This window comes from Rosa rugosa, chromosome 3, assembly GCF_958449725.1.
Source record: "Rosa rugosa chromosome 3, drRosRugo1.1, whole genome shotgun sequence".
Lineage (NCBI taxonomy): Eukaryota > Viridiplantae > Streptophyta > Magnoliopsida > Rosales > Rosaceae > Rosa > Rosa rugosa.
This window is the reverse complement of record NC_084822.1, coordinates 6719449-6860398: the sequence shown is the minus strand read 5'-3', so window position 1 is coordinate 6860398 and position 140950 is coordinate 6719449. Positions and strand designations below refer to the sequence as shown.

General features: G+C 39.0%; 14 protein-coding genes and 3 long non-coding RNA genes across 26 annotated transcripts in view; 8 read left to right on the top strand and 9 right to left on the bottom strand.

Moving 5' to 3' along the window:
* Nucleotides 1–3657, bottom strand: part of LOC133739988 (uncharacterized) — a 4824-nt gene extending 1167 nt beyond the window's left edge. For both annotated transcript variants that reach the window (XR_009860950.1, XR_009860951.1), the window contains exons 1-3: nucleotides 3434–3657; nucleotides 2465–2529; nucleotides 2241–2333 (exon numbers count right to left, since the gene is read on the bottom strand). This is a non-coding gene — a long non-coding RNA (uncharacterized LOC133739988). The remainder of the gene's footprint in view (nucleotides 1–2240; nucleotides 2334–2464; nucleotides 2530–3433) is intronic.
* A 20072-nt stretch (nucleotides 3658–23729) lies between these two features.
* On the top strand, nucleotides 23730–26507 carry LOC133738115 (uncharacterized). The gene is made up of 4 exons (XM_062165563.1): nucleotides 23730–23898; nucleotides 24374–24653; nucleotides 25416–25479; nucleotides 25744–26507. The coding sequence occupies exons 1-4, from the start codon at nucleotides 23831–23833 to the stop codon at nucleotides 26328–26330; spliced, it is 999 nt and encodes a 332-aa protein (XP_062021547.1). The 5' UTR covers nucleotides 23730–23830; the 3' UTR covers nucleotides 26331–26507.
* Nucleotides 26508–27171: 664 nt separating this feature from the next.
* Nucleotides 27172–31168, top strand: LOC133736917 (uncharacterized). Of its 2 annotated transcripts, none has more exons than XM_062164532.1 (14): nucleotides 27172–27384; nucleotides 27486–27843; nucleotides 27955–28081; nucleotides 28171–28251; nucleotides 28662–28851; nucleotides 28941–29051; nucleotides 29261–29370; nucleotides 29484–29742; nucleotides 29843–29920; nucleotides 30016–30066; nucleotides 30156–30245; nucleotides 30459–30539; nucleotides 30645–30707; nucleotides 30857–31168. In XM_062164532.1, the coding sequence occupies exons 2-14, from the start codon at nucleotides 27759–27761 to the stop codon at nucleotides 30881–30883; spliced, it is 1353 nt and encodes a 450-aa protein (XP_062020516.1). In that variant the 5' UTR covers nucleotides 27172–27384; nucleotides 27486–27758; the 3' UTR covers nucleotides 30884–31168. The 2 variants fall into 2 exon arrangements, with proteins under 2 accessions (XP_062020516.1, XP_062020515.1); XM_062164531.1 differs by having other exon boundaries at nucleotides 27481–27843.
* Nucleotides 31169–32547: 1379 nt separating this feature from the next.
* On the bottom strand, nucleotides 32548–33954 carry LOC133740571 (eukaryotic peptide chain release factor subunit 1-3-like). The gene has a single exon (XM_062168518.1). The coding sequence runs from the start codon at nucleotides 33893–33895 to the stop codon at nucleotides 32582–32584; it is 1314 nt and encodes a 437-aa protein (XP_062024502.1). The 5' UTR covers nucleotides 33896–33954; the 3' UTR covers nucleotides 32548–32581.
* Nucleotides 33955–37701: 3747 nt separating this feature from the next.
* On the top strand, nucleotides 37702–39129 carry LOC133737109 (F-box/LRR-repeat protein At3g59190-like). The gene has a single exon (XM_062164731.1). It carries the CDS (start codon nucleotides 37702–37704, stop codon nucleotides 39127–39129), a length of 1428 nt encoding a protein of 475 aa, XP_062020715.1.
* A 6676-nt stretch (nucleotides 39130–45805) lies between these two features.
* LOC133738469 (uncharacterized) lies at nucleotides 45806–48517 on the bottom strand. The gene is made up of 7 exons (XM_062166024.1): nucleotides 48171–48517; nucleotides 47972–48082; nucleotides 47755–47889; nucleotides 47549–47653; nucleotides 46651–46820; nucleotides 46440–46539; nucleotides 45806–46346 (listed from the first exon to the last, which is right to left on the bottom strand). The coding sequence occupies exons 1-7, from the start codon at nucleotides 48444–48446 to the stop codon at nucleotides 46101–46103; spliced, it is 1143 nt and encodes a 380-aa protein (XP_062022008.1). The 5' UTR covers nucleotides 48447–48517; the 3' UTR covers nucleotides 45806–46100.
* A 10778-nt stretch (nucleotides 48518–59295) lies between these two features.
* On the bottom strand, nucleotides 59296–60043 carry LOC133735359 (uncharacterized). The gene has a single exon (XM_062162776.1). The coding sequence runs from the start codon at nucleotides 59961–59963 to the stop codon at nucleotides 59625–59627; it is 339 nt and encodes a 112-aa protein (XP_062018760.1). The 5' UTR covers nucleotides 59964–60043; the 3' UTR covers nucleotides 59296–59624.
* A 6176-nt stretch (nucleotides 60044–66219) lies between these two features.
* Nucleotides 66220–66918, bottom strand: LOC133737108 (secreted RxLR effector protein 161-like). The gene has a single exon (XM_062164730.1). It carries the CDS (start codon nucleotides 66916–66918, stop codon nucleotides 66220–66222), a length of 699 nt encoding a protein of 232 aa, XP_062020714.1.
* A 2476-nt stretch (nucleotides 66919–69394) lies between these two features.
* Nucleotides 69395–72595, bottom strand: LOC133735358 (probable beta-D-xylosidase 5). The gene is made up of 5 exons (XM_062162774.1): nucleotides 71885–72595; nucleotides 71481–71650; nucleotides 71290–71387; nucleotides 70390–71154; nucleotides 69395–70155 (listed from the first exon to the last, which is right to left on the bottom strand). The coding sequence occupies exons 1-5, from the start codon at nucleotides 72566–72568 to the stop codon at nucleotides 69503–69505; spliced, it is 2370 nt and encodes a 789-aa protein (XP_062018758.1). The 5' UTR covers nucleotides 72569–72595; the 3' UTR covers nucleotides 69395–69502.
* Nucleotides 72596–82860: 10265 nt separating this feature from the next.
* LOC133736621 (probable beta-D-xylosidase 5) lies at nucleotides 82861–87841 on the bottom strand. 2 transcript variants are annotated; one of them, XM_062164173.1, is made up of 6 exons: nucleotides 87124–87837; nucleotides 86722–86891; nucleotides 86531–86628; nucleotides 85653–86417; nucleotides 84768–85410; nucleotides 82861–83427 (listed from the first exon to the last, which is right to left on the bottom strand). In XM_062164173.1, the coding sequence occupies exons 1-6, from the start codon at nucleotides 87808–87810 to the stop codon at nucleotides 83088–83090; spliced, it is 2703 nt and encodes a 900-aa protein (XP_062020157.1). In that variant the 5' UTR covers nucleotides 87811–87837; the 3' UTR covers nucleotides 82861–83087. The 2 variants fall into 2 exon arrangements, with proteins under 2 accessions (XP_062020157.1, XP_062020156.1); XM_062164172.1 differs by lacking the exon at nucleotides 82861–83427 and having other exon boundaries at nucleotides 84563–85410; nucleotides 87124–87841.
* A 3703-nt stretch (nucleotides 87842–91544) lies between these two features.
* On the top strand, nucleotides 91545–96670 carry LOC133740363 (uncharacterized). 7 transcript variants are annotated; one of them, XR_009861162.1, is made up of 10 exons: nucleotides 91545–91881; nucleotides 92267–92326; nucleotides 92417–92541; nucleotides 93919–93965; nucleotides 94049–94124; nucleotides 94476–94523; nucleotides 94713–94796; nucleotides 95033–95432; nucleotides 95810–95901; nucleotides 96418–96670. It is a non-coding gene; the product is annotated as an uncharacterized LOC133740363 (long non-coding RNA). The 7 variants fall into 7 exon arrangements; XR_009861165.1 differs by having other exon boundaries at nucleotides 91546–91881; nucleotides 93919–93936; XR_009861161.1 differs by having other exon boundaries at nucleotides 91546–91881; nucleotides 93919–93947.
* Nucleotides 96671–109950: 13280 nt separating this feature from the next.
* LOC133740732 (uncharacterized) lies at nucleotides 109951–113121 on the top strand. Its single transcript, XM_062168676.1, has 4 exons — nucleotides 109951–110902; nucleotides 111546–111794; nucleotides 111881–111972; nucleotides 112245–113121. Exons 1-4 carry the CDS (start codon nucleotides 110144–110146, stop codon nucleotides 112993–112995), a joined length of 1851 nt encoding a protein of 616 aa, XP_062024660.1. The 5' UTR covers nucleotides 109951–110143; the 3' UTR covers nucleotides 112996–113121.
* Nucleotides 113122–114140: 1019 nt separating this feature from the next.
* On the top strand, nucleotides 114141–121176 carry LOC133736317 (vacuolar-sorting receptor 3-like). Its single transcript, XM_062163772.1, has 12 exons — nucleotides 114141–114709; nucleotides 116638–117330; nucleotides 117415–117503; nucleotides 117667–117736; nucleotides 117809–117892; nucleotides 117986–118062; nucleotides 118170–118251; nucleotides 118579–118661; nucleotides 118777–118843; nucleotides 119669–119797; nucleotides 119893–120005; nucleotides 120766–121176. The coding sequence occupies exons 1-12, from the start codon at nucleotides 114403–114405 to the stop codon at nucleotides 120862–120864; spliced, it is 1893 nt and encodes a 630-aa protein (XP_062019756.1). The 5' UTR covers nucleotides 114141–114402; the 3' UTR covers nucleotides 120865–121176.
* A 691-nt stretch (nucleotides 121177–121867) lies between these two features.
* Nucleotides 121868–123466, bottom strand: LOC133735603 (transcription factor bHLH139-like). The gene is made up of 5 exons (XM_062163007.1): nucleotides 122939–123466; nucleotides 122571–122831; nucleotides 122387–122452; nucleotides 122221–122286; nucleotides 121868–122056 (listed from the first exon to the last, which is right to left on the bottom strand). Exons 1-5 carry the CDS (start codon nucleotides 123464–123466, stop codon nucleotides 121958–121960), a joined length of 1020 nt encoding a protein of 339 aa, XP_062018991.1. The 3' UTR covers nucleotides 121868–121957.
* A 5189-nt stretch (nucleotides 123467–128655) lies between these two features.
* On the bottom strand, nucleotides 128656–130158 carry LOC133735518 (transcription factor bHLH139-like). The gene is made up of 5 exons (XM_062162922.1): nucleotides 129672–130158; nucleotides 129381–129569; nucleotides 129204–129269; nucleotides 129048–129113; nucleotides 128656–128931 (listed from the first exon to the last, which is right to left on the bottom strand). Exons 1-5 carry the CDS (start codon nucleotides 130062–130064, stop codon nucleotides 128845–128847), a joined length of 801 nt encoding a protein of 266 aa, XP_062018906.1. The 5' UTR covers nucleotides 130065–130158; the 3' UTR covers nucleotides 128656–128844.
* Nucleotides 130159–135185: 5027 nt separating this feature from the next.
* Nucleotides 135186–140365, top strand: LOC133737107 (uncharacterized). Its single transcript, XM_062164729.1, has 2 exons — nucleotides 135186–136917; nucleotides 139677–140365. The coding sequence occupies exons 1-2, from the start codon at nucleotides 135186–135188 to the stop codon at nucleotides 140363–140365; spliced, it is 2421 nt and encodes an 806-aa protein (XP_062020713.1).
* LOC133741500 (uncharacterized) lies at nucleotides 138149–139637 on the top strand. The gene is made up of 2 exons (XR_009861961.1): nucleotides 138149–138462; nucleotides 139391–139637. It is a non-coding gene; the product is annotated as an uncharacterized LOC133741500 (long non-coding RNA).
* Nucleotides 140366–140950: the final 585 nt, after the last annotated feature.

The following is a 140950-nucleotide window of genomic DNA, read 5'->3' as shown; positions in this document are numbered from 1 at the left end:
CATAATTGAAAAACAAAAATAGATCTTTGATCTGCAATGATCGAGGGATGGCACAAAAGATTTAAAATTTAAAGCTCAAAATCTGGCAAGACCCTGAAAAAGACTCAGAATTGAAACTTAATTGAAATCAAAACTCAAAATCAGGCCTAGAAGAAAGTAAGAAGCTAAACCAACAAAGACCAGAACCAATTCTCAATATAGACACAGAACCAGACAACAACAAAAAAGAACAGGGACAAATCCCATAATTTGATCTCTGTATTTGAAAAAGGAAAGACAGCAAAACCAAAAAAGATTAGTCTAGATCTTAAACCATGTTGAAACCCATAGCAATACAACAAATAGAAGACAACCAAAATCCATCGTGGTTCTACGAAAGGTAGAGCAGGACCCAAAAGATTCAAACTTGAGAAAAATCGAATTCAGAAGAAGAAGAAGAAGAAGAAGAAGAAGAAGAGGAAGAAAAAAAAAAAAGACCCTCTAGAAAAGAAGGCAAAACGAAATTGCTCCGATATAAAATTGAATTGAAACAATACATCCTGATTCAAGTTCAGGGCCTAGAAAACAGAACATAATAAAAAAAACAGGGGATATACCAAGAACAAACCATTAGAAATTCTCCACAGAAGAACAGAGCAATTGGGGAAACCCTGTGAATTCAAATCTATAGTTATGGATCTGCACACAACGGGATCAAGGCTAGCAGAATTGACTCCCCAGTTATCAAATCTTTCGACCATCTCAAAAACAGAGAGGGAGATCTAAGAGGCAGAGTTGCAGAGAAGACAGAGATAGAGAAGGAGAGTTTGACAAAGAGATAGATAGGTTTGCAGATTTTGCTCTCTTTTTTCTCAGAATTGAAACTTATTTGAAATCGGAACTCAAATTCAGACCTAGAAAAAAGTAAGAAGATAAACCAACGATCATCCAGAACAATTCTCAATGAAGACAGAGAAGCATAAATCTTTTGACTCAATGTTTCAATGTTTGTTGTTAGACTAGACTGCGGCAAACCTCCACTTGGACAATTGTTTTTAACAAAGAAATACGGGTATGAATAACTTATAAGTGCATGAAAATATTGGATGACTGATTCTAAAGAGAAAAAAAAAAAACTGCCACTAAGAAAACAGAAAGTCTACCACAAAGAATGAGAAAGTCTCTTACTGGACGTAATTAAAAAGGAAAAATAGATTAACGAACAGATCTTTGATCTGCAAAGAACAAGGGAGGGCACATCAGATTTAGAATTTAAAGCTCAAGATGTGCAGAAGACCCTGTGAAATTTTGCTTTCTTTGTTCTCAGAATTGAAACTTATTTTGAAATCAGAACTGAAATGCAGACCTAGAAAAAAGTAAGAAGCTAAACCAACAATCATCCAGAACAATTCTCAATGTAGACACAGAAGGAGACAACAGAGGAAAGAACAGGGGCAATTTCTATTATTCGATCTCTCTAGTTGAATCTGTGTATTCGATCTCTTGATCTTAAACTAAGTTGAACTCATAGTAATATAGCAAATCCATGCCAAGAATAAAGATAATCGAAAACCAAAATCCTCAATATATAACAAAAAATAGAACTTTAATCTACAAAGCACAAGGAAGGGCCCTGAAGATTTAAAATGTGAAGGTCAAATTCTAGGGAAGAACCCTGGAAAACAAAAAAGAGAGAGAGCAATATTGCTCAGACTTGAAATTTAATAAAAACCAGAAATCAAATCCAGGCCTGCAAAAGATAAGAATCTAAACAAAAAAAGATGACCAAAAACAATACTCAAAACACAGAGAGACAGCAGGGGAAAGAGCAGGGACTAAATTGCCAATTCAATCTCTGTAACTGAAAAAACAGAAACAGAATACCAAAGTTAATTGCTCTATATCTTAAATTAAGTCAAAACCAACAGTACTATAACAAATCCAGGCCAACAGAAAGAAGGTAACCAAAATCGATTATCAAAATACACAGAACAAATCTTGCTTCTACAAAAGGCAGAGCAGGACAAAAAAGATTATAACTTTGATAATTCCGATTCAAGGGAAAAAAACCCCAATAAAAAAAACTAACAAAAGCCACAGCAAAACTTCGCAGATTTGAAATTCAATTGAAACTAAAAATCCAAATTCGGATTCAGTTCTAGAATACAAAAGCTAAACCAATAAAGAACAGGGAGAAGAACGGGAACGAAATCACAGAGCAGAGAGATGGGGGGGGGGGGGGAACAGAATCGATAGTCTACCTTGTTTTCCTATGTGACTGTATTCCGAATCTGGGGCAGCAAGACAGTGCAAAATTGAGATCCAACCTCAAGTCCAGGGATGCCTATGATGCTCTGAAATACATAATCACCAAACCAAAATAGCTCAGATCTAAAATTTAATTAAAAGCCAAATTTATAAACAAGGGTTAACTCAACTTCAGGCCAAAAAAGAAAATTGAAACCAATGGAGAAATTTCCTTTACCTTCACAAATACAGTGCAGGACTTGGCAGGCATTTCAATTCTCCACTCCCTCCACCAATATCAATCTGGGAAATCAAATAGACCAATTAAAATTCAATTATCAGAATTCATTTCACCAAAGCACAAATTCAATTATCAGAATTCATTTCACCAAAGCACAAATCTTTTGACACAGGCGAAGTTTGTTAAGAAATGGGAAAATGTTTCAAAGTTTGCTGTCAGACTAGACACTGGCAAAACCTTCACTTGTACGATTTTTGTTAACAAAGAAAGATAGGTATGAACAACTTGCGATATTAAGTGCATGAAATCTTGGAAACAGAGGAGAAAATAATGCCAACCACAAAGTGAGGAAGTGACGTAATTGAAATACAAAAAACGGATTGAAGAATAGATCAAGTGAGGGCACAAAAGATTCAAAATTTAAAGCTCAAAATCTGGGGAAGACCCTGAAAAAGACTCAGAATTGAAACTTAATTGAAATCAGAACTCAAATTCAGGCCTAGAAGAAAAGTAAGAAGCTACACCAACAATGACCAAAACCAATTCTCAATATAGACACAGAACGAGAAAACAGAGGAAAGAACAGGGACAAATCCCATAATTTGATCTCTGTATTTGAAAAAGGAAAGACAGCAAAACCAAAAGAGATTGCTCTAGATCTTAAATCATGTTGAAACCAATAGCAATACAACCAATCCAGACCCACAAATAGAAGACAACCAAAATCGATTATCGAAATAGACACAAAGATAAATCTTGGTTATACGAAAGGTAGAGCAGGACCCAAAAGATCCAAACTTGAGAAAAATCGAATTCAGAAGAAGAAGAAGAAAAAGACCCTCTGGAAAAGAAGGCAAAACAAAATTGCTCCGATATAAAATTGGATTGAAACAATACATCCCAATTCAGATTCAGGGCCTAGAAAACAGAACATAACCAGAAAACAGGGGATGTAACAAGAACAACCATTTAGAAATTCTCCACAGAAGAACAGAGCAATTGGGGAAACCCTGTGAATTCAAATCCATAGTTATGGATCTGCATAGAGAGGGATCAAGGCTCGCAGAATTGACTCTCCAGTTATCAAATCTTTTGACCATCTCAAAAACAGAGAGAAACAGAGAGGGAGATCTAAGAGGCGGAGTTGCAGATGAGAGAGAAGGAGAGTTTGACAAAGAAATAGGTTGCGCAGTTGCTAGTTAAAGTAAAAAGCCTGGCCGACAGGATTTAGGGTTGGAATGACTAATGATGGCCTGATTGACTTTTATCAAAACGACGTCGAATTGAATTTTTTTTTTTTGAACAAATTTGTCAACAATACAATCAACTCAATTAATATTCAGCGATCTTCTCAAAAAAAAAAAATTAATATTCAGTAAAATTCTACGTAAAAAAGACAAACCACTACCTAAAACAATTACAATGAAAGATAAAAAATACAATCAAACCATACATTACCTCCAAGTAAAGTAACGTTACAAAACAATTTCTATCAATTTTATAAAAATCAAAGTGACCAAAACATAGGATCATAATTGCTACTTCAACAAGACTAAGCGTCAAAACATGTTGAAGAAAAAGTATCAAAATCAGCCAATGTCTTGGGACTCTTGGCATACAATAGCATGCCATGACCCAAATTGGAGTTTCGTCTACTTCTGCAAATTCTCGGATTTTAGAATAGCAAAGATCAATATAAACACAGAGAGAGAGAGAGAGAGAGAGAGAGACAACATGACTAAACCTCTGATTTAATATCTGTGACTGAAAAAACAAAGATGGAATACCAAATTAGATTGCTCTAAGTCAAAACCAATCGTATATGACAAATCCAGGCAAACAAAAAAAAAAAGTAACCCAAATCGATTTTGCAAATAGACACAAAACAGATCTTGGTTCTGCAAAAGGCAGAGCATGACAAAAAAGATTGAAACTTTGAAAATTCTTGAATTCAGGGAAAGAAGACCCGAATTCAGATTTAGGCCTAGAAAACAAAATTAAAAAAAAAAAACAGAACGAAACTACAGAGCAGAAAGGTGGACAAACCATTTGATCTCGCTCAAACCAGGAGACGAAGGGTTCGTTGATGACGAGAGCTCGCCGGAGGAAGAAAGAACCTTCTCCAGTGGACATGGTTGAGATCCGTCAACGATGGAGATCAGAGGATACTTGTGAAGGAGGCCATGGCTGAGCGTCTGAGCGTGAGAAGTTGAAGAAGGTAAGGACGCCATGGCTGAGAAATAGAGTTGTAGGTAAGAACCAAAGGTAGAAGATGAAGGATTAAGCTGTGAAGCAAAAGGCTCTTTCATACCATAAAGAAAGATAGAGCTAAGAGCGAAACTGAGAGAGAGAGCTGAGCATGAAAATTGAAAGGTAGGCTCTTGATGATACCGTGCGGCTATGTTGCACGGTTAGGTCAGAGAAGAGAGAGAGAGTTAGAACAGAGAGAAACAGAGAACGACAAAGAAATGAGTTGCGGATTGAATAAATCGCCCTATTTTAGCAAAAGAATAAGAAGGTGTATTTAGTACGAGTTGCTCGTATTAGTAAAAAACCTGCCGACAGAATTTAGAGTTGGAAAAATACTTGATGGGCTGATTGGCTGTAACACATCCTCGTTTCTCATTGACGTGATGGGCCCATTTTCCTTTGAAGGTGTGGATAAGCGGGATTTCCAAGGATAGAAACAAAGGATGTCTCCACCAAACTTAATACATCCGCAGCCTCCTTCTAGAGATTTCATTAAAATAAACTTTGATTGATCTGTTTGCTCGGACTCTGCTGCGGGGGGTTTTGTGTTACGAGATACAGATGGAACGCCCTTGATAGCGGCAGCTCGAAATTTGGGGAAGACCAAGGTACCGGTTGCAGAAGCCATCACCTTGCACAACAGTTTAGCTTGTGCTCGAGACAAAGGATATATATAGACAGATCGAGGTTGAAGGGGACTCTAAGCTTGTAATTGATGCGGTCACTGGAAACATCAACCCGCCTTGGAGACTGATCACTCTTGTTAGAGATATTAAGGAAATTGCCTCTTGCTTTGATTCCATTTCCTTTAAACATGTGTTTAGAGAGGCAAATTTTGTAACTAACGCAGTTGCAAATCTATGACACACTATGTACATACCACCTATATTACATACCGCCAAGCATAATCAACGACCTCATAGGTGGGCCCCGTGGCATGGTTAGTCCCGCCTACGACATGCATCCGGTAGTCCGACACCCGAGCTACCTCGCTATGGTGGAGGTCGGCCGGTACCTCGTAGAGAGGCCACCCTCCCATGCTCTCCAAGAGGCTTCAAGAGAAGCAATATATGTATTATTGTCCCACATCGAGAATATGTAAATGGAAGGGGACTCCTTTAGCTATAAAAGGGAGTCCACCCCTTCTTAGAGAGGATGGATTCATGATCCTTATACTTGTATCACTACAAAGGTTATTTGGCCTCATTACTAGTGGAATATCTAAGTGGATGTAGCCTTGCCTCAAGGGCAATGTGAACCACTAAACATGCGGTGTCATCTCTCTCTCTCTCTCCCCAGCATGCTTCTTACTTTAGGTCCCGTATTCTTCAACAGAAACATTGGTGCTAGAAGGAGGGGCCCTAGTTTGGGTATGAATCTCCGACCTTGAGCAAGGGTCATGTACTGGTACCACGAGTCAGCGGGTACGTGCACATCTCACTCCCAAGTTCCACTCTTCTCCGGGACTCTCACGAGTCAGCGGGTACGCATACCTCACGGTACCTCTCTTCATCCCGCTGCCATGCAACATCACCACTAACTTAGGAGTCAAGGCCCACTTGCATATATACCCGGACATTGCTAGTCTCACGCTGACTTCTACTTAGATCCGTTGAGTTCATCTCCTCAACATCACCCAGCCACATCTTCCCAGTAGCTTCACATCCCGGTGACCCAATCTGAAGATCCCACCTTTGCAAACCCGTCAGATGCACTTCTCCGGAGTCACCTCATGCTCTCACCGGTACCATCAGTTCAAACAACTCCGTACCCGACTTGGTCATGACCTCTCTCTCCTTGGTCAACAAAGTCTACACCACCTAGTCTACATACTACTACACACCGGTACCCAGCATCACCGATGCCTCTTCTACATACCGGTACTCTCGCATCCCATACCGCGAGCACTTCACCAACGGGTACCGCTGTCAACACATTCTTAAAACCCACCGGCACCCGGCATCACCGAGACCTAATCCGGAGACCCCGCCCGGTATCCGTTGCATATCCTGGAGGATCCATCTCTGTCCATTGACCCACCTCGGTCTCAAAATCCCAATGGGTCAAGCTCTGAGCCCGGCAACCCTCTCGGTGACTCATCCCGGCACCTACCAACAGTATATTTATCTCACGTCGGCGACTTCTCCTCATGGTACCGGCAACTCTCGCATCCCACCTGAGTCTCCCTGCCATCACCACGACCATCATCATCTTGGTTGCTCCCACTTACAGACCCACCGGTACCACCTTCACATCCCAGTCAAGTCATTCCAAAGCTTCACCAACCCACGCTCTCCCAAGCAGTAGAGATCCTCCGGGATTCAAAAAAAAAAAGGGAGGAGAAGAACAAGATTCTACTCTGGGCACCACACTACCCACCTTCTCTCTCAATTATATCCTCTACTCGAGCGAGGTATCCCGACGGGATAACTAAAGGATTGCTCTTTTACTTAAGCCAAGGTCTAGTCCCTTGCATCCAAAACCTCGCTCCATGCGAGGTACCCCAAAGGGGTAAGCCAAGGTCAAATCCTTGGCATAAAATCCTTTACTTAAGCCAAGTTCCGGGGCCACGCCATCGGGTACCGGAGGCCAACGCCACCGGGTACCCCAACGGGGTTACGAGGCTCAGGTCCTCATTCTACCCGGGGCCACGCCACCGGGTAAAGGAGGCCTACAGGTCCTCATTCTACCCCACCGGGTCAAGGAGGCTCAAGCCCTCATAAATCCTTTACCCGAGCGAGGTACCCCCAACGGGTAAGCCAAGGTCCAGTCCCTTGCTTTTGAGTCATCTCACCTCCCGAGCGTTTTCTACACTTGGGGGACTCATTCATACCAGTTATCACAAGTGGAGGTAGTACCCGATCGAGACTATCATTGAGCTTCATGCTCATACTTTTTCGTGCTACGGTCTATTAATGGAAATATTGAAATTTTTCACCTATTGTTGATTGCAACAATTAAATTTCTTTTACATCCCATTAATAAGACCGTAGAACAGAGCTCACACAACCTATCTCAACTCTTACACTCCTGTCACACATAAGCCAAACAATCGGGATATGGCTTCTACGTTCGGGTTAAGTAAGTTAGAGTTCCTTCCTCTAACCCATACTTGGGGGACTATCTTGGCCACGCCATAGTCTCATTAGTATTGTCAATAGTTACTTCGATACCGGAGCTTCACTCTTAGCCTCACCGGCATCGTCGAACATAATCCAAGTCCGAATTCCCGTTTTACTAACTATGTGACTTGGGGGACTCGGCGAGTAACAACACTCCCGATCCTCACACATGTGCATCATATGCATACAACATATACATATCATCATGTACGCGTCATCGCGTTCATCACACATCTATGCATCATATGCACTTCGTTACCCTTTCACAACCACATACATTCTAGACTTATACGTCGTATGTCAACACTACATAATACGTGCATACACACAATGTGTAAAAGGCATCTCATGTAAACATTCATGCACCTCGATGCATTTGACTCAAATGTCACTTAGATTGCCCTAGCGCAATCAATATGTTCTTTGTACACTCTTATCTTATTTGCAGGTACTAGCTAGATGATGGGCCCCGTGGCACCAACCTGTCATGGAAACTTCACAAGACCCGGAAGAGTCCCTTCTTACTTACGGAGTTGGGGGACTAGTATGGGTATGGCGTTCAATGAGGTCATCACTCATACTTGGCGGCATCACATTTAAACTCCCCAACCAAGAAGCTCCTCTTACTCGGGGACTTGGGGGACTTGTACATACCACCTATATTACATACCGCCAAGCATAATCAACGACCTCATAGGTGGGCCCCGCGGCATGGTTAGTCCCGCCTACGACATGCATCCGGTAGTCCGACACCCGAGCTACCTCGCTATGGTGGAGGTCGGCCGGTACCTCGTAGGGAGACCACTCTCCCATGCTCTCCAAGAGGCTTCAAGAGAAGCAATATATGTATTATTGTCCCACATCGAGAATATGTAAATGGAAAGGGACTCCTTTAGCTATAAAAGGGAGTCCACCCCTTCTTAGAGATGATGGATTCATGATCCCTATACTTGTATCACTACAAAGGCTACTTGACCTCATTACTAGTGGAATCTCTAAGTGGATGTAGCCTTGCCTCAAGGGCAAGGTGAACCACTATACATGCGGTGTCATCTCTCTCTCTCTCCCCAGCATGCTTCTTACTTTAGGTCCCGTATTCTTCAACAGAAACACACTATTACCTCTGAAGCTACTTGGTCTGGTAGTTTTCCGACGGGTGCTTCTAGAGCCTTGATGTTTGATCGTGTAAACTCTAGATGTCCCAGAGGTTTTAGTATTTAATGATATTTTATTTCTTTCAAAAAAAAAAAAAAAACTAAGGATGTGGGTAGATAATGGGGTCGTTGGTTTATGGGTCTTTCATGGCGGAAGAAGAAGAGAGAAGGAGAGGAGAGTTGTTAGAGTTTAAAGAGAGAATATGAAGGAGAGTAGTGACATGGTTAGCTACTGAGATATGGTTATTAACATGATTATTGATTGGAGACATGATTAATGACATGTTAAGATACATGAACAGTGCTTGATCAATAGTTAACTGAAACTCTGAAAAGGGAGGTGGCTCGGTGGCTGGAGCTTGGAACTCTGGAAGGTGGAATCAAAATCGATATGAAGTTCTGAACGGGGAGATAGGGAGAGTGAGACTCGGGTCTCGGGACCAACAGCAGCAACCCAACAAAGCATTAGTAATTTTTTTAATTTATTTATTTATTTGAGTTATACCTCTACTTGACAGATTTTGGCCTAATTTTTCCCTTGGACTATAGTCCAAGTAGCCCTTGTAGTGGCTCCGTCCATGATCCTGGGCCTTGGCACAATTCTCCATTCCTCATCATTCTATATATATTCCTCAAGATAATGCTAGAATCATTAACTATAGTATGCTAATCTAATTATACATAAAAATAATGAAAAGCTGCATGCAATAAAAAACATGAAGGTCTTTTATAATTCATTTTGTTTTATCAAAAAATTTGTCCAATTTACTTCTCATAAAATAAAACAGTTCCATCTCTAGCCTATATTTGCCTTGAAGGGTGAAATGATAACCAACTAAAAAATTAGATAGAGTAATTTAACATAAATTTCAAATATTAATAGACTAACTTAGAATAACATACACAATAACGGGAGTGAAATTTACACTCCTTATTTTACAATCCACACTCCATGTCTCATTTTTTAGTATTTTAAGTTTTGTTCTTTTGTAGTGTGGATTATAAGCATGTAATGTTAAGTACATATAAAAGAAAACATGAATGGCACGTTTACTTAATTGGAATAAAAAATAATTATGAATCGGAGACAAGTGGAATGAGAGAAGAAATGAATCGGTATTGATTCCAGAGGATTGATTCCTAAACCCATCTTCCCCCTTTGTAATCAAATTCCTGAGTATTCAGGAATCGATTCCTGATAAGGAGGTGAGACCTACATCCATTATGATTCCTTCATGTGTTAGTAAACGCATGAATTCTTTTACCTGGAATCATTTTGATTCCTTTTTTGTGTTGTTAGTAAACACATGAATGTTTTTACCCCGTAATCATTCTCTCCCATTCAAAGTAAGTAAACGTGCCCGAAGTGTAAATTGTACATTGAGGAGTGTAGATTTCACACCCCCAATATAAACCTAATTTAACATTTAGTCACTCATACTGGATGTTGTTTCCAGTGGCATCATGATGGGAAAGCTGTGCGTAGGGTAGTTATGCTTTGCTGTAATCAAGTTGCAGACCAAGTTATCTTTCCGTTGTGTCACCGCTGCGTTAAAGCAGTTAAAGCAAATAGAGTCGCCAGTAGAGCGCTCTTTGCTAGTTGGTGCTTTGTTGAGTACAAGCATTTAGTAGAGACTCAAGATAGTATTTCAGGATGTTCTCTAGCTGCTTATTGTAATCAGGGGTTTAGGCTCATTGTCCCCCCCTTGTATTCGACAGTTTCTTTAATCAAGGCTATCAAGACTTGAGGGCTGCTGCACCACCCTTTTTCTCAAAAAAAAAAAAAAAAAGGTATATATTTATTATTTCTCCTTGTTTTATTCATTCATTTCCACGTGAACCAACCATAAAAAAAAACAAAAAGGAAAAAGAAAATTAGAAATGAAAATAGGATATTTCTTTGACTTGGCAGTAATGAAATTCCAGACCTTCATTGCTCCGATACCTTAGGAAATTAAGGACTAAGCTGATCCCCTGGCCTGTAGTCTCATTCGATATGGCGATTCTGATTCCAGACAACACCATTCCAGATTCGACAGGGATTAGGCTCCAATGAATCAGTCCATTGAGGACTTTTGCATGTTGGACTTGCGCGCTCTCCATGACCTAATCTACATCTCATTTAATTGCCAATAAGTTCAAATTACGCTAATCTTTGAAGGACTAATGAAGTCGCGCACCTTGATGGTGTTGCATATAGAAAAAACACAATGGAGTCGGACATGGGAAGAAGGACAAGACGTGTAGATGTTTCTATCTTGCACTAACTTTGTACTAGTTGCTCTCAAGTTTCCTCCACAAAAGTGGTCTACATAAGTAAATATATGTGCATATCAATTTCTTGTTAGGAGCCACAAAACGAAATAATGTACTGTTGTTGTCTTTTTTTTTTTTTTGTGTGCAAACTACAGACAGTGATCTATACCTTATGAATTATGAGTATATATGTGTAAAACTAAATCTCATGTTTGTCAATGAAAATTTGTGGAATAATTTAATATGATTCTTACGATCGATGAGAATACCGTCTAACTTCTAACAAACCTTCTCTCCACCCTGGCCACGCTTTTTGCTATCATTGCCCAGAACTTGTCTTGTACATTGTCTAGGAAGTGTTAAGGGCCACAGACTTCTCAAAATCCTATTATGAATCCAAATGCAACAATGAAACATAAGACCATGAAAATTGATGCTCCTTCACGTCTGCATCTTGTGTGTTCCTATCAGGTGCATCTGCGCCCTTTGTTATCTGATACTTATTTGGAAGTGGGGCACCACATTGTTTTAGATTCCCCTCAAACGCATAAACATTGAAACTTTGAAGCTGATCAGTGTTTGATGGCATTGGCCCATCAAGATTATTGTCCGAGACATTGAAATTTGATAAGAAATGAAGACTTGTGAAGGACTCTGGGATTTTCCAGACAAATGGTTCATGGAGAGATCCAACATCTCTATGCCCTTTAGGTAAGATATCTGGTCTGGAATGTTACCGGAGAAGTTGTTGCTAATATACAAAATTTGGAGGAGCTCCAATTGGCCAATCTCAGATATTATGTTCCCATGTAGGGTTGTTGTTATGTAGGCACAAAGATGCAGCGTAATATAAGTAATTGTACTGTAAAGGTCTTGATAATACTATACATTACAATCTATTAAAACCCAAACAAATCTTGGTAATACGTACAGTACATTAGAATTCGAATATGTTCAAATCCATATGGACTAAAACTATTCGTGGATTCTGCTTGAAGAAAGAGATCAATACATGCTAACAAAGGAACAAAGTAAATAAGAAAAGAGTTTGGGTATGCTTTTCAAACTGTGGATTAAGTGCACATAATTCAAAAAGTTGCACCATTAACCAAACTGCACCATTTGCACTAACGTCCATGTCTGCATTATGAGCAGAGGAACTCTATGTAGACAAGCCAAGACACAATAGATGACAAGCATCGTCTGTTGTCGAAGCGTAGCTCGAAGGTAATCCTCTTATATCAGTTATTGTCAAAGACACCGGCCATTTCCTCTTATATTCTTTAGATAGCAAGTTTCTCACCAAAATTAATGTGGTTTATTTGTTCCGGACTCTTATAATTCCATGATGCTTCTCTGTTCAGGAACTGAACAGTTGCAATTATGATTGAATATATATGATAGTGATTAGTGAACAACATTGGAGATCACTTGACAAGCACTTTACGGAGAACAAGAATACTGGGTGTGTTTTTTCATTTAGGGTGGCTTCGTTTAGACTCTGAAGTTGTATTCTAGATATTGTTTATTTTTCTTCTATTTTTGTAATCAGTTCAATCTCACTCTAACAGCTAATACAATAACTCCGGTTTTCATATTCAGGGTGTGTAAAATTTTGGTATTCTGAAAATTGGTGAAAAACCTCTTTTTAAAAGGACTACGTAATAAACAGACATTCTACTGCACAAAATGGAAAACTCTTACATGAGACTAGCAAGTTTGGATTCTGAGCACAAAGCTTGATCAATAGTAAAACAATAGATTGTGTATTACCAAGATATACGGCTTACTACTGAAGCTGACTCTTATTCTGATAGTAAAGTAGTCTGAAGATATGCCCCAATTGCGTCCAATCAACTTTTTTAACTTGACAAGATTGGGGCAAAGGGTTAAGGGCCTTGTGGCAAAGAGAATGAAGGGGTTTGATGCAGCACATTATGATAGCGTGCAGCTAGCATGAATTTGGAGCTAAGGCTAATTGCATTTGTTCTTGATCAAAGTTAAGGCATGCATGCTTGGTTGTCAATTTTACACTAGGTGCGGTATATTCCCTATTATATATGCATTACTTTGAATTGTTGCATTAACGTCTGCATGCATGGGCTTTGCGTATTACTCATTCTTGATAAACATGCTCAATATTGGTACACCATATATATAAACATCATATCTGCATTTGTTGATTTGTTCAATGGATGCACCTCTAGCGAAGTACGGGGAGAAGGTACGTGGTTCTTATATTTATGTAATTTTGTACTATAATTTGGGTTGCCTTACGTAGTTTTGTTTTATGAAAGGATTATCTTGTAAACCCTAACGCTAGCTGTAAGCTTACAATCCTTATGGACACGATGGAATAGAGGTAATCCTTCTTGGACACGGCTTCGTTCTCCTAGATTTCCATCACGTTTACAAATTTTCTGTTCCCTAACCATTCTTGGATCTATTCAGAGATGCATCGATTGAGATTCAAGTATTCCTATGTACATAACGTTCGTTGCAAAGAAACATCGAGATTCAGATTGACTTTCCTTTTAGAGTGTAATCTAGCTTGATTTTCGCAGAGAAAGGTAACTCATTATGTTGCGGCAAAGGAAGAATATAGTGATGATTGAGAGAAAGGAAAAGCGAAATGTTGGTAGTGAGTGTAGCCCTTGGCAGACACCACCAGAAGATATCATGGAGATGATTCTACAGTTTGTCGACTTTGCTGATCAAAGAAGGTTACGTCAGGTCAGCAAGTCTTGGAGGTCAATTGTTTTCCAAACATTCATGCGTAGTGCTCATCGTCAACTCCCATGGTTAATACTCCCTGAAGCCCAAAATTGCAGGACAACCAAGTACTTGAGCTTTCTCACCTTCCCTGAGAACAAACTCTCCAAGGGCAAAGCTGTCAAGTTAAAGCTTCCTAAGCAACTTAAAGGCGGGTGGATATACGGATCTTCTAAAGGTTGGTTGATCATCATCAAGGAAAAAGGACTGAACTCTGAGATGTATCTAGTAAACCCAATTTCAAGAGCCGTACACAAACTACCGCCCTTGAGAACAATTCCATCCTTCAAAAACTTTTTAAAAACCAGGAAATGGGAACTTTTGGGTGCCAATGGATTCTGTCTTCGCGTTAAAATTTCTACCTCGGATGGTTTGAATTCTTCAAGCAACTTTACTGTAGCTGCATATTTCGAGTATCAGAAGACTTTAGGTTTGTGCAGACCAGGAGACCAAAAATGGAGTGTCTTCCCGGTATTAGATGGTAATCAAGATGACTGCCTGTGATATATTGTTTTCTTCTGGAAGGTTATATGCTTTAGTTGGGAGTAAAAAAATTGACGGCAGCGTCGCACCTACGCGCCTTAAACTTCGCATTTCAGGATGCTGAACACTTAAAGTTGACGTTGGTCTATGACAAGCATGAAGACTATAATGACATTCCTCCAGATCTTACAAATTACACGCCATGGTTGTTAGAATCAACCAACAAGGAAGTTCTGTTAATCCATCAAATGCATGGTGATATTTTAAAGACAAGAAATGATGGTGATGAACAAGTACTCAACGAGATTAATGATGGCCATCACGGCCTAAATAATGAGGGTGATGAGGAAGACATTGGTAGTGTTGAAGGGAATAATGATGATGAAGGTGGTGGCGGTGGCCGTGACGGTGATGATGATGAAGTAGTCAATAAGAATATTAGAAATGTATGTCCCCCATGTATTCTATGGTTTCATTAATGATCATGGCCTAAGGGTAGCCTGTTCTGGCCCTTCCTTCAAAAAAAAAAAAATATATAACAACAATTTTCATATGATACAATCCTTGGGTGACCAATCATTATTTCTTGGAAACGATGGTGCTTTCTCCCTTCCTGCTAGTAACATCAAGGAACTAGAAAATAACTGTATCTACTTTGCAATGAATATGTACCAGGAAGTGGAATTAGAATGGCTTCCAAAGACTTATATATCTGATGACTTTGGCATATTCTACTTCGATGGTCAAAGAACTCAGAGGCCATTTCAAGGTATGGAAATATCAGTGAAGTATCAACCGAGTTGGTTCACTCCAACTCTATAGGAAAGAATATCTTTTTTTTTTTGATCGGGTAGTTAGCTGTTAGTAACGCACACACCCATGCAGTGGTATCCCAGCACCAGGACACCTGCACCGACATTGCGGCGAAAGCCAGACTAATCCACTGCACCGCAGACGCACGAACCCAAAGGGTCCCTCAAATCTGCTGGTCACGGGATGGAGCTGGGATTCAAACGCTAGACCTGGGAGTTCCAGAGTAGGCCGTTCGACCAACACACCACACCACGTGGTTAGGAAAGAATATCTTGTTCATTATAAATGAAATTTTATTCTTGATTTTGTAGGTAATTGTTGTGAAAAATATGTTAACTTTTTCTTTTTCCATTTCTTTTGTGAACTGACCTTTTTGTCATTCCTGAATAATTTGGTTTTAAATATTTTTTAATATTTGAGGACTATAACCGTAAAACGTACAAAAATCAGTTATGGTGAATAAACCCTCTTCTGTTAAACATAGTAAGATTTCTTTCAGAAAAGAAAAAAAAAACATAGATAGATACAAATATTCTATGTTTTCAGCTCACTACTACATCTTTTGTGAAATTTAAGAACTAAAATTGAAACAAATACATTTTTTCAAACTTCGTCAAACTTGTCCTCCATGGTGCTTAAACTTGATTGATTAAATCGTTCCTCCAATTTTTTTTTTTTTTTTGGATAAGCGAATTGAGGGAAAATCTGTCCCCTAACTTGAAATTTTATTGAATAGAAAAAATAGGGAAGATGTTCTTATAAGTTTTATCCTAATCTATACTATTATTTTTTTTGAAAGGGGGCTGGTGCGGCTGCCCTCAAGCCTTGATTAATGAAATTGCAGAATACATGGGGGGGACGTAGAGCCTGAACCCCAACTTACAATAAGCATCAAGAGAACAACCCGAAATAATACCAGGAGTCTCCACTAAATCTATATATTCTAACAAGCACCAACTAGCAAAGAGTGCACAATCGGCTACTCCATTTGCTTCGACAAAGCGGTGACATATTGGAAAGATTACTCTATTACGAAGAAGCATCATTACAAATAGCACGGCTTTCCTACTATGTTGCCGCACGGAAACAAATCCGGCGACACTCCATTTCATCCTGCCACTAGGAGGTTGCGTCCATTTGATCAAGTCAACGGCTCGCCGCCTCGCTAGGCCAGACAAGGCACACTGAGTGTGCATACCGGGACCAAGCCCACATCGCCCTGCTATAAAGTGACAGGGAATTATTGCTGGCATTATGCCAGTACTTGTTAAATATGAAAAGCAATAAAGCATAAACCAAATAAAGAAAAAACAATTTGGAAACAGAGCCCATGCCCAAGCCCAGGCCCCAGCCCAAATACACTCAGGCCCAAGCCGATGACGCAGACCATATGTGTCAGCCCGCCACCATCTCGCACGAAACGCCTCTGCCGTCCCATCATCGACGGCATACTCGCCGCACGCCGCCGAGCCTCCTTCCCTCCATCCTCCCCATCACGCCAACAGGCCTCGCCGCTCTTCCAAACCACCCCACTTGTCGGGACTGCAGCAAACAACCCAAACCAGATCGGAGCAATCCGATCCGATCCGAGTGTAGCTGCAGCAGATCTCGCCGCCACCCACTTGTTCCTCCCAGGCGACCCCCGTCCGCGCTCCGATAGAGAATGGATCGACATCAGCGCCACCTGCTTTCCACCTAGCCACCGCCGCCGTTCCTCGACAAGGCCTCCCTGCAAGCTAGATAGCGAAGCCACCACTCCTCCTGCACTTCGACTGGGCTTACTCCAGAACCACCAACTACCAGACACTAGGTCCCATCTGGCCCGTCCGACGACGACGCCGCAAGGGCGTGCCGTCGGACCGGGCATATACTCTCGCCGGAAGACGAGTCGCGCCTCCTAGGGTTTTGAGAGAATTAGTATTCTTTTTAACTGGGTTTTGATAAATTACCTTGATTTAATCTATACTATTATTAAGAGAAGAAGCTTTGTTAGCCAAAACTGAAAATTTTGACAGATTTAACCCTGAAAGATTAAAAAACTTTGACAATAAATTAAATCACAAGGGTAAGTAGGACAATTATAAAATAGATTTTATTAAGAAAATTGAAAAGAAATTATCCCACAACCTCCACTTTTCTCTCCCACTATTTTCTCTCTGCAATAACTACCCATTGAATCTATATTTCTTTTGCAGATAACTTTTTATTTTTTTATTTTTTTACAATTAAATTTTTTCTTACACATGCAGAGCATGTGATTGCAAGCTAGTTTCAATTACAGTAACCCCACTTACCTGAACAAAATTACAAGTTTTCACCCTTACTCTTAAGATTACTCATTTTATCTCCCAATTTCAGACTATTTTTGCCATCTCTCCCTTTGTCACATAGACAGAGAGTGTTGAAGAGAGAAGTCATGGGAGAGAAATTAATTATATATAGAAATTTGTAACAAAAAAAAAAATTTGACGTGGCAGTAATGAGATGAAATCATGCAAGTCCAGACCCCAAATCCCCCACAACAACAACAACAACAATTGAAGCAAAGCAACCCTAAGACAGAAGACCAGGAGTCTATCCATTAGTTCCAGCTCCCCAGTCGTCGTCTCTCTTGATGTCCTGACGAGACAGTCGCGATTCTGATTCCAGACGACACCGTTCCAGGTTCGACAGGGAACCCAGGTATTTCAATTCTTGCTTTCATCTGGAAGCTCTGTTTGCCTCCCACGCTAAACACCTTTATCTGGGTCATGAGTCATGTCAAACTACTTGCCAAAGTTCAGAGAGCTCAGAGTCATTTTACTAATGATGACTCTTGTCCAGATTGTCCTCAGCAGGGATGAGAGATTCTCTCACTTGTTCAAAGACTGCCCAGCCATTCAATGTATCTTGAACTCCTTCACCATACCTTGGGTTATGTCTGGAGAACTTTCAACATGGACTGCAGAGGATGGCTCATGGCTCATGCTCCGCAATGTGTGAACCTGGATTCCATTGGAATACTCTCTTTGTCTTCAAGCGCTGGTTAATCACAGGTTTTTGATTTTGGATTCCAACACCCTTCTAATTCTTGTTTATTTGTCTCTAATGCTGCTAATGAATGCCTCAATGCTCAGGCTATATGGTGAGTTACCTAGAACCAATTATGCTTAACCGGAAAAGACCTCCTCCCGGTCAGTATAATTAAATGTGAATGGTACAACTTACATCTCTATCTGTAATTACTATAATTAGTATAATTTGCCATCTTCTTGGGGTGTTGATCTCTAGAGTTATAATAATTCTTGTATGTATATTTTTGTCTGCATTGTGCGTGCTTAATTCTTAACCTAGGCGTTGTCCAAAAGACAGCTAGCATCTACAATAAATTGATTTTGCTGATGCAATTGTATTAGTATCGTTTGCAATTGTATTAGCAAGTGATGAAGAATTTAGGCGTTGTCCAAAAGACAGCTAGCATCTACAAAAATTGATTTTGCTGATGCAATTGTATTAGTATCGTTTGCGATTAGTATCGTTTGCAATTGTATTAGCAAGTGATGAAGAATTTAGGCGTTGTCCGAAAGACAGCTAGCATCTACAAAAATTGATTTTGCTGATGTAATTGTATTAGTATCGTTTGCAATTGTATTAGCAAGTGATGAAGAATTTAGGCGTTGTCCGAAAGACAAGTAGCATCTACAAAAATTGATTTTGGTGATGCAATTGTATTAGTATCGTTTGCGATTTAGTATCGTTTGCAATTGTATTAGCAAGTGATGAAGAATTTAGGCGTTGTCCGAAAGACAGCTAGCATCTACAAAAATTGATTTTGCTGATGCAATTGTATTAGTATCGTTTGCGATTTAGTATCGTTTGCAATTGTATTAGCAAGTGATGAAGAATTTAGGCGTTGTCCGAAAGACAGCTAACATCTACAAAAATTGATTTTGCTGATGCAATTGTATTAGTATCATTTGCGATTTAGTATCGTTTGCAATTGTATTAGCAAGTGATGAAGAATTTAGGCGTTGTCCGAAAGACAGGTAGCATCTACAAAAATTGATTTTGGTGATGCAATTGTATTAGTATTGTTTGCGATTTAGTATCGTTTGCAATTGTATTAGCAAGTGATGAAGAATTAGGCGTTGTCCGAAAGACAGCTAGCATCTACAAAAATTGATTTTGCTGATGCAATTGTATTAGTATCATTTGCGATTTAGTATCGTTTGCAATTGTATTAGCAAGTGATGAAGAATTTAGGCGTTGTCCGAAAGACAGCTAGCATCTACAAAAATTGATTTTGCTAATGCAATTGTATTAGTATTGTTTGCAATTGTATTACCAAGTGATGAAGAATTTAGGACACCAAAGTTGTAATTACACTCAAATTTGAAGACAAGACCTCTAATGGTATATCTAGTGTGAAATCTACTTTTTAATTCTGATTTACAGAGTAACTTCGCTTGGAGATTCATCTTGGCGATTTAGTGAAATGGATCGAGTTCTCTATTCCTTCTTCTAAACCCTAATGCCGCCACCACCGCCAATGATGTTGATACTTGTGTGACCTAAAATCACAAATCGGGGCCAAGTTGAGCAATAGGTGCTCAGATTTGGTTGGATTTACATTGACTTTTACTAAAGAGTTCAAGCTTGCATTGCAAACCTTACTTCCTTGTAACTTTTGTTTCACTCATCTACAACACGGTAATATTCACAAACTTAAAGATCCAGATCTGGATCCAGAACACAAAACAGTATATAAAGAAAACGATGAATTTTTACAGAGTCAGAGATAAAGCTCAAGATGCAACAGAACAGTAAAATGAGACTAAACATAAGATCAGATCCACTAAAAATAAACTGGGAGTGTTAGGGTTTGGGGAAATTGGGAAACAGTGGGATCTGGGAGAGTTTGAGTGATGGCAATTGACGATCTCGATGTGACTGGCTCCAAAGCCAAGGCGAATGAGGAAAAACGAAGGAGGGGGAAAATGTTCAAGCATCAGAAGATGCTTGACAAGGCGGCAGCAGCAGAGCTTGAAAAGAAGAAGAAAGAGAAAGATGAGAAAGACAAGAAGAAGAAGAACGAGAAGAAGACACCAAAGCCCAACACTACTAAAATTTTCCCCTCGATCCCCTCGTACCAAGGTAGAGGCATGCTAATTGAGATCCAACCTCGATCCCCTAAACCAAAGATGGGATCCAGGGACTGCTATACACTCAGTGTATAATACACCTGCTATACATCCGTGAGTGTGGTTTCTATGTTTTTTTTTTTTAATATTTTTATTTTATTTTATAAAATTTCCTAAAGTTGACTTGGAAATTTGATGACTTCATTTGGATGGAAAATAACGTCAACAATCACAAAAAAAAAAGTTGGTGTATGGAATACCAGGCTGAAGTCGTTCTCATTTTATGTAAAGTATAAATATTTAATGTTTTGAATTCACTACTACAACTTTTGTTGACATTTTCACTTGAACAAATTCATTTTTCATGTGCAGTACTTACATTAATTTGGTGATGCCTAGCTGGAATTACAAAGTGTATTAATCACTCCCTCATCGAATTGCATCTCTTTCTTTGACCGGTAAAAGAATTTCATCGTTTTCTCTTTGTAATCTTAGAAAATTCTTTTTAATGTTCTACGTCAGGAGTTACACTCTTTAACTTCTTACAACTTGTCCGCCATGATGCTTAAACTTGACTAACTAAATTCTTCCATCGATGTCAAAGGAATTTAATCCGTTCTTGATATCAACTAATTATACTATGCTCTTTCAAAGATTTATATATGCAAGGTATAACAGTTCTTTCAGAGGGAATGTATACCTTCGACTTCCCGAGAACAAAAATTTTCGAAAGCTATCACTCTCACTCCGAAATATTTGTCATTGAAAGTTATTTATAATTTTATTTGCAATTACGCTTTCTAGTTTTCAAAGTAATAGATTACCAATTACCTTTGTTTCTTATCGGAGACAGCGTTGGTTGCTTTCATTAACTCGTAAACTCTTGAGGCTAAACCCTTGATTACAATAAGCATCTAGAGAACGGCTTGAAATGATATCAGGAGTCTCTACCAAATAAACGTATTCAACTAAGCACCAACCAGCAAAGAGTACGTGCCTTACTAGCTACTTGATTTGCTTTGACATAACGGTGACATAAAGGAAAAATAATTCAATGTAATAGCTACTTGATTACCAAAAACACAATTTTTTTATTATGTTGCCGTCGGAGGATATAAAAATCCGAGGATACTTAGTTTCACTCTACGACTAGAAGGTTGCGATAATTTGATGAAGTAAGGAACTCGCCGCCACTAAAATGATAAATTCAGCTCTATCGTTGAACAAATTTTGACAAGAAAAACTCCATTTGAAAATTTCAACAATCTTTGCATGCCAAGCATTATTGCATATATTTGCAATATATTTCTTAACCTCTACTCTACTCCCAAGCCTCCCAAGCATTTGAAGAAATTTTTTTTAATTCAAAAATAATAATTTAAACCAACAACAAAAATAAAAAATAAAATTAAAATTAAAATTAATTCTAAATTAATTTTTTTAACCAAAATAAAAAATAGGGGTTTTGTCCATTTACTCCATTTTTAGGGATTTTTTTCCCCCTTACCCCATTAAGTTTTTTTAATTCCCTCTTACCCAATGCACTCTAAGGGAGTCTTCCCTAATACCCCATTAAGATTTTTTTTTTGTTTTTAATTTTTTTTTAATACTATTTTACCCCTCACCCCTTTGTTACTTTTTTTTTTTTTTTTTTGAAAGGAACCCCTTTGTTACTTAGAGAGAGAGAGAGAGAGAGAAAATGGAAGAGAGAGAAACCATAGGAGACTTCGCCGGAGCCCGTCACCGGCCGCCGGAATCCGGTCATCGGTCGCCGGAATCCGGTTACCGGTCACTAGATTCCGGCCAACTTTCGCCGGATTCCGGCCAACTTTCGCCGGATTCCGGTCGCCGGATGCCGCCCACCGGAATTTGCTGAAAATCTCACCGGAAAGTTTTGTTGCCCCCAATAGACGTCTATTGCCCCCAATAGACGACTATCAGCCATGTATTGCCCCCCAGTAGACGTCTATTGCCCCCCAATAGACGTTTAGATTAACAAAATGGTAATTAATCTTCCTAAAACTACACAAATAAAACTTTGATTAAAGAAAAAAAACGAGGAGATTACATCAATTGAAAACGTCTATTGCCCTCCAATAGACGTATATTGCCCCTCAATAAACGTTTCGGTTACCGAAATGAAAACTAATCTTCCTAAAATTACACAAATAAAACTTTGATTAAAGAAAAAAAATCAGAGATTGTATCAATTTAAAGCGTCTATTGCCTCCCAATAGACATGTATTGCCCTCCAATAGACTTTTATCGGACGTCTATTGGGGGCAATACACGTCTATTGCCCACCAATAAAACTTTTTTTTTCTTTTTTCTTTCCTTCTGGGCCTTCTGCCATCATGAAACTGGCCTCCATCTCATCAACTCTCTTCCCAAGGACCCCTTGTGCAGCTATTTCCACTGTCCCATTACTTAAAAAAAAAAAAAAAAAAAAAAAAAAAATTTCGGCACCTAGAAACTTCTCTGGGCACCCAGTCTTCTTTCTTCTCCCTTCTTCCACAATTGCAGACCGGAATCCTAATTTCTTCCTTCGCATCAAGGCCCGAGTTCGCCTCTGGCGAGGTAGCTAGGACCGGAGCTTCTTTGCCTTCTTCATGGAGTTCAACCAGTGATCTGAACGACGACGACGCCGCCGATCTTCCCAATCTCGGCATTCGTCTGCAGGTTGGAATCAGAGGCTTTGAACTGCGATTCGAGGAGTCTCCGATTCGGAATCCGTCTGGGAGCCTCGGACGTGGAGCTGGCTGGAATCCGAATCGAGTTCGCAATCGAGGCGGGGATAGTGACAGTGGTCCACGTCACACAGCAACTGGAGTGAGCTAAGCTTCGGCGATGTCGTGAAAGCCGATCCGGCATAGATTTGGAGCCGCCGGTGGAAGGTTTTGGGCAGACCGAAGATGACCGCGGAGGTGAGATGGTGGCCATGGATTTTCCGGCTTCGTCCACTGTCGACGGCGTGACCAACGATCCGGAATTGTCTTGAGGCGATCTGAGAGAGAGAGAGAGAGAGAGTTTTTCAGATCGGAGGAGAGAGAATGCACGATCTGGACTATTGGAGAGAGGAGTTGCATTTGTGTAATTATTTAATTAGACTGAGGGTAGATTGGTCATTTTCTCCTAAATTGGGTAAGTGGGAATAAAAATCTGTTGCTGGGGTAAGTGGGATAATTTTTGCTCATTTTGGGGCTTTGGGTAAAGGACCCTAAAAAATAATAGATAAAAGAAATTTGACGTGGCGGTAACGAGGGGCATGATTCTAATGAGACCTGGCCCCCAATACACCCGAGTCTCCAACAACAACAACAACAACAACAACAACTGAAGCAAAGCAACCGTAAGACAAAAGACTCTATCCATTGGTTCCAGCTCCCCAACTCGATGTCCCGACGAGACGGTCGCGATTCTGATTCCAGACGACACCGTTCCAGGTTCGACAGGGAACCCAGGTATTTCAATTCTCTCTCTCTTTCTCTTATACTTTTATGTGAATCAAATAATGGGACTTGATGCATTGAGATAGTGAGTGAGTGCTTCAAAAGCTGTAGAATTATCTTGAATACCATTCTTATATGAGAACAAATCAATAATGTGGAACATTGGCTATTTATCTTTTGTTGGTTTCCAATGACAAACAGTCTCAAACTGTGTAGAAAGATGTGAGTTCAGGCATGTGAATCTGTTTTTTCTTGTTGGATTTGACAAATAAGAATGTGAACTTTATTGGGTAATCAATCAAATTTCAAATTTAGGGTTATTTGGTTGAAAGATTGAAGCTTTCTTCGAGTTAAGAAAGCGGTGAAAGGGCATTTTCCATGTTAGTAATGCTCTCATTTAAGTAGATAAGCCTGGTTGTGATCACATAAGAATGGATGATTTTGAAGTAGGATGTGCTAGCTAATGATTGTCACTGCTTGATTGTAGTCCCAAGAGGTATAGGAGGGATGAGCAAGACAACAAAGATAGAGTCTTCGAGAAGAGTAATTTGGAGGGTGCAAAGAAGACTGACCAGGAGGTCCAGGATCAAAAGCAGCGCCGCAGGCTGCAAGATGCATTGCCGCTCGAGTCCCCATTAGGATCCGATGCCAAGGTGGAAAGTGGGGCTCCCAGGAAGGAGTCTGATACGAAACCCAGTGGACATCAAGAGCTAACCAAAAACTCCTCTGATGCAACTGAAGCACCCCGGTCTCGATCTTATTTTCAGGTGCTGGATATATTTATGAATCTCTTCAACTTATTAGCCTTTGTCTGCAGAATGTGTAGGTGATGTTTTCTGATTGTTTCTAGCTTCATGGTCTTAAGTCTTATAACATTGTCGGGTAACTAATGTAGACTTAGTATTCATGCTATAGGAATTGCCATAAGGGCTCATCCTCTAACTTCCAACTTTCAGTTTATACCTTCCTTGGTTTGTTATATTGGGATACTTATAAGTTGTTTACTATCTCTTGGTTGAATTATTATGCAGTAGCATGTTGTATAAGTGAAAGTTGTTGCTTTATGTCTAATGATGTGATATCAACTCTTGCAGAAAGTAGACAATATATCGGAGTGGGGATGGTGTTAACTTCTACAGTAAAAGTAGCATCTTCCCTATTAGATGAGCTATCAAAAATGCACATGAAATCCCTGAAGTTTTATTTTCTTCTTTGTCTCCTTGTTACAAAATTTACAGTATTGCTTTAAAAGGAAGCTATCTGATCCATGATTTCTTCCAGTGGATTAATTTTGATTTGAAATACTCTTAAAAGTCATAAGAACTTAGTATTCATTGACAAGGGTCCAAAACTAATTTTCACCTTGATCTGAAATTTCTCAGCTACGAACCTGTGTTTCTATAGAGTTTACTTACTTGGTTGCCGTGTATGCAAACCTTTTGTATGGGCTGTTGTAGTGGGGTCCTTAATCTCCCCCATATTCCTTCAAGGGCCTAACAATATTAGGCTTGCCTGTGCATGTCTTATAGAAGCATGATGAGCGTGGTGGTGCCGGGCAAGCTGTTCGAAGCTCTGGTCGTGGTTCAACTTCTGGTAAGATTCGTTATATGCCACCATTACATTTAACATATAAAAGTCTAAAACCCTACTTCCAGAAACATAATAAAAAGAAGGAATTTTTCTTTTATGCTTCTGTTATGTTAGTTTATTTTTCAGTTGTGAACTTAAATATCGTGCCTTGGTAGCCTGGTGGGTTAGTGGTGTCTCACTCCTCCCATCAGCTCTAGGGTTCCAATTGCATTGTCATGGTGAATATCATAAAAGATAGCCTGATTTACATATACTGCTCTATTTTAGAACATGGACGCCGGAGGGATTCAAAGGATCACCATGATGATAAGACAGTGAGCAAAACAACTAATGATTCACGGCTAAGAAATGAGAAACCTAATGGTGATGAAAACAGGACCTGGCGTCATGATCGTTACTCAGAAATGGAGGCTGATCTACCAGCTGCAAGGAAAAGACCCGCTTTCAGGGAGAAGAAAGTTCCACTGGAGTCTGAAAATACTGAAAAAACAGCAGTAGAGACTGCAAAGTCAAGCCATCCTGACCGTTCGATGGAAGGAAGTAGAAAGAAGGAGGAAAGAGGTGACAACCGACGCCACTTTGATAGATCTGAGAAGCAATTTGGAGGAGACAGGGCGCGTTACAAGGGAGAAGCGCAGAGAGGTGCCTTTCCTTCAAGAGAAAGGTACACCAATGGTGGTGCTGGCCGCAACTATAGAGGAAGAGATAGATTTGGTGAGAGGCAGGGGTATCATTCTACTGGTGGTCGTGTTGAGAAATGGGGACATGATTTATATCATGAGGCTAATAGGAGTCCAACACCAAAAAATGAAGAGGATCAAATTGCGAAGGTAGAAGCACTTTTGGCTTCATAGGGTTGCAAATGCGTGCAGATGCACTAGGTAGAAACACTTTTGGCTTCCCAGAAACTGAGAACAGTTTTCTATCGTGTCTTTGGGTGTCTCTTGGATTCATAACAAATGCAAATTACTTTTGATGTGAGGTTTTCTAACTACTATGTTTTATAAGTTGAACCTTCAATTTTTTTTCAATTGGTTGGACTTCTAAAATGTGTTCATATATATGTTCTTATGGAATGGCCGAGTATTTCATCTCCACTATCTTGAATCAACAATATGGAAAAGGTGAAAAGCTAGGTGCAGAAATAATACGTTGCACTCAAATTTTTTTTAAGATTCAACCTCAATCGAGCCCTGTTTCTCAAAGTTACAGGCAGTGAATGGCACAAATTTCTCAAAGAATCGCATAGAAGCCCGTTTCAACTGGGTGAAGTGCAAGAAATTATATGCTATACTCGAGGCACTGCCACTATATAGAAACCGATAGTCTCAACTCGAATATCTTTACGCTATACACACCGATAACATCTCTCCAAAATCTAGTAAATATATCAAATTGGAAACATTAAACCATAAATTCTTGTTATCACTTTCTTAATACATAGTAACATTCAAGTGAAATGATACACTATCGAGTCATCGATATAGTATAGTCAATACACAATCATATTTCTCTATGACAAGGCTTTGATGTAGCGAAAGAGCCAAACCAAACATTAACATTGCCAAAGACAAACAACTATTGGGTCAGGACTAAATTGTCAAAACAAAAGTACACAGGTACTCAATTCACTATTAAGGTTAATTTGAGGATCAAACGTAAAATAGTGACAACCTATTTATATCTTCTGAGACATTCAAAACCAGCAAAACTTGCAAGGACACACAAATGTGGAAGAAGACGAATAGTACCACAGAGATGACGCGCACCATGACGTTAGCAGCACAGAGCTTCACATTGTGTGAGTTAGAGCTTCCTGGTGAGAAGGTCAAACCTTCGTTGACCAATTGAACCCCAACAGAGGAGGAGGTCAGGTGGGTTTTGGACATGGATTCCGTGATCGTTGAGGTAAAGATTTATGGAAATTTGAATTGGGTTTTTGATTTCCGATTTTGTTAAGTTTTGGGTTTGCTTGTGAGATTCGTAAAGTTTGATCCTTTTCAGTGTAGGATTAGGAAATACAAAAGAGAACATTATTTAAGGTGGAATCAGGGTGAGACCTAAGCAATAACAATGTTGGAGTGGTTTCAATTTGAGGAGGAGCTTCGTCGTCGTAGTGAGGTGATCGGAGCAATTCGAATGGACAAGAGAGAGCTGGTGGATTTTAAATTAGAGTTTTGCAAGAATCAATTTGGTTGTGTTGTGAATTAGGGTGTTTTTTTTTTTTTTTTTGCAATTTGAATTGGGGAATTAGTGTTGAATTAGTTGGAAGAGTTAGGATAATGAGTAGTCGTCGTGGGTTTTCGAACATGAGAGCAAAAGGTAGTCTTCATCCTCCAAATGCCATGAGGAAAAGAGGCAAACAAAGTAATTTTCTTTATCCTTAACTGGTTGTTTGCAAATTTTGTATGTGGCCTTTGGTCCATTATAGCTTAATTTGAAGTGCAAACTTTCTTACGTTTTTCTGCATTGTAATAGAAGCTGGAGGAAGAACTGTTGCTGATGAGTATGAGGATGAGTTACCGGAAAAACTGACTCAGGTTCCTCATCCCTGCCCCTCGGGGCCAATTTCTACTTACTTAGTAGAAGGGTTATATGAGAAAAGGTAATGTCTTTGTGTAATTCTCGAACTTGGTATATTGGAATTTTACTAGGCACCATGTGTTGATGGGTTTCTTTGTTTTGTCAATGAAGGGGAGATAAGCGAGAGGAGACACTAACCTTTATGATTGAAGGCTTAAATAGAAACCTAAGCAAAAACTTGCTGGAAGAGAAGTAAGCAAGTTTATTTTACTTTCAGAGAAATTTAATAAAGTTGTTTATTTTTTTTTAGCCAAGTTGTTGCATGTTTAGCCAAATACTCATGTAATACTATGCATAAGAGATTGATTCTTGTACTTTTGTTTTTCTTTTCTGTATGCATCGTAAAAGGAAAAGTTAAGTACCAGAATCAATCTGATCTAGATTTCCCTATCGATGCAGTTACAATATAATGCACCGAATGCCTGTATATTTCTGTAGTACTTTAGAATCCACGGACCATGTATAGAAGATTGACATAGACTGATCTAGACTATATAGAAGATTGTCAAGAGAGCTCATTATGATGTGTTCTTATTTGTATTTAATATTGCAGCGATGTAATATTGACAAAATAATATTGACAGATATTTTGTTTTCTTCAGGTTTGCTACCTTTCTATACAGATGCTTGAACTCTGTGAAGAAAGGTTCTACCAAGGAGGTGAATAATTCATTTCATGTGATAGGCTTGCTGGCAACAATAGTTGGTTGTGAAGATAAACTCTCTGAAATATATAGAGAGTTGCTTCCTGTACTTTCCGGAGCTCTGAAATCTGGGTCCACAACAATAAAGGTAGCTTAACTAATTTTTTGGTTCGTAGTTTTTATTCAGAGGATTTCTCAGGACGTATGAATCTTAGACAAAAGGGTGTTTTCATGCAGATATTGGATTGCTTGGCTATTGTTGCTTTCTTTGGTGCAACCAATCCAGATGAAACAGAGAGTGCCATGCGTATTATATGGGAGTACCTCAATCCCGAGTCGGGTTATGATGTATGTGTTACTTTGGCTATGCTTGTGTTCTTCTTTGGTTCAAATTTTACCAAATTCAGCAGTAGTTACAACAAACTTTTACTTCTCCAGTTTACTTGTCACTATTAATTTTCTGACGTATTCATAATACTTTATACTTGTGGCTCCTATTGTTACTACCTTTGTACCTTATAATTTGTTTCTAAAGTAGTTTTTGTTTTAACCATTAGGTCAACACAAAAAATAATTCAGCGGAGTTACTAGTTGCCGCAGTATATGCTTGGTTGTTTCTTCTTTCAAGCATGGAGGGATTTAGACTCAGCTACACCTACTGGAAAGGGTAAAGTGCATCTCCAAATTATGTAGAATGTTTGTGAATTGCAAGCTTATGTTTAATAAACAATCTTTCATACTTGAAGGGGTCCTATATAACAATTATACATATTGATACAGGGCCATTTCATACTTCGCAAATTTACTAGATCACGACAACAAATTAGTATGTGGAGCAGCTAGTGAAGCATTAGCTTTAATTTTTGAAACTGGCTCTCTTGAAAAGTTCTGGAATGAAGAAAATGGTTCAAGCCCCAGTTATTCACAAATGCAACAATCACTTGGAGCCCATCTTTTAAAGAAAGTTAAATGTGCTTACAAAAATCTACAAACTGAGAATAATGCAGACAAAATTCGCAATGTTGTAAGATATTTTGAGGTAACAGTCAATCTTTTACCTAAGAGTACATTATTATAGAATTACTTGTGTACTTTATCGTTTGTAGAAGTTAAATTTATGAACTGTTTTTCTTTATCAGAGTTCTCATGTCCTGGCAGAATCTTTAGTGGTCAAAGGGAAAGTACTAACGTTGTCATCATGGTATCAAATAATTCAGGTAAGCTACATGTTCCATATTTCTGTATGATTACTTGATACGACTTTGCAGATTTTGAAGTTTTCTGATCAATATCTGATACTCTATTATAACAGCTGCAGTTTTTGAAGAGGTTTCTAGCTGATGGATTTAAAAAACATATGGAGGTTAGTTTTTACCCTATTATCAGTATTATGTTCTTACTGATTTTCTCAGCGAGTTTAAGGCCAATTAACAACTTTCATTGTGGTAACAGGAAAATGAGAAGCTTCAGAATTTGTTCGAGTTCGATCCACGTAAAAGCAAGAATTTAGGTCCAGAGTTGTATGTGGCTACTACTGATAAGGTTGGTCATCTTTAACTTTCGCATTACTTCTACTTGATATATCTTGATGTTGTATTCAAAGTCAAAGATATATCTTGATGTTGTATTCAAAGTCAAATATATAAAGCGGTTGGCTGCATCTGGTGTTTACCCCTTGTGAAGATGTATAGAGCACCATGTTTCTATGTCTTTGAGGCTTGATTATTTGTTCTGTCTGTTATACTAAATTTACAGATCTATGTGCGCTTCTTTATGCCTGAAGAAAGAGATCAATACATGCTAACGAAGGAACAAAGAAAGAAAGACAGGCTTCGGGTATGCCGACAAACTGTGCATGATGTGTTTACAATTTAAAAAGTAGTCCGACTCTTTACCAAACTGCACCATTTGCACTAACATCCATGTCTGTATTATGTGCAGAGGAGCTCCATTGTAGACAAAGCCAAGACACAATTGATGACAAAACATCGTTTGTTGTCGAAGGTAATCCTCTTATGTTACAGCTTTTCATGTTAAACAGATGACTTGTGCTTGGGTTAATTAAAATCTTCCCCCTTTCTCACCAAAATGTTGGAGTACATTTGTTTTATTTGCTCCCGACTCTTATAATTCCATGATGCTTCTCTGTGCAGGAACTAAAAAGCTGCGACTATGATTGAATATGAAAGTGAACAACAACCGAGATCACCTGACTAGCACTTTACGGAGAACAAGAACACCGGAAGTGTAGTTTTATTTAGGGTGGCTTATGTTGTATTCTAGAAATCGTTCATTTTTTTTTTAATTCTTGTAAATCAATTAACTAAGGTTTTCATATTCATGGTGTCTGAATTTTCGCTTATTCTATAGCTATACAACCTCTTTTCAAAAGGGATTGTTGAGTGTAATTTCTGAAGTTAAAAATGCAAGCAGACCTTTACTGCACATAAAGGAAACTTCTTACAGGAGAACTGTTATTGTGAGACAAGTTACCAGTTACTGTGAGAGAGGACAGGAGAACTTAAATTTAACCTAAGGGGAAAATATATTATCACCACAAGCACATTTCCAGACTTGTGGATAGTACTCGTTTTCTTCCAATTCCATTGCCCGGACTGATACTTGAACTGGCATGCAAGGCTCGCACTGATTACATTTTGAGTAACAAGTCGTAGGCAAAGACCCTCTCCTTTTCTTTTTTTAAATCTCTTTAGATGGCCCGTGGGGTGTTGGCATCCCAATGGCCTACAGATAAAGAAACTAGTATATATTCATATTGTCTCCAGAAAAATGAAGAGCAAACAGGCATGTTAAAGTTAATGTTTGATCAATGAAGAGTGTGGGAACAACTCACAGGTGAAGGCGAGGGAGAGCTTGTGAAGTCGCACGAGTGAACCGAGCCAGAACAGATGAGCATGGTGAGAAAGAGGACCAAAATTAGTGTTCTACCATTAGCTTGTCGTTGCATTTTCATTTTTAGTTTTGACTATGAATGATGGTTTTAGGAGAGCAGGAGAAAATTCTCTTCACAAATCCATTATATGCTTGTGTATGAATGCAAACACTTTGCCTTTGTATACAGCAAAATAAAGTTGAAGATATTGAACTGGTCTGACCAAGAAGCTGGAAAGATAGTATGTGATGTTGCAGGGTGGTTTAAACTTTGCTGTAACAATATTTAGAAGTAGTCAAGATGCTCCACACGTGTTAGTTCAGATAGAATGTGATCGATCACCTTCCTTGAGTTGCAGTGTAGCACGTGCACATATCACATATGACAGTATAATTTTCCAGTCATACTATTCTACCTTGACATGTTCAAGTAAAGGTATCCAAGCAATTCATGTACATCATATTAAAGAATACCCAGAATTCCCGAAATGAAAGGGAGAAAAAAGAGGAAACCAATGTTTCTTTTGCTCATAATATACTAATTAAACGCGTTTAAATTTAAATGACTGAGTGATCTGAAGGGCAGCAAAGCTACAAGTAAATTGCTGCTTAACGTCATAAGAAAACCACCATGCATAATACTAGAACGCACTACCCATTATTTAAGCCCGGCTACATCTAAAAGATGCGCCACAATTCTAAGGGGCAGTTTGATAAGTAATAATTAAGCAAATCCACCACGTATAATACTTTATCCAACAGCAAATCCACAATCCTTACTGGGGGTTTTCAGCACATTGGTGCATATATACTCAGAAAGGACTTGATCCAAAGGAAGCAGCTTGTGGCATAATGTCCTCCTTCCATGTAGTCGACCTGTCAAGCCCCTTGGATAATGATCCAGATGAAATCACCTCATCAAGCTTTTCAGCATCAGATAATGGAGCACCTTCCTGCACCAGCACTGGGGAAGAGATGATTGATTGCTATTCAGAATCATCATAAACTTCACCATCGTCAGAAAACTCATCGAAAGACCTCATGTCAAGCTGGTAGCGGAGAATTCCTCCAATCCCTCCAAAGCCTCGGCAGAACTGTGACCCCTCTTGTGATTTGTTGGTCACAAACTCAAGAGAACACCCAAACCGCCTGTACTCATTAGCAAACCACTCCAATAGTGACATCTTGTCCTGAACCTCTAATTCTGCATTGGTCTCAGCATCACGAAAGTTGCTCTGATTGTTCTCCTGCTCCTTGTTCAAATGCTTCACAATGATCTCCCCAGTACTGCTATGTTTTAGCTCATACCTATTGATGTCCAGACTTTCCCACACAATAAGTATCTCAACAGCGCCCATCTCCAAAGCTTTGAGTGTGTCATCTACACCAAAAACATACTTGCCAGTATCCTGACTAATCTCCTCAAAGTATTTTCCAATCAACTTCTTCTCCTGTATGAACTTCACATTGGACAGGATCTCTGCTGACAACTCAATAGCCTGATTAAAGCCATTCTCTCCTCCATAAGAAACATCCACCACATTCAGAATTTTGGCCTGCAGACGAGGATCAAACATATCTGACTGACTAAGCTCAGTTTTGAAGTCAGCTGATCCAGCAAGTATTAATCCTGAAACATTCGGCTGGCTGGTGGCAGGGTTAATATAAAACTGTGTGGCAAGCTCTGCTGTCTTCCTAACATAGTTGTGACGCTTCTCCATTCGGAGACGAGCAAAACGAAGAGCTGATTGTCCTCCTCTTCCGTGTTTCTTTGGCAGGTCAACACTAAATTTATGAAGCACCTCCCTTGTGTTGCCACTTAGTGTCCCAAAAAGAGTCCCATTACCATCCATGACAATGAAACCAAATTTGTCATCAGATTCCAAGAGTTCATTCAGAGCTTCAATATGGAACTTGTTATCACAGAGGTAAAGAGACGCATTAATAGGCCTGAAAGGCTCAATAGCAACTGTCTTCTTTTTTTCCTTGCCATCATCAGTAACAATTGTTCCTGTATATAGAGCAAGCCCATTTGGAGGAACCTTATTGTAACGCTTGAGCCGCTCCTGAGCAGACGTAATGGCCCCTAGAATGGATTGACGATTCACCCTACTCTTAATATTTGAAGCAGTTCCAAACTCTTCGCCAAGCATCTTAGTAACACGAGATATTTGATCACGGGGAGGGATGATAAGAGAAATCATGCTGGTGCCATTACCCCTTGCAGCTTCAAGTTCCTTGATCTGCTTCTTGATCTTCCATATCTCAATGTTCTTATCAGTCTCCTGACCATCCGACATTTTGAGAATTACAGCAACAGCTGAAACCACAATAGATGCCTGATAGAGAGCACACGTAGCTCTGAGAGTTGAGAGAGGATGATTATTTTAGAATTGCAGAGCAGAGCAGATTGGAGCAGGTAAGTAATTGGTTTTTCACTTTTTTTGGGTATTTGAAGAATGAGGAGAAACACTAATTTATAATAGAACAGTATCCCTTAATCTAAAAGGAAAACCACAAATCCTAAAACATAAAGAAAAGCAAATCCTTTCTCTGAAAGGAAAGCCACAAATCCTAAGCATAGGCAAACCAAAAATCCTAAAACATAAAAGGAAAGAAAATCCTTTTCATGTCACTTATTCTTGCTAAGAAAATAATACGTCCATGTCTGTATTATGTGCAGAGGAGCTCTATTGTAGAAAATCCAAGATACAATTGATGACAAAACATCGTCTGTTGTCGAAGTTAATCCATTTATGTCATAGTTTTTCCTTTCTAAACAGTCAAGTTCTGCACTTCTGCTTGTGGTTGATAAAAATCTCCCCCTTTGTCACCAAAATGTCAGTACATTTGTTGTATTTGCTCCTGACTCTTGTAATTCCATGATGATTTTCTGTGCAGGAACTGAAGAGCTGCGACTATGACTGATTTAGAAAGTGTCAAAAATCGAGATCAGCTGACTAGCACTTACATAGAACATGAACACCGGAAGTCTAGTTTCATTTGGCTTCGTTTAGACTCCTACATTGTATTCTAGAAATCATTCTTTTTTTTTTTTCAATTTTTGTAGTTCAATTTTACTCTTGCAGTTAAATTAATAACTAAGGTTTTCATATTCATGGTCTGAAAATAGATAAACAACCTCTTTTTGGAAGGGATTGTTGAGTGTAATTTCTGAAGTTAAAAATGCAAGCAGTCCTTTACTGCACATAATGGAAACTTATTACAGGAGACCTGTTATTGTGAGATAAGTTAACAGTTACTGTGAGAGAGGGACAGGGAGAACTTCTCACGGCATAACAGTAAAACTAAATTTAACCTAAGGGGAAAATATATTATCACCACAAGCACATTTCCAGACTAGTGGATAGTACTCGTTTTCTTCCAATTCCATTGCCCGGACTGATACTTGAACTGGCATGCAAGGCTCGCACTGATTACATTTTGAGTAACAAGTCGCAGGGAAAGACCCTCTCCTTTTCTTTTTGAAAATCCCTTTAGATGGCTCGTGGGGTGTTGGCATCCCAAGGGCCTACAGATAAAGAAACTAGTATTCATATTTTCTTTAGAAAAATGAAGAGCAAAGAGCCATGTTAGAGTTAATGTTTGATTAGTGAAGAGTGTGGGAACAACTCACCGGTGAAGGCGAAGGAGAGCTTGAGAAGTCGCACGAGTGAACCGAGCCAGAACAGATGAGCAAGGCGAGAAAGAGGACCAAAATTAGTGTTCTACTATTCGCTTCTCCATGCATTTTCATTTTCAGTTTTGACTGTGAATGATAGCTTTGCTTTTCTCCTCACAAATCCATTATATGCTTGTGTATGAATGTATACACTTTGCCTTTGTTTACAGCAAAATAAAGTTGAAGATTTTGAACTGGTCTGACCAAGAAGCTGGAAAGATAGTATGTGATGTTGCAGGGTGGTTTATACTTTGCTAAAACATTTAGAAGTAGTCAAGATGCTCCACACGTGTTAGTTCAGATAGAATGTGAGCCCCTTCCTTGAGTTGCAGTGTAGCATGTGCACACATGACAGCATAATTTTCCAGTCATACTATTCTACCTTGACATGTTCAAGTAAAGGTATCCAAAAGTGATTCATGTACATCATAGAAAAGAAAACCCAGAATTCCAAAAATGAAAGAGAAGAAAAAGAGGACTTTATTTACCTTAATGAGGACTGTTTTCTGCTTATCACGTAAGTCGTCAAAGTGGTAACATAAGTCCTCAAAGTAGTAAATATGTCATAAAACAAGATAAGTATGAAAAATGTTAACGTATCATAGTTTTACCCCACTATTATTATCAATATTATGATTCTTCAGTTCAAAACGTAAAAAATAGTTAGCCATATCAGTTGTATCAAAATCAGATTTAAAGCTTCTTGTCAGTCGGAACTACAAAATCGTCTAAAAAATTGTACGCTTTTATCCATCATCGTGCTTGCGGGTACATAATAAATGTCGTGACTAATACTCAAATGTAACTAGTCTTTTTTCCTTCATTTTCTGGGTAATCAAACAAAAACAGTAAATTATACTACACGGCATACACATTATGTATGTGAGAATTACTATTTTTTAAAATAGGGAGTGAACAATTTCTCATGGAATTGGGTAGCTCTTTGAGTTTTTTCTACGTACCTATCTTTCACACTTTCACTATTATTTTCTTTTTTCTGTTTATTTTGTAATTTGACTATATTATTCCTATCTATTTCATGAGTACTAAATTTTTTTAATATTTCAGAAATATTTTGATATATTTTTTTCTTCAGTTTTAGCATACAACCTCTTTTCTATTAAATATTGTATAGATTAGAACACTGGTGTTTTGTTTTTTAATCTTTAAAAGTAAATCTTAAGGAAATTTTTTTTAGAGGAATGATAAAGTTTGTAGAGCTTATTCAACATTTCACCTTAATTATCTATAGTCAATTATGTGGTTTATAATTGTGCCTTCAAATTCTTCCATCATTGATATCCAAAAGAAAATTGATTTATGGGGCAAACGGTTCAACATTTTGTTAAACAGGCAGCGCCTCTGAACAAAAGAAGCCTTTCTTTTTTTAGCATCCTAAAATGCAGTTTTTAAGGTCAAATTTTTGTAGGGTAACTTTTTCAAAAATAAAAATAAAAAATAAAAAAATTTGTAAGGTAGAAAATTGCAAAATAAAAATTAGTTTTGTTACTAAAGAGGGACAAAACTGATACTCATAGCTTGACTTAAGAGTTTTAAGTACGTTGGCCATTATGCTAGGCATCTTACGTTCAAACGTGTTCATGGATGAGCAGATTTCTGTAAAACTGGAATTTGAAGCCTCCCCTGTTTAATTGATTTTTTTTTTTGAGAAGAAGGAAGGAATTACATTTACAAACCATTTAGATAGGTAATTGTGGACATTCTCAGTTATGACTTTGCCAGCCTTTGGAGTGTCTACATCGAAGTCTTCCCCTGTTGTTAATTAGCGCTATCTTTTCACTTAGGTTGTTATCTTTGTGATGTTCATCTATTGTGTTGGTGAAGGTGTAGTGAGACAAGAAGCGAGGACATTTTTTTCTCGCTTGGCTCTACAGTCATATGTACATATATATTACCCTACGAAATGTGTTCAGGCAGCATATATTTAGTTAGGTTCGTGGTTTTGTTTCTTGCTTTCCAATTTTAGGGTAGAGGTTTAATCAAGATCCTAGGATTCCTAGCATAATGGCCAATCAATTCGAATGGGCATGCATGCCTACGCCTACAGCAATTTCGAAACTAGTTTGGGATCCCAAAAAGCAAGGCCCAAGTTCCAAAATCAGTAATCAATCTCAGATAATCGGAACTCCAATGGCACAGGACGTCGATCGGAATACGTCGGGAAAATTGGGTTTAAGGATCAGCGGGAGTTTCAATTTTTTTTTTTTTCTTTTGCTTTTCTTTTTGGAATATCTTTCCTTTTACTACCATAGTTACCTTTTCCATATTGGATTTGGACGGCTCGTATATAGGCTTATAAAAGGCTACTCTCCTCTCTTGGGTTTTGCGAGATTGCCAAGTTTCTTGTCGTCTTCGGCTCCCTCTAGATTTGAAAGATAAAGCCAAAAAGAACCGCAGCTTATCATGAACTGCAAGCGAATCGAGTCAACCAGATTTTGCGATCTTCCAGATGAAGTTCTGGAACACATTCTTTCCTTCCTTACCATTGAAGACCTCGCTCGAGTCGGTTGTGTTTCGAAAAGATACAGCAAACTTCATCCATCAACTCAGTCATTAAGTTTAGATGAATCCACTGATGCAAGTATTTTCACATGTGACCAGCGGAAACGACTATTGGGTTCCTTGGAGAGGGTCTTGATTCGACGTGGATGTAATAAGCTACAATGCTTTCGGTTTTCTTGGTGCTATCATGATCACGATGAAGGCAAACCAGAAAGCTGCTGCCCCAAGGACCTGAATTCGTGGATGGTCAAGTTTATCGACAATGTGGTAAGGTGTAATGTTGAAGAGCTTCATCTTAAGATAAACCAAGGTATTACACAGGCAGCATACGTGGAATTTCCTGTTGTTCGTTGCAAATCGTTAAAGCATCTATCTGTCAAGGGCATGAAAACAAATATTAAAACACCCCTTAGCTCCGCTTCTTTTTCTAATCTCGAACGCTTGGAGTTGACACTAGTTTGTATACCAGATGAGGGGATTTTCAAATGGATCTCACATTCTTGCAAATGCATCAAGGAATTACGGTTGGAAGACATATATGATTTTCAGAATAACAGTGCTACCATTGAAAGCCCATCTTTGAAATCGTTTACTTTTATTTTGAATAAGGATTATAATTTATCCAATTACAATCTCTATGTCACCTGTGAGAAACTTGAAGACGCATGCATCCTTTTGGGGAAGCCGTGCTACACAGGTAAATATGGTGGAGCGCTATTATTTTCTGCACCAAGTCTTAAAAATTTGAAATGGACTGGACACGTGATGATGTTCCAAAACTTGAGCGAAGTCATGAGTTTAGAAAAAGCTGAGATTGAGCTAGATCCCGGGGTGAAGTTTGACGATGTATTCAATCTGTTTCATGGTATTCGAAGTGTTAAAGTTCTGGATTTATCCGAAAGGACCATGAAGTGTCTGTGCGAGGGAGATTTAACGGCAGAACAACTACAACTACATAATGTTTGTTGTTTAAGAATTCGTGGTTTAAGCTTAATGGATGACGATGTCCACGCTATGGTCTCCCTTTTAAAAAGAATGCCAAACTTGGCTACTTTGCGCATAGAGGCTGGCCGGACTGGAAGCAGATATAGATCATCATCTTATGGCAATATGTCAATCTGGGAGTTGCAAAAGCTTGCTTTACATAACCTAAAGGAGGTGACAATACAGCTTTCCAGTGGAAATAATGGAATCAGCTTTACACAATATCTCCTCCATCACGGTCTACAATTGCAGAAAATGGTCATCTATTATTTACCGGAGCAATCTTATGAAGTCAGGAGGTACAAATGGCCAAGGACTTCGAATGCTAAAGTTGTCTTTCTGTAAGAAAATTTAATGAACCCGATATTGTGTAGAACCTAAGTATATATTCATATATGATTTAGTTTTGAATTCAAATGTCAAGTATAAGTTAAGGACTTAAGAAAATCATTTTGGTCCAACTTATCACATCTGTTAGAATTTGAAATTCATAAATACAGTTATGACTCATGAGAGTTTATCTGATTTTTTGAAAAAGCAGTTGGGATGCATTGTCAGTTTCTTGATGGAAGAAACTGACAATACAATGCTTTATATATCAGATATTTTGGTCCCTTCTGATGCACGAATCATTCTCATCAATTAGTCCCATCACTAAGAGGATGCTAAAGGTGAAATCAAGAGAAGACTAAGATGGAAAACTCAACTGTGTCAAGAAAGCTGTCATGGACAATGCAAGTGCATCGAGTAAGTTTTCTGGGTTCATGTTCTTATATTTAGTTTTCTGCAGAAATCAGTTTCCATTGAGGAGTATTAGATCTGTCTCAAAGGGATCCGTTAAGGATTTTCTTCCTCACTCGGATCCATCTCAAGGGGATATTACCTCTCTAAGATCTGTCTAGAGGAGATTTCACCTCACTTGAATCTTCTTCAAGGAGATTTCTTCTTACTTGGATTTAACTCAAGGAGATTTAATATACATGATTTGATCTAGTATAGGTTTCAGTTTATGTGTTTGTGATTGCTTAAGCATACTGTTTCTAACAATTGGTATCAGAGCGACCATACATAGATCAATTACATGTTGAAGAAACTAACTGCATTACAATTGTGAATTCCGGGAATTTTTTGTTCATATAATCCGCATACAGTTATCTACATGTATATTGCATATCTGATGCATCTATCCACACATGCATGCTCTCACCTTTGCAAATCCATTTTGCTCTGGATTGATGTAAGTGAAATTGGGGTCTCCCAAATTTAGTATCCATTACCCTCATTTAGTGAGAGGAGGAGAAAACGACCAGAGAGCAATTAAGGCAATCACGTACACCAATCTCTATCACTTCTATTGATCGTCAAATAGAGCCTTCTACCAAGTTGGTGTTGATCCAGGCCTTGCTTTATGAGCAGATAAGATATCTATCCTAAATATCAGTTTTCGATTTGGTGAGTTTCCTTGAGGTATTATAGTGAAAATATAATTTTATTTGGTTATTGATATTAATGTATCTGCTTACATTGTTAGTGTGTGGCTAAATTAATTAGTATGTGTTGATGTATTACTTGAATTATAATTGATGAGTGGGTCTTGGAGAAGCATCAATGGATTTTGGAACTGCATCTTGTTAGTATCACATACTCTTCGGTTTTGCTTTCTAACTTTAATATTTAATTTGCTGCAGATTGTATTTTGGCTTTGATTCATGTTGCTGTTGATTTCAATCTTATATTTGGCATAGTCATCTTAAGTATCTAGCATGTTTTGATCTGTATTATGGCATACTCAGAATCAACCGAAATTCATAATCAATTATATCTGTATGATTTGCATGACAGATCTTGACAAATGATGTTGCTATTTTAATTGTCTTAGTTGCTATATATGTCCAAGTGTTAACATGGTTAGAGATAACTGTTGACTTAATGGTCAGCAACAAGATCAAATTTGCTTTGTCATTCATACATTACAGATTGAGCATTATATCATGGGGACATGTGATTCTTTACTTGTTTAATTGATGTTTTTTCAATCGGAGCAATAGCCTTAGAACATTGCTTAGAAATCACAATACTTCTCTTGGTTGGGAAATTGTGTGATGAAAAGGTTTTTGGCCAAAGAAAGAGATTTTAGCCATTTTTCAGATTTTCTGGAATTTCAACTCAGTCACTTACTTTTGCAAAAATGTACTGATCTACTGAGAATTTGAGGTCAGTCTATTCTAAAGAATTTTAGTAGACATCTTAAAGAGTCATTTGGAATTGGAATCACCCAAAAGGGAATTTTCTGGGATTAGTTATGAATTTCTAAAGTCAGGAGTCAGTCACATAAATTTTCTGATATCAGTTTATTAAGTTTAACCAAAGGTAGATTCTTATAGCACCTTTGATCCAATACAGGACTTCTATTTCATGTGAAGATTACATAATATTCATCTCAGTGCATATTTATGTTTTCCATATTATTTCGAAATGCAAAATGATGGATATGCATGTTTAAAGTTTCTGATATTGATCTTGAAAACTTCATATGTGGTGTGCTGCCAAAGTGGTCTCATATATGAAGATTCTAAAGGATCAAATATGCTGGTGAAATATTTAGTATGAATTCAGTTATATGTTGCATAATAAAGTGCTGTCAAAGTGGCCAATATATAGCAATTACACTGTATTCAGTTTCATCAGAATGAGATTATGAGACTTAAAATTAAATTTGAGTATAATTTCCAAAGAAATTTACATCAAACATTTGGTTTCATAATCTTGTATATATTAGGTGAATGAACATTCAGAACTATTAGAGATTAGTACTCCACAAAGGACGTCAAAATCTCGAAAATAGAAGAGTTCATTTTCTGCATATATACATACATAATTCGGTAAATGGCTTTTAGATTGGCCATGATCACATTGTTGATATAAAGTCAATTTAATATTCTTAAATGCTAAATGCTGTCAAAATGGCTTAGTGTAAAGAAGATTAATTGTCTTGTTTGGTTTTCAACAATAAAATCAAGCAACTTAAAATTTAATTTGATCCTTATTTCCAAAGAAGTCTGGTATCAAACATTTGGTTCTTGATTTTGTATATGATCAAAATTGAACATTCAGATATCATTAGAGATTAGTACACCCCAAAGGATGTCAAAATCTTGAAAATGGTTGAGTTCTATTTTCTGAACATATGCATTTGGTGTGAAATGAATGTTCAAATCATGAATTTTCATTTTTGGGACATACAGACAATTCTAGTATTATGATAAACTAGAATGATTTTACTGATCAACTTCATATACATATAAACATTTTCCTTTGAGCATCAATCAGGTTGAACTACAGGATGACTCAAATTTCAGAAAATGGTAGAGGAACATTGGGTTGAGCTTGGAGTACATGATTATAATCATGTGTTGAAAGAAATCCATCTGAGAATTGGCAGCAAATAAAAGCAAGGAGAAGCATTAAAATGAAAGAATCCAGTTCCTCAAGTAAGTTTGTTGTTCTTCAAGTTTTGTTTTCTGGAATTCTGGGATTGCAAGTGCAGTATCTATCCTAGTTATATTTGCACAGAAATGTTAATGTCCAAGTATAGCTTCAACAGACAAGGCAATGTTAGTAGAGTTCATCAAGAAAAGAAAAAGTACACTTTTGGAAGGGTCCAAAGTTTGAGTAAGAAAAGCACTAGAGGTCTAGAGTAACTGAAAAGGATGATGGAGGATTTATGGACCAGATTCTATGAGAAATCTGTGGGAGTTCCAGCTTTTGATTTTCTGACTCCTCATTTTTCATGCATTAATCATACGTTGATAATTTCCTAGACATAATTCTTCTTGTGGTGCTCTTGTTCAGTATGTTTATGAAGTCATCAAAATGAGTTCATGTTCCAGCAAGTTAAGACTTTTCAAGTTAGCAAATAGTCTCGACAATTTTCAATGGCGGTGTTGGATTTCTGTACTTGTTCTTGACAGTTTGGATTTTGGAAAAGAAGTTGAGGAATATACATGTTTATGGAATGGCTGATTCTAGAAATATAGCAGCAGGTGGTTCAGAAATAGATGCAGACTCATCATAAGTTGCTGATGAAATGGATAAGTGATTTATCTATCAAGACAGCAATATATCAGTTTCAGATTAGGATTGCAGCAATATATCAATCCTAGACAATGGAGAAAAATCTAAGTGTGCAGCACAACGTGATTCAATTATGGATAATGTCATTACTAGCACAAATGCACAAAATGAGCAGATTGCAGGTGGTACAGTGTCAATACAAACCATAGAAATTGCAGAAGCATCACAATATAATCTTGAGAAAATCCTTAAGAGCAAGAAAACCAGCCACATTAGATGATAATTACATGTATCTGATCGTCATGGTGACTGATTTAGAAGAAAAGAATGATCTTATTTCAGTAATAGAAGCAATGCAGTCTATGAATAATGAAAAATGCAGAAATTTAAATGCTGCAGCTTGAAGGTTTTGTAGAAGATGATCACTAAGACCAGTGGGAGAAACTTCATTTTTCTGATCCTATATGTTGATGATCATATGTTATCTTCTAGCAGCAACATTTGTTTGTTGAAGGAAACAAAAGGAGAGTCAAGTCGTCAACGATGTCTAAAGCATATTAGTTTCATGAAGACTAGTGCCCCAAGAATGCTTTTCTAAAGAAAAGCATGGAAAATATAACTTATACAAGGTCAGTTGGATGTTTATCATTCTTATTTATCATTGTGTAAAGTTGTTTTCATTATTTTAGACTAAATTGATCAGTAAAGTTCACCTACATTTATGGAATTCACCTTATTATCTTTCTGCATACTCAAGTTGTACAAATTCAGCAAGCTATCAATGAATAGCAAATCTTGCAGATTGACAATATTAAGTAATGTGAAATATATGGTTGCGAATTCTATGTTATTAGAAATTCTGGCAGGACAACATATGCTTATATTATGAACGATCGTTATGGATTATGGATTAGGCATATGTTATGTTACTGTATTTTGAGGTAATTCATGTGATTATGTATGCTGCATTGTGATCTTGGAATGCTGATGCTTTTCTAATTCATCCTGACATTCTTTGATTCCTTGTAGTTGACCATAATTGACAGAATTTTGAAACAGATTGTTTGATGTGAGTTGAATTCAAAGTGCGCACACTTTAGTATCTAAATCATATATACTTCAGTTTCTAAACAATGTCAAGTTCAGTGGGAGATTGTAAGAAAATTTAATGAACCCGACATTGTGTAGAACCTAAGTATATATTCATATATGATTTAGTTTTGAATTCAAATGTCAAGTATAAGTTAAGGACTTAAGAAAATCATTTTGGTCCAACTTATCACATCTGTTAGAATTTGAAATTCATAAATACAGTTATGACTCATGAGAGTTTATCTGATTTTTTGAAAAAGCAGTTGGGATGCATTGTCAGTTTCTTGATGGAAGAAACTGACAATACAATGCTTTATATATCAGATATTTTGGTCCCTTCTGATGCACGAATCATTCTCATCAATTAGTCCCATCACTAAGAGGATGCTAAAGGTGAAATCAAGAGAAGACTAAGATGGAAAACTCAACTGTGTCAAGAAAGCTGTCATGGACAATGCAAGTGCATCGAGTAAGTTTTCTGGGTTCATGTTCTTATATTTAGTTTTCTGCAGAAATCAGTTTCCATTGAGGAGTATTAGATCTGTCTCAAAGGGATCCGTTAAGGATTTTCTTCCTCACTCGGATCCATCTCAAGGGGATATTACCTCTCTAAGATCTGTCTAGAGGAGATTTCACCTCACTTGAATCTTCTTCAAGGAGATTTCTTCTTACTTGGATTTAACTCAAGGAGATTTAATATACATGATTTGATCTAGTATAGGTTTCAGTTTATGTGTTTGTGATTGCTTAAGCATACTGTTTCTAACACTTTCACGTGCGAGAAGATAAATATGAGAGCATAGATAATGTGTTTGATTTGCTTGATAGGGATGTTGATCCATCGGAACAAATATTGATTCAGAGATATGATCCCATCGCTAAAGTCTAAGGATTATCAGAAATTTGTTCTTTCTTTTCATAATAGCGATTGGTCGGGTTTTCCCAACTATCATATCTGTTAGTTTTCTTGTTAGTTGGATTGCTGTTTGTTTCGGCGGAATAAGGTTTATATCCCTCCTGCTATAGTGGGCTTTTTTTTATTTTTTTATTTATTATTAAATAAAATTTTCTCGCGAGGTTGGGCTTTTGAATGCTTAATATTCATATTATGCATGTTTTCCCCATGTCCGTTTGGTTTTAATGATTGTTGTTCTCCTGCAATATGTCAATAAAGGGGGTGTATATGAGTTTAGCTTTCTGTTTTTTACCAGTCTTTACTGAATGACTAGCTTCGATTTTGTTAGATTCTGGCATGTGGTTGCATGATACTATGCTTTAAAAAGGATGAGTGATCACAATTTTAACAAATTCCATTTATGTGGTTAATGTTAACCACTAGAGGATAAAAGTATGTTTTCTTATTATCTTATTCTAGTGTTTCTGTTTTTGTTTTACGACTGTTGATGTCTCATGCTTCACCTTTTGGTGTCATATATATGGTTGCAGGCTCTATCAGTTTTTGAATTTGCAGAAGGTAAGCTGCTGCAGTTTTCCAGCATGCTCGAGTGTGACTAATGTGAAATAGCATATTTTTGTACTAGGACCAGTCATTACCACACTTTATGTGCATTGATAAATATATGAAACTTTTCAAGCATATGGGTGTTCCACAAGTCTTGTGCAGTCTCTTGAAGGAGAACCTGATTTCCTTGGAGCGATTTATTTCTGTTCTATATCTTTTTTTGTTTCCATGTTAGAGTATACTTGTCTAAAGATTTGCCTGTTTCATATCTGCATTTGTTTTCCGTGACCAATTACAAGTTATACAAAAGAAATCCCTTCATCAATAGCTACTACAATTGATAAAGTAAACTTGGACCCATAAGTAACGAATCTGAGTGAACAAATAATGGAGTTGAAAAACATTTTTTCTAGAATTTATGAGGTTCAGTGTGAGTGAATTTCTAGAAATTTGCAAAATCAAAATTAGTTTTGTTACTACAAATTAAAGATCCAGAGTTCTCTGAGCTTGAAGGGGAAAATGGAAAACCCAATGAAGATTTCAAACCACTAATATTACAACAGAGATGTTACTTCTGCGGCCAACAAAAATGATAGAATAAATTACAAAGTTCCCAAGTTACAGGTTGGAGTGATCATGGTCTGCAGAGCAGTGCTAATTACTTTGACCGGCATTATCCCTTAGAGATCTATCTGACCTGAAGATCTTCTATATCAGTTAGAGGAACTGCGTTGTCACTTGACCTCTTATTGGGTAGGTTCACCACCAACTGACCACACGCTCCACTTATGTCCTGACCCATTTCCTTGCGAACGGTTGTTCGGATGCCATACGTACCTCTTAGAATCTTCTGAAAAACAGATACTTTTTCTTCGGCAGTGGTTTTGAATTTGCTCAGACTACCAATTGGGTTAAAAGGTATTAAATTAATTACCTGTTTGACAGAAAACCACAAATGTCAAGGTTATTTTGACATGGAATCTACGGATACAGAGGGGAGACAACACAAAAATGGATAGGAACTCACCACTTGAAATGTATCTAGCAATTTCCCAAGCTGGTGCGCATGTTCTTCTTCATCGTTCACTCCGTCAAGCATTATGTATTCAATGAAAATTTTCTGCTGACTGAAGATTAAGGCAAATGGTGAGATTCTCTATGCATCTAAAGAGGATAGTTGAACTGTAGCAGTAAAGAAAGGAAAGTGGATAAAAACATGAGGTCAAACAGAAGTTTACCTGTTCTTTTGATATTGTTGCAGTGAATCCATAAGTTTTACTAAGGGAAAGGCCCGAGCTGCAGGCATTATCTGACAACGAATTTCTTGGACAGGTGCATGCAGTGAAACTGCTAAATTCAGTCCAGGGAGATCATTATGGAATTTGTTGATAGCATGAATAATACCAACCTACAAAAGATTAGATGCAAAAAACGATACACCAGTTAGCCAATGTTCCAGCACTCGTAAACCACTCCATTAAGACTACTGCAACTCGAATTCATCTCCCTTCAACTGAAGACTTTAGAGTACTGCATACTAAGATATTATTCACATTGTGACACATGAAAGGAAAATTAGGAAAGGTGGGCAGGGAAGGTATCATATCTTAATTCCCTTGTATGGAGCAACCAATTCATGTTAGCATCAAAAGTACTAGTGATGTGATCCCATCATCCCATCTATACATAAAAGGAAACTAATCTAGACACTGTGTCCCATTTTAGACGGGTATACTATTGATCAACGAATTCTTAGAGAAAATATCAAAACAAACAACAAGAAAAAACATTACCTTGATTATACAATAAAAAAAGAACAGCATGAGAAAATTACACAACTTCACCATAATGTAAGACCTAGAGAAATGGAATGGTATTGTTCAGTGATATCTCTAAAAGCACTACTGCATATGGAGGAAATCTCATTTTTCATAATGCATAAGATTATGATATCAAGATAACTCTGAACTTGAATGCGCATATCATCAGTGTCATAATCTTCAACTAACCACTTTTATGTAAAGGTTTCCTCTTATTAAAGCGCCTTCAGTGATAGTTTTCTTATGAACCCATTGAATACTTATTCACAAAAAGCATAAGAAGTTGATAAAAATAACTGCACTTTGCAATGCCTACCGTTGACACTGTGATTCTCTTTGGCGACAGCTGAAATGGTAATCCAGTCATGACACGAATCGCTTCAACTAAGGCATTATAGTTATTCAACGGTTCCCCCATTCCCTGAAAAAAAACAACACACAAAACCAAAATGTCAAAATCTCCACTTACATTCATACAATCTCGAAACCAACAACTAAAACCAGCTGAGGAAAAACACTTACCATGAAAACAACATTGCGTATAGGCGAAATGCGAGAAGCATGAACCAACTGCTCCACAATCTCCCCAGAGGTCAAATTGCTCTTAAACCCCATGCTCCCAGTGGCACAGAACGTGCAACCCATTTTACAACCAACCTATTCACACCACCACAGCAATTCAAAACCATCCCAAATTTCACAACAAAACCTAAAAAAAAGCTCGAATCTTTGATACTACCTGAGACGACACGCACAATGTGGACCTTGCGCCGCCGTGGTGGGACTTGCCATTGTGCTTCCCCAAGCTGCTATCGTACCTCATGATCACGGCCTCCACCAGAGCGCCGTTCTAATCGAAACAAACCACAATGTGTGTGAGAATCGAATCGAAGCTCATTCAGACATTTCATCGAACAGGTGGTGTGCGGAAAACAAACCTGGAGCTTGATGAGGAGCTTGGTGGTGAGGTGGTCGGAGGAGTCGGTGGCGGAGTGGACGGAGGAGGTTAGGGTTTTGAATTTGGAGTTCAGAAGGGGGTATGCGGCGGAGGGCAAGGAGGGGATTTGGTCGAGTTGGGCGGAGGGGTTTTGGATCACCTGCTTCCATATGTAGGGCATGAAGCTGGGCTTGATCCCGGAGTTTTCCAGCTCTGATTTCAGAGCTCCGGCGTCGAAAATCGACCGGAACGGCGTCGTTTTGCGAGCACTTTGCATGATTTTGGGCGTTTTGGGCGGAGGCGGAGTGGTGGCTTGTGAGTTATGACTTCTAAAAGGAAACGACGTCGTAACCGAGTTCAAGTAAATTTTTTGTTTTGGCACAAAAAAGAAATCTTGTTTCTATAGGAAAAAAAAAACCACATCTTCTTGGAAAAGTTATTTCATGGTATAAAGGTTTTTCCTATTAGAATTGTATTACTCCTCATTCTGGAATCTTGATTGTCTGACCTCCGTTTGATAGGCAATTGATTTGTTTGTCCGTGTTTTTGATTGGTCATAATTATTTAATTAATGTGATGGTAGATGTATAGTCATGTTGCTAATCAAAACTTATGTACATATGTGATGCTGTAATTTGTGCTAATCAAAACTTACTTATTGTAGATATGATGTTGTAATTTGCGAGTTGAACAGTTGGATGTAGTGAAACATTAATCTGGTAGACAATGTAATCCGGTTTCATACAAATATACAAATTACAAAACATTTATAATCAAATTAACGTAACTACACACTTGATTTTTGTCTATTTGTAAACTTTTAATTTCACCTACATTAACAATCAATACACTAATCATGCTAATTAATTAACAATATATTTCTACAAGAAATGATGATGGAACATTAGAAATCCGTTGGTGACACATCTACATCATCATTAATTCGATCAAATTTCATCAAACACCTTGTTTAGATTTTTTTCTTATTACCACTTCATAGGTTTCGCATGGATAGAAACCTATCTTTTGAGGAACTTGGCACAAAAGGAACCCCCGCAGAAACACCATCTTCTTCCTCGCAGCTACACGAGTGATTAAAGTCAAGTGCGGATCGCTGCTCTAATAATTCAGCAATGACCAGAGGTTGGAACTCGGATCCTTTTTTACAATGAGACAAGCCTTCCAAGGTTAGGTCCTGGCCACAACCGAGGAGACGGTAGCTACTTTTTGAATTGCTCTCCGAAAAGCATCTGTGCTTGTGTTTTGATCTTCGCTTCTTGATGGCATGGTATAGAAGGGGAAGCAACCCTTCCATACCTTGCTTTAATTTGATCAAAGGACTTGTATCTTTTTTTTTTTTTTCTCTCCCGGTTCTCTAAAAATGAAATCGGTTAGGTGTATGTAATTTTTGTCTCTATGTTCTATTTTTGATTGGTTGTTCTGTTTTTAGAGAGCCTAGCTAGCAGGAATTCTGGCCGTTGAGGGGAAGCTCTCAGTTTCAATGCTCCCGAATTGTTGTATGGATGTTATAACAACTCTTTTCTATATGTAGTTTATATAGATGGCAAAGGGAAAAGATCTATAACAATGGGATTTTGTTCTTTGTAGATCTGTCATTCCACACTCGAGTAATTATTTCCAATAAGAAAAAAGAGTGTGGCTATTGCAAATGCTAATATTTTCTACATTATATATATTTTAATCGTATCAATGGAGTCATTAGTTAACTAAAAAAAAAATTGATCTAGAATTCAGTCCACAGGTCTCTCTCTCTCTGAGGAAACCCTAAGGAGGCTTCAGAACCTTGAAAATATTCTCGTCCGGCGTCGCCCGGTCGCCGGGGGGTCTCCAGCCTCACCGCCACCATGGGTTTGCTGCCGGACGGGAGGTCTACATGCTCAATGGGATTGTCGGAGGGAATTTGCTCGGGTTTTGTCACCAGTTCGGCTGGGTTTGTTCGATGGGGTGTTCGTGGCTTTACGGATCCGGTCGTCGATCCTCGCTGCGATGGTGTTCGATGGGGTGCCCTGGATTTCGATTCGACGGCGGGGTACGGTCACAGGCCTGGAACAGCGTTGGTTTTTCTGTGCTGGATGCATCTCGTGGCGGCGTTGACTTGGGACGGCTTGGAGGCAAGGCGGACAGGGCGACGCGGGTCGGGCGATGTGGGTCAGCCGGAGCGTGGTCCGGTTGGTGGAGGTCCGAAGGGATGGTGGGAGGCAAGGTGGACTGGCCCGAACCAGCGTGATGGGCCTGAAGCAAGTTTTTCTTGGTGGACTTCCTATTGGGCCTGTTTGGCTCCAATTTTGTTGCAGCTGGTCAACAGTCTCTTTTCTGTGCGGGCGTGCCAGCACCGTTCGGGTGCGGTCGTCGGGGGTGTCCCTTGACCTGACTTCCTGCAAGCAATTGTAGACGAGGAGAGCACCAACCTCGTCGTGGGATTCTTTATGCCTCGTGGCGAGGACTTTTACTGAGCTTCTTGAAAATCACAATCGATACTCGATGTTGTAGATCGAGCAGAGCGAGAACCACTGGGAAGTAGAGAGAACTTGCTAAAGCGTGACTTTAGCTTGGCTGGGTTGCGAGGGCGTTACCCTTGCTTGGCTGGTTCTGTAACCGTTGTGGTCGCGGCACTACCGTCGGCTCCCGAGGAGACTAGGACCGAAGCACGTTGACAGAGGGTTTGGTGGCACTGAAAGTCGGCTTCCGAGAAGACTAGGACTAGGAGTGTGATCACCGATAAGAGAAAGAGAAGGAGAGGAGTTGCTCTAGAGAGAACTTAGATCATCTTAGAGATGTTTTGATGAATGAATTGGTCTTTTGTGGTGTTTTTGGTCGTGGTACTACAATCGGCTCCTAAGGAGACTAGGACCGAAGTACGTTGACAGAGGGTTTGGTGGCACTAATAGTCGGCTCCAAAGGAGACTAGGACTTAGAGTGTGATCACCGATAAGAGAAGGAGAAAGAGAGGAGTTGCTCTTAGAGAGGTTGCTCTAGAGAGAACTTAGATCATCTTAGAGATGTTTTGATGAATGAATTGGTGAATTGTTCTATGTTGTAGCCTCTATTTATAGGCTACCAAGCAACACTATTTGGCCTTAAACAACTCATAATGGGTTAGGTTTTAGCACTTAAACATTAATGGAATGTTAGGTTTGAATACTTAAACACTTAATGGAGTTTGTTAGGTTTAAGTCATTTTCTGCTCCCTTATCCCTCAATTTTTATCTCCACTAAGAACTCAGATTCAACCTTCGATTTCTTCATATGAAATGATCCACCATGAATGTAGATTATTGTGGTAAACTTTCAGAATTTATTTCCATGTGGTTGGGCCGGAAATGCTGCTGGACCTCTTACAGGTCCAGTTTCCAAGTTTTGCTTCTGCAGAAAATTGGACTGTTTGTTTGAAGGTTTTCCACTCCGAACGAGCTTTGGCACTCTTCATAAGAAATGATCAATGGGATATCTAGAATTAATCTGGAAAGTTTCAACTCATTTTGAGTTCGGATGGTTAGTCCGCCATCCCTCATTTCTTCTCTAGCTCGCTTTCTCCTAGCCGAAGTAGGAAAATGTGCTAAAGTTGATTTTTCATTTCCATGTTTGGTAGGCCTTATTTAGCCTCTTAATAATATATTTTTGAACTTGTCGACAATATATAGCTTGAGCCACTGACATTGGCTCAATTTCTCCAAGACGTGCATTGTCAGGCCAAAATGCTCATTTTGGGTTCAAACAGGGCCGCTAACTGTTGGGCTGGGGTTTTGCCCTAGTCCATTGCTATTTTGGGCTGGGGTTTAGGCTCTTGGCCCAAACCTATGTTTTTAGCTTTTGTCTAATTACAATAAGTTTCTTGTATTAGAAACCTACCGAGTGTAGTTTGGCTTGTCTATTCGCTATGTTTCCATAGCTTTTAGGCTCACTTTTAAAGTGAGCGATTAGTTCGAATATAGTTGGTCTATCCTATGTACTACTGTGGCTCCTCCACGAAACCTTGATTTGGCCATTGTTCTGTGTCAGTATGTAATGGCCTTCTTGGCATGCGCTATTATCAATGGAATTACCATTCATTCAAAAAAAAAAAATGGAGTCATTAGTTTTGAGATGTTGACCAAATTCGTTTTATTTATTGTTGTTTTAAAGGTTAATGTTATAGTGATCAAACTAATGACACTAAATTCATGTCGCTTTCAAGTTTCGTTATGATAATCCATTTTGATCAGGTCATCGAATTTAGATCATATTCAAATGATCAGATTTGATTGGCCATACATTAGATTGAACAACTACTCCAATCCCACGAACAAATAAATAGGGAGCTGTTGTAGAGAAACTGAAATTGAGAGCAATTTGCTGTGTATTCTCATTGATAATAGGGGCCTCTTTATATAGAGGATTACAATGCATAGAATCTCAATCATACAAGGAAAGGAATTCTACATTGATTAGGATTCTAGATCCTTCTAATTAAATCCTATTACCACTAGGTCAAGTAACCTAGAGTTTGGGCCAAACACATAAAAGAGATTTCCTTAAACACTCCCCCTTGTGTTGCCCAAACGCGGTGCTTCTCTCGTTGCCTCGTTAAAAACCTTGCTGAGTAACAAAAACCCAGTGGGACAAAAATAACCTCGGTCGAAGGGGAAAAAGAGCACAACACAGCCTTCACGTTTCGAGACCATACATGTAGACATCTCCCCCTGATGTCTGCATCTCCCCCTGATGACTACGGTCATGGGAGTTCGGATAACTTCCGTAAACGATGCTACCAACATGTTTCTCGAAAGTGGAATTTAGGCAATGACTTAGTGAGCAAGTCTGCCACACTGTCCTCAGATCGAACCTAGTTCATTTTGATCTTGAGGAGAGTCTGTTGTTGCTGATTAAGCTTGGTGTTGTAGCTTTGATGTAGCCTTACTTCATTTGTTCAAAACAAGCTGCATTATCCTAAATGCTCGTAGGCTCATCTATGGTAGACTTCAAACCACAATTGTTCGAACATGCGTAATTATGGATCCAATCCATATACATTCACGAATCTCTTCGTGAAGAGCAATAGTCTCTGCATGGTCCGAAGATATAGCGACTAGGGTCTATTCTGTAGACCTCCAAGATATCGCAGTCTTTACCCATGGTGAACACTTAACCAGTTTGGGAATGACCTTTGTGTGGGTCAGAGAGATACCCAGCATCAGCAAAACCTTCCAAAACGCTAACTTCGTTTTGGGATGGGGAGAGGGGACGCAGGCCAGTGTTGGCGGCGTTCCTGGTGTGTGATGGGTCCGAATCCATCATCTCTCTGTAGGGATAGAACAAGCACATATCAATCGTACATCTCAAGTATCGAAAGATATCTTTTACACCAATCCAATGGCGTCGCGTTGGCGCAGAGCTATATCTAGCTAACAAGTTCACAATATATGAGATGTCCGGTCTTGTGCATGGAGCTAAGTACAATAATGCGCATATTGTACTTAACTAGGGCATTTCTGCCCCTAGCGCATCTTCGTCATCATCCTTTGAACGAAGAGGATCCTTTTCAGGATCAAGACTACGGACGATCATGGGGGTGCTTGAAGGTTTGACCTTGTCAAAATGCCTAAGCATCTATCAACACGATGCTCAAGTTCCAAACCGAGACATAATCGTGTTCTCCCAAAATCCTTCATCTCAAACTCGGATTTCTAGTGTTCAGCGGTTTCCCTTAACTCTTTAAGGGCTTCTAATGAAGATCATGTCCAACATGAACCGCGATAGAATCCGAAACTTGTTATGGAAACGCGTGGGCATATCCCTTCCCAATCAAGTAGTCACTTTAGTGAGCGTTTCAACCTCTTTGTAACGCGCTCCGTGGTCTAGAGCCACTTGACTTGGGTAAATGAAGTTCACCATGAACCTTCATGTATATTCTGTATCTAGATCCCCATAGAGATACGTAGTGACCACATTTGTAAGCTGCATGTTCAGTTATTCGAAAACTACCAAACTGACAAGGTAGTGGAGTGCAATGACATCCATTACGAGAGAATATGTCTCATCGTAGTCGATTCCAGGGCGTTTTGTGAGAAGCCTTGCGCCATAAGGCGAGATTGCCATCTCTTTTTCTCATCACGCTTTCTAACGAAGACCCATTAGTCAATAGGTTTTATGTCAGGAGGTGTTGGCATCACTAGCTCAGAAAACCTTCCTCTTCGTTAGAGAATCCATCTTAACCTGGATCGCATCTTTCCATTTGGGCCAAATCTCTCTACGTTGACATTCATTCATCAACGGAGCGTGGTTCGATATCATCAGACTCAACAAACTCATGCGCAACGAAATGCGCGACTACATCATCAATTTTGATGGAGTTTCTATCCCACATCTCATGTACACTAGTGTAAGTTTCATAGAGCTCTATATTCTCAGGAATAGGGTTCTAACGTTGAGGCGTCCCCCAACGATAACCATAACCCGGAAGATTCTCATGAGACGGATTATGAGTGTCGATGATCAAAGGATTGGAATGTGCCAAAGTATCCTTCGAACCCACGGGCCTCCCATGCATCCTAGCTGGGGCCATGACCTGTAACACCAGAGTGCCACTCTCTATGGCGTTGGCGCCATGCCTACCTCTGTGTAGGGTGGTGCTACGTCCTCTCGTAGGGACGTCCATCCTTGCAGGCATGTTTGCAGCATATTTGTGTGATCTCGTCACTTTAACAGGGATCGAGATGAGACATAGTGGGGACAGACTACGACAATTCCTGTCGTTCCTGTTGAACATTCGTGTTCGTATCTCCCCCTAACGATGGAAAGACTGTCTCATCAAAGTGACATCCGCAAATCTAGCGGTAAGGAGATCGCCATGCAAGGGCATTAAGTGGAGGACGATTGTTGGAGTCTCAAATCCAACTGAGTTGCTCATTCGTCTGTAAGGACCCATTATAGAGCGCTGTGGCGGCGCAATTGGCACATAAATGGCTCACTCAAATACGCGTAAGTACGGTACTTGTACCCAGTCACTAGCTGTAACGCAGAGGTGCATTGAGTGGCGGTGGGTCGTAGACGAATTAGCATTGCTACATGCGATATTGCATCACCCCAAGCGGATATAAGGCGGTTGGTGCGCATTACCAATGTCCGGACTACCATCGTAGTCATTTCCGCGAGACCATTTGGGTGTGCTCATGGGAATATGATGTCCAACATCAGTCCCAAATGCAATAACTATCGAAAGTCTTCGATGTAAACTCACTAGCATAGTCAAATCCAATTGACTGAATAGGATGATTCGGGGAGTGAGCCCGTTGTCATATGATGTGTGCTAGGAGTGTTTCATAAGCAGCATTACAAGTGGACAATGGCACAACACGTGACCAGCGTGTTTGCATATCAACCAACATCATGAGATATTTAAACGTCCGCAAGTTGGTGGAATCAGTCCACAGAATCCCTACGGATTCTATGTAAGAACATAATGAGTATTTTCATATCCTTTGCATAGGACGGTCTCAGTCCTAATTTTCCTAAGGAACGGGCTTTGTAAAACGAGCGAGAGGCTTTAGAAGCAACCAATGAGAATTTTGGTTGGGCCTGAGCGTCTGAAACGCATATTGAAGCAAAGTTTGTGACTACATCACCCATCATGGTGTCATGACCATGGGAAGTGGCATCCATGGCGTTATAACCATGGGGATTGACATCCATGGCGTCATGGCCATGGGTAGCGCCATATATGGCGTTGTCACAAGGGACTTGGGCGGCCATATGGCGCTCCAAGACAGCTGCAGTGCCAGATGCTGCAATTGTTGCAGTCTTGCTAAGTCCAGGAATCAATTTTTGATTCTTGCTTCATTTCGCTCGAGGGTGTCCATGTGAAGTCTTTAGTAGACGGATCACCATATCATGACCAGGGTGACTTATCCTGTCGAGACGAAGCCAATATGTGTCTAAATCCAAGAGATCTTCTCTCATAACTTTATTGGATTTAATAGCTCGAATAGTGACATAGAGTCCACTAGAGAGACACATAAACTTCTCTAAGATGCGCCTTTGTTTGCAATCATTAGAGGTATTGCAAAGGAACTCATTTCCGTTCTCTATATGCGTTTTCGCATGGAATCCGTTGGCTATCCATAGGTGCGAGTTGCCTTAGGAGCGTAGAGAGTTTCTGTGACATTAATCAAGGTTCCATTTGGCAAAGAGAACTTGGGCTATTCCATGTCCTTGAATTAATACTGATGGCCCAGCCATCGTAGTCACAAAGTAACATGCTCATGAATCAAAATGGAGTCATAATGAAAAGAACTCAAAATTTTATTCATAAGCCAACGGAGTACATCATTGTCTCTTAACCATTAGGAGAATCTAATCCAAATGCTTAGCTAATGCAAAACAATGGTAGTCGTCTAACTTCTTTCGGTAATTCCAACGCAAATGTGACCAGGTGAGTAGGGAGATGTCGGTGGAGCAAAGCTCGCTTAATTACCACTTATCTCAAAACCTTCCTAGACATCACATTTACATTGAGTACGCCTACTTTGAAGAAAGACTAAACCATAGGCATCTACTACAAAAATAATATGGCAATTGCCTACATCTCTTGGAAAATAAAGACTTAAACAGAATTGGCGATCTATTGATCCCAGCCAAATTTGTAGTCTTCAACCCTTTACTCTAGATCATCTTCTTGATCTTCTTGTTCATAGTGAGCTTCTCTTGCTTCACAATATGCTTTGTAGGCGGTGACAATTTCTTCACGAGCTCTACAAATGTGTGCCCAATGATCAGACACTCCACATCGGGAACATACATCTCTTTGCTCAAACTCCATTGATTGAGGCGCTTTGAAAGCGTCATTTAGATGGCTCTTAGTGTTGATGGAGCCACCAACATGGCCAGAGGCGTTGCCTCCCTCTCTCTTTCCACGTTGACCTCTTCGGTTCCTTGTTCGCCTATTTTGGCGATTACCTTCCCAAGTAGAGCGATTATATGGACCAGAACGTTCAGAAGTATCCCTAATATTAGGGTTTCGCTCTTGGCGCCCTCTCTTTAGGGCGCGACTATAATTGGATTCCGGAATATGCTCTGTTCCCACGGATCTCGAATTATAGTTCTTCACAAGGATGTTGTCATACTTTTCAGTGATATTCATAGCTCCAATGAGCTCATGAAACCTTGTGATCCGTCCTGCAGTAACATCAATTCGATAGTTCTTAGCAACCATCAATGCAGAAATGGGGAAGGTAGAGAGAGTCTTCTCAATCAACATCGCATTTGTGATCTCTTTACCACAGAATTCCATTAAGGATTTAATGCGAAGTGCTTCCGAGCTGTAGTCAAGAACTGACTTGAAATCACAGAAGCGGAGGCTATGCCATCTCACTTCTAGGTCAGGAAGCAGGGAGTCACGGACGTTGCCAAATCTTTCTTCGAGTGAGGCCCACAGCTTTTTGGGGTCTTCTTCATTCATGCACTCGTACTGGAGCAAATCATCCATATGACGAGTCATTAGGATGATGGCTTTCGCCTTATTTGCCTCGAAGGCTGCTCTATTTGCTTCCAAAGCTTGAGCTTGCTCAACAGTTAGTACGTCCTGGCTAGGCTTGAGAATCGTATCTAGGATTCCATTGGCCTTGAGATGCTAGCGGACATCACGAACCCACCTGTGATATCCAGAGCCAGTTGTTCCCAATGGAGCAAAGTCCAATTTGTTCAGGTTACTCATCCTGAAAGAGAACAAAAAATTAGGGTTAGTTTCGGAGCGTGTAAGGCTACCACGAAAACATATAAAATTTCTGAGCGGAGTCGCTTCCAAGAAATTAGGGATTTTCTGAGCGTAGTTGCTTCCAAGAGGGGTTTTTGGATTAGATCGAAACGACGATGTATGTGGTCGATCGTTTTCTTCTCAACAAACTCTAAGTTTGGAGGACTCTACAAGCTCCAAGCTTGGAGTGAGCACGAACCCCCACAGTTCGGCTATTGGTCTCCCCTATGAAGAAGAAAGGGGGGTAGAAGAAGGGATGTTGCAAGTCCCCGAGAAAAGAAGAGAAAAATGAGAAAAAGTCAAAAACGGGAACTTTAATCTCAAAGACTTACTTGCTGATTCAGGGCTTGAGAACACGCGCATGTTGGAAAACAGGCTGCGGGGATAGGCTGCTGGTGCTGCAGGGCCGCGGGGGCAGCAGATACAATGCGTGCAGGAGGGAGCAGCAAACGCAGGGGCTTGTAGGAGCTGCTGGGGTAGCGGGTGAGCGTAGGGCTGCGGTGGCAGCAAGCGAGCTTAGGGTTGCTGTGGTCGCGCGGTCGCGGGCGAGTCACGGGAATGCGGAGTCGAGGGGGTCGTTGCAGATATGCTGTGGGGATGCCGCGAGGCCGCTGCGGAGATGTCGCGGGGCAACGAGGATGCTGCGGGGCTGTCGCGGGGCCGTGAGGAAACTACAGAGATGCAGCGGGGCTGCGAGGACGCTGCGGAGATGCCGCGGGGTAGCGAGGAAGCTACGGGGTCGCTGGTGAGTCGCGGTCGCAAGGGCAGGCCAGTGCGCGCGAAGGTGGAAGGCAAGCAGGGCTTGCGGGTGCTACAGGGGCAGCGAGGCTAACCTGGTAGGGTTAGCGTTGAGTTACGACGCGGGGGCAGTAGTAGCGCAGGCAAGGCTAATCCGGTGGAGCTTGATCAATTTCTGGGGTTTTGGTTTCTAAAGCTAGGGTTAGGGCTCGTGCTGATAATGTGTTGTAGAGAAACTGAAATTGAGAGGAATTTGCTGTGTATTCTCATTGATAATAGGGGACTCTTTATATGGAGGATTACAATGCATAGAATCTCAATCATACAAGGAAAGGAATTCTACATTGATTAGGATTCTAGATCCTTCTAATTAAATCATATTACCACTAGGTCAAGTAACCTAGAGTTTGGGCCAAACACATAAAAGAGATTTCCTTAAATAGGAGCCTAATTCTTTTTTTAACAAAATTATCACAATTAAAGTCGGTGGAATACTATAATTACACATAACAAAACATCATTGTAACAAGTATTACTTAAGTAATCCTTCCTTTCTTTTTTGGAGAATAAGTAATCCTTCCTTTCTAGTTATGAAGATCATAAAAGTTCATGGACCCTGAGTGAAAAAGAACAGAATCCCTTCTATCATTTTGTTGGCGCACACATTTATTATGACATAACATACTTAATTAGATCAGTGTAATCCTCCCATCAAATTGTATAAATTTCAAGAATCAGACAGTAGAGACAATCCAGATCATAATCTACAATTGATTTTTATTGTTTAATTACGTTCAAAGGTTCGAATCCACCGACATTACAAAACAAAAACAGATCATATGCTACAATACATCTTCGACAAGAAATGATGAAGCTCATTGATCATGATGAAGCTCCACCTTTGAACCCATTCTTCCTGCCTAAAACCAAAACACAAAAAAAATCAATGAAATTTTGGGATCTCATAATTCACTTGTACTTCCTACTAGCTGCTTGGTAAGGATAGAAATCCTTCTTTGATCCTCCAGGCAAGGAAGCCGCAGCTGCAGAAGCACCACTTTCTTCCTTGTAGCTCCGGGAATAAGCAAAATGAAGCTCCGATCGCTGCTCGGACAAGTCAGCAGTGGCCGGAGCTGGGAACTCAGATCGCGTCCGGCGGTGAGATGACCCCTCTAAGGAGTCATTGCCACCGGTGAGGAGATGGTAGCTCCGGTTGGAGTTGGTCCCGGTCCCGGAAAATGACCTAAACTTGTGCTGAGGCCTTTGCTTCTTGATGGCGTGGAGAAGATAAGGAATCAAACCCTCCATACTCTTTGCCTTGAACTTTGAACTTTGTCTTGTGGAAAATTATTGAGCTTTGGATATCAACGTGTGACACAAAGTCGTTAAGAAGTAAATACTTATATACTAGTACGTAGCTGATCGAGCCGCGCAGCCAAATCCAAAGGGACGTGAGGTGGAAACCAAGTGAGGCAGGTAATGCACGGTGGAATGACGATCAGACCCTTTGAATATGGGGAAGGATTCAGGACTGGGTGTTTGATGGGGACATGGGGGTAATCCTATTGGGTTTTTGGGTCTACATGTTTGACAATTATGTGATTGAGTGTCGTGACACATTACATTTGGTGAGATTGAGATGGCTTTGAAGGTTTTGACTGGTTGATCATGCAAGTGTTAGGCGGCAATGCATGCGCGTCAATGTTCATTAAGATTTCAATGGCACTAGCAAATATAATACAGGCTTCTTTGACCAAGAGAAGGGGGAGTGGTTGTTCTGAGAAATAGTATTCAGTATTGGGTACTAGGGAATATTTTTTTTTTTTTTTTAGAGAAACGAGAGGAGGTCTAGCTCATCGCCCTTTCTCGAAATTTTATTAATACTGAAAGAAAAAAAATACAAGCGGGATGGAGGACGCAGATAAAGTCAACCCCAAACAAAGATACAACAACAAATTCTAGAAAAGTCCATGCAAGTAGCTAAGAGAACAAATGAAACAAGGTCAAAACCAAGAACAAAACAGACGTCCATGATGAACTTGGGAACATAATTAAGAGAATCTATACGTAAGCCTTGATGAGAGGTGACGCCCAAAGGCGGCAACTAAGAATGAGGGCAGAGACAACCACATGCTTTCTCCCTCATGAGAGGCACCATAGTTAGCCAAAGTGTCAGCAGGAGCATTTCCTTCCCTGAATATGTATGAAACATGCAGATGCAAAAGCTTTGCAAGAGCCAAACTGTAATAACCTCGTTAGAGGAATTGTACGAAACTCGTCGGAGGAATAATACGAACCTCGATAGAGGAATAATACCATCTCGTGAAAGAATCAAAGACAAACATTTCACCCTTCCTTTAGTTTTCTCACCCCTCCCTTTAGCTGTAACGGTCCTCCTCTTGTCGGAGAGCCATCATTCTGTTTCTTTTTTTCGTTTCTCTATCGACCTCTCTCTCTCTCTCACTCTCTCTCGTCCGAAAGATACCGAAACAAAGCAAAAATTTCTCCAAGCTCTCTTTTCCTCCACAGGCCATCATTCAACGCCGGACAACCTCCAGTGGCATCATCTCAGCCTTGCGAAGCTACCTGCAGCGGTTTTGGGTCACGGCACAGTCGGAAACGGCGGCGAAGAGACCGGGTACGTCCAGCCCCGATTTCTTTCCAAGTGTGATGACTCGAGCTACAGATCACGAAACCTCCTCAAACTTCGTCCACAGCTTCGCTTCAACCATCTGAAGCTCTCAGAAGCAGCCTCACACGGCGGCGTGGCCCGTAGCAGTGGCTGCAAGTCAAACCCAACCAAGAACGAAACCGGAGCTATCGATCCAAATATCTTGAGCTACAGGACGTCGTTTTGAGTGATTCTTGAACCAGTGAGCTCGCCTTGAAGTTCTGAACAACTCTCCAGAAGGGATCGAAGCGAGTAGTGGAAGTTTTTACGTCGGAACTCAAGCTCACCGGATTCTGGAATTTTTCCGGCTACCGAAACTTTCGATCAAGATATCTCGAGCTGTAGAGCTTCGTTTTGAGTGATTCTTGAACCAGTGCGTTCGTCTTTAAGTTCTGAACAAGTCTCCTGAAGGAATCGAAGCGAAAGGAGGACATTTTTACGTTGATCGGAGCTTCGCCGGTTTCTGCAAATTCTCACCGGTTTCTGGAAAAATTCCGGCCACCTCGACTGTTTTAGGTAATTTCAACCACTTCCGGTCATTTTCAGCTTACATGGTAGTTATGAAAGTTGTTAAGCATGATGAGAGGAAGAAGAGCAGCCCGGCCCCGACCCCATTGGTGGTGGTCGGCGGCGGCTCTGCCACTAACTCCGGCGGCCCTTTCCGGCCACCTCCGGGGATCAAAAATATGGTTTCTGTACATTTTCAGATTCTATATTTCAATACGATCATTTCGATATATTATACGCAATTTTTGGATATCGTATGATTAAGTTATGAATTTTTAAGTTTAGATCGATTTCGATCGTTAGATTTGTGATCTGTGAAGTTAGGACCGTCAGATGGACTTGTAGTTTTGATATGATGATCTTATGACTGTCCCAGTGGCTTTGTGTGGTCATGGGCGAAGATCCGACCGTTGGATCTTCGTATAAATGCAAAACAGTGATTAGGGAGGCGATTCGTGAGAATCCGTCCGTCGGATTTTCGTATAAATTTGTGAAGATGTTAGTAAGGACGATTCAGGAAGATCTGACCGTTGGATCTTCGTGATGATTTTTTGAGGGTGATCCTAAAGGCGATCCGTGAGGATCCGACCGTTGGATCATCATTTAATTTCGATCCGACCGTTGGATTGTCGTTTGATTATGTTTTTTTGAGTTATTGGCTAAGTTAAGGTCATGTTTGATTAGGTGATCGACGGTTTGATTTGGCGGACGATTCGTGAAATTGTATTTTGAGCTGTTAAGAAGACGCAGCGGGAATTTAGAGGTGAGTAAAACTCACGTGGTTCATATTACGAACCGAGCACTTTTAATTACTTTATTTTAGTTGTAATTGTGTGAAAATATTTATGGAATAAATATTTGTTTTAAATCATACGGACTTGATCAACGACGGTCCATAGGTAAGTAAAATGATTTTAATTATACAAAATGAATTTCACGATTTTCTTGTGTGAACTATAGTTGGTATTAGTGGTCATTCCTGAGTGGGTGATTACGTATATATATATTTACGTGATTATATGTGGAATGGTGTGACATTGAAGAGTGTGGAATTTGGGATGATTAAATTACTATGAATTGAAATTTGACTTACCATATTTATATGTGATGATCATGATTGATGAGTTCTTGTTAAAATTCATGATTTACATTGGAGGATGTATAGAGTTGGAGAATGTAGGATTCTGAGGACGAGGTGTCCGAAGTTTGACGGTTATGGATAACCGGAGTGTTTGTGTGCTGAGGACGGGGATGTCCAAAGTGCGACGGTTTATTATTAACCGAAGTTGTGTGCTGAGGACGGGGATGTCCAAAGTGCGACGGTTTATTTTTAACCGAAGTATATTGTGCTGAGGATGGGGATGTCCAAAGTGCGACGGTTTATTATTAACCGAAGTATGTCGTATTACTTGCACCTAGGCCAAGGTGACTGGTAGCGATGTAGTTAGAGCTCTAACGTATTGTTGGGATGGACCAAGGTGGTGATATATGGGGTTGGGTGATTGTAGGACCAGAGTGGTGACATTGTGGTTAGAGGATTTTGGAAATGTATTCTTTGTGGATTTCCGTGAGTTGCTTGATGTTCCTTGCAGATGTTGAGATTTTTGGTTGTTACTTGAGTTAAAAGTATTGTGTTATAATAAATCAACCGTTCATTCTTGTTTACTCATACGAGCTGTCAAAAGCTTACCGGGTTTGGTGTTGTTGCAATCCCGGTACACTATTCAAATTGTGTAGCGGGTAATCCTGCAGGTCCGGAGAATCAGGGCGGTGATCGTGCAGTTTAGAGTATTTATTATAGTTTTACAGCAATTGTAATAGTGAGGCGAGTTAAGCTCATTTGAGCCTTACAATTTGATTTGGTAAGAGTGTGCTGTAATAAATAACTTGAGGATTTGGGTTATTGTAATTTTGAGAGGTGTGAAGTGTGGTTGTTTGTGAGAAAAAAATTCAGGACGTTATTTGTAATTGTTATTATTCATGTTTCGGACTTTGAGTTGATTATTCAAAATTCGGGGCGTGACACAAACAGTTGGACCACTGAATACGGAGCCGCCAAAGGACCAATTGTGGAGAAGCAAAATACCTTAAAACAGTTGTCGAATCCGTTTTGACCCACACGTATTGCCATGCGTTCAGGTTGGACAGCCTGATAGCTTTAATAAACGCTAACACCTCAGCATCAAGAGCACTAGGAACACGCACACGTGAAGCAAAGGCAAGAACAAATGCACCGTCACTGTTCCGTGCAATGCCACCAAAGCCTGCGTGATCTTGATGTCGAAAAGACCCATCGATATTGATCTTTACCCAAGGAAACGGAGGAGGCACCCACGTAACTCGGGTGAACTTTGGAGCAGACGGCCGCAACGGCGACAAATGCAAGAAGCCAAATATAGGAGCCCCAGATTGAGAATTTGACCGTGCAAAAACCAACCGAGTTGACTCCTTTATAGTTAGTATTAGAAAGTGCATGAAGTAGTTAGTAGTGCTAGTTAAACACTCCTCCGTCATGCCGCAGACTGTTCCTCTCCGACCACATACACCACAAAACATTGCAGACAATAATACGCTAAAGTAGCTTTGAAGAAGTAGCAAGATGTGATATAAACTCCAAAGTAAGCATGTCATGCAAAGAGAACAATTGAGGGAATAATGTTGAACATGTGAAAGCACGTACCACTTCCAAACATCCAGCACAATTGCACAGCCCAAAAACAAATGTTGCCAATTATCGTTCCCAGCACCACAGAAGCTACACCGAGAACAAAGTGAAAACCCCATCTTTTGAAGCCTCTCATGTGTAAGAATTCTCCGATCCTATGAAAAATCTTCCAAGAAAAAATGCTCTTTTGGGTACTAGGGAATATGATCTCGTGCTTAAATGGAATTAAAATGGTTCGATATAGTTTTATTTGAAATTTGAGCTACTAATGGTCCATAATTCCGTGGAATTGAATTTGTAGCATCTAATGGCATGGCATGGCAAGTTGCAATACAGGTGGCTCGGAAGGTGATTGAAAAGGAAGAGTTGTCTTAGAGGCAATAATGATTGCTTTGGACGTGCTAATTAAGTTTTTGGCTTAGATGATTGACGATTAGTGGATGATCCTGTCATAATGAAAGAAATGGGATTTCTGATTGAACAAATTTTGAGACGAAACTGACTTCTCATTGACAAAAAAATTACTGAGTGTAAGCATTTCAGAGTTAAAAAGCTTCTAACTGAAAATGATCATTTAGAGTGTGTTAATCACAGTCTAATCACGGAAACATAGAGACACAACCTACAAATCATTTTCAAGTAAGGAGGTCGTGTAGTCTTTATTCTAAATTATCCTTATACATATGCATACATAGAAACACATTATACCATAAGTTTTGATTAACCAAATAACATACTAATCTTGTCCGGATGCCATTGCTTCGGTTGATGTCGTCGTAGAATACAAGATCTTCTAGTCTCTCCAGTCTCCTTATGCTATATCTTAATGGGGCAGAATGTTTAGCGTATTGACTGTGAGCCTAGGGACCCTGTATTTATATGGTCATATGTCTTAAAGTCCTAACCCATCAAGGATACAATAAGACACGACTTTACGACGAAGTAACCTTAATAGCATATCTTTAGGATCATATTAATCCTTTATTTGTTAGGTGTCCAAACAATATATCGTAACCGGATAATCATTATTATATTCTAAACTATTTAATCATTGACTAATTGGTTTCCTTAGTATCGTTACAATACATGATATGTCCAATAAAGATATCTTACATTCTCCCACTTGGACTTTCATGTATTATAACAACAGTACCAATCTTCAACCGGTTAAATAATTCCTTAGTTCGCACGAGAATACATATATGATAATACCCCAACTCATGATCAGTCAAACATGTGACAAGTAAAGAGCTACACCACAGCTTACATAATCTGTTAATGTAAGAGTCCCATAACCACATTACTAGAATAATGTTCACATGATCATAAGATAATGCTTAAATGAAAATTATATGAAACTTTCTTTAATATGATACCTTATTGTTTCATATGGTGGTCCACTTTATGATTTGAGCATCCTCAAATCTCCTGATGCTTCCAAGAAGCATGTATGCCACAACGAGCATACACTCCACTTTGCAATAAACCTTCAAGCAAAGTTAATCCTTCAATAGCTATCAATTAAGACATAAGCTGCAGCAACAATATAAACCAATAAAAAATGGTCTGAATAAGTGCACAAGTAAATTTTAAATATGGGTTCAATACATCCAAATAAATCTCAATGACATGCCATAAAATCCATAAAAGCATAAAAGAATAGTAAGACCAGATCTTTCAATATGGCCTCAGTCCTCTCAGAGCTTCCTTACAAGCTCCCACTATTCAATTAGATTGAAACTAGCAACTAATCCCATATTGAAAGTGTGCCTAATAAAATCTTTATTTGCTAAAGCTTTAGTAAGAGGATCTGCAAGCATGTTTGCAGTCTCTATGTAAGGTACTACTATCTCTTCACTCCTTGTCTTCTGTCTAACAAATAGCTGCTTCAAAGGTATTTGCTTAGAACTAGAAGAACGCTTGTTGTTCTTGGCAAAGAACACAGCTGATGTATTATCACAATAAATGGTGATAGGGCGTTCTATAGAGTCCACTAGATGAGTCTGAGAAATAAAGTTCTTCAGCCATATGCCATGAACTGTAGCTTCATGTAAAGCTGCGAATTCAGCTTGCATAGTAGAAGTGCAAATCGCCTTTTGCTTGATTGATCTCCAAGAAATAGCACCTCCAGCTAACATGAAAATAAAACCTGATGTAGACTTTCCTTCATCTTTGTCACGTCCTAAATCTGAATCCGAATAACCAACGAGTTCCAGATTGTCTACCCTTCTATAAGTGAGCATGTAATCTCTAGTTTTCTTCAAGTATCGCAAAAGTCGCTTACCTGCATTCCAATGAATGATTCCAGGATTGGACTGATTTCTACTGAGCATTCCAATTGCAAAAGCTAAATCCAGACGTGTGCAAACTTGTGCATACATGACACTCCCTATCAACAATGCATAAGGCTTTCCCTCCATCGATTCTTTCTCTAAGTTATTTCAGTGGACATTGACCTTTATTAAATCTGTCTCCTTTCGCCATAGGAACGTCAATGCTTGCGCAACCATCCATGTTGAACCTCTTCAAAACTCTATCAATGTAATTTGACTGAGAGAGTCCCAAAAGCTTCCGTGCTCTATCTCTCTTAATTTCTATGCCCAATACAAAAGAAGCTTCTCCCAAATCCTTCATCTCACCTAAATGGAAAGATGCGATCCAAGTTAAGTTGGATTCTCTAACGAAAAGGAAGGTTTTCGAGCCAGTGATGCCAACACCTCCTAACATAAAACCTATTGACTAATAGGTCTTCGTTAGAAAGCGTGATGAGAAAAAGAGATGGCAATCTCGCCTTATGGCGCAAGGCTTCTCACAAAACGCCCTGGAATCGACTACGATGAGACATATTCTCTCGTAATGGATGTCATTGCACTCCACTACCTTGTCAGTTTGGTAGTTTTCGAATAACTGAACATGCAGCTTACAAATGTGGTCACTACGTATCTCTATGGGGATCTAGATATGGAATGTACATGAAGGTTCATGGTGAACTTCATTTACCCAAGTCAAGTGGCTCTAGACCACGGAGCGCGTTTTTACAATAAGGTTGAAATGCTCACTAAAGTGACTACTTGATTGGGAAGGGATATGCCTGCGCATTTCCATAACAAGTTTCAGATTCTATTGTGGTTCATGTTGGACATGATCTTCATTGGAAGCCCTTAAAAAGTTAAGGGAAACTGTTGAACACTTAAAATCGGAGTTTGAGATAAAGTATTTTGGGAGAACACGATTATGTCTCGGTTTGAAACTTGAGCATTATGTTGATAGATGCTTAGGCATTTTGACAAGGTCAAACCTTCAAGCACCCCCATGATCGACCGTAGTCTTGATCCTGAAAATGATCTTTTTCATCCAAAGGATAATGACGAAGATGTGCTAGAGGCAGATGTACCTTACTTAAGTACAATAGGCGCATTATTGTACTTAGCTCAATGCACAAGACCGGACATCTCATATGTTGTGAACTTGTTAGCTAGATATAGCTTTGCGCCAACGCAATGCCATTGGATTGGTGTAAAAGATATCCTTCGGTACTTGAGATGTACGATTGATATGGGCTTGTTCTATCCCTACAGAGAGATGATGGATTTGGACCCATCACACACCAGGAACGCCGCTAACATTGGCCCGGGTCCTCTATCCCCATCCCAAAACAACATGTGTTTTAGAAGGTTTTGCTGATATTGGGTATCTCTCTGACCCACACGAAGGTCATTCCCAAACTGGTTAAGTGTTCACCATGGGTAAAGACCATGATATCTTGGAGGTCTACAGAATAGGCCATAGTCGTTATATCTTCGAACAATGCAGATATTATTACTCTTCACGAAGTGGTTCGTGAATGTATATGGATTGGATCCATAATTACGCATGTTCGAACAATTGTGGTTTGAAGTCTAGCACAGATGAGCCTACGAGCATTTAGGATAATACTACTTGTTTTGAACAAATAAAGCAAGGTTACATCAAAAGCGACAACACCAAGCATAATCAGCAACAACAGACTCTCCTCAAGATAAAAGTGAACTAGGTTCAATCTGAGGACAGTATGACAGACTTGCTCACTAAGTCATTGCCTAAATTCCTCTTTCGAGAAACATGTTGGTAGCATCGTTTGCGGAAGTTATCCGAACTCCAATGACTGTAGTCATCAGGGGGAGATGCAGACATCAGGGAGTGGTGTCTACATGTATGGTCTTGAAACGTGAAGGGTGTGTTGTGCTCTTTTTCCCCTTCGACCGAGGTTATTTTTGTCCCACAGGGTTTTTGTTACTCGACAAGGTTTTTAATGAGGCAACGACAGGAGCACCACGTTTGGGCGACACAAGAGGGAGTGTTCAAGTAAATTCAGAATATGTGTCTGGCCCAAACTATAGGTTACTTGACCTAGTTGTAATAGGGTTTTGAATTAGAGATATTCTCGGAGATATTCTCGGAGATATTCATAGATATCCGATTAATTGTACGATTATCTTTCCTTGTACAACTCTGATTCTATGTCTTATAATTCTCTATATAAAGAGTCCCCTATTATCAATGAAAGCACGACTCAATTCTCTCCAAATTTCAGTTTTCCTTAAACAATAAAGTTATTCAATATTATCTATTTCCCAAAAAAAAAAAAAATCGGTTATTCACTCCTTATCCCATTAATTTTTAAGACTTCAATCATAAACAAAAAACTATTTTAGACGTGAAGTCATCTTCTCCATTTTCCAGTACTGTATTTTCTCATTCTTTCAACTCTCAAACTTTATCTCCTTCATCAATCTCGTTCAAGAAGCAACATATAAAAATTGAGATATCTGGCCACCATCTCCCCCATCAACAGGAAATAAATTGAGATACTGATATAAAAATCGTATCTTTTGACTACTGAAACCTGCAATAGAGAATATCATTTTTCATTCCGTGGCTGCACCGTATCTAATGAGTTTTAGATACAGTTATCTATATCTTTACAAGCAAAAGATACATAATAAAATATGTATCCTGTAAGGCTTATTCTAGTAGTGACTTCAGTTCATATTTCGGAGCAAGCCTAACACTGAGGTAGTGATTCACTTGTTTCTCACTAGGAGAGCCCACGAGAATGGTGTGCAGCCCGGTGACCAACTTCCTCTTCCCTTCATTATCCACAAGGTTCAGTCCCTTGCACACATCCACCCTCATTCTCAATGACTTTGTCTCTCTATTCTTCACCTCCACTCTTTCAAAACCCACAAGCTGCAACTTTGGTGCCCCAGTCAACCGTGGTGGTGGTTTCCAGAATGCAAGCACCACGTGGGAGCCATCTATTGGCCCTTTGTTCCTCACCCCAACAACTAGATCAAATGCTAAGCTCTGGCAGTTTATGCTTGATATGTCAATTTCTTGGGTAATGCTGGAAATGGGTTCCAATTGAATGTTATAATGTGGGTTGAAAGTAGCAGTGGAGTTTGATTGGATGAGGAGAGTGCAAGGTGCAGAGATTATGAACTTGGAAAAGGTTGAATAGCTGAGCCCGTGACCAAACTCATAGACGGTTTTTCCAGTGTAGAACCTATATGTTCTTCCAGGGTAGTTTCTACTAGTGTTGGCCCGCATGTTCATGTCTGTCATGGGCACTTGGTCTACATACGCCTGTGGGTACCATGTAAAAGGACTCTTCCCAGCTACACATGGTAAAAAGAAAAAACAAATCACGTATTTATAACAACAGTTAAACTAAATAATAATCCTGAACTCAAAAATTTAACATATTGTCAGATTATTATTATTTTAACTACATAACATAACATGTCATATATTAGATTAACAGTTTGACAATATAACATGTCAAATCAACAGTCTGACAACATAACATGTTAGATTGACACTATGATAATAAGTTATATTTAGAATGTTACCCGGATTATAGTCCCCAAATATGACTTGAGCTATAGCATCTCCTCCATCTTGACCTGGATACCCAACCCATAGAATCCCTCCTACTTTGCTCAAATTTTTAGCAAACGAAACATCAATTGGACCAGCTGACATAATGACCAGGATGACTGTTCCATTTGTTGCACCAACAACTTGCTTCACAAGCTTTTCCTGAAAGCCTGGTAAAGTCAAGTTCTCTCTGTCTAGTCCTTCTGCTTCAATGGACTGATCAAGCCCCACTACTAACACCACTGCATTAGCTGTGGCAGCAGCCTGAACCGCTCCCCGGATGAGACTCTCATCAGCGCATTTTACACTGCTACACCCGGGCTCATATTTTGTGGTCGACACATACTTTTGTAACCCTTGTAGAGGGCTAGTGTAGCTACATGGTATTCCAGCATAGTTGCTTATCATGACCGTAGTGGCATTTGCATTAGGTCCAATAATGGCCAAATTCTTGGTTGTAGTGGGGGACAAAGGAAGAGCTCCATTGTTATCTAGCAAAACTATGCCCTGCTTAGCAGCGTCAAGTGCCAAAGCTTTATGTTCGTCACTGCAAACATCCGATACCCCAAGGTTTCCGAATTCCAGCAGTTTCGGATCACCATCAAAGAAGCCAAGCCTCATGAGGACTATGTAGTTGTATATCAAGGACTGATCAACAACTGATTCTTCCACTTTCTTCATGTTGACTGCATTCTCTGTGTACTTCCCTAGATAATCCCCACAATTCATGTTTAGACCTGCATAATCACATTGCAATATGCCATGTAACATAGCATTATGGGTACCAAATATTTCTCACAAAATGGTCAGAAACTGTTTTGGCTGCAATTGCAATATATTACTACTCTGACCATGTTATAATTTTACTCTACCTGATTTCAAGGCCAGGGCTACCGCATCCTCACGTGTTTCAGTATAATGGATTGCATCGTAATAAACTTCCACAGAATCACAGTCAGAAACTATATATCTGCTCATAAATAGACAAGATCATAGTCACTTCATTTTTCGATTTGCCCCACTTTATTATATCTAATTATCAAAAAAGAAAGAGAAAAATTACCCATCTAGACCCCATTGGCCTCTGACTACCCCTTCCAGCAGGTCTGGGTCAGCACAGGTGGGAATCCCATTCACCCTATTATATGAACACATGACACTGCTAACATGGCCCTCCTGCACACAACTTTTGAATGGTGGCTGGAATGTATCCTCCATGTCCTGTTTTGTCACCTGCATTCACCTCGAGTAGTTTGATTAATTATTTCCGACCAGATTTTTTGCATCTTAATTAAGAAAAGTGGATTCTGAATATGAACATCGAAATGCATCTTTACATTCAATAAAAGAATAAAGATGGTTTGATTGGTTTCTGAATATAAAGTATTATTAAGAATTTGATATTCACTGAAGAAAAAAAGATGGTTTATGAAGAAATATAGATAACGATGTTGATCCTATGCTTACCTGAGCATCAAAGTGAAATCTATCAACACCTTTCCAATTATCAATATCATAAGCAGTGTAATGCTTGCAGCAGCTTGAGACCTTGAGCCTATCACCAGTGGCATTGCCCTCACCAACGTCTTGGAGACCCTTGACATAGTTCACTGCATAATTTGACACCACTAAGGGGTCCTCCCCCGGTGTCTCTTGCGTTCGACCCCATCTCGGGTCACGGACCACATTGACATTAGGACTCCAAAATGTCAACCCGGCTAGACCCAAATTGTACATAGCTCGAGCCTCGGTTGACACAACTTGCCCCATCCTCAACCACAGTGATTCATTAAAACTCGCTGCGGATAGAATCACTGCTGGGAAACTAGTGGCACCAGGCACCGTGGCATTAAAGCGAGTGCCTGGGCCAACGTTCGAAACACCATGGAGTGCCTTGGACCACCACTCATATTTAGGCACGCCTAGCCGAGAAATGCCTGTGGAGGCATCCACTAGTTGTTGGACCTTTTCTTGAAGAGTGAGGCGCGAGACCAAGTCCTTGGCTCGGTCCTCGTAAGGCAGAGAAGTGTTGCAGAAGGGAAATTGGCTAGTCGTGGAAGCTTTAGTGTCACATGCAAATTGTTGAGCTACAATGGGGACTATTATGAGAAGTACTGAAAGTGAAAGATGCAAGAGAACTTGGTTCTTCATGGCTTCTATAATTTCTGGTTGGAGAGTTTAAGCACAAGCATTTGTATTTATACTTGAATCTAAAAGCCTAAAGTTGCTTTGAGCTTTTTATCTGTTTTGCTATAACTGGGTGCATGGTTGCTTGTGAATTGAGAAAGCAGCTGTTACACCATTTCCCTGTTTTCGGCGGTACAAAATGATTTATAGGATGCTTAAACAAAACAAAAGCTTCTTTGGCTCTCTCAGTCGCTCTCTACTCGATCGTATCCATGGAGTTAAAGTACGCAGTTCTCACAAATTCATATCTTGACCATGTGAATTATTGGTCCAGTCTACTTGGGGACAACAATTTTGGTCTATAATAGATTATATCTATACTATTATTAAGAGAAGAGACTTTGTTAGCTAAAATCTAAAATTTTGACAGAATTGACCCTAGAATATTAATAAACTTTGAGAATTAATTAAATTACATGGATAATTAAGACATTTACAAAATATATTTTTAAAAAAAAAAATTAGAAAAAAAAATATCCACAGCCCACTTTTTTCTCTTTCACTCTTTTCTCTGCAATAACCAACTTTTTTCTTTTTTATTTTCTGAAAAAAAAAAGAATTAATAACTTGCACATGCAGAGCATGTGTGGAAAAATGCTAGTTCAAAATTAAGAAAATTAAATTAAATTTCACCCTCAAAGTTTTCAAGATGTCTCATGCTTCCGGTGACCTTCCCCTTGTGGCCTTATGTCGTAGGCCTTTGAACCAGATTTGTCTCTTCGAGAAACCATTGCCTCTCAAATCAGGGGCGGAACTAATATTGAATTTTTTTTTTTTTTAGTCTTAAAAATAAGTCCGAGGTTATATTCACTATAGAAGGTAGTAAAGACCAAACAATTAAAAGAAACTAATGTGTTCTTATGGTCATTATATTTGAAACAAACAAATAAGATGTCTTCTCGACGTTAATTATAGTTTGGTGAAGGGAAAAAAAAAAGGAAAAAAAAAAGAAAGAATTGAGGAAATCTGATAAACTGCCCCTTAATTATTTGCCAAGCGACTTCGCATTTTTCCCTATGAAACCATCTTTGCATTATGCTACGTATCAATAGGGTCATACATATGACATTTCCCCTGGTAATGATATGAAATTGTTTATCATTCTGGTTTTCACCTAACAATCTGTAACAATCTGATAATTGTAAGAGAAAGATAGAGGTGATGGGGATTCATGGAATAGAAAGAGTGCCTTGGAAGAAAAGCTAACAGTAAAGCCGTAAAGGAACATTGGGAAAGAGCAGGAAGGCACAGCAATAGGCCACTTAAAACCATCAAGGTGTACTTTAATTAATTAATTAAGAGCTACCAATTCTAATGATTCATGCGTCTAACATACCTATCCTCAATATTAACAAAAAGGGAATGCTAGGCTCACACTCATACGGAGTGTGGATCAGCCACACGCAGCCACGTGTAGACTTCAGGTAATTTGTTGCCTCGTTGAAACACTGAATATTAAATACACAAATGCAAAACTGTTATTTTTTCCGCTTATACCCCTTCAAACTCTCTCTCGGTTCAGAAATCACAAAGCTGGGCTTGACCCGAATTGGACAGGTCTGGCCCTGCCTTCGTCCTCTTCCTCATCTAAACTCCCGCAGATTCGTCTGCGTCTCACCTTACGACCCTGTTTGCCTCACCGGCTTCGATGGCCTCGAATCCCTCGGCGTGCCATGGTGTAAGTATATGCGGGTCGGATCTTATTTACGTAAAGTTGTACGTGTTTTTTAGTGATAGATTTGAGTATTGGCTGTTGAATAGCTTGATTTTAATTTGATAGCCCAGTAATTGGGGATGAACTTAAATCTGTAACTATTTGGGTTGCTAAGAATGGTTTGGTTTAGTTGACTTAATGCACGATCAAATTTCGTTGCTGAGGATTTGCTTATAACCAAAGTGGCACTGGCTATATAGTTGATGCTAAAAAAATCTGTGATTCAAACTGTACGTAATGCTTTAGTCCAGACGTACTGTAATTCTTACTGAAAGGAGATATGTAGAAATCCATATAGGCTTCTTGGGAAAAATCCAAAATTCAGTTCAAGGCATCATCAAAGTACGAACCGAAATGGAGTATAGATGCCAAAACCCAAAAAGGTGATGAATAAGGGAGGCGTTGGACATTGCAGGTAATGACATGGGAAGACAACCCAAATGAAGAAGGTACGTTGTGTCAGAACTCAGAAGAGAATGGGGAGAGAAAATTTGAAGGGGTATAAGCGGAAAATAACAATTTCGCATTTGTGTATTTAATATTCAGTGCTTCAATACGTAAAACGAGGCAACAAATTACCTGAAACTTACACGTGGCTGCGTGTGGCTAATCCACACTCAGTATGAGTGTCAGGCTAGCATTCCCCTTTATGTTACTCTCATTCAATTCATATGTAATACATCATAATTCAATCGCTTTATTATATGAAAAATCTACTTGCTGTGTATGGTACTAGAATGTTTATTATATATTTATTTTACATCTAATTGAACGAAATTACAATTTAGTATAATCAAATTTATAGTTACGACATTAGTTTTTTTGATACTATTTACATAATTGAACCAAGTCACAACTTTAACAATAAAGTTATTTACAAACTTTTAATTAATAAAATTATAGGTGGAGTAATTACCTCTGAAGATTACACAACAAATTACTCATTTTATCATAATAACAATAAATTTGTTATCATATAAATAAAAGTGTGTATGTGACATACATGTATATGTACCGAAAAATTTCCTTGATTAATTAAGGTCGAACAAATTTAATGATGCCTCTAAAATCTTTACATTTAAAAAACAAAGCTCTTGGTTTCTAATGTAGCATAGTTGTCTCTGAGTTTTAGTTACTCACCTCTCTTACGTACGCTGCCATGACCACAGTGATGAACGATTGAAGGGTGGCAATTTTTAACATGATTTCCGAGTCAATCGAACACGAAGCTTTACTGAAAGCTTTATGTATTTCTTGGAGAAAAGAAAGAAAATGCAGAAGAAGAAACTGATATTTCGATTTAGAAAATGACTGAATGAATACAATTGTGGTCCTAACATATACTATTTATACAAGTAGATAGATGCACAGATTAGCACCACGTGTCAACAATCTGTGCACCACCCTAACAACCTTTCTAGTGTAACAACAGAAAATTAACCTGCACTAGTGACCTAGCTAGATTACAAAAGAATTACAACCGTAAAAATATAATCAAGGCTTTACTGTTAACACCCCTCCTCAGCTTGATGAGGGGGAGCAATCATCAAGCTGTCACAAAGATATTGATATGGTGGAAGCACAATCCTTTGTAAACTGATCTGCTAGTTGCACCTTAATTAGTTGCTTCTCAAATCTGCTGGAAAGTCAAGTATGCTGCAAAGAAGAGTACATGTCTTTGATGAAGATAACAGTCCAAGTACTAACTTCAACCAGGAGGAATAAGTGGAAGTGATGGCCATAGCTGCATAGGCTGACAATATTGCCTACAATTCATCAGATTTTTACTCAATAGCTCCATAGTTTCCCGACCATACGCCAATTGAGGTTGTGCCTCGGCTTGCTCAGTACTGGCATTCACTCGATTAGAGACGTTTTCAGCTAGTCTTGGTGACTCAGAGTTTTGCTTTCTGGAGCCACCTTTGCCAACTATGTTTGGAGAAAGTTCAAACCTTGAAAGCACCTCCAATTTACTACCTTTGTCATTTTCAATTTCAGAAAATTCATTTCTTGTTGCAGCATTTGTCCTAGGTTGCAAAGAAAAGAAACATGGCTTTGATACCATGAAAGCTTTGTGTATTTCTTGGAGAAAAGAAAGAAAATGCAGAAGAAGAAACTGATATTTCGATTTAGAAAATGACTGAATGAATACAATTGTGGTCCTAGCAGCTACTATTTATACAAGTAGATAGATGCACAGATTAGCACCACGTGTCAACAATCTGTGCACCACCCTAACAACCTTTCTAGTGTAACAACAGAAAATTAACCTGCACTAGTTACCTAGCTAGATTACAAAAGAATTACAACCGTAAAAATATAATCAAGGCTTCACTGTTAACATTTACATCTGATTGTGAAAAACTAGATTTGTTCTCCTAAAAAATAAATAAATCTATGTTAGTTGAACTGGTGTTATCGAGGTAAAATAAAAGATTAATTAGCAGGGTACATCTCAACTAGCACTTATGATGCAGCCAAATTAAGCAGGATGTATTCGACAGGCTAGATTTGAACTCATCCATGAACTCCTATTACTCCTTATATGCAACAGAACCTGATTTGCTTAATACTTACTTTTATATAAGATTGTATAAAATTAGTCTTAGTTATATTTAAGATTATGTGCAGATGGTAACAAGGACATGAAATCTAACACTACCATAGTACTATCTAATGAAAGCTCACATTTTATTTATACGTACAATTTCAAAAGGTAAGACCGATGAAGAATTAAAGTACTAGCTAGCTAGGTTATCCTCTAAATTACCTAATACAAACTTAATTGACACTCTTTTTTGAAAAGCTATATACGTACGGGCTGGTTTGGAATTCTACTAAAACTATCTAAGCGTACACCAAAGGGTAAAATCCTCATATGGTACTCAAATTATCACGAAATGCACTTTTTGGTACCTACAAATTTTTAAAGAGTCTAATAGTACTTGCACTATCTCTCCGTTAGCCCCTATAATACTTCTGTCCAATATTCAGTTAAAAATGCATACGTGGTGGCCATGTGATACTCATGTGAGTAAAATGACAAGGGTAAAATAGTATTTTCATTCATATTTAGAATTACAATATTTAATATATTGAATATCTATAATTAAAATTTTTTTTGACACATTAAAAAATAAAAATAATACTCAATCCATTCTTCATTTTTTTTTTTTTTGAAATATGGAAACATACCAGTAGTATGCCCCAATTCATAGATTAAGAATAGTACAGAAGACTACTCTAATAATACATTTCTGCTCAGAGTAGTCTATACCACATAAAACACCTTGCCTTGCAGGCAATCAATTCTACCTAACCTTAGACGCCAAACACTCAATTGTGGTACGCTAAAGCTAAATACTTCCACAAGACTCATAGAGATAGTTTTACAAGCATAGACAATCAGTCTAACTCAACATCTAAACAACTATAGGCTCCTGCCCTGTAAAAAGGGCAGACCTCTTAACAAACCCAACTAGCCCATAACTTGAGATCAAATCCAAACCTAGTCCCAGGCCCAAAGGTACCAAAGACAACACAACAGTAGATGTTAAGCTACCTCTGTCAACCATCGTCGCCGCCTCCAAGTTTTCCGGTGGACAGCCCCTCCAACGCAGCATCAGCGCCACTCCTCTTAGCGACCTTCTCAAATCCACAAAAAAAAATCCCACCGGTGCCGGAACTAGGAAGAAAGAACAATGAAATCGAAAACCCAATCGGCCAAAAACGAGCGACCGATCAAGAACTCCGATCTCAAACCAATCGTCTCCACAACAGCAGCAGCCTTCTCTGCAAACCAAACCTCGACCTCCGCCGCTACAGATTCGCACCTAGTTCACCACCGCTGCAACTCCACCGGCCAACTTTGCTGCAAACCAGTCTCCAATCCGCAAAAACAAACCGCAAATCCCCTACCCCACCTTAGAACCACACTTGGCAACGATGGATCGCGCCTCTACTAGACCCGACGATGAGGAGTAGATCTGTCACCGTCGCTCTCTGATACAAACGATGGCTAGAAGCGACAACAGCGCTCTGCTAGGGTTTTTTTTTTCAGATGCAGGGTTACTAGTATTGATTTGCTTTTAGTGGTTCTGTTTGTTCCTTTGCGTACTTAAATATTCGAGAAACAATTTCACAAGCTAATCCATTCTTCATTGTTCTTAGGATACTTGGGGCAATTAATTTAAGTACTTTTGTTTGTCTGTAGTTCTTTTTTATAAAATTTAATTTATATTAATTTGGGTTACCTAATGAGATAATTTTTTTCTCAAACAATTAATAGGATTAACCAATGGAGGTAGTAGGTAAATCTAGATATTCACTAAATTCAATTCTAGCTCTCTCTTCTTTTTTTTTACCTAGTTAAATTTATTTTAATTTAGTTTTATAAAAAAAAGTGTAAAAAAAATATGAAAAAAGATTTTTTACGATTTTATTCCTATTTTAACGGAATAATTGACGAAAATATTAAAATAGCTAACAGAGAGATAATACAGGTACCACTAGACTCCCTACAAATTTATAGGTACCAAAAAATATATTTCGTGATAGTATGAGTACCATATAAAGATTTTACCATACACCATATGCAATCAAATATTAATTACTAGATGGGAGAGATGATACCAGTAATGACGGCATAACGCACGTCAAAACTTTGGAATACGATAGGCTTGCATGGACGAGATCGAATACAAGGATTGATGACATCCTGGCCGAAAAGTCCTCCCGTTGCATCCCTTATATTTGATCAATAATCTTGTTGAACACTATAATTAGTCAGGATGCAAGCTGAAGAAATAGGAAAAAAGTGATCGTTTTAATTATTACCTGAATATTAGTACATGGAAAGCAACTTCTTAAAACAATACACAAAAATGATATCAAGTGCATCACACTGAAAAGCAAGACACGCACACACACGCGAAGTAGTTAGCATGGGTTGAGAAATTCCTTTGCCAGCAACTAACGTATCTAAACCGAAGAAACAACACCAACTGTGCAGTTGCTGCACAAAAACTGCACAGTATTCACTAGGACTGAACTCTTTACTAGCTTCTAGACAAAATGTTCCCAACTAAATGAATTGTTCACTCTCAGACTCGTTACTTAATTATGGGCTCCAAGTTTACTTTATCAATTGCAGTAGTTATTGATGAAGGGATTTTTTTAATTTGTATAAGTACTTGTAATTGGTCACGGAAAACAAATGCAGATATGAAACAGGCAAATCTTTAGACAAGTACAATCTAACATATGGAAACAGAAAGAGATATAGAACAGAAATAAATGCTCCAAGGAAATCAAGTTCTCCTTCCTCAAGAGACTGCACAAGATCGTGGAATGCCCATATGCTTGAAAATTTTCATATTCTGTCATTCCACACTCAGAGTAATTATTTCTAGGGAAGTTCTATTCATACCTCCTAAAATGTTATTTGGACCTCCAACAATTTTTGGAAGTTTTTAAATCCAACTTTGCCCTTCTAAAAAAAATGAACAAGATGAAAAATTAAAAAAAATCTGCACCTTCTCTTATCCCTCGTTCTCTTGCAGCCATACCTAAGGATTCTTGGGCAACTTTTTTTAAGTAGAATGTTAAAGATTACAAAATAGAAGAAAGGACAAGAAACATAAAGAAGAAGAATCGAGAAAATATTGATCGGAAAATAATTTCTATTGCCTATTCTTTTTGTTTCCAGTTTGGCTTAATTGCTTCACTTCATATGTAACGTCAATTGTTATCTTGGTTTCTTTTCATGCTTGTTTTTTTTTTTTTTTTTTTTTTTGCTAGAGTAGACTATGTTGCTAGCCTGGTTTGGGTTTACGGAAGTTGATTTTGATAATAGTTCTCTTGTGGTATTTTAAATTGCATGATATATTAAGAAATAGAAGGAGGTTCATAAGAATATCCAGGCCTACAAGTTAACACCATTGGCTATGACTTGGGTTTTAAGTGATGAGAAAAAAGAAATTACTAGTTGATGTGTACTGGATAAAAATTATGTGCTTGAAAAAAAAAAAAAGGACAAGATTGGAAGTTTTGTACGAATTTTAGAAGGGGAGGTCCAAATGCCAATTTAGGAGGTACGAATAGAAGCTCCCTTATTGAGTTATTTCTAATAAGAAAAAAGAGTGTGGCTATTGCAAATGCTAATATTTTCTACATTTAAAATATGTATCAATGGAGTCATTAATTTTGAGATATTGACCAAATTCGTTTTACTTACGGATTAAATTCAGTTTACCCCCCTGAGGTTTGGGGGTAACTTTATGTTAGTCCATGTCCTCTCAATTTAATCAGAAACACCCTTGAGTTTTTCAATTCCAATCAGCCGTGTCCAATTTTTAAATCTCCATCCAATTCTTCCGTTAACTCTGATACTACAGAGGCTAAAATGGTCATTTCGTAAAATTAAAAAAAAAAAAGAGAGAGAGAAAACACAAAACCTCCCCCTCCTCCGTTCCTCTCTCTCTCTCTCTCAGCTCTTCTTATTCTTCTTCTTCTTCTCATAGCACTAACATAGAAACCAAAGACCCATCTCTGATTTCTTCTCAATCTCCACATTCCTCACCCCAAAATCAAATCTTTGGAATCACCCATTTCACAATGTCTACCGGAATCGTGACCCGGTTCAAGGAAACTGACCAATCGACGATGGCGGAGCACCAGCTGTGGTCCGAATTCACCGACCCGACCGCCCTCAGCCTCCCTTCAAGCCTCTTCGACCCCTCGACCCGGTTCTTCTTCTTCTGATAATCACATGCCTAAACGAACAATTTATCGACGAAGCCGGAGCCACTGGTGACGACGATCCTGACCTTGCGCCTTGCCCAGGCCGGCGGGAACCTTGCCGGCGTTTTTGCGGAGGTTGGTGGAGAAGGAGGCAGTGTTGATTCGGTCGTGGACGGAGGAGAAGGATCGGAGGAATGGTTCGTATAGCTGGAACTGTGGCAGTTAGGCACAAACAAAATATTCATTTCGGTAAATTTTCACCTAGCTTCCATCTCCCGCTGCCTCTCTCTCAAATCTGCCCCAATTCTCTTAGTAAAGTCGGCCGGATCCGGACGGATATTTCCGGCCACATTCACAATGGAGGCTCACGGGTCGGGGCTCCGGCGTGCCACCGTCTTGGCCTTCTGTGTCGCGGGTATATGGGCTGCTTATATTTGGTAGTCAAGCTCAGTTTATTGAATGGGTTGAATTGGAGAATCAGGTACGTTTGTGCCGCCGCTGTGTCACTATTCTCGGTGACGGTCTCAGCTCCTTTGGTTTGCTTCTGGCTTATTTCGGACCTTATTGCATCTCTTCTGATAGTTACTGATGGTTGATTTCTAGAATTGTGAAGTTTGGTGCCGACCCAAGGATTGATCAATTTTGTTTGAGAAGGCTGAATTCACTAATTGGTTGCTGGTAGAAATTGTTGGAGTTTAAGTCGAAACTGTGAGCAAGGATTTGGGTTCTGTGATCATTCAGGTAATTTTGTGAAACTCTTTTACTCAATGAATAATTGTTCCTGCAATTTGAATGCCAATGGAATTTGTATATGAGAAAATGATTGTTGAATTGACGTCTGGTATTGATTAAACATGACAATGGCTGAGTTGATATTGGTGGCACGTTAGAAATAGTTAATGTGATGTGATCTGGAAAGAAAGTTATTGAGCATGATGAATTTGTTTGATATTAAACAATGGTCATTGGCATTTTGGTACAGGAGTGCCACCGTCTTGGCCTTCTTTGTAGCGGTGGTGCTCTGTTTGTTCTGGACATTTAATCTAAAATTAGGGGCATATTAGTTTTTTTTTTTTTTTTTTTTTCATTTAGGTTTGACAAGGGGTATTATAGGAATTTCATAATTTTGTATCCTGCCACATCATCACTTAACGGAAGAATTGGATGGAGATTCAAGAATTGGACACGGCTGATTGGAATTGGAAAACTCATGGGTGTTTCTGATTAAATTGAGAGGACATGGACTAACATGAAGTTACTCCCAAACCTCAGGGGGTAAACTGAATTTAATCCTTTACTTATTGTTGTTTTAAAGGGTAATGTTATTTATTCAAAAAAAAGAAAGGACAATGTTATAATGATCAAACTAATGACACTAAATTCATGTCGCTTTCGAGTTTCGTTAAGATAAATCCATTTTGATCAGGTCATCGAATTTAGATCATATTCAAATGATCAGATTTGATTGGCCATACATTAGATTGAACAACTACTCCAATCCCACGAACAAATAAATAGGGAGCCTAATTCTTTTTTTAACAAAATTATCACAATTAAATTCAGTAGAATACTAGAATTACACATAACAAAACATCATCGTGATACCTATTACTTAAGTAATCCTTCCTTTCTAGTTATGAAGATCATAAAAGTTCACGGACCCTGAGTGAATAAGAACAGAATCCCTTTTATCATTTTGTTGGTGCACACATTAATTATGACATAACATACTTAATTACTTCAGTGTAATCCTCCCATAAAATTGTACAAATTTCAAGAATCAGACAGTATAGACAATCCAGATCATAATCTACAATTGATTATTATTGTTTAATTACATTCAAAGGTTCGAATCCACCGACATTACAAAACAAAAACATATCATATGCTACAATACAACTTCGACAAGAAATGAACTTCTAGTGGCAACCCCATCATTGATCATGATGAAGCTCCACCTTTGAACCCATTCTTCCTGCCTAAAACCAAAACACAAAAAAAATCAATGAAATTTTGGGATCTCATAATTCACTTGTACTTCCTGCTAGCTGCTTGGTAAGGATAGAAACCCTTCTTTGATCCTCCGGGCAAGGAAGCCGCAGCTGCAGAAGCACCGCTTTCTTCCTTGTAGCTCCGTGAATAAGCAAACTGAAGCTCCGATCGCTGCTCGAACAAGTCAGCAGTGGCAGGAGCTGGGAACTCAGATCGCGTCCGGCGGTGAGATGACCCCTCTAAGGAGTCATTGCCACCGGTGAGGAGATGGTAGCTCCGGTTGGAGTTGCTCCCGGTCCCGGAAAATGACCTAAACTTGTGCTGAGGCCTTTGCTTCTTGATGGCGTGGAGAAGATAAGGAATCAAACCCTCCATACTCTTTGCTTTGAACTTTTAACTTTGTCTTGTGGAAAATTATTGAGCTCTCGATATCAATGTGTGACACAAGGTCGTTAAGAAGCAAATACTTATATACTAGTAGCTGAGCTGCCCAGCCAAATCCAAAGGGACATGAGGAGGAAACTAAGTGAGGCAGGTGATGCATGGTGGAATGACGATCAGACCCTTTGAATTTGGGGAAGAATTGGGTGTTTGATGGGGACATGAGGGTAATCCTATTGGGTTTTTGGGTCTACATGTTTGACAATTATGTGATAAGTGTCGTGGCACATTACATTTGGGTCAGATTGAGATGGCATTGAAGGTTTTGACTGGTTGATGCCAGTGTTAGGCGGCTATGCGCGTCAATGTTTATTAAGATTTCAAAGGCACTAGCAAATATAATATAGGCTTCTTTGACCAAGAGAAGGAGGAGTGGTTGTTCTGAGAAAGAGTACTACTCACTATTGGGTACTAGGGAATATGATCTCGTGCTTAAATGGAATTAAAATGATTAGATATAGTTTTATTTGAAATTTGAGGTACTAATGGTCCAATTCCTTGGAATTGAATTTGTAGCATCTACTGGCATGGCATGGCAAGTTGCAATATAGGTGGCTCGGAAGGTGATTGAAAAGGAAGAGTTGTCTTAGAGGCAAAAATGATTTCTTTGGACGTGCTAATTAAGTTTTCGGCTTAGATGATTGACAATTTGAAGTTTTTGGCTTAGATATTGACAATTTGTGGATGATGCTGTCGTAATGAAAGAAAGGGGATTTCTGATTTAACAAATTTTGAGACGAAACTGTCTTTTTATTGAGAAAAAATTACTAAGTGTAAGCATTTCAGAGTTAAAAGATTTTTAACCGAAAACGATAATTTAGAGCGTGTTAATCACAGTCTGATAGAAACATAGAGACACAATCTACATGATTGTCGTCCATTGTTGTTAGGTTACAATGTATAAAGCCTATAACTTGGAAAACTCGATACAGAATGTTGATGGGATATAAATTAAGTCTACATATACAGTCCATTTTCTACATAAATTGCTTGAACCCAAGTACTCAACTCCTAAAAGGTTGATTAATTTTTATCATCCAACATAAATATCAAGCTTACACACTCTCCAGTATCATTTATAATTATATAGATATATAAATCTGTTGCAAGCTACCTTGCAATACATGAACCATAGTCATTTCCCCACCACTTATTACAATCAGTTATAGGCTAAAACAGGATACAAAAGCCGTACTCCTTTTCAAACCATGTCACTAGCTTGCAAGTTAAATAGCTAACAAGCTAATTTGCTACTATAAATTTTAGAAACTCTACATCAGTTCATGTTTCTCAGCCAGCCTAACATTGAGGTAGTGCTTCACTTGTTGCTCACTGGGAGAGCCGACGAGAATCGTGTGCAGCCCAGTGACTAACTTCCTCTTCCCTTCACTATCCACAAGGTTCAGTCCCTTGCACACATCCACCCTCATTGTCAATGGCTTTGTCTCTCTATTCTTCACCTCCACTCTTTCAAAACCCACAAGCTGCAACTTTGGTGCCCCAATCAACCCTTGCGAGCGTGGTGGTTTCCAAAAAGCGAGCACCACGTGGGAGCCATCCATTGGCCCTTTGTTCCTCACCCCAACAACTAGATCAAATGCTGAGCTCTGGCAATCTATGCTTGATATGTCAATTTCTTGGGTAGTGCCAGAGATGGGTTCCAATTGAATGTTATTGTGTGGGTTGAAAGTAATAGTGGAGTTTGGCTGGATGAGTAGGGTGGAAGGCGCATAGATTATGAACTTAGAAAACGTTGAATAGCTGAGCCCGTGACCAAACTCATAGACGGTTTTTCCGGTGTAGAACCTATATGTTCTTCCAGGATAGTTTCTACTAGTGTTGGCCCTCATGTTCATGTCTGTCATTGGCACCTGGTCTACATACTCCTGTGGGTACCATGTAAAAGGACTCTTCCCAGCTATACATGGTAAAAAGAAAAAACAAATCACTTATTAGTAACAACAGTTAAATTAAGTAACAATCATGAACTAAAAAATTTAACATGTTGTCACATTGTCATTATTTTAACTACATAACATAACATGTCTTAGATTAACAGTTTGACAACATAACATGTCAAATTAACAGTCTGATAACATAACATGTTAGATTGACATTATGATAACATAACATATGTTAAATAGGTGACGAGAATGTTACCTGGATTATAGTCCCCAAATATGACTTGAGCTATGGCATCTCCTCCCTCTTGACCTGGATACCCAACCCATAGAATCCCTCCTACTTTGCTCAAATTTTTAGCAAACGAAACATCAATTGGACCAGCTGACATAATGACCAGAATGACTGTTCCATTTGTTGCATCAACAACTTGCTCCACAAGCTTTTCCTGAAATCCTGGTAGAGTCAAGTTCTCTCTGTCTAGACCTTCTGCTTCAATGGACTGATCAAGCCCCACTACTAACACCACTGCATCAGCTGTGGCAGCAGCCTGAACCGCGGCCCCGATGAGGCTTTCATCAGCACATTTTACACTGCTACACCCGGGCTCATATTTTGCTGTCGACACATACTTTTGTAGCCCTTGTAGAGGACTAGTATAGCTACATGGTATTCCAGCATAGTTGCTTATCATAACCTTAGTGGCATTTGCATTAGGTCCAATAATGGCCAAATTCTTGGTCGTAGTAGGGGACAAAGGAAGAGCTCCATTGTTATCTAGCAAAACTATGCCCTGCTTAGCAGCGTCAAGTGCCAACGCTTTATGTTCGTCACTGCAAACATCCGATACCCCAAGGTTTCCGAATTCGAGCAGTTTCGGATCACCGTCAAAGAAGCCAAGCCTCATGAGGACTATGTAGTTGTATATCAAGGACTGATCAACAACAGATTCTTCCACTTTCTTCAAGTTGACTGCATTCTCTGTGTACTTCCCTAGATAATCCCCACAGTTCATGTTTAGACCTGCATAATCACATTGCAATATGCCATGTAACTTAGCATTATGGGTACCAAATATTTCTCACAAGATGGTCAGAAACTGTTTTGGCTGCAATTGCAATATATTACTACTCTACCTGCTTTCAAGGCCAGGGCTGCTGCATCCTCATGTGTTTCAGTATAATGGATTGCATCGTAATAAACTTCCACAGAATCACAGTCAGAAACTATATATCTGCTCATAAATGCACAAGATCATAGTCACTTCATTTTTCGATTCGCCGCACGTAATTATATCTAATTATCAAAAAGAAAAGAGAAAATTTACCCATCTAGACCCCATTGGCCTCTGACTACCCCTTGAAGCAGGTCTGGGTCAGCACAGGTGGGAATCCCATTCACCCTATTATATGAACACATGACACTGCTAACATGGCCCTCCTGCACACAACTTTTGAATGGTGGCTGGAATGTATCCTCCATGTCCTGTTTTGTCACCTGCATTCACCTCGAGTAGTTTGATTAATTATTTCCGACGATTTTTTGCATCTTAATTAAGAAAAGTGGATTCTGAATATGAACATCGAAATGCATCTTTACATTCAATAAAAGAATAAAGATGGTTTGATTGGTTTCTGAATATAAAGTATTATTAAGAATTTGATATTCACTGAAGAAAAAAAGATGGTTTATGAAGAAATATAGATAACGATGTTGATCCTATGCTTACCTGAGCATCAAAGTGAAATCTATCAACACCTTTCCAATTATCAATATCATAAGCAGTGTAATGCTTGCAGCAACTTGAGACCTTGAGCCTATCACCAGTGGCATTGCCCTCACCAACGTCTTGGAGACCCTTGACATAGTTCACTGCATAATTTGACACCACTAAGGGGTCCTCCCCCGGTGTCTCTTGCGTTCGACCCCATCTCGGGTCACGGACCACATTGACATTAGGACTCCAAAATGTCAACCCGGCTAGACCCAAATTGTACATGGCTCGAGCCTCGGTTGACACAACTTGCCCCATCCTCAACCATAGTGATTCATTAAAACTCGCTGCGGATAGAATCACTGCTGGGAAACTAGTAGCACCAGGCACCGTGGCATTAAAGCGAGTGCCTGGGCCAACGTTCGAAACACCATGGAGTGCCTCGGACCACCACTCATATTTAGGCACGCCTAGCCGAGAAATGCCTGTGGAGGCATCCACTAGTTGTTGGACCTTTTCTTGGAGAGTGAGGCGCGAGACCAAGTCCTTGGCCCGGTCCTCATAAGGCAGAGAAGTGTTGCAAAAAGGAAATTGGCTAGTTGTGGAAGCTTTGGTGTCACATGCAAATTGTTGAGCTACAATGGGAACTATTAGGAGAAATACTGAAAGTGAAAGATGCAAGAGAAGTACTTGGTTCTTCATGGCTTCTATAATTTTTGGTTGGAGAGTTTAAGCACAAGCATTTGTATTTATACTAGAAGCTAAAAGCGTAAAGTTGCTTTGAGCTTTTCATCTGTTTTACTACAACTGGGTGCATGGTTGCTTGTGAATTGAGAAAGCAGCTGTTGCGCCATTTCCCTGTTTTCGGCGGTACAAAATGATTTATAGGATGCTTAAACAAAACAAAAGCTTCTTTGGCTCTCTCAGTGGCTCTCTACTCGATCATATCCATGGAGAATATGCAGTACTCACAAATTCATATCTTGCCATGTGAATTATTGGTCCCAGTCTACTTGGGGACAACAATTTTGGTCTATAATAGATTATATTCAAAATTAAGAAAATTAAATTAAATTTCACCCTCAAATTTTTTAAGAAGTCTCATGCTTCCGGGGAAGGGCCTTATGTCGTAGGCCTTTGAAGCATATTTGTCTCTTCAAGAAACCCAATCCTCTCAAATCAGGGGCCGAACTAAGATTGAAAGTTTAAGGGTACCAAAATATAAATTTTTTTTTTGTCTTAAAAATAAGTCTCAGATTATATTCACAAGGTAGTTAGTAAAGACCAAAAAATTAAAAGAAACTAATGTGTTCTTATGGGCATTATATTTGAAACAAACAAATAAGATGTTTTCTCGAAGTTAATTATAGTTTGGTTATGGAAAAATAAAACAAGAAAGAATCGAGGAAATCTGATGAACTGCCCCTTATTTGCAAAGCGACTTCGCATTTTTCCCGATGAAACCATCTTTGCATTATGCTATGTATCAATAGGGTCACACGTATGACATTTCCCCTGGTAAATTATATGAAATTGTTTGTCATTCTGGTTTTTACCTAACAATCTGATAATTGAGCTAGCCCTATGATGCTAGCCCTATGATGGCCAATTTGGCAACTGTAATAAGAGAAAGAGAGGGGTGATGGGGATTGATGTAATAGGAAGAGTGCCTTGGAAGAAAAGCTAAACGTAAAGCCGTAAAGGAACATTGGGAAAGAGCAGGAAGGCACAGCAATAGGCCACTTAAAACCATCAAGGTGTACTTTAATTAATTAAGAGCTACCAATTCTAATGATTCATGCGTCTAATATGCCTATCCTCAATATTAACATAAATTACTCTCATTCAATACATATGTAATACATCATAGTTCAATCGAACAGAATTAATTTAGTCTAATCACATTAGTCTTTATTTTGTAGTTCATGAATTCAGCTCACAAACTGATTATGTAATCTTAGTTATTATATGAAAAATCTACTTGTCCTCTATGGTACTAAAATGTTTATTATATATTTATTTTATATCTAATTGAATAAAATTACAATTTAATGGAATTAAATTGACTACATTTGATTAGTTTTTTTTACACTATTTACATAATTGAACCAAGTCACAACTTTAACAATAAAGTTATCCACAAACAATTGTAATAAGATTTTAGGTGGAGTAATTACCTCTAAAAATTACACAATAAATTACTCGTTTTATCATAATGACAATAAATTTGTTATCATATATATATAAGTGTACATGTATATGTATTGAAAATTTTCCTTGATTTGATTAAGTAAGCTGGAACAAATTTAATGATGCCTCTAAAATCTTTACATTTAAAAAACAAAGCTCTTGCTTTCTAATGTAGCATAGTTATCTTTGAGTTTTAGGCACTGACATCTCTTACGTATGTTGCCATGACCACAATGATGAAGGATTGAAGGGTGGCAATTTTTAACACGATTTCCAAGTCAATCGAACACGAAGCTTTACATCTGATTGTGAAAAACTATATTAGTTCTCCTCAAAAAAAAAAAAAAATCTATGTTAGTTGAACTGGTGTTATCGAGGAAAAATGAAAGATTAGCAGTGTACATCTCAACTAGCACTTATGATGCTGCCAAATTAAGCAGGAATACAGGTTTGAACTCATCCATGAACTCCTATTACTCCTTGTATGCAACAGAACCTGATTTGCTTAATACTTAGTTTTGTATAAGATTGTATAAAATTAGTCTTAGTGATATTTAAGATTATGCATGTGCACATTGTAACAAGGACATGAAATTTACCACTACCATAGTACTATCTAATTAATGCTCACGTTTTATTTATACGTACAATTTCAAAAGGTACAACCGATGAAGAATTAAAGGACTAGCTACCTAGGTTATCCTCTAAATTACCTAATACAAACCTGACACTCTTTTTTGAAAAGCTATATACGTACTGGCTGGTTTGGAATTCTACCAAAACTATTTAAGTGTACACCAAATGCAATCAACTATTAATTACTAGATGGGTGAGATCATACCAGTAATAACGGCATTTGACGTCAAAACTTTGGAGTACGATAGGCTTGCATGGACAAGATCGTATAAAAGGATTGATGACATCCTGGCCAAAAAGTCCTCCCGTTGCATCCCTTATATTTGATCAATAATCTTGTTGAACAATAATATTAGTCGGGATGCAAGCTGAAGAAATAGGAAAAAAAGACGATAGTTTTAATTATTACCTGAGTATTAGTACATGGAAAGCAAGTTCTTAAAACAATACACAAAAATGATATCAAGTGCATCAAACTGAAAAGCAAGACGTACACACACACACGCAAAGTAGTTAGCATGGGTTGAGAAATTCCTTTGCCAGCAACTAACGTACTGCACAGTATTCACTCGGACTGAACTCTCAACTTCTAGACAAAATGTTTCCAACTAGATGAATTGTTCACTCTCAGACTCGTTACTTATGGGGTCCAATTTTACTTTATCAATTGCAGTAGCTATTTATGAAGGGATTTCTTTAATTTGTATAACTTGTAATTGGTCACGGACAAAAAATGCAGATATGAAACAGGCAAATCTTTAGACTAGTATAATCTAACATGGAAACAGAAAGAGATATAGAACAGAAATAAATGCTCCAAGGAAATCAAGTTCTCCTTCTTCAAGAGACTGCACAAAATTTTCATATCTTTATCGATGCACATAAAGTGTGGTATGACTGGTCTTAGTACAAATATATATATATATATATATATATATATATATATATATATATATATATATATATAAGTCCTTCTCAAGTAAGGATATCCTTACCTTAACTTTAAGAACGGATTTTCAGTTTTTGACCACTTTTCGATCATATATTTACATCTTAATCGTTCAGTTTTTAGGTCCTAATGTATAGATCACTTCTGCAAATTTTTAGCCAAATTGATGATCGTTAAGGTATCGAACTCAATTAAACCAATGAACAAACCGAATTTGTCGAACAGGAATCATTCGTGTTCATTATTGTAAATTGCAGTTTTGAATGCCTTAACGATCATTAATTTGGCTGAAATTTTATAGAGATGATCTATACATTAGAACCTAAAAACTGAACAGTTAAAATGTGAATATGTGATTGAAAAGTGGTCAAAAACTTAAAATCCGTTCCTAAGCTAAGGTAAGGACATTCTTAACCAACAAGTACTGTATATTTTCACATTAGTCACAATTGAGCCTGCTGGAAAACTGCAGCAGCTTTCCTTCTGCAAATTAAAAAACCGATCGAGCCTATATATGCCACCAAAAAGTGAAGCATGAGACATCAACAGTTGTAAAACAAAAACAAAAACAGTAGATAAGAAAACATACATGTGTCCTCTAATGGTTAAATGGAATTTGTTAAAATTGTGATCACTCACATTTATAAACTTCTAATTCTCAGTTAACTGTTCATCGGCTTATGAACAGTACCGGCTGCAGCCGAGCCGGTCGTAGCTGAAAAGACGATGTTGTCCCTGCTTCATCTCTCTTGCCCGACACCTGTTTATCGTTTCAAAGCTTTCGTGTCTCTGTTCTTTGCTTCACAGTGTGTTTCTCTTGCTTTGACACCTGGGTGCTGCTATCGTGTCTATGATACCTCACTCCACCGAAAGGTAGATAGATAGAGAGCTTCAGTTTGAGAGAGAAATAGCGCGAGAGAAAGAGAGAGCGAGAGAGAGAGAACTGGAGGCTGCGTTCTAACCTGGGTTTGGATTTTGTGGATTTCTTTTCAGCAAAAGTAAGAGAAGAGTTGGGTTTCTTTTCTTGGTAGGATTTGGATGTTCTTCGGTTATACGGTGGCTTCCTTGATTTCATGGATATGTTTTGTGATTTTTGATTAGATTAGTGTATGCGATTTGGCTTTGTTTGGTAGTCTGGGTTTTAAATTTTCAACGGTCCCAAGATCCAATTTTTTTTTTAAGATTCTGTGGTTTCTTTTTTTCAATTGGTCTCAATTCCTGAACAATTTGAACAAATCGTGACCCATTTTAGCTTAGTCTTTCCCTTCTTACATCACCGTTTGGTTGAGCTTTTATTGTTTGGTTTAGTATGCAATTGATTTGCTATGAATGGGAGAAAATGATTTGGATTAATTTCATGATTTTCATTGTCTGTATTTGCAGGGGTCCATCCATTTGCAATTGTCATGACTCATTACTGAAACAGAAAGAGGAAGAGAATAGGTTCTGCATGTCCTCATCATGTTTGTTTTCCTTCGATTTAGGATTTGTTTGTTGTTTGCATGTGATTGATTTGAGCTTTCGGTGATACAGGAGTTTACGGTTGTGAAATTGGGTTTGTCAGAGGGTTGGGTGTATGTGATTAGTGAGGCTGTTTCTTAGTGGTGCTTCATCAAGGGAGGCTCGACTTCAAAGCTGGTTATCAGAAGTTCTTTAAGGTGAGCTATCTATTGTTGTTTCCCCCCCCCCCCGGTTTGGAGATGGTTGATATGGTGTTATGAATTGGGTTTTTGGGTTTTCTGTGTTTGTATCTATTTTGGGATGAATGGTGTTGATGGTGTCATGGGTATGTGTGGAAAACACGTTAAGAGTACAGAGAAGGAATTTTGGATTGAATTCAAGGGTATGAACAAATACTGGGGGTAGTACAATTGAAACTGATGAGTTAAGTGAAGGTTAAGGAAACAGTCGCAGGAGAGCAAGTGGGTATTGGGGAAAGCATGATTTTGTTCTTAGCAGATTGAGTATTAGTAAAGGGTCTCTACGGTGAGGACTGAAGAGCAAAGAGAGAGCTTGGGATTTAAAAAAAAGTGTCAAGGAGCAAGTTTACATGTAAATTTGGGGGAATTTTATACCTGTGTTTGGGAGGATTAGCAAGGTGAATTGTGTGAATTTTATCATAACATAAATCTTAATGCGAAAACAAAAAAACCATTGATTGTTCAGTTTTGTTCTGGTTTAATTGATTGATTGGAATTTAATTGATTATTCAGTCTTTGTTTTTTAAGTTTAAACTGTTTGACTCAGTTGTTCATAAGTTGTATCTATGTTTGTTAGTTGTTTATATTTACTTTGCTTGAAGAGAGTTATGGTACAAATTCAACTTTGGTTACAGAGAACAGAAAAGCAAATTAGGTACTGCAAAATCCTCATTAAGAAGGGAACATATCAACCAAAGTAAAAGGACCGGCAAACTCAGGCCTATGAACTTCATGAATGAAATAGCTTAAGCAACATATATGACCCTCCAAGAAGTGGATGCAAACAAAGGATTAGATTTGAAAAAGTTTCTTGAGTTCAAAGGTTTGCTATGAGCCCATGAGGGTCTCTAAACCGTAAGTGAAAAGTCAAGACTGCTTTGTGCCAAGTTCGAATCAAATACAAGGCATATGATCAGATTTTGTGATCAAATTGTAGAAAGCTGTTACAGGTTACAGTGCAAGTAGAAATGGGTGGTATACAAAACATCAGAAAAATGCTTGAGCAGACTATTAGATAAATGAGCAACATCAAATTCCAGTGGGAACCACAACCCAGAAAACATAATCAATGCTCCAGTTTCAAGAGAACAGAGGGGCATAATCTCTCTGCAGCCAATTAAAACATTTCAAACATGAACACTCCTCAAAATACAAGAAACTCTGTTTGATTAGTGAGAAAAACAAAAGCCAGTTAGTTCCACAGTTATTGTTCATGCTTGCAGACATAGATTGCTTTTACGTTCAGTGTTTCTTAATTCTCCTGTCTCAATTTTGTTTATTGTAATTGTAAATTGTTCCTATTTAATGTTAAACTGTGATTGATTTTGTATGCAGGTTTCACATGCTACTGTTGTAAGAAATTGGTCTGCAATTGTTAAACTGTGATTCTCCTGTCTCAATTTTGTTTATTGTAATTGTAAATTGTTCCTATTTAATGTTAAACTGTGATTGATTTTGTATGCAGGTTTCACATGCTACTGTTGTAAGAAATTGGTCTGCAAGGTCTGAAGAGAAGGAGAAGGTTGAATCTGTAAATCAAGGTAAGTGGAAGGGAATTTTTGATAAGCAATTTTTGAAATTATGCTCAACTTTAAATTTTTAGAAATTTTTTGATAAGGGTTTTTTCCCAAGATTGAGGCAAGTGATTGGTGGTAAACTGTATTAGGTTTTTGTTTGTATCTGGGAGTGGTTAGTTTATGATGTTCTTCCATTTGATTGGAATGCAATTTGCTTAACCCTTTGAACTTAACTAAAATTGATAGGTGAGAGGAGAGTTGGCCTTCATTTCAAAAAGACTTCAACCATATTTGGCCGGATTTTACACATCATTAGAACTCTCATACAAAGAAAGTATTAGTAGTTGTAATGAGTGGTCTTCTTTTGTTTTGCAGATATCAGTAACAGCGAGCTATCAAAATTTGCAAGTATTTTGAATTGAGGTACAAATGTTTAAATGATGTTGCTAATAAAATTTAAAGTGTGATGTTAATTATTATTGAATGAGTTTGTTCACAATCTGCAAATCAATTTTAAAGACATGTGAACAAATCTTGATAAGATAATCAATATGATTTGATTGTTGAAAGATTGGTTCATCTGAGATGTCTAATCCTTTTAATGTTTTGCAGGAAAATTTGGGTACAGCAAGAAGGAAGATCTGGAATTACTATTATTTTACAGTAATCAGGAAACTGGGAAAGGAGATGAAATAGGTAAGCACTGGACATTACTATTAAATTGAAGTTTCTCCAAATTAAAATGCATCGCGTATGCCTGCAAAGGTTTTATTGTGATGGAGTTAGATGCTATTGAAACCTGATGGATTATGGATTGCTTAGTTTGATTTTGATACATCCAGGTTGCATGTTATGGATTATGGATTATGGATAGTTCTATAGTTGTTATTCTGAGACTCATTGTCAAAAATTTGATCATGGTGATTTTGCAGCTTCTGACCTTGACAATAACACAGCATATAAAGAGCAAGCAAAGGCAAAGATCATTTTGCCTTACTGGGGAAAGTTATGGAAGTAAGGGAGAAGTCAGTCAATGCAACAGAGAAGTCAGCAGAAGAGCGAAAATCACAAACCTAGAGGCAGCTAGAGGAACAATTGGAAAGAGGATAGTATCTGGATTAACTCGAAAATTCCATTTAACAGCATGAGAAGCATGCTAAGGCGTTGCAGAAGCTGTTAGAAGAGAGGAAGAAGCATTTGGAATCGGTTTCCAAGAGAGCAAGCTTGAACATGATGTCAGACAAATTGAATTGCAGCTATTGGAGAATGACGCTCCTGCTGTTAATGATAGAGGCTTGCAGCTGAAAATGAGTGAGCAATTCATGAAGAAAGGTGAGATTAATATTAGAATGAGCACGTGTCAATGACATGAAATTTGCTTCATATGTTTGACCATATTTTTAACACCATTTCTACAATTTTTTCTTCATATCCGCCACTTAAAAGCCAACAATTCTTTGCTTTCTCATATAACCATGTTTCAATTTACCCATCATTTGAACTCTTCAACTCTCTTCATATAATTCTTAATGTGATTTGTTTATAGTTTCTTTCCATGCATTTAGTTTCTATTGTTTGGTTTGGTCTTTTGCATAACACCCATTAATATTGAGTAGTTTGTGGTGATTTTATGGGGGCTAGATTGGCAAAAGCTGTACAGAAGTTGGGAAGATAATCTGTGCTGATTATTTCTTCTTCTGGATATGTAGGCAATTATTTTGAGCAGCAGATGAATGACAACCAAAAAGATGAAGTGATTTGCGAGAGAAGCAAAAAGATGAAGTGGTCTGCCAGTGATATGGTCTGGTCATTATTTTGTTTCTTTCCTCTTCAATTTTTCATCTTCGTTTATAGTACTTAGAATTGAATATGCATTTGTAGCCAAAATAATGAACATCAGTTGTGTTTGTTTAAAATCTGTAGAGTATGATTTGAAGTTATTTGTTGTGGTCAAAATTTTGGGTAACATGCTTCAATCCTGTGGCTGGAGAAATCAAAAGGGGCGTGTAATCTCCAAGATTACTGTAAGGACAGCTACACTAGAATGAGCCTGAGATTCAATTTGGACATAACTTCAATCTGTGTTTTGACCAATTGAATTTCAGGCTCATTGTTTTGTATTTGTCTTTACAGTATCCTTTGAGATTAGATACCCCTTTTGAATTCTCCAGCTACTGGATTGAAGCATGTTAGCCAAAATCTTCCCCGGCAACTAAGAATTTCAAATTAAACCCAGTTTGCAATTTTCATGTAAATATAGATGGAGGAAATACCTTTTTGAACAACCTCCACAACTAATTAGCACCTTTTTGGCTAGGCTAACAAGTCTTCAACAACTGCTGTCACTTTTGCTATAAATATAACTGGAGGAAGCACCATTTTGAAGAACCTCCGCTGACATGTAGTGACGAACATCAACACCTCTTTTCAGCAAACAGATCAAATGTAGCTAGGTTAGCCTAGAAATAGAACAATATATTTTTGACAAGCTGTGTCAACAACAGTTGTATTGTATATTTGCACATTATCAGAACATTCACATTAATGGTAATGTTAGTTGCAAACATAAATCTGTAGCCGTCCAAACTTGCAGATTTTGTTTGAACACCCGCAGCAACGCGCGGGCACCTATTCTAGTCCTTTTCAAAAGCATAGTATCATACAACCATGCACATGCCAGAATCTAACAAAATCGAAGCTAGTCATTCAGTAAAGAGTGGTAAAAAAAGAATGCTAAACTCATCTGTACACCCCACCCCCTTATTGACATATGGCAGGAGGAAAAACGATCATTTAAACAGACATGGGGAAAACATACATAATATGACTATTAAGCCAAATAGTTATGTAATAGTGTAATACTGCCAAATAGTTATATGCGCGGGTTCAAAACAAAATAAATGAACATTCAAAGTACCAACGTATATAGCGTATTCTTCGTCCAAGGATACTAGAGTGGGTGCCCTGTTGGGAAGTCCTCAAGTTGCCCTTCACTAGAGTTCATTCTCATAACCTTACAGATCGACAACTTTAGCGCTGGAATCATATCTCTGAATCAATATTTGTTCCGATGGATCAATACCAATCCAGGAAATCAAACACATTATCTATGCTCTCATATTTATCTTCTCGCACGTGAAAGACAACTTTAGCATTCGAAGTCCTTGGCCATTTGTACCTCCTGACTTTATAAGATTGCTCAGGTAAATAATAGATGACCATTTTCTGCAACTGTAGAGCGTGATGGATGATATACTGTGTAAAGCTGATTCCATTACCTCCACTGGAAAGCTTTATTGTCACCTCCTTTAGGTTATGTAAAGCAAGCTTTTGCAACTCCCAGACTGACATATTGCCATAAGATGATGATCTATATCTGCTTCCAGTCCGGCCAGCCTCTATGTGCAAAGTAGCCAAGTTTGGCGTTCCTTTCAAAAGGGAGACCATAGCGGGGACATCATCATCCGTTAAGCTCAAACCACGAATTCTTAAACAACAAACATTATGTAGCTGCAGTCGTTCTGGCGTTAAACCTCCCTCGTGCAGACACTTCATGGTAGTTTCAGATAAATCCAGAACGACTTTAGCACTTCGAATACCATGAAGCAGCTTGAATACATTGTTAAAGTCAATCACCACGGGGTCTAGCTCAATCTCAGCTTTTTCTAAACTCATGAATTCGCTCAAGTCTTGGAACACCATCACGTGTCCACTCCATTTCAAATTTTTAAGATTTGGTGCCGAAAACCATAGCGCTCCACCTGGGTGACACGGCCTCGCCAAATAGATGCATGCGTCTTCAAGTTTCTCACAGGTGATAATAAGATTGAAACAGCTGGAACCCCCATTCAAAATAAAACTAAACGATTTCAAAGATGAGCTTTCGATGGTAATACTCCAAATACCATAACCATATACGTCTTCCAACACTAACTCCTTGATGCATTTGCAAGAATGGGAGATCCATTTGAAAATCCCCCAATCTGGTATACAAAGTTACAAACTAGTTTCAATTTCAGGCATTCGAGATTAGAAAAGGAGGGGGAGCTAAGGGGTGTTTGGATATTTGTAAACATTCCCTTGACAGATAGATACCTTAATGATTCGCAACGAGAAACAGGAAATTCCACGTAGAATTGTTCCCGTGAATGTATGTTTATCTTAAGATGAAGCTCTTCAACATTGCACCTTACTACATTGTTGATATACTTGATCACCCACGAATTCAGGTCCTTGGGGCAGCAACATTCTGGTTTGCCTTGATCGTGATCATGAGAGCACCAAGAAAATCGAAAGCATTGTAACTTATTACACCCACGTCGAATCAAGAACCTCTCCAAGGAACCCAACAGTTCTTTCCGCCGGTCACATGTGGAAATACTTGCATCAGAGGATTCGTCTGAACTTAATGACAGGGTTGATGGATGAAGTTTGCTGTATCTTTTCGAAACACAACCGACTCGAGCGAGGTCTTTGATGGTAAGGAAGGAAAGAATGTGTTCCAGAACTTCATCTGGAAGATCACAAAATCCGGTTGAAGTGCGGTACTTCATGTGGTTCTTTTCGGTTTTATCTTTCAAACCCTAAAGGGAGCCGAAGACGACAATACCCTAATAATCTCACAAACCCAAGCCCAAGAGAGAGTAGCCTTTATTGGCTTATGAACCGACCAAATCCAATATGGAAAAGGTAACTATGGTAGTAATTAAAAAAAAAAAAAAAACTTCTCGAGAACAGAAGGGTTTAGCTCCAGAAAACTAGGAGTGTTGCATTGGTTTCTCTCGTCCGACGGCGCCCCAACGCTGAAGACGGCTCTCTGCCTAGTCGGAGTATGGTGGCTGCAGCCGGGCAGGGATGTAGGTGCTTTGGGCGTGGAGTCGTACTTGTTCTATTTTGCTTCCGATTGGTGAGGGCGGCGGTTTGTGGAGCACGATCCTGCAGCGATCAATCTTTTCTAGTGGCGGTATTAAGTTGTCTGGCTAGATGGTGGAGGAGAAGTGACGCAGTCGGAAAAGTAACCCTAGGTTTACGAGCAATAAACCTAAAATAAGAATTCTGGAGTCTACCAGAGATAAATGAGAAAATTCTCAATTTGATTGATAATATGATAAAAGATAGGTTCTGCAGCCGTTTAAGGTTGCTTATTTATGAGAAAAGAAATCCTAGGGCAACTTACAATGAAACCCTAAAGCCCATGGGTAAAAATAAAACAAATTAGAAAACCGAAAATTCTGAAAGAAAAAAAAAACAGTAAATTGCAGTTTTGAGGCCCTAAACGATCCCGAAAGCCCGAAAAAGTCCACACGTTGTGGCGAAGTGACGAGTTTTGATACTGGTGTCGTTCCCTTTCCAGAAAGGTATAGCAATCATGATCCGGACACCGAATACCAAATTTGCAGCAAACCTGGTTTTCCTTTGGATTGATCGAGCTGTTCTTCGATTCTTCTCGCGCAACCGTTCTACATCAAGAAGAAAAGGATGCAATGATTGGGCTTCTCTAATCTTGATGCATGGTGGCTATAGTTGATGGGTTGGTGTTGAATATTAGGGTCGATGGTTGATTCATGATGGATGGGAATAATAGTTCATTGGTGATGGTCAGGCCATATGCAAAAGGTTGATGGTTGGGTGAGGTGGCCACTATTTTTTGTGTTTTGACGAAGAGGTCAATTGGGTAGTTCTTGGTTCTCCGGTGAATGCTCTTAGGTGGGCGTTGGAGCTTTGGGAAAAGGAAGCGGAAGGCTCTGGCGGCTGGTTCTTATTTATTATTAGGGTTTTAATTTTTGTTAGGTTTTTTGGTTATGGTTAATAAGTCCCCACTCTTTTGAGTTGGGGTTGGGTCATGTTGTGGAGCCAAGGTTATGGCGTCATCCTCAGGGACTTCGGTTTACTCTTGTTGTCAACATGCTGACATGCGATGCTTGCACGTGGTCTTGGTAATTTTGAGACATGGTGTAGAAGAGGATGTTGTCTCTTATGTTGTTGATTATGGGATTTTACTGAGAGTTTCGGGTAGATCTGGTATGACTAATTTTCCAAGGTATTACAATTATAGTTGAGCCCCTATCGGCTCATGGTACATATAATTGCCTTCTGTTTGGGGTATTGGTTTATTCTCACCCCCAAAAATGTAGGTTCGCCTGATTGAATGGATTTTTTTGTTACTACCCACAAATCCACAATCATCCATGTATAAAACCTTTCTCACAAATGTTAGTATCTGCTTACTATTTGGGATATACGGACATCTTGTGAGAAACATTTATGTCACACTGATTTCAGTGAGTAATAATGTGCACATATGTTGTATAAGGTCCAATTAATCACTTCACACTGCTGTCGTATGTTTTATCAATGTGAAAGTCAACATGTTTAAATCAACGTGGATTCTTCCATTGTTATTAATTTTCTTCACTCTCCTCATTTGGTGCCATGGCTGCTTAGGATAAAGTGGATGAATTGTTTGCACCGCATTTCTCAAATGCATTTCCGTTCCTCACATATCTTTTGGGAAGATAACAAAGTTGTTGACATTCTCACAAATCATGGTACTACTTTTAGTTTGGTGAGATTTGATTCCTCCTTTCATTGTTTCCACTTGCACGCAGGAGTGACCATTTAGGTCTTCCTCAATTTCGTTTTTCATTAGATATTTTCCTTTAATGTATGTTGTGTTGTGCTATGGAGGTTTTGGCTTCATCCTCTTCTTTTTTGTACCTTTTGTAATAACATGGGGCGGTAAAGAGCTATTTTGCCTCTCTTATCCCTCTTTTTGAGCCAAAAAAAAAAAATCAATGTGGGTTGCTCGATCACATGAGTTCTCAATGATTTACTTCTCTTTCTCTTCATGATACAACTTGGTTCTTTTTCAAATATTAATAACACAATATATCATATAAGGGTAAAATTAATATTTGGCATAAAACTGAAAATAACTACCCACTATCAATTTCTTTAATTTTATTTATTTGTTCAGTAATTCCAAAAAACAAAAACAAAAAAAACAAACCGTATGTGAGAACCTAAGAGTATAAGGTAATGGGATGAGAAATTTTAAATGCACACCCCCAATTACTTAATACACACCTCATTTTCAATACACTACTCATTTAATTTACCATTCTACTATTTTACTAAATACACAGCCCAAAGTACCTAAAATACCCTTAATCTAAAAAATCATGAAATATTCTATTATTTGACTATATTAAGGCTACTATATTGAATACTTGTGTTAAATATTGGGAAATCCTTAAAGATATATTATTGTTCCCTTCAAATCTTTAAACATGAGAATTAACTTGCGAGTTTCTGGAATCAGAATCATATGGGGACAGAAATAGAGAAACCCTAGGGTTTAGCAGAGTGCGGCGGCCGAGGCTCCTCCGGTTGCAAGTTGGTCTACTGCGACAGGGCTTCTTGTCGCGGGTTGTAATACCCCGAAAAATCCAAATTAAATTCCGTGGATTTTTAGAAATGATTTCACGATAATAGGAGCGAGTACGAAGCTTGGAAAAGTTGTGGAATTAGTTCGAACGATTTAATTTTCGAAAACGAACGTTTTTAGGGGGTCAACAAAGTTGACTTTTTACACGTTCAAAATTTGGGAAAACTTCCTTCATGAAAGTTGTAGAGCTCGTCGATACGAGTTCGTGGACATATGGAACGCAATATTCGGAGTTCGTATGATTAAGTTATGAATATTTGAAAATTGGGAATTTTCTATAAATATCGAAAAAAAAATCAGAAATTTCATTTGAGGACGAAATTTTATTCTTTTTGCTGAACGGTCCCCGAAACCCTCCGTTCTCTCTCCTCATAACCGTCGGGTACCAGCTGACCCGACCCGGCTTTTCTGCCGCCTCCGGCGTCCTCTGGCTCAGGACCCGGCGCCTCCCGAACTCGCCGCCGCACTCTCAGTCGCCTGGTGGTGTCATCTTGCTCCGCCGCTGCCCCCAGAAGTGGATCGAAGCCCCCCCGAAGCTAGAACCCGACCCGACCGGAAAACCACTTTTCCGGCGTTGCACGGGCCGATCCTCCCCATTTTTGTGATCTCCTCCTTCCCCTGATCATCCTCATATCCTCCTTGCTTGACGATTTGGAGTGTGGAGTGAAAGATCACGAGTTGAAAATTTCGACGTCCCTGATTCAATCTGGAATCTGATCAGACGCACGAGATTAATCCAACTTCAACGCTTGATCTAGGACGATCTAGGCCAAACCAGACTTAGCTCCAGGTATGGAAGTCGACCCCCCTTTCATTTTGAACCAGTTTGTAGTTGGTCACTTTAGCATCTGAGGTGGTTGGCCGTCGTTGACCGCCGCGTTGACCGCCGTCTGACCTCCGCATGTGGCGGCGCGTCGGACCATATTTTGAGTTTATATTATCTGGACGGTGATCTATGCATCCATACGAGCGTTTTGATATATTACAAGGTTATGTTAGAAAAAGTTGGTAAATAGTGGATTTACGTTTTTACGTTACTATTTACGGTTTTTACGTTTTATCTTCGGTTTACGATCTGCGAAGATCAGACCATCGGTTTTACTTCAAATTTTAGTATGTTGATCTAATGACTGTCCCGGTGACTTTGAGAGGTCACGGGCGAAGATCCGACCGTTGGATCTTCGTATAATTGAGAAATAGTGATTCGGAAGGCGATTCGTGAGAATCTGACCGTCGGATTTTCATATAATTTTGTGGAGATGTTAGTAAGGGCGATTCAGGAAGATCTGACCGTTGGATCTTCGTGATAATTTTGGAGGATGATCCTAAGGGCGATCCGTGAGGATCCGACCGTTGGATCATCATATAAATTTGATCTGACCGTTGGATCATCATTAAATTAGAATCCGACCGTTGGATTTCTGTATATGTGTGGTCTATGAATGATTTCTAAGTTAAGATCGTGTTTGACTAGGTGGTTGATGGATTGATTGGTGAACGATTTCGGATCGTTGTTTTTGAGCTGTTAAGAAGACGCAGCGGGAATTTAGAGGTGAGTAAACCTCACGTGGTTCATATTACGAACCGAATAAATTTATTTACCTTATTTTGTCGTAATTGTGTGAAAATATTTATGGAATAAATATTTGTTTTAAAATCATATGGACTTGATCAATTACGGTCCATAGGTAAGTAAAATGGTTTTAATTATACAAAATGAATTTCACGATTTTCTTGTGTGAACTATAGTTGGTATTAGTGGTCATTCCTGAGTGGGTGATTACGTATATATATATTTACGTGATTATATGTGGAATGGTGTGACATTGAAGAGTGTGGAATTTGGGTTGATTAAAATACTATGAATTGAAATTTGACTTATCATATTTATATGTGATGATCATGATTGATGAGTGCTTGTTAATATTCATGATTTACATTGGAGTATGTATAGAGTTGGAGAATGTAAGATTCTGAGGACGAGGTGTCCGAAGTTTGACGGTTATGGATAACCGGAGTGTTTGTGTACTGAGGACGGGGATGTCCAAAGTGCGACGGTTTATTATTAACCGAAGTTGTGTACTGAGGACGGGGATGTCCAAAGTGCGACGGTTTATTATTAACCGAAGTTGTGTACCGAGGACGGGGATGTCCAAAGTGCGACGGTTTATTATTAACCGAAGTATATGGTGCTGAGGACGGGGATGTCCAAAGCGCGACGGTTATAGTGTTAACCGAAGTATTTTTGCCGTTGCTTGACCCTAGGCCAAGGTGTCAGAGGTAACGAGGCAGTTAGAGCTCTAACGTGTTATTGGGATGGACCAGAGTGGTGTTATGTGGGTTGGGTGTTTGCAGGACCAGTGTGGTGTATTGTGATTTGAGGATTGTGAAAATGTATTCCTTGTGGTTTTCCATGAGTGGTTTGATGTCTCTTTGCAGACGTAATACTGTTGAATTTTACTTGAATTGTAATTTAATAAATCAACAGTTCTTTCTTGTTTACTCATACTGGCTGTAAAAAGCTTACCGGGTTTTGTGTTGTTGCAACTCCCGGTACACTATTCAAATTGTGTAGCGGGTAATCCTACAGGACAGGAGAACCAGGACGGTGATCGTGCGGTTAGAGCAATGGTTATAGTTTTACAGCAATTGTAATAGTGAGGCGAGTTAAGCTCATTTGAGCCTTACAATTTGATTTGGTGGGAGTGTGCTGTAATAAATAACTTGAGGATTTGGGTTATTGTAAATTTGAGAGTTGTGAAGTGTGGTTGTTTGTGAGAAAAAAATTCAGGATGTTAGTTGTAATTTGTTATTATTCATGTTTCGGATTTGAATTGATTATTCAAAATTCGGGGCGTGACACGGGTCGGGACAACTTCGGGCGTGGTTGTGTTGGTCGGGCGGTCTGATTCCAGATTGAAGGAGGTGGTGTTTGATGCTAGTATTCGGTGATGGAGGAAGAACAGTCGATCGACGAGGACGGATTAATTGGGTCTGTGTGAGACGGAGCCGGTGGACTACGGTACACATCGGGATCGGTTGGGGAATCCGGCCAGTTTTGAGTGCCGGTGAGTTGTCGGTGATCGGCAGCTTTCTCGGCGCGGGGAAGCAAGGCGTCTGGTTTCTCTGGTCTGCGCGTCTGGGGTGGTGGATCATGGGAAGCTGGGCCGGTCGGCCATCGGATGCCATGACGGCTGTGTTTGCAGGTTGGCAGCAGGGACGAGAACGGTCTGCCAGCCATTTTGCCTGGGTCTGGGCCTAGGTCTGATGGGTTCCATCACCAATGGGCCCATTTGAGTAGGCCTGGTTCCCTTCTGAATTGGGCTAGGGTGGAGGGTGCTTTGACACCCTCATCTATTACTTAGTGCTTGCTGCCGGCCTGGCCCAAGAGTTTTGACCTCCATGGGTGGTGTTGGGCCTTTAAGGTCTCTAAAGTGCCAGTCTTAATTCGGATCATGGTTCTATGGAATTGGTAATTATCTCGAGTTGGGCTGGAGAAAGCGGCTTATGGATGAGGATTTGACTCCTATTTGTTTGCTGGGAAGTAGCTTTCTTTTTGTACCACAATTGCGTGCCTGGCGGATGGAATGCTAGAAGATGATTTTTCCTCAGAAGACACGGAGTTGTTCTTTGTTTATGGGTTCGCTTTACAAAGCGGGCTCAAATTGACTTATAATGAGTTTACACTGCTTGGATAGGAGCTTGGTTGTTACCTCGCCATTTTTCTGTCTTTAAGTGTATGTTAGACTCTGGCTATTTGGCTGGTCATCTAATGCAATGAACCTATATTTTCAAAAAAAAAAAAACTTGCGAGTTTCTGGGAAGGGGGGGGGGGTAAAAAAAAAAAAATAGGGGCTGTGACCACATACCCAATTTCAGCTTAAAAATTTCCCACTTACTCCACTAAGAGTTATTTAACCCCATTTACCCAATCTAACATCTATTGACATTTTAGCCCCTATTAATTAAATTAAAACCCATCCCTCTCCTATCAATCTCTCTCTCATTCCCAGACTCTCTCTCTCTCCCCAATCTCCACCTCCAGTCTCTCTCTCTCTCTCTCTCCAGCCGGCAGTGGCGACCACGCCTTCAACACCTTCTTCGTCGACCTCGATCTCGGCGCCGGCTAGCACATCCCAATCCCCATCTTCGTCGACCTCTGCCAATCACCGAACACCGTTCTGGTGCCGATCACTGGTCTGGTGCCGACCATCCTCAATCACGGATCACCGATCTGAGGCCGGTCGGAGATGGGCTGCAGGTGAGAGACTGGAGAAGAGGACCTGGGGAAGACGAAGGCGGAGATGGGACCGGTCGGAGATGCGCTGCGGTGATGAGCTGCAGGTGATCGACTGGAGATGGGCTGCGTTGGGGCTGGGACCGGTCGGAGAAGGGCTGCAGGTGAGAGACTGGAGAAGAGTCTAGTCGGAATCGTGCCGGAATCAGGCTGGAGAAGCATGGGTGTCCACAGGGGAAGCCCAACCCGAAACAAAGAGACCCCAACCCGCCGCAGGGAAGCACCGGCGAAAAAAACAGCCGGCCTCACACGTTGATGGGTGCCCAAAGCATTTTTTTTTTTTTCGGTATCTTGAGATTGCAATGTAACTATGGGGTTTGTTTGATGGTCTATTGGGGGGCAGTAGACACATTATTGGCCACCAGTAGACTTTGATACGAGGGACAGGGATCACTATAGTGTGGTGTTTTGATAAATTACCTGTTGTTTTCTGTGTATTAAAGTCAAATTATCTGTGAATCTTACAAAATGGTGCATTTTTGGCGGTCTATTGGGAGGCAGTAGAGACATTGGACTTTGTATTGTGGGGCAATAATATGATTATTGGGAGGCACTAATATGATTATTGGGAGCCAATAATATGATTATAAATTGATCAATTGTGCCTGTAGTGTATTCATTTTGGTTTTGGGAGTTCATACAATTCACTGGACGACAATAATAGGATTATTGGAGGCAATAATAAGATTATTGGAGGCAATAATATGATTTTTGGGGGGCAATAATATGATTACTGTGGGGCAATAATATGGTTACTGGGTATTATTAGGGACCGGTCGCCGGATTCCAGTCACAGGTCGCCGGATTCCGGTCACCGGAGTCCGCGGCCGGCCACTAGTCACCGGAGTCCAGCAAGGCAACGACTTCTCTCTCTAAGTGAGAAAGAAGGAGAGGGCAAAAAAGTCCCAAAAATAAATAAAAAGAATTAATTGGGTAATAGGGAAATAATCCCTTAGAGTATTTTGGGTAAATGGGCTTTTTAAACTCTTAGTCGGGCAAGTGAGCAATTTTTAAGCTGAAATTGGGTAAATGAGCATTTTCCCAAAAAAATAAACATGAGAATAATAAACAAGATGAAGAACACACACCAGCTCAACAGTGTGTTTGGATGAAGGAAAAAGATATGATATTTAACATGAAAATAAGCAGTTCATAACTTCTTAACATGAATTATCTCGTTTGACATTCTATACTTAGAAATTATGAATTTCTCTATAGAAAGAAATGAATGAATTGATTGTCCGAATCTTCACTTCAATTTCCATCAAAATATGTATCATTTCAAATTTCCTTACAAAAGTTTACTTTTCTTACTTTATTAGTTTCCAAAACAAGGTCATTTTCGTTTTCAATATTTTAACTTGTTTTAAATCTTCTTAATTTATTACACATTCCAAATTTTGAATAAATACAACCAAATAATGAAAATTGCAATTTATGGAATTCTAATTGTTGGAGTGGTAGATTCCATCGTTTTAAAATTTCTCAAGAATTTATAATTATTTCATCCAAACACGACATAATTGAATATTGTTGAGCGAGGTCTTAAGAATCCATGTCAATGGTCGAAATTGATATGATGAAGTGTAGAGAAGAAAGATGTATTACAGCGTCTAGGGTTTAGAAGAAGAGACGTAAAAAAGAATATAGGCGTGATTCAATTTTTTTTTCTTCTAATATATAGATGTCTGTTTTGGACATTTAACTTATCTATAAAATTTGATTTGAAATATAAAATAGAGTTAATTACATATAAGTGCATCTTTGATTGTTTTTTTAGCCAGAAGGCCACTAACTAGTTTTTTTCCCTCATAAGGCCACTAGACTAAAAAATGTATTATATTTTGGATATTAAAAACCAACATATTTACATAAATGCCACTAGAGTACAAAATCAACAATCATTCTTTCTCTCCTCTCCGGCGAGGTCTCCGGTCAACTCCGGCGGGTCTCCGGCCAACCTCCGGTGAACTCCGGCAGACCTCCGGCCAACTTCCGGCGAACTTCGGCAGACCTCCGGCGAACTCCGGCGACCACAAAAGCTACTATCACTAACACTAAAAGCTACTGTGGCTAGCAACAAAAGCTACTCTGATGAGATTCCCGGCCACCTCCGACGAGGTCACAAAAGCTACTATCACTAGCAACAAAAGCTACTGTCACTAGCAACAAAAGCTACTTTGGTGAGATTTCCGGCAACCTCTGGCGAGATAACAAAAGCTACTATCACCAACAACAAAAGCTACTCCTTACCAAAAAAAAACATATGTTCCCCAAAATGAAAAGCTACTATCCCCACCAACAAAAGATACTGTCACCAATACCAAAAGCTACTCTCATCAGCAACAAATGCTACTCTCACCAACACCAGAAAACTACTATGACCAAAAACAAAAGTTACTGTCACCAACACCAACGAGCTACTCTCACTAACATTAGAGAGCTACTCTCACTAACATTAGAGAGCTACTAACATAAGTATAGAAAGCTACGATCACTATGATGGAAAACCATTATAATAGTTACAAAGAGCTAATGATTTGAAAAAAAAAATCTATTGACATTAGCTTGAAAATATACTAACATAGACACATGAAGCTACTATCACGATATTGAAATGCCACTAGAACAATTACACGGAGCTGCTAACTTGAAATAATGAAAATGAAAATAGAAGCTATTGACATCATGTTGAAAAAATACTAACATAGACATAAAAATATACTATCACTATGTTGAAAAGCCGCTATAATAGTTATAGAGAATTACTAACTGCAACAAATAACATACAAGAAATGGTTCATTATTCATCAATCAAAATACATCACAACACTATCAGAAAACAAAATTCAACCACAAAACCATCCCCCCATCACACAAGAGCACAACTCTCTTTTCTCTCCCCTGCAAAATTCCACAACAGATGAATTCAAACAAATCCAAGCCCATTTATTCCAATAAATCACAATCAAATCAAACCAAACTAAACAAATTCTAATCATGCAGTCTAATTTTTTTCCTATAACAAAAATCATTAACAAAATCAAAAAATCAAATCGAAGGTGTAATTAAGGTCGGTGATGACAGAATAGAGGTGTTGTGGGAAGGGACGTCAACGACACCGCATCAAAGAAGCAAATCCGAGCTCAGATATGCAATCTCAGATCCTGACGGATTCAAATCGGAGCTCAGATGCAATCTCAGATCTCGGCGGTAGGAACTAGGTCGAAGCCGCCAGAAGAGGTTGGAGTTGCCTTCAAAGGCGGAGACGATGTCGTCGCCGTCGTTTTTGGACCAGATGCCGGAGTCGTAGGGCCAGGTGGTTTTGCCGACACTGGAGCTCACATACCAGATCTTCTGGATGACAACGACGACGATCCAGTCACGGAGGAAGATGGAGGGGACCCTGACCGTCATCGATGAAGCCATTACCTCTGGTGACGCACACCGCTCCGGCCTGGTGAATCATAAAATCGGACGATGAATTCGAATCGAATCAGTCTCTTCCGATAGCCCGACGACCAATTCAAACTGTGGAGAGGCTCGATCACTCTCTCCCGGCGGTAGTTAGCTCCGGCGGTCCAAGTGAGCTCTAGAGAAAGGTTTGCGGTTACATGGAGGAAGGGGAGAGAGAGAGAGAGAGGTCTGTGGTTACGGAGAGGAAGGGGAGAGAGAGAGACAGACTGTTTTGTTTGCAAATGGGCAAAATCGTCAAGTATAAAATAAATTGAACATGAAAGTGGTCTTATGTGTACAAGAAAAACTAGGTGGCCTTATGGCTAATTAAAGTTTCAAAATAACACTTGTGTGTAATTTTCTATATAAAATAAGAGGGATGTGTATTAAGTAATTAGGGGTGTGTATTTAAAATTTCTCTAAGATAATAAATAAAAAAGAAAAGAAAAATAAACTATTTACTCTCCTCATTGGCCTCACCCAATGACTCTCTTTCTAAACCCGTAAGCGTAACGGTTTTAACTACCTCCTCATGTCTCGCCTTCTATGGCGATTTTATAGATTTCTAAGATTACTGAGAATAATCCATGTCTAATAACAGTCACAAATTCGTCACCTACCGTCTTGTTAATTTCATCCTCTATGAAAAAGTCATCCCTTGAGTTTCCCATTTCTGCTTGACTTTTCAGTACCTGAACATTCTTGAACCCCATTGTTAAAGACCCTTTTCATTTCTTCAAGCTTTTTGCCCAATCATTATTAGGTTTCATCCAAAAGATTCAAAGATAGTGACTTTTTACGTTTACATTCTTTGTGTAAAGAAAAGACGGAAGTCTTCATTTTATGCCCTCCACCTTTGACGAAATGCCTAGCCTGAGTTCTGGGGTTCTTGAGAAGCTTGTTGAAGAAATGGGAAGTGACCCAAAGGCCCTGAACGGTGATCGAAAACCGGTGTTATTACAAATCAGGAGCATCATGCCTGTTTTAGCAGAAGGTGATCTTTGGCCCAATAAAGGGTTTTACTTAAAGGTTTCAGATGCTGCACACACAATGTATGTGTCATTGCCTCCAGAGCAGGATGACATGGTTCTTTGCAACACATTGCAACTAGGGCAATTGATATATGTCGAAAAGTTGGAGGTGGCGCGGCCAGTGCCTGTGCTTAGAGGTATAAACCCTGTCCCGGGCCAACTAATTCCCTGTGTTGGACAGCTTGAAGATCTCGTTTCCATTGATAAGTTTGTGGATTTTAAAGGGGCGTCTGATTTACTATTTGTAATGGAAAAGAATAGTAACGTGGGGAAGAAGCCACAGTCAAAATTTCGATCTTTGAGGGCCTCTAAGGCCCGCCCAAGCGAGAAGATCTCAAGGATATGTAGGTCCGGAAGCGGTGATGTTGTTGACAAGGAAATATGTGAGGTGACAAAGGGGTCAAGAAAAGTGAGCTCAAGATATGTTGAGAGTGATTCTGAAAGCACAACATCTTCTTCCTCGTTGACACAAACTGCGAGGAGAAGGAGCTGGATTGGACCAGAAGCTGCAGATTTCCCACTTGTAAAGCATGAGATAAAGCCAAGTGCTAGGCGCAGCCGTAGTGCGCATGTGAGCATCTCAATGATTCTTCTTTTATATCATATTTCCTCTAAAGAACTATGTTTTTGTAGTTTGAGTACCATTTGGTACGTGGAATGATTTTGTAACATTGATCAATTAACAATTGGAAAAAGTTGGTGTAAATTCAATTAATTCAAGTAAGCCATTTTGTTTTTTGTTAGTCAGCATTAACTTTAGGACAAATGAATCAGTAAGCTTTTACACGAGGTGATCTAGGCCAGAGAACTCTGTCATTAGATGATCGAAGTCACTTTTCGATAACTAAACTACATTCAAATTATATATGAATTCAAATTTTTTGTTTATGTGTGAAGCTACAATTTCTACTTGTCATAATTCTGAGAAATGCTATGTTTAACTCGAGCTGTGGACCAGTGGTACCCCAATGATTGTATTATGGCAAGCACATGTCATGATTTGTCGTTCACCACGAATACCTCTTTGTTTGATGCATTGTACTGCCGTGGATTGCCTGAACCAGTGCTTTGCTTGTGTTTGTCATTGATAAAAATAAAAATATTTTGCTCCGTGATTTTGTATAGCTCCAAGACATGTCGGTTTCCTATAGTATGCGTTCCGTTATGAATTAGTTATCCTAATAAAATGCTTCCTGCTCTTTCTGCATTGACAGGTTTCTCCAGTTCGTTCTACAAGAAATGGTTCAGATGACAATTCAAGTTGTAAAATAAAAAGAACAATTAGCTTTGATCAAGCTAGGAAATCAAGTAAAAACTCCAACAATAAGATCTCAGTGTACGCGAAAAATTGTGAGCAGCCCTTAGATCCTCCAGTGACGGTTAATTTGGCCATTGATAGTAACTGGTCAGAAAGTAATATACAATGGAACTCCCTTCCTCCAACATTAGTGACTCTGGGAAAGGTATTTTGTGTTTCACTTGGTTCATGAGGCTTGTTCTGACAGTTAATTAATAGCTCATTGAGCCACAACTGTCATGTCTTATGTAGGAGGTGTTAAGGCACAAAGATGTTTCTCTGCTTGCTGCAGTGGAGGCTTTGCAAGAGACTTCTGTTGCTGAGAGATTGCTGAAATGCCTAAGGTGTGCTAATGTATATTTATAATCCTGTATCATATTATGAGGTTTTGGATGCTATTGTACATGTAATCCACATTGTCATTAACGTGGAATCCGTTTTTATAAATAACGATATAGAACCGTAACAAAAATAGTCACCTTTAAGTTCAGTATTCAATAGATATTAAATTGCTCCACTTTGCGGATATCTATTTGCTTAATGCTTAATAAATCTGAAAAACATCAAATTACTATTGCTTTGGTGATGACATAGTTTTTGAATTGTACGTTTTCAGTACATACTCAGAACTTCAATTAGCCGAAGGGGAGGAGCATCTTCCGTCAATTATTAAATTCTTCGATCTTCAAGACTACTTGGTTCATACTCGATTAATTGTTCAGTCATTGACCAACATCAGTCCTCTTAGAGATGATGACACAAATCTAGGCAGCCCTGGTTCCATCAAGGAAGCATTGATACTTGCAGTGGACCGGAAGAAAAATGCAACATCATGGATTAAAGCAGCAATGTCATCTGATCTTTCCCCATCTTTTTCTCTTGATAGTGTTCCAATGAAGGCTACAAATTCATCAAATAAATCAAGTAAAACTTGTGGTAATGTACCAAAGGGTACACTTATAGTTAAGAAGCAAAAGAATGATGCTCATATTGGATTGGTCTCGGAGAGAGAAAACTTGCACGATTGGGTGAAGGGAAGTGCTTTATCCGCAGCTGCAGACCTGGAAAAATCCTTACATGATGAATGCAGGAAATGGTTTTTGGCTACCTTTGAGAGTTACCTGGATGAGGTTAAGAGCAGAACCGATTTTATGGAATCGGATAGCCAAGTAGCCGAGACTATGTGTCAGATTAAGAAAGTTGGAGACCGGTTGGATGTGATTGTCAGCAAAGAAGATTCTGAATTGGAAGCTTATGGGAGGATCAAGGAGAAGATATATGGGGTACTTCTGAAGAATGTGGAGAGGACTACTATGGTTATGGAACAAATGAATGCAATATTCAATGTAGACAATGGGCAACAATGAATTGTATTAGTTTGAAACAATGCCAAAATGTTAGGTGACCTGAAATGTTCTTACAGTCACATATGCACTTGTAAATAATGTAGAGTTTTGTATTTTGTTCAGTGTAAAGGAACTAATTTTATTGGTGTTTTTGGTGGATGTGTGATGTATGGTTAATGTCACTCTCATTGAATTTATACTTTATAGCACTAATTTAGGGTAGGGTTCTGAATAGCAGTTGCAAATATTTATTTTTGAAACCACCATTCTTCTCTTCTAGTATGGGAAGCGAGAATGTTATGTTGCTATCTATTTAAGAGTTTCTGAAGTTAACAATTGTACACCAGATAGAGTGAATAGAACAGACATGCCTCAAAATGGGGCAACTTTGAAAAATTACACAATGGGATTTATATTTTCCAAGGTACTTTAACAATTTCTCATTAATCCACAAAACTTGGCCAAATCAAAAGCTTGTAGCCATTGATAAAAAAATTTATACTTCTTAGGGCATTTTTTTTTCTTTTTCCTTATAAAAGAAAATAAGAGATTTGAATTTGAAACCTCTATTAACATTTTATTAAAGAAAAATATTTTTATCCACTAGACCAAATTCTAATTATTGGACTATTGCATTACCTTGATTGATTGCTATATTACTTTAACATTTTCGATTTACCTATTTCATTTCCTTTTAGTAAAAGGGCTTTGGTCAAGTTAAACTAGTCTCTCAATATTGGAGTCCAGTTTGTGGAACAGTGAAATGTGTAAAGAAATCTAAACCCTATTATACTCAATGCTTAACCTATGAAATCCCTTCACGTTCTAAACACGTGATCATCAATCTTCTATAATTGCAGTTTGATAATAATATAGAGAGCCACCCAATAGACTCAAGCCAATGGAGCCATGAAGACCTTGACCTCACTAAGGCACAGAGCCTCTCTGCGTGTGGAACAAGACGCTCGTGAGCTATAGAAAACAAGATAGCAGAAAAGGTTGAAGTTCAGACCAGTGTGAGAAACGTTAGGTACAATGAGACCGGCAACTCCCCAGTCCAACTTTACCAAATTGCCACTTGTGTCTTTAGCCTCAGGATCATCTGATCGGGGGCAGTTCGGGAATATCGGACCACGTCATAACCCTCTTAGCAACAATCTAATTTGTGCAGAGGGGCTTTAAGAAATGTAATAAAGTCTTATCACTTGGGGACCCAAAAAAAACAAGTAGAGAGATCTTCGTCTCCAAAAAAACCACACTTGTTTAACAGAAAGCTTCGTTCTTTGTAGCTTTACAGAACCAAAATCACAACCCCACCAAGCTATTATGTGAAGAGAACCGAAAAAAGGGCTCATCTTTTTCGTTCTGGGTTTCTCGAATTTCACATAAAAATCCCATCTTTTTTTTTGAATTTGTGTGGTGTGAGATATGGAGCTTCAGAGATCAGCGGTGGGACTCTTTCTAGGGTTTCTGGTCCTGACGATGGCGCCTTTATCGATGGGGAGGTTCGTGGTGGAGAAGAACAGCTTGAGGGTGACGTCACCGGATAAAATCAAAGGGAAATATGACAGTGCCATTGGCAACTTTGGGCTTCCTCAGTATGGAGGGAGCATGTCTGGTGCTGTTATATATCCAAAGGAGAATCAGAAGGGGTGTAAGGAGTTCTCGGAGTTTGGGCTTTCGTACAAATCCGATCCCGGAGCTCTGCCGACGTTTCTGTTGGTCGATCGTGGAGGTACCCTTTTTGTGGTTTTGAGTAATTTGATTGGGGTTGTGAGTTTTGGGGTTCTATTTGGTGTTTTTAGGTTGATTAGGAGGTACCCTTTAATTTGATTGTTGAGGTTCAATTTGTGAATTTGAGACTAATTTGGAGGTACCCTTTTGTGGTTTGGAGTGATTTGTTGGTTACTATGAGTGTTGAGGTTCTGTTTGTTATTTTTAGGTTGATTAGGAGGTACCCTTTTAATTTGATTGTTGTTATGAGTGTTGAGGTTCAATTTGTAATGTTAAGAGTAATTTGGTGGTACCCTTTTGTAGTTTTGAGTGATTTATTGGTTACTATAAGTGTTGAGGTTCTGAATGTTACTTTTAGGGTGATTAGGAGGTACCCTTTAACTGGGTTTGAGTAGTTTGATTGTTATAATTTGAGATATTGTGATTTTTAGGGAGGTACCCCTTTTTTAGTTTTGAGTAATTCAGGTAGCCTTTTTAGTTCTGGGTGATTTGAGTGCTGATGTTGAGGATGTCTTTAGTTCAGTTTGGGGGTAAATTTTCGTAGTTCTGGGTTCTTTGCTTGTCTGAATTTTGAGCTTTAATTAGTTCATTGTGTCTTGATTATGGAGACGTCGGGTCAATGTGCAGGTTACTGAAGCTTACTTATTTTTCTTTGTTTACGGCGGAGATGCACTTCTGATATCTGTTTATAGCTTTTTCCGGCCAATTAAATACTTTCTCTACCATTCTTTCTTCTGATATCTGTTGATTAGGAGGTACCCTTTGTCTGGTTTTCAGTAGTTTGATTGTTGTATGAGTATTGAGGTTCAATTTGTGGATTTTAGATCCTTTGGGGGGCACCCATTTATAGTTTTGAGTATTTATTGCCTACTATGAGTTTTCACAGTTAGTTGTCTGTTATGGTTATTTCAGGTAGCCTTTTTAGTTCTGAGTAGTGTTGAATGCTTTTGTTGAGGATGAATTAATGTGTTTAGTTCATTTTGGGGATAAATTTTTTTAGTTCTGGGATTTTTACTTTTCTGTATTTTGAGCTTCAATTTGTTCATTGTGGCCTGATTATGGAGACATTAGGTTAATGTGCCTACTTTAGGTCTTCTTTGGCTGATTGTACAGACAGTCAATGCATTAAATAAGTCTGGTTCTTGTTAGGATATTGAAGCTTACATAGTATCTTCGTCCACTGCGGAGATGCACTTCTGATATCTATTTTTAGCTTTTTCGAGCCAATTAAAAACTTTCTCTACCAAAGCAAGACTAGAATTTCTTCAGATCGTCTATCTTTTCGTCCGTTCTTTTGTTTACAGAAATAGAAAGTTCTATTTCTCTTTCCAAACCTGTCTACTTTTGTCGCAAAAATAAAATTGGGCTAGGAGGAAGCATTATTGCTCGAAAATTATTTGTCTTCGGTTTCCAGTTTTATTAACCGGAAAGGTTTTCAGAGGTCCTCTCCATCTCATCCTATGCCCCCTAATTTTCTTAATTCAAACATTCTGTAAATGCTAGTATGTTAGTGTTCTCAATAGGTTTGGTATTAAGTTTTCTTAGTTTGGTACAAATAAGACATTTTAAAAGAAATGGCGTGAAGCGCTATACTTGTCTTATATAATATTACTTTTTAACACATACTAAAGATTGAAGGGGTGAATATCAGCATTTGTAAATTGTCGTTTTGACAATTGCTTTATCTTTCTTTGTTAATCTTATTTGGTGATAACTGATTTGAATTCTTACTAGTTGCCCTTAATTTGGTGCATGTTTTTTTTTTTCCTGCTTTTTAGTGGTGTATGTGCTTTCATAGTTTGATTCAAAGTTTTTAGGTTTAATGAGCATTACCTTTTCTTAACAGATTCCTAGAACATAAGTTTTAGTAATGCGTATTTGTCTTTGTTTTGACCAATGCTTATGTTGAAACTGCTATTGGTGTTCCAGATTGCTTCTTTGCCTTGAAGGTTTGGAATGCCCAGAAGGCTGGAGCTTCTGCAGTCCTTGTCGCTGATGATATTGAGGAGGCGTTAATAACTATGGACACACCAGAAGAAGATATTTCAACTGCCAAATACATTGAAAACATAACTATACCATCTGCACTCATTGAAAAAAGTTTTGGTCAAACATTGAAGAAGGCCATCAGTTCTGGTGATATGGTGAATGTGTACCTTGACTGGAGAGAATCTGTTCCTCACCCAGATGACCGTGTGGAATATGAACTATGGACCAACAGTAATGATGAATGTGGGGTTAAGTGTGACATGTTGATGGAATTTACAAAGGAGTTTAGGGGTGCAGCCCAGATACTTGAAAAAGGGGGTTACACTCAGTTCACACCGCATTATATAACTTGGTACTGTCCTAAGGCATTCACCTTGAGCAAACAGTGCAAATCTCAGTGTATCAATCATGGAAGATATTGTGCTCCTGACCCTGAACAAGACTTCAGCACTGGTTACGAAGGGAAAGATGTGGTTCTTGAAAATTTAAGGCAGCTGTGTGTTTTTAAAGTAGCAAATGAGACTCGAAAGCCTTGGGTATGGTGGGACTATGTGACTGATTTTCAAATCAGATGTCCAATGAAAGAGAAAAAATACAACAAGGAATGTGCTGATGCTGTCATTAAGTCTCTCGGTAAATGATTAATTTTTCATCTACCGTTCATTAGATCTACATGAATGCAATCAAATTTTAAATATGCATGGGTCGTATTGTCAGGGCTTGATAGTAAGAAGATCGACAAGTGTATGGGAAACTCAGATGCAGACTCTGAAAATCCTGTTCTGAAAGAGGAGCAAGATGCTCAGGTATCTTTCTGTTGTGAATGACATTTTCTTTCTTAGCTTTTATCTGCTTCATTTACAATGGTTTCCCTGTATTTGAGCAGTAGCTACATCTAATGCAATTCTTTGAATTTTGTTATATTAGGTAGTTATGCATACTTTCTTGACAAATTTCATGTTTTTGTAGGTTGGGAAGGGAACAAGAGGTGATGTAACCATATTGCCTACACTTGTTGTCAATAATCGACAATACCGAGGTTTGTTTCTATGCTTATATTTCTTGGATAACAATCTGGAAGCTTTCCTCACATACATACTTCCGTGTGCAGGAAAGTTGGCGAAAAGTGCAGTTCTGAAGGCCATCTGTTCTGGTTTTGAAGAAACTACTGAGCCAGCTGTTTGCTTGAGTACTGGTATGTCCTTTTTACTTGCTAGCGTGGTGTGTTGTTGTGCCTATCTGATTTGTTGGTTCTGAACTTGAGTGTTGGTTCAATGTTTGATGGTAGATGTTGAGACAAATGAGTGTTTGGACAATAATGGTGGTTGCTGGCAAAATAAAGCTGCCAACATTACAGCCTGCAAGGTATAAATTGAACTTACTGGCCAATCAGATGTCCTTTGATAAATGAGAAGATGCAGTATCTTAACCCCCCTCTTTTCTGTCCCTTTTACTTTCGTTGGAATACTCAGGATACCTTTCGTGGGAGGGTATGTGAGTGCCCTCTCGTTGATGGTGTGCAGTTCAAAGGAGATGGTTACACTACCTGTGAAGGTAAAAATACTTCTGCTTTTTGTTGACTTCAAACCTTGTTAGCGAAACTAAAGTAAGGGAATAAATTATGGAGGCTGATTTCCGAGTCGCTCAAAAAGTTCCATCAACATTTAGTTTGAATTGATCCTGATTATGTACATATTTACTCATTACTGACTAAAATTTTGATCAAGATAAATGCATCTGTTATGGTTTACCAATGAATGAAAAGCTGCACTCAATATGTGTGTGTGTTAATAAGAGGATAGCTGGGTTTCTTCCTTTTGTGCAAAATTTTTCTCTGTATGCATTATACTTTTATTGAGGAATATTACCTTTGCCTGCCAGCAAGTGGGCCTGGGAGGTGCAAGGTAAACAATGGAGGTTGTTGGCATGAAGCTCGAGATGGGCATGCATTCTCTGCTTGTACAGTAAGTGATCTTTTTGTATACTTCTTTGTTCGAAGGAAAGTTCTTTTATTATTTTTTATTGTTATTTTTATTTATCAGAAAATAAACTAATTTCAAGTCATGTTTCTCTGAATAGGATGATGGAGGGGTGCAATGCAAGTGTCCTCTTGGGTTTAAAGGTGATGGTGTGAAAACTTGTGAAGGTAAGAGAAGCTAAACATCCTGGAATGCACTCTTTATTTAACTTTTAAGTTTCATTGTGATACAACAAAACATACAAATGGACTGATGTCTAGAGTCCAATTTCAGACAGGTTTTATCACAGTGGTGCATCAAGACATAGACCACAATGAATGCTTGACCTTGCATATGTCATACGTAGAGTGCATGTAATTAATAGGTTCTGCTGTAGCTTCATCTGTGACCTGAAAATATGGCATTTGCATGAATAGAAAGGAATGGGATTCAGTACTTAGTCGAACTACGCCTCTCTTTAGAAGCAAATTTTTTGTTAATCACAGTAGTTCAGCTCCCTAGCATGTGTGTACATACCTCTCTGCCCATGCATTTGTTTAAATCATTAATTATCAAGTCATGAAGATCAAACACTACAAGTCTGCAAGCTTTGTTCAGAACCTCTCATAGTTACCAGTTGTACCCAGACCTGGTGCAAATGCTTATTTGCTTCAGAACTTTATAGCTTTTGTCAAGTTAGTCAGTACTTTATCAAGATCATTGTGGATAAGGCAGTTGTTGGTCCAATATCCCACTCATATGTGAATGATCCTTGCTTTCATTAAATCAGCCAATGTGAAGATCACTTTACCTTCATGACTGCCTGACTTTGTTTGTTTGCTTGCTTGATATTTCTATTTTTTATTTTTTCAATTGTTTTAGATTGGTTCGACACTTAAAATGACTTCTCAGAACTATAATTAACAAAAAGTAACTCATTCAAATAGAATTAGACAAGCATCTTTGAAGTGAAGTACCTTGGACTAGTATGGCTAACATAAATTTTTCTTCAGATATCGATGAATGCAAAGAGAAGAAAGCCTGTCAGTGCCCTGAATGCTCCTGTAAAAATACCTGGGGAAGTTATGACTGCTCATGTAGTGGAAATCTTTTGTATATCAAAGATCATGACACCTGCATAAGTGAGTCCAGCAATTCAAGCTTTTAATTCATGTATGTGTTCTATATATGTATACTGCAAGTACTTGTTTTGATGTGCTGTACATCGTATCTGCAGGCAAGACTTCTGGAGGATCAAAATCATCTGCATGGGCTGCTGTGTGGGTTATTTTAATTGGCTTGGCTATGGCTTCTGGTGGGGCATATCTTGTGTACAAATATCGGTTACGGGTAAGTTCTTTCTGTTTCATTTCTGTTTATAAACTCGGACATAATTCTTAATCATGGAGTTTCCAATATAAGGTGGTAGTATCCGATTATCTTTAGCCTGCATTTATTTGCAGTTAGTGTAACAAATATGATAACTCTTTCAATAATGGTGAGCAAAGATATAATGTGCTACAATTAGTAAATAGGAGTAGCAGTACTTTTCGAAAAGATATCTGAACTCATAACAGGGTGTTTGGTTGGAAGTTTATAAAGTCAATAGGGTCTTGTCAAATATTTCCTTTTGTAGAGGCTTTATGAAAACGAGATTTGATAACATCTTCATCATGGTAAGAAGAATAGTGTATAGGCAAGTTTCTTGTATCTGGGAACCTTTGATGTCAGATTGACAAAGTATTTTCCGTATGAGTTTACTTTTGGTATTTTGTTTGGGTGAGATCCATATGTGCGAGATTCATGTATTAGAACTGTAGTTATTTGTTTGGTTGGAGGAAAGGAGTAGTTATTTAAGTCCAACAGAACCTGGGTCATGCTGTTTACTCAAACCCTTCAAGGTTATTGACTACCAAGGGTACTTTTCTATGAATTTATGAGTCTTTGAAATCAGCTCTTTGCTCTTAACTTATGGCAAACTGCTAGAGTTACAGGATGATTACTAAGATTGTGTAGTTAAAAAAAGCCAGGCACAAATCTTTTCGACGTCTTTGTTTTAATATTTCAGAAATTAGAGCTATAAGTGACACTTTTTATGTTGCTTTTGCAGTCATACATGGATTCAGAAATTAGAGCTATAATGGCACAGTATATGCCTCTGGACAGCCAAGCTGAAGTTCCCAATCATGTGAATGATGAGCATGCGTGAGACAGTAAAACCCATCATTAGGCCTTTCTTTGGACCTCATGAGGTGCAGCTTGAATATGATTGTGATACTTCTTTCTTATTGAAGTTCTGGAATTTTGACCTAATCATATTCCCCTACGGTCATGTTCCCCTACGTCATGTTGGATTGTAAATGCATGCAGAATAGAAATTATCTTGTTTTTTTTTAGGACTGTAACATGCCAATCCCTTGAGAGTAAGGAGGATTGCAAGGAGTTTAGCTGTAGTATCATACAATTCTCTTCACATCCTTGAATACTGAAATCTTTCCCCTAATTAAATTGTGTTTCTGTATTTTACTTTGTCTTGTAATATGGAATTGACTTGATGTCATAGTTAAATCTTATGAATCTGATATTTGCACAAAACAATTTTGTTTTAAGTAGCCGAGTTTAAGAGTGCCTCTTTTGTGGTCATTGCTTGCGGATGTGAAGTTCACTTGGATAAATAAACTGTTTGTTGAAGACAAGTTTTCATTGTGAGATTGTCACTATGAAACTATGCAGTAGCAGCATAGCTATACACGGTCAAGGAAGATGATATAAAAAACCATTTATATTTCAATCACCTCACTCCAGGTTACTTGTATGGATCTTACATTCTCATGGTTCTATGCCACATGTGAGACACAGTGGAGAAAAGACTATGGGAAAAAAAAAAAAAAATAGTTCGGTTCTAAAGACGGGGATTTAATCTCTGGTTCGATTTCTTGCTCCTCAACAACGTTCTTCAAGCTCCAAGTTTCGCGACTTCTCTGGTTCAAGTTCTTCCTACTGGTCCCATAATTATGAATCAGAATCTTTCCCTCTAATATACGCCTTCGCTTAGCCCTCTTGATAGCTGGTTCTGGACCAGCAGGCTTGCTCACCACGCTGCAAGTAGCTTCGCTAGCTAGATGGAGGATGTCCCCGGCTACTTGGATTCAGCTGCCCTCTTCCTCCCTGTAATAATGCTTCGCCTCCTCTTGATGAGAAAACTACTGATCTGTTTGCCTTTATTTGGTTCTTGTTTCTTAATAATGTTTATTGCCAAGGAAAAAATAAGAAAAAAATAATTGGAGTCTCGGTTTGTCTTTCTAAGGTTGGCTTGGTGTAGGGAGTTTCCGATCAAGTCCGAGGTCCATTCCATTGTAACAGATGGGAGCATACATCCACATGTCATCAGAACTTAACAGCTACACAAGCACAAACAAGTAAACAAAGATGTCAGTATATCTGAAACACATAGGCTTATCAGAGAGGGACAATTAACAAACGTCATGGCATAAGATTGATTCTAAGGAACAAATTAGTTCTGAATGTAGCTGAAAAGATTCAACGGGCAGGAAGAATTTATTACCTTAATTTGGAGTTGTAAGAACTTCACATAATGGACAGCTTCCTCAAGCATGGTGCTAATATCAACCTGCAATTCCACACAGATAGATATTTAGTTTGAGAATATTGAATGAAAAACTTGCACAAAAATTGGCCATCTCAAGAGCATATTGCGGATTATTGCCTACCTTTGTTCCATTGGGGACAAGGTTCTGCAGAACTCTCAGCCTCTCATTTATTTTCTCTCTTCTTTTCTGCAAGATACAAAGGACGCAAACTTTCTTTATTTAAAAAAAAAAAAAAAAAAGGACACAAACTTTAGTTGATAACACAGGCAACAAATTTTTCTTGAGATCAGATATAAGCTTATACCCTTGCATAGAGGCTTTGCGGATCACTGGCTGACCCCCTTCGTGCTCTCGATTTTCCATTCAAGTCAGGAACTGCAGCATCCTTTGGACTCAAGCTTGAAGTTGGACTAAACCCTCCACTCACCTCACAAACAATGGAGTCATCTTCTGAGCAGCAACTACTCGAACTCTGTCTATTGGGGCCTGCATTACCATCTTCATTGTTGCTAGTTGTAATCCGCAGGCTCTTCTTTGCCTTCATGCTCCTCTTATTCATTTGAACCTGCAGCATTGAATTCATGATAAGAGAGTGCTCACACTACCAAGTAAAATAACTTGATCTGATGGAAAGACAACTATGCTTATATTTATTTATTTTTATGTACTCACATTGTCTGAACTTTGAGATCTTTTCATGGAGTTAATCTTGGAGAGGCTACTTTGAGATCTCCTCTTCTCAAGATTTACAGCTTCAGGCCTGCTCATCCCACCAGACTCTTCGATGTTGCCTTTACTTGTTTCTCGGTTTGAGCATTTATCACGTTCATCTCCTTCAATGAGATAGGTATTGATGGTTTTCACATCCCCGATACCAAAATCAATCGACACAGAGCTATTGCTATTGTTGTTTATTGCCAACATTTGGTGAGAATCACTCAAGTAGTAGCTTTCGTTGCTTGAAGCAATGAAATTAGAATTAGTAGTTTCTAGAGAACAATGTGAACCTTCATAGTAGCCTGACATGTGCAATGTTGATTCTTCATTGCCTTGCCAGAAAGCATCTGGGACTTCCATGCCTGGCATGCTTGAAAGTGGACAGTTTTCAAGCAACTGGGCCATGAAATCCGCTTCCTCAGCAGTGTACATCCCACTCAATGAGCTCCATTCTCCTTCCGAAACAGCTCCAACATACTCCATATTGATTCTTTTTATCCTATGGATGGATCGACAAAAGGGTTTATTTTCTTTGAAACTAATCAATTAATAGATCAATGCTCGATGCATGGAGGGGTATGAAATGAAGTGACATATTTATACCCTAAGTATATATGAAGAATGTCACCAGAAACTTAACATTTTTTTAATAAGATATTTCTAGCTAATCATATCTAAATACCAGTTGCATCGTAAATCCTAACAAGTCTCTCAGTTCTCTGTAACCAAACTGCAGGAGTACCCTTGCTGATATCACGGACAGCTCAGATTGGACCAAGTTTAAGCAATTATGGACTAAAGTAGCACAACCCTATAATCCAGAAAATAAAATAAAAAGTTCAGGAGTGAAGGAGTACTAGTACTAGATGATTAATCATTTGTACCAAAACAAGGTCAAAGAAAGATGCTTGAGAAGTTGGAGGGGAATCACATCTGGCAACCGCATCAAAAAAAAAATCACATCTGGCAACCAAGACAACGTGGGGGTGTGAAACTATGAGCATACATAATTTAAACAGATCGATGAAGAAATAGGCTGCGAGATCCTCGATCTAAATGGAAAATGAGAATATTCGTGGAACCAGACAGTGTTATCTGCAGATAGGATTACTGTCCCCTCTCTCAACATGATCTTATTATCCAATTACAATGATCCACATAATGTTAGAGACATTCCATACGATCTATCTCTTTGAACGAAGAATACAAAAGTCCAATGGAGTAGTTGAGAAACAAAGTAAACCACCAATTGGTTCACAATTGTAGAACCTCATTTGACTACATTCCTTTTAGGGGTTCGATCTCAATTCTGATTTGACTAATTGACTGCTTCTACATTCCCTTCAGGGGTTGGATCTCATTGGGGCAAACCAGTGGAATCTGTCATATACAGTCTACTAACTATAATTGGCTAAGAGTGCACTTTTGACTCTTTATATTACTAGAATGGTCATCAACTTGATTATGTCAAGTAGCTATTGCGACCCTTTTTGTGGTTGAAGGACAACACAATCAGTGGTATTAAATTATGGTAACATGGTTTCTTTAGCTATAGCTAGTGGTTGTTTTTCCAAGGATATGATCTTGGTCTTGATCTTGCATCACATTAGTGATGTTCGGTCCGGTTCATATATATATGTATTCAAGTTGAGACATATCGCTGCAACTTGAGCCCCCCAAGTAATAGCATCAAACTGATCAAAGTCGATGATATAATCAAGGAGCGCCCATGGCACATGCATGATATCATTCTAGGACTGTTCCAAGGTTAGGCTACAGAGAATTTTAGCTATAAACTATGAAAAGGGAATATTGGGTCGGAGAGGGGAGTGTTCAAATTAATTAACTAGAACTCAAATTAAGTACAATGGATCAACATCTGGCCTAAACACAATATATTTTATGTATAAACACAAATCATGAGCATATATATAATTGTATACACTTATAGACGAGTAAGTGAAGATGGAGAACCAGTCATGCATGTATATGAAGTATAGCCAATTCTCAACTCCCACGTCAAGTCCCAGCTCATTTTACGCGTAAAAGTGAGCTTTATTATTGCATGCTCTGCCGCCCATTGCACGATCGACTTTCTAGCTACCTAATTAAGCTTGACACTGATCGATCAGACACTATTGAAATTTAAGGAACAAAATCTTCGATATATTTAAAACCTTCTTGATATTGATAGATCTTCTTTCTATTGTTATTGATACCCTAATTCTGAAATCTGATTTTCTTCTTTGCATGAAGAAAACCCCTTATTTTTAGCATCAGACTCTGCAAGTGGGGCGGAGCCAGCCAACGAGGGGCAACCGGAAGGTTTCTGGCCGGCTACACAAAAGACTCCATTTTTCTTTTACTGAAATAGCTGGAAATTTGGTAAAGCCAGGCATGCATGCCCATGTCCATTCACACTTCGAAGAGGCCAAGAGTACTACAATTGTGCACTTGTTTACGTCTTTTGAAACTCATAATATTATTGAATAATTAGTATCATACTACAATCTAATTATATGTTTAGATTAAGGAAGCTCAGTAGCTCACCACCTAGTTATTCGTCTAAAGTTGTAGTGATATTTCTTCTGTGGATGGATTTCCAGTTGTTCCAGTCTCTTCTCGATCTCTAAGATAATCGAAAAGACAACTAAAAGAATGAGGAACTAAGCTCATTTTTTCCGCGTAGCTAGTCCTCATATCTTGCACTTGGCCGTAAGGGCGTTCATTTAATTTTCCTTTTCAAAAGGAAAATCTACCACTTGATCATAATCTGATATAAGATCCCTATTTGGAAACAGAATATTGATTAAGACCATTCGTAAGGGAAAGGCTAGGGCATATTTAAGTGCATGATAGATGGTAAGATTGTCTTGCATTCAGGATACTGATGAATACTAATTATTCTATCGAGCTTAATTAAAAATATGTATGGTATGTAAAGCCTAGGTTTTCTACGATTTTGTTAGGGTTTCGATTTTAGCATCATTTTTGGATCTTTCACAGATCTAATTGAAGATATGACTCTCAGCCTAGCTTTTAAGTTGTGGTTAATTGGTTGACAACTTATTGCACCGAGGCGTTACGGATAAAACTCACAATATGGATGTAGTGTAAGTTAGTAGTAACAAGGCCTTGTGATTCCAGTTGAATATTTGTTTTCTGAGGCAAGGCATCAGTTTTGATGATGATTATATTTCTGGGTTGGTATATATCGATGAGGCATATTTGTCGTTCAATCGTCAACTAGTCAAGGCTTGCGTTTTCATGGGGACTGAGTGGCATCTATGAGGCTCCACTGGTGGTGGATAGATCGAGAAGGCGTGCCCGGGGCGGTTTTCTATTGTTTTTGTTGTAAAAAATGTGATAGAATTTCTTAGAAAACAAAATAATATCATGATACATGAAAATAAGAGTAATAATAGAGATAGGAAAAGAAAGAACAGTAAGAAAAATAATATGATGTATAGGTTTTTGTATAGAAAAAACTTATCAAGTCGATGCATTGTCGAAAGAGGAGATTCGTCCCCTATTGCATAAGATTGAATAACAAACTTCTCCCAAGATACAATATTTCTGCTTTAAGCTCCATCGTACCGTTAAAGTCCCAATGAACTCACCTTGCACTCAAAATGGAGTACGTATACCTAAGATAGATATATTGTATAACTTGTAATTAAGTAGAATGAATAGGTAAACCTAGTCAACGATGCGTTTGGCTGTTCTTCATGGTTTAAGACTCATCTGCAACGAAGGACTCACGCCTGCGGAAGTGGAAAAGACTTAGCTAATGATCGATATATCGGCTTTGAGTAAGACTGAGTTGGATCTAAGTGTGGAAGGAGGCAGTTTTTGATGAATGCTGCAGCTCAGGCAGGCTTTTATTGCCAGAGTCCAAGTTTTGGAAGGAGACAGATCTACCTTGGCTCAAAGAGAACTTGTTAGCTGATTGTATTGCGTGATGTAAGGGGTGGCTGATACTCTTTTTTACTTACTTTGATTAAGATTTTTACAGAGGCCTTAACCCCTACGGTTGTATTGACCAAGGTTTCAATATCAAACAAAAAATTATGTTTAATCTCCACTATTAATAGTTATATAATTTAATGGGCTAAATTTAGAGTATAATTTAGATTCATTGATCCGTAACCTTCTGTCTTAAAAGATAGAAAGAAGTACAAAGTCTTTTTGTTCTTGTTGGCAGTGTTGGTAATTTGTTGACATACATAGGCCCAGTTTGGCCCCGAGGTCTAAGCTACTTAAGCTGCTTATTCAATAATTTAAGCTGGATTATGGATTATAATTCAATCTCCCACTTCCCAATGTTATAATTCACAAGTTGCAAAAGTGATGCTTCTGATTAACAGATTTCAGAAGTTGAGATCATTTACCTATATTGCCCTCATCTATATTCCAGCTCCGAACTCAGTTTCCCAACACTGCCGAAACTGGTTTGAAGATGGACTGAGGATTCGATGCCTACAACCCAACAAGTTCCTGACTTCCAACTCCAATCGTGGTCAGCTTTCTTCTATAGATGCAACGAAGCCAGGACTAAGCCGAGAAGAGCCAGAAAAGTCGCCGGCGTCGAGGAACCGCGACGGAGCCGAGAATTCCCAAAAACGAAAATCATCAGAACCTAATCGAATTCAGAAACTAATCACACAGGCATGTAGACCATGACGAGAAGATGAGGTTTCATACCACATGCAAGCCAATCGGTGGCCGGAGTCGCCGGAATTCGCTGAAACTCGCTGGAGCAGTTGGACCTTCTCACCGTCGATTCTTCTTCGTCGTCCGGTGCATGGACGATCAAAGGCCACAGGCGTGACGGGTACGAGGAGACGAAGAGGATGGTGCCCGTGCGCCGTCGTGGGGTGGCCGGAGGTGAAAGTTTCGGTCAGGCTTCTCTTCCGAGTCGGTGGCCTTCTGACTCCAAGCTTCTCTCGAGCTTCTAGGCCAATCTGGTCTGTTTCCTTTCCTTTTAAAGCCAAATCAACCGACCAGATTGGATGGTGGAGGAAATTGACGGCTCAGATCGCGCCACTTGATTTCTATTTGCTTAAATAAATTTTCAAAACCCCAGAACTTCGGAAAGTCACGATAAATGGTCCGGATATCCGAAAAATTCTCCGAAAATTTCCCAGAACTTCAGAAAGTCACAATAAATGAATGAGTAGAGTATAACTTATAAAGATAATAAATGTTATTATTTCTAAAAATATATATCATGCATTTTAACATCATGTCCTTTTTGGTCATTTTCTAAACTCACACCACTTTTATACTAAAGTTTACCAAACACTTAAACACTGTTTTTGTACTCACAGCACTTTTAAAAGCACAGTTTACCAAACACCCCGCTACTTAATTTCACAGCTGATTATTCTCACAGCACAGCTAAAGCCGATTTTAAATTAATCACCTCGGGGCCAAACTCGCCCGTTGCCTTTTGCCACTGGGCTTATACAAATAGCCTTTTTAAAGATAGCTGTATAACTCAGAAAACAAGCATATTAGCCAAATCAATTGTGAATGTTGAGCTTAATATAGGACAGAGTACATAATATTTGATTTCACCTTGTACCAAGTATCTTAAAAAAAAAGAAATTTACAAAATATAGGAAATTGAATCTTGGTCCTTGGCCTAAATGGACTCTGGATGCATTCTCCAAAGTTTAGGTATATGCTTCTTTCCTTAGTTGCTAATACTTATCAACATTTTCCTTGGTCTTTATTTCCAACAACAGGCCTCTGTTATCTGCAATTTTAATATTCACTAATTCTCTAATAGTCTTATAGGTGCTAGCTAGCAGCTTAACTCCAAGTACACTCTAATGTCTCCTCCAGAACGATTAGCGTCAAGAGTTGAGCAAGTCATGAATTCCAGTGCCTATTCCATTGTTAACGACAGGAGCGTACATCCACAGCTCATCAGAGCTTAAAAGCTGTAGATCAATCCAAAACCAAATATTATCATTAGATTTTAACATTAAGCTAGTAGTAGTGTTATGCTGACTATGAAATGTCAGACAATTTTTTCCTCTCTTTTTTCTGTTATTACCTTGATCTGAAGCTCTAAGAACTTCACATACTCAACAGCATCCTCAAGCATTGTGCTGATATCGACCTGCAGTATCCAAAATACCAATTAGTATGAGAACTTGGCATCAGCCCTTCGAATTAAAAGTTACCTCATCCTATATCCTCTGCAATTTACCTTTGTTCCATTAGGTACAAGATTCTGCAGAATTCTCAGCCTTGCGTTTATTTTATCTCTTCTTTTCTGTAAGATTCATATCGTAACTTAGATCAGTTTTGTATTGATGGAAAGCATATAGTTCTGAAATACGAAAGAATTGGTAAAATATATGTACCAGCACTTTTATGGACTTACCTTTGCATATGTGCTTTGTGCATCAGTTGCTAATCCCCTACTGATTCTTGCTTTTGGACTCAAATCCTGGTTAGAATTAGCATTCATGGGTTCATCATCCCCTGAGCTGCAACTATCTGCAATGTTTCTAGTTAAGACTGGCTTTTGATCAGTCTTCTTTGACTTCACATTCCTCTTGTTCTTCTGGACCTATACAACATTAAGTGAGGTAATTAGAAATGCTCGATTACTTAAAAACAAAAGGCATCACCATTATATTCAACATATGCTTGCTTATTATTCTGTACTTACATGATCTACAGAAGTACTGCAAGACCTTTTCTTAGAATTCTCAGACACGAATTCATGATCTTCCACGTTGCAATTTCTCATTACTCGGTCCATGCCTACATTTTCTTCAATTTGACTGAAAAAAAAGTTGGTGGTACTGCTGGCATCCCAGGGATGAAAAGGTTCAGGGTTATGGTAATTTGTTGCCATAATTCTGCGAGAATAAAGATTAGCAATGCCTTCCATGTTCTTCGCTGCTGAATATTCATGGCTGCTAGGACAATTTGCAAATGGGATTTGAGAGATTGAAGCCTGATGATTCAGGTCATTTGTGACAGAACAGTAATTAGCAAGCAACTGGGACATGATCAAATCTTCGCCCTCGAAATCTGGAATAAATGCTAGAGCTTCCATATATGATCAAATCTTCTACTTTGGAGCTGAAAGGCTAAGATTTGCTTGATGCTATGGAGCAAAGGAGGTTAGCTAGGACATATTTATAGCCAGCAGGGATATACTATATGGAATGTTTTTCTTATGATCTCAATCATTCTGAAGTACTAAACAATACCAGTACTCCATATGCATGAAATGGTCACAAATCTTTAAACAATCTGCAGAGACCTTGATGGGGTCTAGTACAGCTAAGTTCATTGACAATTTTGGATTAAAATAGTACCGTTCAGCTAATCAAGGCATTTAGGCAGCTCTGATTTTCTGCAGGGTATTGGGTAATTCGGTAATCACGTTGACATTAGTTATACATGAAAACTGAGAACATTTCCAATAATGCTCAAACGCGAATAAGCTAGTGACCCTGAATTCCTTGATCATTAAAAGAACACCATCCATCCTTATCAAAAAAAGAAAAAGAAAAAAAAACACTAACCGTAACTACAATTTTTTTTTGGTCTGATCTGTAACTACACCTTATGAATCAATGATCCAACAAATAAGCTCATGTTCTAGGGTAAAAGATAGACAATTTATATCTATTTGATCTCAAGAAATTCTTAAGTGCGGCAGCCTTATCACATGACATTTACGCTTCACTAATCACAATTTGTAGTTAAAAGTTCTATATCTAAACAATGTGGCATGACAAATGAACTGATGGGGTCTATTACAATAAGCTTACTTTATAAATTTGGACATGTGATTAGAAATGATTAGATGGTTGGACGAATGATGTAGCATCGCGGCCATACGAAATAGCTTCTCCTATTTTTCCACTGTGGCATGACATGTTTATGCGATATGGGAGATGCCGGGTTGTTTGGATTTGCTCTAAGAAAAGAAATAAAATAAGTATTGAAGAATTCTATAAAGTCAACACCTATCTATTTAAAATGTGAAGAACAATGGATGTCGACTGTTCTGCCTAAAAAGAAATGGAAGTCAACAATTTTTAATTTCAATCATTGGAAAAATCAAAGTTAAGATCATAAGTCAGCTAATTTAATAGCATTAGACCAAAAATACAATAGAAAAATTGTTTGAAACAAAACTAAAATGAGCAGCAATGAAGTCAACTAGTTCAATAATATAGCATGCCTATTAAAATTAGCATATAAAAAAAATTAAAAATTAAAAAAAGAGTTGAAAAACATCATAGTCAGCTTCAAATTCTATTAGCAAAAAACTTGGGAAGTTAGTATCGTATATGGCACAGAATAAGATATCAGATTTCAATTCTTCTCAAACATGTGTACGTATATGCTGCAGTTGTAGGTGCATGCCAAGTTTTTATTCCTTCCATTGTGTTCTCTCAAACTTTAGTATCAAACAGGATACTTATACCTACACAGCAAATACCCTCCAAGGTTGTCGGCAGTACGTACTAGAATCAATCTTTTCATTTTCTTTGGGTGTGTGATGGGAAGCATCCACAAACAGCACATATTCCAGCTGCGCACCAAGTCCCATTTGCACCCTTTGTGTTCATCTTCTTCTAATTCCTATGTAATGATGATCGAGTAAGATAGTATTTCGAGATAACCCCTTGAATTGCAGATACAGTTGAATAAGGATCAAATTAACAAATTAAATTAGAAAACAATTGAACAGCACTAGGAAAAGAATTTCTTACTTGAGTTGACTATAGGTTTTCTAGGATTCGCATCTCAATAGCAGTGTTGAAGTAGTCATTTTGTGTGGGAAAAACTTATGGTTTGCAAATGCTCAGAGCTCTAGTCCTGGCCTGAAGCCACTTTGCTCAGCCCCAACAGTGAGGGCTGTTATCGGCAATACTTTGGCGACGTCTTTTCACTTTGATGGTTTGGGACTTGTGGTAAGGTTTCTAACTTCTAGGCAACAATTCAGTCAAGTGGAGGTGGTTTGATGCTCAAATGATGGCATTGAAAGGCATTCTAATGTTTCAGACATGCACAAATTGAGATTGTCACCTAGCCCCCATTGAACCGGTACTTTCAATTGAACTTTATTCAGTAATTTCATGTTTTGAAAGATTATTAGTATTTATAAATTGCAATTGTAAATTGTGCACAATATGCCCATGAAGCTCCAAATCAAGAACCTAATTACCCCAACCGCACACATTTTGACAAAATTTTGGTGGTATCTTTATATTTAGAACTTTGACTTTGATCTTATGAAACTTGTTTGGGTCCCCACTCTCCAGCGTACCAAAGCATGCATGGTTTCCTACCTATGCGACTTTCTTACTATTTTCAAAATAAATTTGTGTCAATCTTTTAGCAAGCCAGCAAAGTTGGTTCGTAGTGTTATAACTAATTATAAGTATGTGGTTTCGCTCCCAAGTATTTATCTGTCAACAATACCTAAAAGGAGTAGACCTTCCCCGAACTTTTTGTTGTCTCATTTTTTACTTTTTTTCAATATATCACTCATAAAATTCCAGGTAGCTTAAAAGTCACAATGCCTAGGGAACTTTGCACATTCTTGACAATCCAAGCCTGATAAATTGATAATGTACTTAGTACTGGTATATGACAATCAAACCAACAAGAAGCATTGCAAAACTTGGCCTCGTGTACAAAACTTTAACACAAGAAAGGAAGAATACTTACTTGTAGGATTGATAGATCATTGCCCTAGCTAATAGGTTAAGGCTAAAACTCTTGGGATCAGGCTCATCTAGGCTGCGGACATAATGCCTCCATTAATTTCCTTCTCAATAGGTTCAAGCTCAGGGTGGTCCTCCTCAAACCACCAACCTAGCTGACCAACCTGTAAGACAACAGGCATTCACAAGGCCTTTCGGGCCAGCAAGCAAACCACCATATGAAGATAATAATATATGAACTTATAAAGGGCATACAAACATGATAATTTTTTTAATATGTCCACCACCAGAACAAAGGAAAGGTTATTGTATGTGCATTGTTACATGCATACAAGCCTAGCTCAGCACGAGGGTTTGGTCGATCTATTCGTTGTCTAAATGATTCCATGCGCCATTTGTGAGAATTGGCCTCAAAAACCTCCATAACACTTGCAATAGGATCTCGTAAAGCAATCGTATACTCATGATTAAAACGAGGCCTATAGGCCTGATACCACGCTTCAAGATCCACAGTTCTATTCGAGTTTGATTTGAATGCCCCAGATAATTTCCACTTGGTGTACAAGGTTCTTCCTAGCGAAGGTTTTAAGGCAACGGCTTTCATGGGCGATGGTTTGCTAACCACGGTACTAGGGCAAAGGTCCTATAGCAGTGTGCGATGATCTCGGATCTAACTTTTGGTCTCATTATCTTAGATTAGGGTTTGGGTACAGTAATGACAAGCTCGTCTGTCCATGTTTGCGGTCATAGAGAGTACTCTTACAGCATGTAGCTAGCGTGGGTGGTATTCTAGTTTTTTATGGGTGGAGGCTACTGTCTTCCCAATGTCTTAAGTTTGGTGGAATAAGAATCAATTGCGATTCAGCTTTCTGCTAAATATAAGTTCTCTATGTTCTTTTCGATTTTTAACATTTTTTTTTTTTTTGCAAAATGGGTATCTGCCACGGGGAGGCAGCCCACCAGTCCAAGAACATTATAAACTACGGCCCGCAAGAACCCAAATAACATCTGGGTCCAGCACCAACTATCACGTGAGAGCAATTAGACTCCGCAGGCCCAAGATTTTCCACCTTGAAAGCCTGCAAGTATCTGGCAGTCGGGCCTCGTGATGACCCATACTCACAAGAAGCTGATTTTAAAGTATTCAACAATGTTAGACTGAAAAGACCTAGCGGGCTCACTCTGCTAGGGTTGGGAGAGTGCCGCCTTCGGCCTCTCTGTACCTTCCTCCATCATCGATTGGAACAGTCGGCTCTCTCGCGCACGGCATCTATCGTGCCATGTATCAGGTCATGGCTCTCTTCTTGGCCTGTGGCAATCTCTTCCTTTCAGACCCACTCTGATCGTGGCTTTGTTCAATGGAGAGAAGCGATGGCTGCGTTGGTTTTCCAGATCTGGACTGCTCCGAGAGTGGGGCGTCTTCGCCTCTTCGGCCATCTCGGGCACGGCTCAAATCGAAGGTGTACGGCCTTGGACTGGTGGCGAGTGAGGGGCTCGTGAAGGGCAAGTTTTCCGGAGCAACACCTGGGCACTAGGCGGGATCTGCGCTACATCTAGTGGCATTGGTAGAGGCGGGTGGAGTCGCGTTGGTGGAGCTGGGTTGTGCCTTTTCCGACGACTGGCAGTGGAGCAGCTATCGGGGCTGAGGTCAAGGCTGGTGCCCAGTGTGGCTTTGGGTGCCCAAAGTAGAACCTTGTGGGCCTGGGCCTCTGCTCTATTGGATTGCTCAAGTAGGGCTTTGGGCTGGGCCTTCTTTCTTGGGGCTTTGCAACTGGTGAATGAGCCCAATGCTGTTAGGGTTCGCATTTGGGACCCAGGAGACTTTTTAAAGGCCCTAAATTTATCTACATGTTGGAATTGCTTCTTTGGTTACTTAGGTAGAAGATTGCTCTCTATTCAGCGCATTATTTTGTGTGGAGTAGGCAAGGTCAGTCACACTACCGCCGGTTACCTTGATAGAAAGTTACCCTCTATTAGACATATATTTTTGCGTGGAAGTATGGTTGGCCATACTATTGGTACCGTTTTATATAGCCCGGATTCTGTCCGGTGCCATCTCTGCCAATTAACCCTTTGTTAGCTTTTGGTTTTTAACATCTAAATGGATCAAATTTTGTCGACTTTTAGGATTTTGCGATAGTTTGGTTTGGTTTTTTTTTTTTTTTTCCAGTGGGTTCGGTTTTTCCCAACCCCTATTTTTGTCTCGATTTTGTACTTTTTTAGTTGTATGCTCTATTTCTATTTTCTTCTAGTTTTTTTCTTTTATTTTTATTAATGGATTGTAATCGTACAATCGCATTGAGATTAAAGAGCATTCAGATAATGGAAGAATTTTTCTTATTTTCCTTTTCCTAGTTGGTTTAGTGCTTCTTCATTGTATAAATATCTCCACGATACCCCAAGCGAAATTCTAAAGAGAACCAAATTAAAACCCTAGCAATTCCAAAACTCCCTACGCCACACCTCAAAACCCTAACCCTTGGCCGGAGATGTCTTCCCCTTCCGCCTTCAGTTTTAAGGTTGGGGCCGGCGCAAACAATCCCTCACGATCACGGAGTAAGCAGAACGCGAGTTCGACAGAGGCCAAGCCGTTTTGCTCGGTAAGTGATGGTATTAGCAACATGAAAATTGATAATGATATGTGCTTTGTGTTTGGTTCTAGTCGTTTTAATTCCAATTCAAATTTCAATTCAGGAGGGCGTAATTACTTAAGTGGAAATATGGACAAAGCCAAAGTGGTTTCTGAAGTTTGCATGAAGATGAAAGTAGAGAGCGAAACGGAATCTGAGCATGTGGAAACCAATGCTTGCAACGTATCTAATTCAAAGAGTCAGGGTGAAAATGTAAGCTCTGTTTTTAGTAGTAATAGAATTGCAACTGAGAGACCTTGTGGAGATAATTGTGAAAGTAGTGAACCTTTTGTTTTTGGAAGCGAGAGTAAAAACTTGTGTACATCAGGTTTTGAAGATATGAAGGGGAAAACTTTTCGATTTTCTGTGGAAGGTAGTTCAGTAAGGGCAAAGCCTCAACGACAACGTAGAGAGAAAAGTAGAACGAAAAATAGGATGAAAGTTGGTCATGATGTATTTGTTATAACTCCGAGGTGCTCTACTCCGTCAGTTAAGGAAGTGGATGTCCCTTCTACTTATGCTAGTCATGAAACCTGTGAAGCCTGTGCAGAGTTTCGAATCAAGGGAAACGAAGCTCATTGCAATAATGATTTTTTAAAAGTACAAGAGTATTACACACTGGGAATAGTATCTATACGTGCAAGTGAAAGATCAGAATGCTGCCATAAGCATCTTTCGCTATGCTATAGGGATCGTGCAGCAGCAAGGGTGTCTCTGGGAAGGATAAGGGAAGCTTTAGCGGACACTTTGATGGCTATTCAACTGTACCCTAGGTTTCCTGAAGATCAAGTTAGGGCTGCAAATTGCCATCTTCTTCTCGGGGAAGTTGAACATGCACTGAAGTACTTCAATGAGTGCTTGGAATCAAAAAATGATGTGTGTTTGGACCGGAGAGTTGTAATAGATTGTGTTGATGGCATAAAAAAGGCTCAGAAAGTGGCTGGGTGTACAAATCATTCTGCCACGCTTCTGGAACGGAGAACTACCGATGCTGCTCTTAGTGCCTTGGGAATAATTTCTGAGGCTTTGTCGGTTAGTATATACTCGGAAAAGTTACTTGAAATGAAAGCAGATACACTGTATTTGTTAAGGAGGTATGAAGAGGCAATTCAAGTGTGTGAACAAAGTTTCCATTCCGCGGAAATTAATTCATTTCAAGTACAAAGTATGGACGGTTCTGGATGTGAAAATTACCCATTTGCTAGATTATGGAGGTGGGTTTTCATTTCCAAATCTTACTTTCAGCTGGGAAGGTTTGGGGCAGCTCTTAGTTTCGTGGAGCAAGTGAGATCTACACAAGACAAGTATGCAAGTAAGAATATGGAATCATCAATTTCAGCAGCTGTCACCATACGTGAACTGTTAAGCCAGAAGACCACAGGTAATGAAGCATTTAAAGCAGGAAGATATACAGAAGCAGCGGAACATTATACTAGCGCTTTATCAAACAATATTGGATCTCGCCCATTTGCTGCAATTTGTTTGTGCAACCGTGCTGCAGCAGTACTCCAAGCTTTGAGTCAAATTATGGATGCCATTGCAGATTGCAGTCTTGCAATAGCTCTTGATGAAAATTATGTTAAGGCAATTTTGAGAAGTGTAATACCCCGAAAAATCCAAATTAAATTCCGTGGATTTTTTAGAAATGATTTCACGATAGTGGGAGCGAGTACGAGTCTCGGAGAAGTTGTGGAATTAGTTTGAACGATTAATTTTCGAAATCGAACGTTATTTAGGGGCTCGTGGAAATTGACTTTTTATACATACGGAATTTGGGAAAACTTCCTGCATGAAAGTTGTAGGGCTCGTCGATACGATCTCGTGCATATGTGGAACACAATATTCGGAGTTCGTATGAATAAGTTATGAATATTTGAAATTTGGGAATTTTCTATAAATAGGAAAAATTTCTGATTTTTTCATTAAGGACGAAAAAATCTAATTTTTGCTAAACAGTCCCCGAAACCCTCCGTTCTCTCTCCTCTCCCACGCGGCCGAACCGCTCGACCCGACCCGGCCGAACGGCCCTCCTCCGGCGTCCTCCAGCCCCGGACCCGGACACCACCGTGATCGCCGCTCCACGCCCAGACGCCCTCCGGTGTGGTCTTGGCCCGCCGCTGCCCCGAAAGCTGGATCGAAGACACCCAGACGAGCGAAACCGACCCGGCCGGAAAACGTCGACGCTGGCGTTGCACGGGCCGATCCTTCCCATTTTCGTGATCTCCTCTTCCCCCTGATCATCCCCATGTAAGTCTTTCATCACGATTTTGAGTGTAGACCGCTAGATCAAGGTTTGACTTTTTGAACGCCTCTGATTCAATCTAGGATCCGATCGTGCGGCCGAGATTAATCCAACTTCAACGCTTGATCTAGGACGATCTAGGCCGAACCAGGCTTAGCTCCAGGTATGAAAGTTGATCACCCTTTCATTTTGAAGAAGTTTGTAGTTGACGACTTTTGCATCAGAGGTGGTTGACCTTCGTTGACCGCCGCGTTGACCACCGTCTGACCTCCGCTTGTGGCGGCGGGTCGGACCTTATTTTGAGTTTATATTATCTGGACGATGATCTACGCATCCATACGAGCGTTTTGATATATTACAAGGTTATTTTAGAAAATGTGGATAAATAATGGATTTACGTTTTGACGTTACTATTTAACGTTTTTACGGTTTATCTTTGGTTTACGATCTGCGAAGATCTGACCATCGGTTTTACTTCAAATTATAACATGTTGATCGTATGACTGTCCCGATGACTTTGTGTGGTCACGGGCGAAGATCCGACCGTTGGATCTTCGTATAATTGAGAAACAGTGATTAGGGAGGCGATTCGTGAGAATCCGTCCGTCGGATTTTTGTATAAATTTGTGAAGATGTTAGTAAGGACGATTCAGGAAGATCCGACCGTTGGATCTTCGTGATGATTTTTGGAGGGTGATCCTAAAGGCGATCCGTGAGGATCCGACCGTTGGATCATCATTTAATTTCGATCCGACCGTTGGATTGTCGTTTAAGTATGTTTTTGAGTTATTGGCTAAAATAAGGTCATGTGTGATTAGGTGATTGACGGTCTCCCTTGGGTGAATGATTTCGGTGTGTATTGTGTTAAATTGAAGACGCAGCGGGAATATCGAGGTGAGTAAATCGCACATGGTTCATTCACGAACCGAAATTCGGTGATTTTATTTAATTGAGAAATTGTGGAAATTGTTTTATGAAAATAAATATTTGTTTTAAATTATATGGACTTGATCGACTACGGTCCATAGGTAAGTAAAATGTATTTAAACTATAAAAAAATGAATTTCTAGATTTTATTGCATGTGAACTATAGTTGGTATTAGTGGTCACTCTTGTGTGGGTGACTACATATATATATATTTACGTGGAATATATATTGGATGGTGTGATTTACTGAGTTATATTTTGAGCATTACCCTTTGGAATATGTGATTTATCTTAGATGTTGTGTTGTCTATGATAATGGGTAATTGAGTAAAGTGCGATAGTTGAGTCGTTGAGATGAATTAAATGAGGAGTCGAGTGAATTGAGGAAAGCAGTCATTCGTAAGGTGAACCTTGGCCCAGGTGACACTTTACGATACAGTTAGAGCTCTAGTCTGTCTGCCGTCATACTGCTTGGGGGATAAACGAGTTATCATATGCCCTTGGGTATGACATGACATACTGAATGGGGTGATTAATATAATTAATCATAAGCCTGTAAGTATGATATACTGAATGGGGTGATTAATATAATTAATCATAAGCCTGTAAGTATAATATACTGCATGGGATGATTTATATAAATAAATCATAAGCCTGTGAGTATATATTGAGTAAGAAGTTGTTTATTATTGAGTAGTCATGATGAGATGTGAGTTGATTGATGCTTGAAGTGATGTTGTACACTTCAATTCTTATGCAAAACAAAATTAAAATGTGCTTGAGTTGATTGTGTTACTTTAAATCGTGCAATCCTTTCATTTACTCATACGAGCTTTGCAAAAAGCTTACCGGGTTTGTATTGTTGCAATCCCGGTACACTATTCAAACGGTGTAGCGGGTAATCCTACAGGTCAGGAGAATCAGGACGGTGATCGTGCGGGTTAGAGAATTTGTTTTAGTTTTACAGCAATTGTAATTGTGAGGTGAGTTATGCTCATTTGAGCCTTACAATATAATTTGGTGAGAGTGTGCTGTAATAAACAAATTTGAGATTTGGTTTATGTAATATCGAGCGATGTGAGGTGTGGTTGTTTTGAGAAAAAAAATTCAGGTTGTATTTATGTGAGTTGTATTAATTCATGTTTCGGATTTGGATTTGTTATTCAAAATCCGGGGCGTGACAAGAAGAGCCACCTTACATGAGATGATACGGGACTATGTACAGGCAGCTAGTGATATCCAAAGACTTATATCTATACTGGAAAAGCAAGCTGATGAAAAGGCCAAAGAGTCTACCTCAGAAGGCTCTTCCAATGCCTGTGCAAAAAAATTACAGCAGGCTCGTCGACGTTTGCCATCAATGAAAGAAAAAGCTAAGAAAGGAATCCCCATGGATTTAAACCTCATTTTGGGGATTAAACCATCTGACACAAGTTCTCCTATCAAGAAGGCATACCGCATGGCAGCTCTCAAACATCATCCTGACAAGGCTGGCCAGTTCTTGGGAAGAAATGGGAGTCAAGATGAAGGGCGACTGTGGAAGGAAATCTCTGTCGAGGTTCAGAAAGATGCTGACAGGATGTTTAAAATGATTGGAGAGGCATATGAAGTACTATCAGACCCAAGCAAGCGCTCAAAATATGATCTCGAGGAGTATATGAGAAAAGCAGCAAATGAAAGAAAGGAAAAAAGCAGTCAAAGAAAACCTTCAGATTTCCAGAGTCCTAATCAAACCAGCAGTTGTAGAAAACATTCATACTTTAATGAGTGTCCAAGCAGACCCAGCAGTTATAGAAGATCTGGTTTTTATAGGTCCCCCTTCGAGAGAACATGTCCGGATGAAAGGGAAAGTTGGAAGTCATATGGCTGAATGGCTCTTCATCTACTCGATGGCAATGGTAATTTACAAGAAACAAATAAGAATGTTGCTTTCTTAATTTGCTCCATCTCAGTAACACTACATGTCCATAACATGTTTTTTCTTTTTCTTTTGGTCACTATCATAGCAATGTTTGAATATGTAATACCACCTTGATTCATCTCTGATCTTCGGCAAATGCTTATTTGTATTCATGTACTGAGAGGTGCCTTTTGCCTTGTCGTTTTTTCTTTGGTCGAATGTGTCTTCTATTTGTCAAGTCTAGAAAGCTGAATCCGTTCCTTCTGATTACATATGAGGCACAGCTGCAACATTTCAAAGCTGATAGACCAATAAGTCATTGATAAGAGACCTCACAGCCACAAAAGTGACAAAACTAATTTCAGAAAGAACATAATGAAAACTATAAAATCAGGAAAGCATAATATCAAGAAAATCCAATTTCAGGCATCGACGTCACTCACCGAAAAGATCATGCATCCTTATTGATCGTGTTATCATAACAATAACCAAAACTTGGCTTTTGAAAAGTTACATTATGACGTATACACTCAAAAGTTTAGCTCATGTATGAAA

Coding starts and splice junctions, on each gene's coding strand:
- LOC133738115 (XM_062165563.1), top strand. CDS start 23,831: ATGTCCCGACGAGACGGTCGCGATTCTGATTCCAGACGACACCGTTCC. Junction 24,654..25,415: donor GGTCTCGATCTTATTTTCAG/GTGCTGGATATA, acceptor CATGTCTTATAG/AAGCATGATGAGCGTGGTGG. Junction 25,480..25,743: donor TGGTCGTGGTTCAACTTCTG/GTAAGATTCGTT, acceptor GCTCTATTTTAG/AACATGGACGCCGGAGGGAT.
- LOC133738469 (XM_062166024.1), bottom strand. CDS start 48,446: ATGCAAAGTGCTCGCAAAACGACGCCGTTCCGGTCGATTTTCGACGCC. Junction 47,654..47,754: donor TACGCAATGTTGTTTTCATG/GTAAGTGTTTTT, acceptor GTTTTTTTTCAG/GGAATGGGGGAACCGTTGAA. Junction 46,540..46,650: donor CAACAATATCAAAAGAACAG/GTAAACTTCTGT, acceptor CTTAATCTTCAG/TCAGCAGAAAATTTTCATTG.
- LOC133735359 (XM_062162776.1), bottom strand. CDS start 59,963: ATGGAGGGTTTGATTCCTTATCTTCTCCACGCCATCAAGAAGCAAAGG.
- LOC133737107 (XM_062164729.1), top strand. CDS start 135,186: ATGTCTTCCCCTTCCGCCTTCAGTTTTAAGGTTGGGGCCGGCGCAAAC. Junction 136,918..139,676: donor AAATTATGTTAAGGCAATTT/TGAGAAGTGTAA, acceptor TCCGGGGCGTGA/CAAGAAGAGCCACCTTACAT.
- LOC133737109 (XM_062164731.1), top strand. CDS start 37,702: ATGAACTGCAAGCGAATCGAGTCAACCAGATTTTGCGATCTTCCAGAT.
- LOC133736317 (XM_062163772.1), top strand. CDS start 114,403: ATGGAGCTTCAGAGATCAGCGGTGGGACTCTTTCTAGGGTTTCTGGTC. Junction 118,844..119,668: donor TGGTGTGAAAACTTGTGAAG/GTAAGAGAAGCT, acceptor ATTTTTCTTCAG/ATATCGATGAATGCAAAGAG. Junction 119,798..119,892: donor AGATCATGACACCTGCATAA/GTGAGTCCAGCA, acceptor TCGTATCTGCAG/GCAAGACTTCTGGAGGATCA.
- LOC133736917 (XM_062164532.1), top strand. CDS start 27,759: ATGAGTAGTCGTCGTGGGTTTTCGAACATGAGAGCAAAAGGTAGTCTT. Junction 29,052..29,260: donor ATCCCGAGTCGGGTTATGAT/GTATGTGTTACT, acceptor TTTAACCATTAG/GTCAACACAAAAAATAATTC. Junction 30,540..30,644: donor GAAAGAAAGACAGGCTTCGG/GTATGCCGACAA, acceptor TATTATGTGCAG/AGGAGCTCCATTGTAGACAA.
- LOC133737108 (XM_062164730.1), bottom strand. CDS start 66,918: ATGGAGGGAAAGCCTTATGCATTGTTGATAGGGAGTGTCATGTATGCA.
- LOC133740571 (XM_062168518.1), bottom strand. CDS start 33,895: ATGTCGGATGGTCAGGAGACTGATAAGAACATTGAGATATGGAAGATC.
- LOC133735358 (XM_062162774.1), bottom strand. CDS start 72,568: ATGAAGAACCAAGTTCTCTTGCATCTTTCACTTTCAGTACTTCTCATA. Junction 71,651..71,884: donor GATTTCACTTTGATGCTCAG/GTAAGCATAGGA, acceptor AGGTGAATGCAG/GTGACAAAACAGGACATGGA. Junction 71,155..71,289: donor AGCCCTGGCCTTGAAATCAG/GTAGAGTAAAAT, acceptor GTGATTATGCAG/GTCTAAACATGAATTGTGGG.
- LOC133740732 (XM_062168676.1), top strand. CDS start 110,144: ATGCCCTCCACCTTTGACGAAATGCCTAGCCTGAGTTCTGGGGTTCTT. Junction 111,795..111,880: donor CATTAGTGACTCTGGGAAAG/GTATTTTGTGTT, acceptor TGTCTTATGTAG/GAGGTGTTAAGGCACAAAGA. Junction 111,973..112,244: donor AGATTGCTGAAATGCCTAAG/GTGTGCTAATGT, acceptor GTACGTTTTCAG/TACATACTCAGAACTTCAAT.
- LOC133735518 (XM_062162922.1), bottom strand. CDS start 130,064: ATGGAAGCTCTAGCATTTATTCCAGATTTCGAGGGCGAAGATTTGATC. Junction 129,270..129,380: donor CACAAAGCACATATGCAAAG/GTAAGTCCATAA, acceptor TGAATCTTACAG/AAAAGAAGAGATAAAATAAA. Junction 129,114..129,203: donor TTGTACCTAATGGAACAAAG/GTAAATTGCAGA, acceptor TGGATACTGCAG/GTCGATATCAGCACAATGCT.
- LOC133736621 (XM_062164173.1), bottom strand. CDS start 87,810: ATGAAGAACCAAGTACTTCTCTTGCATCTTTCACTTTCAGTATTTCTC. Junction 86,892..87,123: donor GATTTCACTTTGATGCTCAG/GTAAGCATAGGA, acceptor AGGTGAATGCAG/GTGACAAAACAGGACATGGA. Junction 83,428..84,767: donor GCTGAGAAACATGAACTGAT/GTAGAGTTTCTA, acceptor CAAAGCAAAGAG/TATGGAGGGTTTGATTCCTT.
- LOC133735603 (XM_062163007.1), bottom strand. CDS start 123,466: ATGGAGTATGTTGGAGCTGTTTCGGAAGGAGAATGGAGCTCATTGAGT. Junction 122,832..122,938: donor GATCTCAAAGTTCAGACAAT/GTGAGTACATAA, acceptor TCAATGCTGCAG/GTTCAAATGAATAAGAGGAG. Junction 122,287..122,386: donor TTGTCCCCAATGGAACAAAG/GTAGGCAATAAT, acceptor GTGGAATTGCAG/GTTGATATTAGCACCATGCT.